At 36.0% G+C, this 137,043-nt stretch overlaps 1 protein-coding gene across 2 annotated transcripts; it reads right to left on the bottom strand.

Annotated features, from left to right (window-relative positions):
• Window positions 1-45,400: 45,400 nt before the first annotated feature.
• Window positions 45,401-108,417, bottom strand: LOC144445528 (signal peptide peptidase-like). 2 transcript variants are annotated; one of them, XM_078135116.1, is made up of 10 exons: window positions 108,217-108,417; window positions 93,570-93,665; window positions 84,751-84,849; window positions 73,281-73,363; window positions 68,654-68,742; window positions 58,880-58,965; window positions 52,001-52,184; window positions 50,627-50,747; window positions 49,101-49,289; window positions 45,401-46,192 (listed from the first exon to the last, which is right to left on the bottom strand). In XM_078135116.1, exons 1-10 carry the CDS (start codon window positions 108,415-108,417, stop codon window positions 46,105-46,107), a joined length of 1,236 nt encoding a protein of 411 aa, XP_077991242.1. In that variant the 3' UTR covers window positions 45,401-46,104. The 2 variants fall into 2 exon arrangements, with proteins under 2 accessions (XP_077991242.1, XP_077991243.1); XM_078135117.1 differs by lacking the exon at window positions 93,570-93,665 and having other exon boundaries at window positions 108,217-108,407.
• Window positions 108,418-137,043: the final 28,626 nt, after the last annotated feature.

Here is a 137,043-nt window from a genome sequence, read left to right on the forward strand (position 1 = left end):
TGATTCTATGTGTAGTGATGTTGTTAATATCATGCACAATTTATGTAAAAATGTCAAGTCTGACAATAATCGTCGATATAAAGGGAGTTTCAAGAAAAATAATTGGTGGAATAATGATTGTCTTATGATGCGAAATGGACAAAGTTTTTGGTTTGATATTTGGAAATCTTGTGGTAGACCTCGTAGAGTTCAAATTTATCTTTGCTACAAAGCAGGCATATATATATTTATACGTCACCTGTCACCAATCTCGCATTCTGATTGGTCGAGAGCCCTGCAGATACACAGGCGTATTTTTCACCAACAGCCGTATTTTTGCTTGTTGTATCACGTGATCACTGCACGTCCCCTTGTAAACAAATCTAGCAGACAACTAGAAATACAGCTATAACCAGCATTTCCAATGCCAAATTTGTTGTCAACCGAACACAATATCACCGTTGTATAAATTGTAACAAGTCTTTGAACTGTACTTTTCATGTTACAGGGAAAAAGCCAAAAATTCCACACAGAACGGCGAAAGCCTAGTGACGGCGAACTCGCGGTCGTCACGCGATCGTAAACATGAATTCCTAAATTTATGAAGGATATGAAAATTACCACCACAGAGGGTGCAGTTTTTGCTTAATTAGAACAAGAAAGCATATCACGAACATTTTTGTACATTTAATGGAATACAGTACGCAAAACAAACACGCACTCATTTTTCAGCTGATGGTTATAAGTTTGAAAATATCGCTGAGTGATATGCAAATAGTAAACAATACGTCATACTACTGAGCAAACGCGCACTCTGATTGGATGATAAAGTTAAGGCTGACGTGTAAACAACCGCATTGCAGTTATCGGAGTGGTGCATGATACTACGCTCAACAGTATAACGCGGAAGTGATTTTATTTTAAAATGAAACAGCATTTTTAGACATTCAAAAATGAATTCACCGTCGCAGGTGACGTATAAGTATGTTATTTGCCAAATACTGTTCCACATCTTGCTGCTCGAGTTAATTTTTCCGGTATAACGGCTCGCCTCCGGCTCTCCGTTATTACCGGAAAAATTACCTCTCGCAGCAAGATATGGAACGGTATTTGGCAAATAACATATACATACCTGTAAAAGAGCAATGAACAGTAGGTTGAACGGTTTACCTCATTTGATCAGTTCACTTTATACTTGTCGATCTTTAAGAAAATTTTGGGATTGTATTCAAAAGTCGAAAAGTAATTTACATCAAAATAATGATACCTGTAGTGATATTAAACAGTTTTATGATCATTTCACCAGTAAATTTAGTACGTCAAGTTGCACTAGCGACGTTATATCGTCAGCCAAGGTAAAGGTTCATGAAAAATGTAACAATCTTAAGGATGATGCTTTCTCTGATTTTGTTATGTCAGAATCAATGCTTGTTAAGTATGTTAAGAAACTTAGATCTGGCTGTTCACCTGGTGCAGATGGAATTATGTCTGAACACTTGAAATATGCGATCAACTCTAAGATTATTTTTCACTTGAGTGTAATGTATTCGATATGTTTTAAATTTGGTATTGTTCCTTTGTCATTTACTAAAGGTCTGCTTGTACCACTGTTGAAGAAAGCCACACTGGATCCTTCGATACCAAATTATTACAGACTTTTGACTTTGTCATGTACCTTTTTCTAAGATTCTTGAACTGTATATACTTGATGTATCTGGACAACAGACCCCAAAATGAGAGATACACAACCAGGTCACTATATGGATGTTTTAGAAACATGTGCACAAACACCAATACAGCATAGTTCCAGCCTCGTGCAAACATAAAGAAGTTGTATGCCACGAAACAATTGCAAGATGGAATTCAGCTCGTTTTTCATAGAAGTTTATTGTCGACGTTAGCATTGTCAAAAACTACATTGGACATTTGAACAATTTAGAGAGAATGAAAAAGATGAGAACAAGACATAGAGTAACGGATCAGAAGAAAATAAGAGAATAAATAGAGAGAGAAAATAAGAAAATAAGACATGATGACTATATGACAGGTTGAAGTTATAGTTGGGTGGAAATCTTGAAAAGTTACAAGTAAAAGAGCTAGAAAAATATCCTGAAAAGCATAAATTGCCAAAACAGAGGAAACTAAAAAACATAAAAACTGCAAACAATAGCTGCTCACATTCAAGCAGCACCAGACTGTTAATTATAATTGATAACACTGATGGAACTGTAGTGTGATTATGAATCTGACACTGTAATTGGTATTATTGTAAGTGATAGACAAACTGACAATGCTGAAAGCACTTTTGATAATAGTGCAGTACCGTAGCCTGCGGGGGGGGGGGGCAGCTGCCCCTGAGATGTTTTGTTTAGAAGGTTTTTTTTACCTTGAATGTGACATCTTATCGGCAACTACTTTGAAAGATACGACATTAGGCCAGAAAAAATGAAAAAGCTGTTCAACCTACCTATATATACTTTTTTTGGTGATGGGCAATATATCCACATGCGGGCTTCGCATGTCAGTAAAATGCACACTCTATTTTCAAATTAAGGATTCATATTTCTTTATATTTTCTGAATAGTACATGTAACAATATACATTTGAGTCTATTCCAAATTATATAATATCTTATACAGTGGTTTACTTGTGTTACATACATAATAATTTGATAGCTAATTTTTAGCTATTTGCATTGTATCGAGTTACAAACACAGACTTGGTCAGAAATATAGAAATGTCCGTCTGACCTCAAACAGCTGTGACACTAGTGTAATAGAATATGCCCTGAGACAGCTTGTTATAGTACCATAGGAAACGTGAAGGTCAACCATATGTCCTGAGACAGCTTGTTACAGTACAATAGGTAAGGCGAAGGTCAACCATATGTCCTGAGACAGATTGAGAGAGATCTCTGGTAGCATAATTAATTCTTTGTAATTAACTCTATACAAGTTCAAGAGCTGACACAGGACTAAAGACAAAAGAAGGGTATTGAAGCAACTTGATAAAAGAATTCATTAATATCAATAAGTCCACGTCAGAGATATGAGATTTTAATCCAATCAGCAATCTCAGAATAAGAATTGTAATATGTTTTGTATATGCAGAAACGCCCAGTTTCTGTGCTATATATATGTTACATTTTAATAGTACTAGGAGGATGGAGAGCCCGAGAGGGCAATCTGGAGGGTAGAATGTAAGGGATTAATATATGGTGAGAACTGGTTCTCTCCATGGAGGTAGGAAGTCCTTCAGAATCCTACCTCCATAAAGATCTTATGATCCTATCTGCCTTGTACTTGCCGCTAAGCTGTGAAATAAATCTATCTACAAGCATCCTGTTGGTTAATGTGCATTGATTCCTGAGTGAGTACCTCTAAGCTAGCCAAGTGAGTGATATTCCCTGTAAGAAGTGGTTGGTAACAACGTGGTGACATTGCGTTGAATTTTACACTTGGCTCTGATGATGCAAACAAGCATGAATTGAGATTAAATTAAGCTGTTGCATATCCAATGTGCACTAAAGAGAATTGAGCAAAAGTTTACGACTATGGGAGTGGGCTGAGCAGTCATTGGGCCATCAAAAGTCTGAAAGTCTTGAAATGTTTTGCTCTTTATTCAGGATTTTTTTGAACCAAATTAAACTTAAGGAGAAGTCATTTACCAAGTGCACATCCGCAAAATATCTTTCAGCTTTGCCACAACACTACACTTCCAGATAATATGTAATGCATAGCATAATTGTTTCAATTCTGGTATTTTATTACCATATTCAAGCATTGTAAGACTTTAAATTATGTCTATGGTTTGATATTTTATGCCTCTAAATGGCCTCCTACACTGTCTTATTTTCATTTTTTTCACCTTTAGAGTTGTCTCCTTCCAATCAATAGCAATCAAGGTGATAATTGTCTTTCTCCCAAAACAAGATGGAAGGTGGCTGGCTAAGTACCTCTTAGAGACATCTACTTCTGCATGTGAAATCCACATCCTGTGTAAAGTAATCTCGTTGGGACTAGTATTATTGTAGTTGGCTATCACTATTATTTTTATGCACCATTGTACCATATAATTCTATATCTCCACTGTAGTGTAGGTGGTGAAATAATGCTTGAGTTTCATTTGGCGGGGATTAACATTTTTTGAGAAGAGAGGGTGAGAGGAGCTACAACATTTGTTTAACCGTGAATTGTGTACATTTCCTAACTGTAGCTATGCAGACAAATTGCATGAGATAGTATCAAGATGACTGAATAAGTTCTATCTAAACTCGACCTGAAATATTTTGCTATCATTATATATGGTTTGTTTTATCCTTGTCAAGCATTGTGAAAAAAATGAAATCGACCTACTTACCCAATGTGGTGGGTTAGGTTACCCGTTGATCAGCTTTTTCATTTTATCTAGCCTCACATATGATATTTAATTGCGTATGCTAAAAGATATGTTATGTAAATTGCATGCAAATTTATGTACATTAGTCACCTTTCTAATTTTAAATGTATGACTGCACCAAGACAAAGTCCTGCCCCCCCCCCCCCCGGCAATTTGGTCAGGCTACGGCCCTGTAGTGATAAAGTGATACTGAAGAAACAGTTCCTGCACATTCTTGAGAGAGCAGATTACTTTGAGAAGTGGCAGGATTGCAAGTCATTTTGTTGATCATATAAAACGAATGTTTTTTCCATAGGGCCCCTAAAACACTGTGGATTTGTTTTTGTGGACCCCTAATTTTTCCAGGGAAACCTTATGGGTGGGTGGGTGGTTGTGAATATAGACATACTAGATGTGGGTGGATGGGTGGATGGGTATTTGTGAATATAGACATACTAGTCGTGGATGGATGGGTGGTTGTGAATATAGACATACTAGATGTGGGTGGGTGAATATAGACATACTAGATGTGGGTGGGTGTGTGTGTGAATATAGACATACTAGATGTGGGTGGGTGGGTGGGTGGGTGTGAATATAGACATACAAGTGGATGGATGGGTGGGTGGGTGGGTGTGTGAATATAGACATACTAGATGTGTGTGTGTGTGTGTGTGTGTGTGTGTGTGTGTGAATATAGACGTACTAGTCGTGGATGGATGGATGGGTGTGTGTGTGTGTGTGTGTGTGTGTGTGTGTGTGTGTGTGTGTGTGTGTGTGTGTGAATATATAGACATACTAGTGGATGGGTGGGTGGGTGGGTGTGAATATAGACATACTATTCGTGGATGGGTAGGTATGTGTGTGTGTGTGTGTGTGTGTGTGTGTGTGTGTGTGTGTGAATATAGACGTACTAGTCGTGGGTGGGTGGGTGTGTGTGTGAATATAGACATACTAGATGTGGGTGGGTGGGGGGGGGTGTGAATATAGACATACTAGTGGATGGATGGGTGTGTGTGTGTGTGTGTGTGTGTGTGTGTGTGTGTGTGTGTGTGAATATAGACATACTAGTCGTGGGTGGGTGGGTGTGGGTGTGTGTGTGTGTGAATATAGACATACTAGTCGTGGATGGATGGGTATTTGTGAATAGACATACTGGATGTAGATGGATGGATGGATGGATGGGTATTGGTGAATATAGACATACTGGATGTAGATGGATGGGTATTGGTGAATATAGACATACTAGTGGATGGGTGGGTGGATGGTTGTGAATATAGACATACTAGTCGTGGATGGGTGGGTGGATGGTTGTGAATATATTGTATACTAGTATCTGTACATGAGGTCTAGACCCAATGGCTACAAAAGTTACACATATTACTGATAATATACACACTTGAAAAACACCGTTTATGCAAAATTTGAAAAGGCTGCTACACATGTCTATTTAGTAGTACAAATATGAGCTTTGATAATGATAGCTTGAGCTCTAGCCGCCACACGTTTCTTCCTTGCCTGTGGTTTAGCAGAGTCCTCAATGAAGATCAAGCTCAACTTTCACTCTTAACCGTGCAATGAGGGAGATGTGAACGGCATGAATAGTGAACGAGGACAAGTTAATGTTGCCATTTTGACTTTCTTTGCTATCAGAAAGAACTCATGTCAAATGTCCTAGTCACACTGAATTGATGGAAATTTGTCAAAATTTAATATGTAAATGACATTTTACTTAAAACAGTAAGAAATGTACAATAAATTATATATTTCGTAGTAACGTTTTTGGAGTTGTATAATAAACCAAATATATGTGGAAAATACAAAAATGTACTTTAAAAAGGGAGGAAATGTGCTCTCCTTATACCTGCTGCATCCCAGAGATACATCTACAAACACAAGTTTATAGCGTTTACTAGTATTTTTATTTTACACAAGTCTTGTGTTACGAGTCACAGATCTAAACTATATCCATTCAGGATATTTTGGTAAATTTTCATCATGAACTCTAAATTGAAGTTAAAAAGCATTTAAACTCTGTACATACAGTGACATTCCGTTACGTAACAACATAGGTCTTCGACATCTCAACATTAGGTATTTCGGAAATGTTTGTACCAGGTACGATTGAACTGTCAACAAGTTGTAATATAACATGATGTGTTAATTTTTTTGTAGAAGTATAATTATAATATTACACAACTATTTTATGGTCTTTGAGATATGAACTTTTATTACTAATCTAGGGAAGGTGATTGGATATTAGATCTCAGATGATGTCTTTCATAAGACTTAAGAATACGTCATACTCTAAGAATAGAGATTTGTGTAAACTTTGAAATGTATTTAAGTTGGTTTTTTAACACTTCTAGGGGGAACGGAGACGGAGATTGGTCATGTAATAAAATCCACTAAGTGGTTAGCTTGGCGTTCGTTGAACCAGATACGTATGTTTCGTTGTGAGTTCTACTCAACGCAATCCAAGTCGGTACGGTAACTCTTAGAAGAGATGATTTGAGAAGAAACTAGTCGGTCGGCTAATTCAACGTTATAGTCTTAGGGGTGGACCATTTGAAATTAGAAAACAAAATTGACCATCATGCTTTGCTAGTGTCTCGAGCCAAATTTGACAGTATCATAAATTAGAAAACAAAATTGACCATCATGCTTTGCTAGTGTCTCGAGCAAAATTTGACAGTATCATAAATTGATTGACGACGGCAATTTGTTGACATTTTAAAACAAAATCGTTCGTTTTTATATTTCTGGACACGTTTTATTATATTATATCTAGTGACGTCATGACAATACGATGGTTATTACGTCTAGTGGCATCATGACAACACCATGGATATTATATCTAGTGACACTGACAACACAATGGTTATGTCTAGAGACGTCATAACAACACCATATGGTTATTATGTCTAGTGACGTCATGACAGCACCATATGGTTATTATATCTAGTGACACTGACAACACCATGGTTATTATGTCTAGTTACACTGACAACACCATGGTTATTATGTCTAGTGAAACTGACAACACCATGGTTATCATGTCTAGTGAAACTGACATCACCATGGTTATTATGTCTAGTGAAACTGACATCACCATGGTTATCATGTCTAGTGAAACTGACATCACCATGGTTATCATGTCTAGTGAAACTGACATCACCATGGTTATTATGTTCAGTGAAACTGACATCACCATGGTTATCATGTCTAGTGAAACTGACATCACCATGGTTATTATGTTCAGTGAAACTGACATCACCATGGTTATCATGTCTAGTGAAACTGACATCACCATGCTAGGTGGAGCTCATCTTATGCCAATCACCATGTAAAAACTTCTTGTTGGTGATGTATACGAAGTCTTTTATTTTTATAAATAATTCATGAATTCACAAAATATAACGATGTAGACTAGGTTACTATGGTTTACAAATAGATACTATCACGTGATATCAACCCAATGCTATGTCACGTGATATCAACCCAATGCTATGCCTAGAATGATAGACAACTTAGGACACCATATGGGAAAGCACAGTTTGCTCAATAATGTAAATGGAGACGGTATAAACTAACATGGTTAGGATGACCTCCCATGACAGTGGCGCCAATCCAACACTTAACAGCCATTGCTTACACTATCAATGCTTTGCACATGTTGGCCACAAGTTGCTTTGGTATTCTATTATTTCCAGTTATTAGAAATATACATTGTACGATCTTGTATGTATTGCAACGATATCGTGTTGGTCATTGTCGAGAAATGACGGGTTGTTTGATAGACGACAAAAATAATATATTGAAATAGTCCTTGTTTATAAACAGGCGAGGTATGTCAATTATATTCTATGAAAACTATTATTGTCTCTTCTCTCATTTTACTTTAGCCTAAAGACTCGTCACTGGTTGTCAAATCATTTCCATCGTTAATGTTAATGAACAATCGCTAGGTTTGAATGCCAATGACAAATCTCTGGGATTATTTCTCCCAGTACTCTACTCAACATTTGAAAAACTTTAGGATTGAAAATTGTATACTGATGGTGAGGTGTACTCAGAGTAACAGTTCTGTAGCATAGAGAATGGTGAGGTGCAGTCAGAGTAACAGTCCTGTAGTACAGAAAATGGTGAGGTGTATATTTAGAGTAACAGTCCTGTAGCATAAAGAATGGTGAGGTGTATATTTAGAGTAACAGTCCTGTAGCATAAAGAATGGTGAGGCGTATATTTAGAGTAACAGTCATGTAGCATAAAGAATGGTGAGGTGTATATTTAGAGTAACAGTCCTGTAGCATAAAGAATGGTGAGGTGTATATTTAGAGTAACAGTCCTGTAGCATAGAGAATGGTGAGGTGTATATTTAGAGTAACAGTCCTGTAGCATAGAGAATGGTAAGGTGTATATTTAGAGTAACAGTCATGTAGCATAGAGAATGGTAAGGTGTATATTTAGAGTAACAGTCATGTAGTATAGAGAATGGTGAGGTGTACTCAAAGTAACAGTCCTGTAGTATAGAGAATGGTGAGGTGTATATTTAGAGTAACAGTCATGTAGCATAGAGAATGGTGAGGTGTACTCAAAGTAACAGTCCTGTAGTATAGAGAGTGGTGAGGTGTATATTTAGAGTAACAGTCATGTAGCATAAAGAATGGTGAGGTGTATATTTAGAGTAACAGACCTGTAGCATAAATAATGGTGAGGTGTATATTTAGAGTCCTGTAGCATAGAGAATGGTAAGGTGTACTCAGAGTAACAGTCCTGTAGTATAGAGAATGGCGAGGTGTATATTTAGAGTAGCAGTCCTGTAGCATAGAGAATGGCGAGGTGTATATTTAGAGTAACAGTCCTGTAGCATAGAGAATGGTGAGGTGCACTCAGAGTAACAGTCCTGTAGCATAGAGAATGGTGAGGTGCACTCAGAGTAACAGTCCTGTAGTATAGAGAATGGTGAGGTGCACTCAGAGTAACAGTCCTGTAGTATAGAGAATGGCGAGGTGTATATTTAGAGTAACAGTCATGTAGCATAAAGAATGGTGAGGTGTATATTTAGAGTAACAGTCCTGTAGTATAGAGAATGGTGAGGTGTATATTTAGAGTAGCAGTCCTGTAGTATAGAGAATGGTGAGGTGTACTCAAAGTAACAGTCCTGTAGCATAGAGAGTGGCGAGGTGCACTCAAAGTAACAGTCCTGTAGTATAGAGAATGGTAAGGTGTACTCAGAGTAACAGTCCTGTAGCATAGAGAGTGGCGAGGTGCACTCAAAGTAACAGTCCTGTAGCATAGAGAATGGTAAGGTGTACTCAGAGTAACAGTCCTGTAGTATAGAGAATGGCGAGGTGTATATTTAGAGTAACAGTCCTGTAGCATAGAGAATGGTGAGGTGCACTCAGAGTAACAGTCCTGTAGCATAGAGAATGGTGAGGTGTATATTTAGAGTAACAGTCCTGTAGCATAGAGAATGGTGAGGTGTATATTTAGAGTAACAGTCCTGTAGCATAAAGAATGGTGAGGCGTATATTTAGAGTAACAGTCATGTAGCATAAAGAATGGTGAGGTGTATATTTAGAGTAACAGTCCTGTAGCATAAAGAATGGTGAGGTGTATATTTAGAGTAACAGTCCTGTAGCATAGAGAATGGTGAGGTGTATATTTAGAGTAACAGTCCTGTAGCATAGAGAATGGTAAGGTGTATATTTAGAGTAACAGTCATGTAGCATAGAGAATGGTAAGGTGTATATTTAGAGTAACAGTCATGTAGTATAGAGAATGGTGAGGTGTACTCAAAGTAACAGTCCTGTAGTATAGAGAATGGTGAGGTGTATATTTAGAGTAACAGTCATGTAGCATAGAGAATGGTGAGGTGTACTCAAAGTAACAGTCCTGTAGTATAGAGAGTGGTGAGGTGTATATTTAGAGTAACAGTCATGTAGCATAAAGAATGGTGAGGTGTATATTTAGAGTAACAGTCCTGTAGCATAAATAATGGTGAGGTGTATATTTAGAGTCCTGTAGCATAGAGAATGGTAAGGTGTACTCAGAGTAACAGTCCTGTAGTATAGAGAATGGCGAGGTGTATATTTAGAGTAGCAGTCCTGTAGCATAGAGAATGGCGAGGTGTATATTTAGAGTAACAGTCCTGTAGCATAGAGAATGGTGAGGTGCACTCAGAGTAACAGTCCTGTAGCATAGAGAATGGTGAGGTGCACTCAGAGTAACAGTCCTGTAGTATAGAGAATGGTGAGGTGCACTCAGAGTAACAGTCCTGTAGTATAGAGAATGGCGAGGTGTATATTTAGAGTAACAGTCATGTAGCATAAAGAATGGTGAGGTGTATATTTAGAGTAACAGTCCTGTAGTATAGAGAATGGTGAGGTGTATATTTAGAGTAGCAGTCCTGTAGTATAGAGAATGGTGAGGTGTACTCAAAGTAACAGTCCTGTAGCATAGAGTGGCGAGGTGCACTCAAAGTAACAGTCCTGTAGTATAGAGAATGGTAAGGTGTACTCAGAGTAACAGTCCTGTAGCATAGAGAGTGGCGAGGTGCACTCAAAGTAACAGTCCTGTAGCATAGAGAATGGTAAGGTGTACTCAGAGTAACAGTCCTGTAGTATAGAGAATGGCGAGGTGTATATTTAGAGTAACAGTCCTGTAGCATAGAGAATGGTGAGGTGCACTCAGAGTAACAGTCCTGTAGCATAGAGAATGGTGAGGTGTATATTTAGAGTAACAGTCCTGTAGCATAGAGAATGGTGAGGTGTATATTTAGAGTAACAGTCCTGTAGCATAGAGAATGGTGAGGTGCACTCAGAGTAACAGTCCTGTAGCATAGAGAATGGTGAGGTGTATATTTAGAGTAACAGTCCTGTAGCATAGAGAATGGTGAGGTGCACTCAGAGTAACAGTCCTGTAGCATAGAGAATGGTGAGGTGTATATTTAGAGTAGCAGTCCTGTAGCATAGAGAATGGTGAGGTGCACTCAGAGTAACAGTCCTGTAGCATAGAGAATGGTGAGGTGTATATTTAGAATAACAGTCCTGTAGCATAGAGAATGGTGAGGTGCACTCAGAGTAACAGTCCTGTAGCATAGAGAATGGTGAGGTGTATATTTAGAGTAGCAGTCCTGTAGCATAGAGAATGGCGAGGTGTATATATTTAGAGTAACAGTCCTGTAGCATAGAGAATGGTGAGGTGCACTCAGAGTAACAGTCCTGTAGTATAGAGAATGGCGAGGTGTATATTTAGAGTAACAGTCCTGTAGTATAGAGAATGGTGAGGTGTATATTTAGAGGAACAGTCCTGTAGCATAAAGAATGGTGAGGCGTATATTTAGAGTAACAGTCCTGTAGCATAGAGAATGGTAAGGTGTATATTTAGAGTAGCAGTCCTGTAGCATAGAGAATGGTGAGGTGCACTCAGAGTAACAGTCCTGTAGTATAGAGAATGGTGAGGTGTATATTTAGAGTAACAGTCCTGTAGCATAGAGAATGGTGAGGTGTATATTTAGAGTAACAGTCCTGTAGCATAAAGAATGGTGAGGTGTATATTTAGAGTAACAGTCATGTAGCATAAAGAATGGTGAGGTGTATATTTAGAGTAACAGTCATGTAGCATAAAGAATGGTGAGGTGTATATTTAGAGTAACAGTCCTGTAGTATAGAGAATGGTGAGGTGTACTCAAAGTAACAGTCCTGTAGCATAGAGAGTGGCGAGGTGCACTCAAAGTAACAGTCCTGTAGTATAGAGAATGGTAAGGTGTACTCAGAGTAACAGTCCTGTAGCATAGAGAGTGGCGAGGTGCACTCAAAGTAACAGTCCTGTAGCATAGAGAATGGTAAGGTGTACTCAGAGTAACAGTCCTGTAGCATAGAGAGTGGCGAGGTGTATATTTAGAGTAGCAGTCCTGTAGCATAGAGATTGGCGAGGTGTATATTTAGCGTAGCAGTCCTGTAGCATAGAGAATGGCGAGGTGCACTCAAAGTAAGTCCTGTAGTATAGAGAATGGTAAGGTGTACTCAAAGTAGCAGTCCTGTAGCATAGCGAGTGGCGAGGTGTATATTTAGAGTAACAGTCCTGTAGCATAGAGAATGGTGAGGTGCACTCAAAGTAAGTCCTGTAGTATAGAGAATGGTAAGGTGTACTCAAAGTAGCAGTCCTGTAGCATAGCGAGTGGCGAGGTGTATATTTAGAGTAACAGTCCTGTAGCATAGAGAATGGTGAGGTGCACTCAAAGTAACAGTCCTGTAGTATAGAGAATGGTAAGGTGTACTCAAAGTAGCAGTCCTGTAGCATAGAGAGTGGCGAGGTGTATATTTAGCGTAGCAGTCCTGTAGCATAGAGAATGGCGAGGTACACTCAAAGTAACAGTCCTGTAGTATAGAGAATGGTAAGGTGTACTCAAAGTAGCAGTCCTGTAGTATAGAGAATGGCGAGGTGTATATTTAGAGTAACAGTCCTGTAGCATAGAGAATGGTGAGGTGTATATTTAGAGTAACAGTCCTGTAGCATAGAGAATGGTGAGGTGTATATTTAGAGTAACAGTCATGTAGCATAAAGAATGGTGAGGTGTATATTTAGAGTAACAGTCCTGTAGTATAGAGAATGGTGAGGTGTATATTTAGAGTAGCAGTCCTGTAGTATAGAGAATGGTGAGGTGTACTCAAAGTAACAGTCCTGTAGCATAGAGAGTGGCGAGGTGCACTCAAAGTAACAGTCCTGTAGTATAGAGAATGGTAAGGTGTACTCAGAGTAACAGTCCTGTAGCATAGAGAGTGGCGAGGTGCACTCAAAGTAACAGTCCTGTAGCATAGAGAATGGTAAGGTGTACTCAGAGTAACAGTCCTGTAGTATAGAGAATGGCGAGGTGTATATTTAGAGTAACAGTCCTGTAGCATAGAGAATGGTGAGGTGCACTCAGAGTAACAGTCCTGTAGCATAGAGAATGGTGAGGTGTATATTTAGAGTAACAGTCCTGTAGCATAGAGAATGGTGAGGTGTATATTTAGAGTAACAGTCCTGTAGCATAAAGAATGGTGAGGCGTATATTTAGAGTAACAGTCATGTAGCATAAAGAATGGTGAGGTGTATATTTAGAGTAACAGTCCTGTAGCATAAAGAATGGTGAGGTGTATATTTAGAGTAACAGTCCTGTAGCATAGAGAATGGTGAGGTGTATATTTAGAGTAACAGTCCTGTAGCATAGAGAATGGTAAGGTGTATATTTAGAGTAACAGTCATGTAGCATAGAGAATGGTAAGGTGTATATTTAGAGTAACAGTCATGTAGTATAGAGAATGGTGAGGTGTACTCAAAGTAACAGTCCTGTAGTATAGAGAATGGTGAGGTGTATATTTAGAGTAACAGTCATGTAGCATAGAGAATGGTGAGGTGTACTCAAAGTAACAGTCCTGTAGTATAGAGAGTGGTGAGGTGTATATTTAGAGTAACAGTCATGTAGCATAAAGAATGGTGAGGTGTATATTTAGAGTAACAGTCCTGTAGCATAAATAATGGTGAGGTGTATATTTAGAGTCCTGTAGCATAGAGAATGGTAAGGTGTACTCAGAGTAACAGTCCTGTAGTATAGAGAATGGCGAGGTGTATATTTAGAGTAGCAGTCCTGTAGCATAGAGAATGGCGAGGTGTATATTTAGAGTAACAGTCCTGTAGCATAGAGAATGGTGAGGTGCACTCAGAGTAACAGTCCTGTAGCATAGAGAATGGTGAGGTGCACTCAGAGTAACAGTCCTGTAGTATAGAGAATGGTGAGGTGCACTCAGAGTAACAGTCCTGTAGTATAGAGAATGGCGAGGTGTATATTTAGAGTAACAGTCATGTAGCATAAAGAATGGTGAGGTGTATATTTAGAGTAACAGTCCTGTAGTATAGAGAATGGTGAGGTGTATATTTAGAGTAGCAGTCCTGTAGTATAGAGAATGGTGAGGTGTACTCAAAGTAACAGTCCTGTAGCATAGAGTGGCGAGGTGCACTCAAAGTAACAGTCCTGTAGTATAGAGAATGGTAAGGTGTACTCAGAGTAACAGTCCTGTAGCATAGAGAGTGGCGAGGTGCACTCAAAGTAACAGTCCTGTAGCATAGAGAATGGTAAGGTGTACTCAGAGTAACAGTCCTGTAGTATAGAGAATGGCGAGGTGTATATTTAGAGTAACAGTCCTGTAGCATAGAGAATGGTGAGGTGCACTCAGAGTAACAGTCCTGTAGCATAGAGAATGGTGAGGTGTATATTTAGAGTAACAGTCCTGTAGCATAGAGAATGGTGAGGTGTATATTTAGAGTAACAGTCCTGTAGCATAGAGAATGGTGAGGTGCACTCAGAGTAACAGTCCTGTAGCATAGAGAATGGTGAGGTGTATATTTAGAGTAACAGTCCTGTAGCATAGAGAATGGTGAGGTGCACTCAGAGTAACAGTCCTGTAGCATAGAGAATGGTGAGGTGTATATTTAGAGTAGCAGTCCTGTAGCATAGAGAATGGTGAGGTGCACTCAGAGTAACAGTCCTGTAGCATAGAGAATGGTGAGGTGTATATTTAGAATAACAGTCCTGTAGCATAGAGAATGGTGAGGTGCACTCAGAGTAACAGTCCTGTAGCATAGAGAATGGTGAGGTGTATATTTAGAGTAGCAGTCCTGTAGCATAGAGAATGGCGAGGTGTATATATTTAGAGTAACAGTCCTGTAGCATAGAGAATGGTGAGGTGCACTCAGAGTAACAGTCCTGTAGTATAGAGAATGGCGAGGTGTATATTTAGAGTAACAGTCCTGTAGTATAGAGAATGGTGAGGTGTATATTTAGAGGAACAGTCCTGTAGCATAAAGAATGGTGAGGCGTATATTTAGAGTAACAGTCCTGTAGCATAGAGAATGGTAAGGTGTATATTTAGAGTAGCAGTCCTGTAGCATAGAGAATGGTGAGGTGCACTCAGAGTAACAGTCCTGTAGTATAGAGAATGGTGAGGTGTATATTTAGAGTAACAGTCCTGTAGCATAGAGAATGGTGAGGTGTATATTTAGAGTAACAGTCCTGTAGCATAAAGAATGGTGAGGTGTATATTTAGAGTAACAGTCATGTAGCATAAAGAATGGTGAGGTGTATATTTAGAGTAACAGTCATGTAGCATAAAGAATGGTGAGGTGTATATTTAGAGTAACAGTCCTGTAGTATAGAGAATGGTGAGGTGTACTCAAAGTAACAGTCCTGTAGCATAGAGAGTGGCGAGGTGCACTCAAAGTAACAGTCCTGTAGTATAGAGAATGGTAAGGTGTACTCAGAGTAACAGTCCTGTAGCATAGAGAGTGGCGAGGTGCACTCAAAGTAACAGTCCTGTAGCATAGAGAATGGTAAGGTGTACTCAGAGTAACAGTCCTGTAGCATAGAGAGTGGCGAGGTGTATATTTAGAGTAGCAGTCCTGTAGCATAGAGATTGGCGAGGTGTATATTTAGCGTAGCAGTCCTGTAGCATAGAGAATGGCGAGGTGCACTCAAAGTAAGTCCTGTAGTATAGAGAATGGTAAGGTGTACTCAAAGTAGCAGTCCTGTAGCATAGCGAGTGGCGAGGTGTATATTTAGAGTAACAGTCCTGTAGCATAGAGAATGGTGAGGTGCACTCAAAGTAAGTCCTGTAGTATAGAGAATGGTAAGGTGTACTCAAAGTAGCAGTCCTGTAGCATAGCGAGTGGCGAGGTGTATATTTAGAGTAACAGTCCTGTAGCATAGAGAATGGTGAGGTGCACTCAAAGTAACAGTCCTGTAGTATAGAGAATGGTAAGGTGTACTCAAAGTAGCAGTCCTGTAGCATAGAGAGTGGCGAGGTGTATATTTAGCGTAGCAGTCCTGTAGCATAGAGAATGGCGAGGTACACTCAAAGTAACAGTCCTGTAGTATAGAGAATGGTAAGGTGTACTCAAAGTAGCAGTCCTGTAGTATAGAGAATGGCGAGGTGTATATTTAGAGTAACAGTCCTGTAGCATAGAGAATGGTGAGGTGTATATTTAGAGTAACAGTCCTGTAGCATAGAGAATGGTGAGGTGTATATTTAGAGTAACAGTCATGTAGCATAAAGAATGGTGAGGTGTATATTTAGAGTAACAGTCCTGTAGTATAGAGAATGGTGAGGTGTACTCAAAGTAACAGTCCTGTAGCATAGAGAGTGGCGAGGTGCACTCAAAGTAACAGTCCTGTAGTATAGAGAATGGTAAGGTGTACTCAGAGTAACAGTCCTGTAGCATAGAGAGTGGCGAGGTGCACTCAAAGTAACAGTCCTGTAGCATAGAGAATGGTAAGGTGTACTCAGAGTAACAGTCCTGTAGCATAGAGAGTGGCGAGGTGTACTCAAAGTAACAGTCCTGTAGCATAGAGAGTGGCGAGGTGTATATTTAGAGTAGCAGTCCTGTAGCATAGAGAATGGCGAGGTGCACTCAAAGTAAGTCCTGTAGTATAGAGAATGGTAAGGTGTACTCAAAGTAGCAGTCCTGTAGCATAGCGAGTGGCGAGGTGTATATTTAGAGTAACAGTCCTGTAGCATAGAGAATGGTGAGGTGCACTCAAAGTAAGTCCTGTAGTATAGAGAATGGTAAGGTGTACTCAAAGTAGCAGTCCTGTAGCATAGCGAGTGGCGAGGTGTATATTTAGAGTAACAGTCCTGTAGCATAGAGAATGGTGAGGTGCACTCAAAGTAACAGTCCTGTAGTATAGAGAATGGTAAGGTGTACTCAAAGTAGCAGTCCTGTAGCATAGAGAGTGGCGAGGTGTATATTTAGCGTAGCAGTCCTGTAGCATAGAGAATGGCGAGGTACACTCAAAGTAACAGTCCTGTAGTATAGAGAATGGTAAGGTGTACTCAAAGTAGCAGTCCTGTAGCATAGAGAGTGGCGAGGTACACTCAAAGTAACAGTCCTGTAGTATAGAGAATGGTAAGGTGTACTCAAAGTAGCAGTCCTGTAGCATAGAGAGTGGCGAGGTGTATAGAGTAGCAGTCCTGTAGCATAGAGAATGGGGCTATGATAGTGCAACGATATTAAAGTGTTTGGGCTATATACGTTTTGTGTGTATACTTCAAATGTGTACTGAATACACATCATCATATCATGAATGATATAATATACGGAGAGGATAAAATACAGTAGTACACCAGAGTTTATAATGAAGATAAAACGAGCTAGACGAAAGATTATATTCTAATTTGAAATTATTCATTGCTCAGGTAACTTTTACTGACAGCAAAACAACGCATCAACACATACATGGCTTTCTCTCGTCCCACACTGTATGTAGACATACATGATATATGTCCTCCTGTCGAACGACCCCGGGGTTCCACGTAAAAGTTGCGGTGCTATCTTTAGGAATTAGATATAATCTAGGCAGAAATATCATTGCTATATGTATATGTATATGTATATTCTTGTATTTTGTATTTTGATGAAACGGATTCAACAACAGACTTCTCAAAGATGTCCCATGGGGTAGTACGTAGGGTATTGAGGTAGTGCAAGGGTATTGGGGTATCTGTCACCAGTTATAATTGTGGTAGTACGTAGGGCATTGGGGTATCTGTCACCAGTTATGATTGTGGTAGTACACAGGGTATTGGGGGATCTGTCACCAGTTATAATTGTGGTAGTACGTAGGGTATTGGGGAATCTGTCACCAGTTATAATTGTGGTAGTGCACAGGGTATTGGGGTATCTGTCACCAGTTATAATTGTGGTAGTACGTAGGGTATTGGGGTATCTGTCACCAGTTATAATTGTGGTAGTGCACAGGGTATTGGGGTATCTGTCACCAGTTATAATTGTGGTAGTACGTAGGGTATTGGGGTATCTGTCACCAGTTATAATTGTGGTACTACACAGGGTATTGGGGTATCTGTCACCAGTTATAATTGTGGTAGTGCACAGGGTATTGGGGTATCTGTCACCAGTTATAATTGTGGTAGTACGTAGGGTATTGGGGTATCTGTCACCAGTTATAATTGTGGTAGTGCACAGGGTATTGGGGTATCTGTCACCAGTTATAATTGTGGTAGTGCACAGGGTATTGGGGTATCTGTCACCAGTTATAATTGTGGTAGTGCACAGGGTATTGGGGTATCTGTCACCAGTTATAATTGTGGTAGTACACATGGTATTGGGGTATCTGTCACCAGTTATAATTGTGGTAGTACGTAGGGTATTGGGGTATCTGTCACCAGTTATAATTGTGGTAGTGCACAGGGTATTGGGGTATCTGTCACCAGTTATAATTGTGGTAGTGCACAGGGTATTGGGGTATCTGTCACCAGTTATAATTGTGGTAGTACACATGGTATTGGGGTATCTGTCACCAGTTATAATTGTGGTAGTACGTAGGGTATTGGGGTATCTGTCACCAGTTATAATTGTGGTAGTACACAGGGTATTGGGGTATCTGTCACCAGTTATAATTGTGGTAGTACACAGGGTATTGGGGTATCTATCACCAGTTATAATTGTGGTAGTACACAGGGTATTTTGGTATCTGTCACCAGTTATAATTGTGGTAGTACACAGGGTATTGGGGTATCTGTCACCAGTTATAATTGTGGTAGTACACATGGTATTGGGGTATCTGTCACCAGTTATAATTGTGGTAGTGCACAGGGTATTGGGGTATCTGTCACCAGTTATAATTGTGGTAGTGCACAGGGTATTGGGGTATCTGTCACCAGTTATAATTGTGGTAGTGCACAGGGTATTGGGGTATCTGTCACCAGTTATAATTGTGGTAGTGCACATGGTATTGGGGTATCTGTCACCAGTTATAATTGTGGTAGTACGTAGGGTATTGGGGTATCTGTCACCAGTTATAATTGTGGTAGTACACAGGGTATTGGGGTATCTGTCACCAGTTATAATTGTGGTAGTACACAGGGTATTGGGGTATCTATCACCAGTTATAATTGTGGTAGTACGTAGGGTATTGGGGTATCTGTCACCAGTTATAATTGTGATAGTACACAGGGTATTTGGGTATCTGTCACCAGTTATAATTGTGGTAGTACACAGGGTATTTGGGTATCTGTCACCAGTTATAATTGTGGTAGTACACAGGGTATTGGGGTATCTGTCACCAGTTATAATTGTGGTAGTACACAGAGTATTGGGGTATCTGTCACCAGTTATAATTGTGGTAGTACACAGGGTATTGGGGTATCTGTCACCAGTTATAATTGTGGTAGTACACAGGGTATTGGGGTATCTATCACCAGTTATAATTGTGGTAGTACACAGGGTATTTGGGTATCTGTCACCAGTTATAATTGTGGTAGTACACAGGGTATTGGGGTATCTGTCACCAGTTATAATTGTGGTAGTACGTAGGGTATTGGGGTATCTGTCACCAGTTATAATTGTGGTAGTACGCAGGGTATTGGGGTATCTGTCACCAGTTATAATTGTGGTAGTACGTAGGGTATTGGGGTATCTGTCACCAGTTATAATTGTGGTAGTACACAGGGTATTGGGTATCTGTCACCAGTTATAATTGTGGTAGTACACAGGGTATTGGGGTATCTGTCACCAGTTATAATTGTGGTAGTACACAGGGTATTGGGGTATCTGTCACCAGTTATAATTGTGGTAGTACACAGGGTATTGGGGTATCTGTCACTAGTTATAATTGTGGTAGTACACAGGGTATTGGGGTATCTGTCACCAGTTATAATTGTGGTAGTACACAGGGTATTGGGGTATCTGTCACCAGTTATAATTGTGGTAGTACACAGGGTATTGGGGTATCTGTCACCAGTTATAATTGTGGTAGTACACAGGGTATTGGGGTATCTGTCACCAGTTATAATTGTGGTAGTACACAGGGTATTGGGGTATCTGTCACCAGTTATAATTGTGGTAGTACGTAGGGTATTGGGGTATCTGTCACCAGTTATAATTGTGGTAGTACACAGGGTATTGGGGTATCTGTCACCAGTTATAATTGTGGTAGTGCACAGGGTATTGGGGTATCTGTCACCAGTTATAATTGTAGTAGTACGTAGGGTATTGGGGTATCTGTCACCAGTTATAATTGTGGTAGTGCACAGGGTATTGGGGTATCTGTCACCAGTTATAATTGTGGTAGTGCACAGGGTATTGGGGTATCTGTCACCAGTTATAATTGTGGTAGTGCACAGGGTATTGGGGTATCTGTCACCAGTTATAATTGTGGTAGTACACATGGTATTGGGGTATCTGTCACCAGTTATAATTGTGGTAGTACGTAGGGTATTGGGGTATCTGTCACCAGTTATAATTGTGGTAGTACACAGGGTATTGGGGTATCTGTCACCAGTTATAATTGTGGTAGTACACAGGGTATTGGGGTATCTGTCACCAGTTATAATTGTGGTAGTACACAGGGTATTGGGGTATCTGTCACCAGTTATAATTGTGGTAGTACACAGGGTATTGGGGTATCTGTCACCAGTTATAATTGTGGTAGTACACAGGGTATTGGGGTATCTGTCACCAGTTATAATTGCGGTAGTACACAGGGTATTGGGGTATCTGTCACCAGTTATAATTGTGGTAGTACACAGAGTATTGGGGTATCTGTCACCAGTTATAATTGTGGTAGTACACAGGGTATTGGGGTATCTGTCACCAGTTATAATTGTGGTAGTACACAGGGTATTGGGGTATCTGTCACCAGTTATAATTGTGGTAGTACACAGGGTATTGGGGTATCTGTCACCAGTTATAATTGTGGTAGTACACAGAGTATTGGGGTATCTGTCACCAGTTATAATTGTGGTAGTACACAGGGTATTGGGGTATCTGTCACCAGTTATAATTGTGGAAGTACACAGGGTATTGGGGTATCTGTAACCAGTTATAATTGGTTTAAAAAATGTTTATCCACATTCTGGTATAGGTGTTCATTTGCTGAATGATTATCAAGTTGCCTATCCAGCCCCCTTTGTTAACTTCGCAATGTACGTGATCATTTGGCTGTTGCTATGGGCGTGGTCATGTTGCTCGATATCTTTGCATACATTTTTGAATGTTCGTTCACTTGTCTATGAAATCCTGATGTTATCTTTGTGATATACATCATCATATGGCTGTTACTGTGGGCGTGGTCTTGTTGCTAGGCACATTACATACACTTTTTCGAATGATTATTCATTTGCCTATCAATCCCTGTTGTTAGATTTGTGAAATACACCACTGTTTGGCTGTTGCTATGGGCGTCGTCATGGTTGCTAGGGATATTTGAATACATTTTTTTAAAACTTGTACTCACTTGCCTACCAGAGGATGTTATTTTAGCAAAATATACTACCATTTGGTTGTTGCTAAGGCGTGGTCATGGTTACTAGGGCTAATTGTGTCAAAAATTTTAAACTCTCCTAGAAACATCTCACCAAATTTCAGTCTCATTGGCCAAGTACTTTTGGAGATAAATATTTTTGACCAATTCGCTGATAAGATCTTTATATGCTTAATATTCTTTCATCTATACACATCCAGATGCATCCCCATTTCATCCCAGTCTGCTCATTTGTTTTGGAATTATAGACTTTTGACCAAAACGACACATATTTAGCCCTAATTTGCATATCACTGATGGGACCATCATGTCACGAACAATTCTTAAACTGAACACACCCCAAAAATATTCCCACCAAATTTCAGGCCAATCTGCCCAGTAGTTTTAGAGTTTTGGGACCAAAAATCACGGGTTTTTTTACCCCAAAACGCACATCTCTGATGCGATCATTTTCGTTTGAACAATTTCCCATCTACACACTCTAAGTAATGTCCCACCAAATACCAAGGCAATTGGTCTGGCGGTTTTTGACTTTAAGTCGTTTCCATACAGACAGACAGACCGACAGACAGACAGACAGACAGACAGACAGACAGACAGACAGACAGACAGACAGACAGACAGACAGACAGACACACACACACACACACACACACACATCCGCGCATACACAGACATTTCACCATGCCTACTGAACCTCAATTGTGCTAAAAATCGGAATACGGTCGTCAGGAACTAGAGTTAGTCTAGTAATGTGTGAAGATAACGTAGTGTAAAATAGGAATACGGTCGTCAGTCACTAGACTAGTAATGTGTGAAGATACCATATTATTCTAATTTGACATTATTACCAAAGAGTGTATAGGGCATGGCTATGTGAACATTAAATTGATGGATAGGGTATCATGTGAACACTGAACTGAGTGGCAGATATCTGGTTTTGTTGAAAGTTATTGGATTTTGTAAATTTCATAGATTTGGAATATGATTTAAGATAAACGATTTCCTCATAAAATTACTATTTGTTTTCTTGAATCAATATTGTATCAATGCATGGCTGTTAAATCAATATCTATTCAATCAGACATCTATCGATTTTACCACTTCGTCTTTAAGCTGATAACTTTGATCTGAAAACCATTGAGAGATTCAAAACGATTCGTATCGTAAACAAATTATCACACATTCTTTTTGTAAATATAAAACACGTTTGTTTATTAGTTTTATCGCATCCGAGGGAGCCCTCAGCGGTAATTAAATGATAACCATATGTTTAGAGTGGTGTCTGCGATGTATCACTGTCGCCTTTTTTCAACACAAGTACAAATCAGACAAATTCACGAGTGATAAAGATCTGACTCCCTTGGGGTGATTTATAACCAAACTAAGATTTCATTTACATTTCGACCACCATATGAGAACGACTCTTCTCTTGTTTCATTTGTGCTATATCGTTTTCATAGTGTCTGGTCAGGTTTCACAATGAATATAATAGTAGTGGGTTATTATCTGTAGTACTGCGGGGATGTCTCATATTGCATGCTTTCCGCCGAAGTGTCAAGCCATTGGTATGTCGTGTCAGTAGTCATATAGAACTGTACGTTGAATAATACTCTAAACTTTGACAGATTTCTCAAAATAAAAGTTTAAATATTAGATCATTGTTGTTTAGGTAACCAATAACATCAAAATTTCTCTACGATATACATGTATCGTCCAACCATGTCGCATCCTCGCAAATAGTACAATGTAATACCTTGCAGTATATATTAACTATACAGTATATAGATTTCACTATCTATGCAGTATATAGTAACTATACAGTATATAGGATTTCATTATCTAGGCAGTATATATTAACTATACAGTATATAGGATTTCATTATCTAGGCAGTATATATTAACTATACAGTATATAGGATTTCATTATCTAGGCAGTATATATTAACTATACAGTATATAGGATTTCATTATCTAGGCAGTATATATTAACTATACAGTATATAGGATTTCATTATCTAGGCAGTATATATTAACTATACAGTATATAGGATTTCACTATCTAGGCAGTATATATTAACTATACAGTATATAAGATTTCATTATCTAGGCAGTATATATTAACTATACAGTATATAGGATTTCATTATCTAGACAGTATATATTAACTATACAGTATATAGGATTTTATTATCTAGGCAGTATATATTAACTATACAGTATATAGAATTTCATTATCTAGGCAGTATATATTAACTATACAGTATATAGGATTTCAGTATATAAGATTTTATTATCTATGCAGTATAAATTAACTATACAGTATATAGGATTTCATTATCTAGACAGTATATAGTAACTATACAGTATATAGGATTTCATTATCTAGGCAGTATATAGTAGCTATACAGTATATAGGATTTCATTATCTAGACAGTATATATTAACTATACAGTATATAGGATTTCATTATCTAGGCAGTATATATTAACTATACAGTATATAGGATTTTATTATCTAAGCAGTATAAATTAACTATACAGTATATAGGATTTTATTATCTAGGCAGTATATATTAACTATACAGTATACATGATTTCATTATCTAGGCAGTATATATTAAGTATACAGTATATAGGATTTCATTATCAAGGCAGTATATATTAACTATACAGTATACAGGATTTCATTATCTAGGCAGTATATATTAACTATACAGTATATAGGATTTCATTATCAAGGCAGTATATATTAACTATACAGTATATAGGATTTCATTATCTAGAGAGTATATATTAACTATACAGTATATAGGATTTCACTATCTAGGCAGTATATATTAACTATACAGTATATAGGATTTCACTATCTAGGTAGTATCTATTAACTATACAGTATATAGGATTTCATTATCTAGGCAGTATATATTAACTATACAGTATACAGAATTTCATTATCTGGACAGTATATATTAACTATACAGTATATAGGATTTCATTATCTAGGCAGTATATATTAACTATACAGTATATAGGATTTCACTATCTAGGCAGTATATATTAACTATACAGTATATAGGATTTCATTATCTAGACAGTATCTATTAACTATACAGTATATAGGATTTCATTATCTAGGCAGTATATATTAACTATACAGTATATAGGATTTTATTATCTATGCAGTATATATTAACTATACAGTATATAGGATTTTATTATCTATGCAGTATATATTAACTATACAGTATATAGGATTTCATTATCTAGACAGTATATATTAACTATACAGTATATAGGATTTCATTATCTAGACAGTATATAGTAACTATACAGTATATAGGATTTCATTATCTAGGCAGTACATAGTAACTATACAGTATATAAGATTTCATTATCTAGACAGTATATAGTACCTATACAGTATATAAGATTTCACTATCTAGGCAGTATATATTAACTATACAGTATATAGGATTTCATTATCTAGGCAGTATATATTAACTATACAGTATATAGGATTTCATTATCTAGGCAGTATATAGTACCTATACAGTATATAGGATTTCATTATCTAGGCAGTATATATTAACTATACAGTATATAGGATTTCATTATCTAGGCAGTATATAGTAACTATACAGTATATAGGATTTCATTATCTAGACAGTATATAGTACCTAAACAGTATATAGGATTTCATTATCTAGACAGTATATAGTAACTATACAGTATATAGGATTTCATTATCTAGGCAGTATATAGTACCTATACAGTATATAAGATTTCATTATCTAGACAGTATATAGTAACTATACAGTATATAGGATTTCATTATCTAGGCAGTATATAGTAACTATACAGTATATAGGATTTCATTATCTAGACAGTATATATTAACTATACAGTATATAGGATTTTATTATCTAGGCAGTATATAGTAACTATACAGTACATAGGATTTCATTATCTAGGCAGTATATAGTAACTATACAGTACATAGGATTTCATTATCTAGGCAGTATATAGTAACTATACAGTACATAGGATTTCATTATCTAGGCAGTATATAGTACCTATACAGTACATAGGATTTCATTATCTAGGCAGTATATATTAACTATACAGTATATAGGATTTCACTATCTAGGCAGTATAAATTAACTATACAGTATATAGGATTTCATTATCTAGACAGTATATAGTAACTATACAGTATATAGGATTTCATTATCTAGGCAGTATATAGTAACTATACAGTACATAGGATTTCATTATCTAGGCAGTACATAGTAACTATACAGTATATAGGATTTCATTATCTAGACAGTATATATTAACTATACAGTATATAGGATTTTACTATCTAGGCAGTATATATTAACTATACAGTATATAGGATTTCACTATCTAGGCAGTATATATTAACTATACAGTATATAGGATTTCATTATCTAGGCAGTATATATTAACTATACAGTATATAGGATTTCACTATCTAGGCAGTATATATTAACTATACAGTATATAGGATTTCATTATCTAGACAGTATATATTAACTATACAGTATATAGGATTTCATTATCTAGGCAGTATATATTAAATATACAGTATATAGGATTTCATTATCTAGGCAGTACATAGTAACTATACAGTATATAGGATTTCATTATCTAGACAGTATATATTAACTATACAGTATACAGGATTTCATTATCTAGGCAGTATATATTAACTATACAGTACATAGGATTTCATTATCTAGGCAGTACATAGTAACTATACAGTATATAGGATTTCACTATCTAAACAGTATATATTAACTATACAGTATATAAGATTTCACTATCTAGGCAGTATATAGTAACTATACAGTATATAGGATTTCATTATCTAGGCAGTATAAATTAACTATACAGTATATAGGATTTCACTATCTAGGCAGTATATATTAACTATACAGTATATAGGCTTTTATTATCTAGGCAGTATAAATTAACTATACAGTATATAGGATTTCATTATCTAGACAGTATATATTAACTATACAGTATATAGGATTTCATTATCTAGGCAGTATATATTAACTATACAGTATATATGATTTCACTATCTAGGCAGTACATTGTAACTATACAGTATATAGGATTTCATTATCTAGACAGTATATATTAACTATACAGTATATAGGCTTTTATTATCTAGGCAGTATATATTAACTATACAGTATATAGGCTTTTATTATCTAGACAGTATATATTAACTATACAGTATATAGGATTTCATTATCTAGGCAGTACATAGTAACTATACAGTATATAGGATTTCACTATCTAGGTAGTATCTATTAACTATACAGTATATAGGATTGCATTATCTAGACAGTATATAGTACCTATACAGTATATAGGATTTCATTATCTAGGCAGTACATAGTAACTATACAGTATATAGGATTTTACTATCTAGGTAGTATCTATTAACTATACAGTATATAGGATTTCATTATCTAGACAGTATATATTAACTATACAGTATATAGGATTTCATTATCTAGGCAGTATATATTAACTATACAGTATATAGGATTTCATTATCTAGACAGTATATATTAACTATACAGTATATAGGATTTTATTATCTAGGCAGTATATATTAACTATACAGTATATAGGATTTCAGTATCTAGGTAGTATATATTAACTATACAGTATACAGGATTTCATTATCTAGACAGTATATATTAACTATACAGTATATAGGATTTCATTATCTAGGCAGTATCTATTAACTATACAGTATATAGGATTTCATTATCTAGACAGTATATATTAACTATACAGTATATAGGATTTTATTATCTAGGCAGTATATATTAACTATACAGTATATAGGATTTCATTATCTAGGCAGTATATAGTAACTATACAGTATATAGGATTTTATTATCTAGGCAGTATCTATTAACTATACAGTATACAGGATTTCATTATCTAGGAAGTATATATTAACTATACAGTATATAGGATTTTATTATCTAGGCAGTATATATTAACTATACAGTATATAGGATTTCATTATCTAGGCAGTATATATTAACTATACAGTATATAGGATTTCATTATCTAGGCAGTATATAGTAACTGTACAGTATATAGGATTTCACTATCTATGCAGTATATATTAACTATACAGTATATAGGATTTCATTATCTAGGCAGTATATATTAACTATACAGTATATAGGATTTTATTATCTAGGCAGTATATAGTAACTATACAGTATATATGATTTCATTATCTAGACAGTATATATTAACTATACAGTATATAGGATTTCATTATCTAGGCAGTATCTATTAACTATACAGTATATAGGATTTCATTATCTAGGCAGTATATAGTAACTATACTGTATATATGATTTAATTATCTAGGCAGTATAAATTAACTGTACAGTATACAGGATTTCATTATCTAGGCAGTATATAGTAACTGTACAGTATATAGGATTTCATTATCTAGGCAGTATATATTAACTATACAGTATATAGGATTTCATTATCTAGACAGTATAAATTAACTATACAGTATATAGGATTTCACTATCTAGGCAGTATATATTAACTATACAGTATACAGGATTTCATTATCTAGGTAGTATATATTAGCTATACAGTATATAGGATTTCACTATCTAGGTAGTATATATTAACTATACAGTATATAGGATTTCATTATCTAGGCAGTATATATTAACTATACAGTATATAGGATTTCACTATCTAGGTAGTATATATTAACTATACAGTATATAGGATTTCAGTATCTAGGTAGTATATATTAACTATACAGTATACAGGATTTCATTATCTAGACAGTATATATTAACTATACAGTATATAGGATTTCATTATCTAGGCAGTATCTATTAACTATACAGTATATAGGATTTCATTATCTAGACAGTATATATTAACTATACAGTATATAGGATTTTATTATCTAGGCAGTATATATTAACTATACAGTATATAGGATTTCATTATCTAGGCAGTATATAGTAACTATACTGTATATATGATTTAATTATCTAGGCAGTATAAATTAACTGTACAGTATACAGGATTTCATTATCTAGGCAGTATATAGTAACTGTACAGTATATAGGATTTCATTATCTAGGCAGTATATATTAACTATACAGTATATAGGATTTCATTATCTAGACAGTATAAATTAACTATACAGTATATAGGATTTCACTATCTAGGCAGTATATAGTAACTATACAGTATACAGGATTTCATTATCTAGGTAGTATATATTAACTATACAGTATACAGGATTTCATTATCTAGGTAGTATATATTAGCTATACAGTATATAGGATTTCACTATCTAGGTAGTATATATTAACTATACAGTATATAGGATTTCATTATCTAGGCAGTATATATTAACTATACAGTATATAGGATTTCACTATCTAGGTAGTATATATTAACTATACAGTATATAGGATTTCACTATCTAGGTAGTATCTATTAACTATACAGTATATAGGATTTTATTATCTATGCAGTATAAATTAACTGTACAGTATACAGGATTTCATTATCTGGGCAGTAAATATTAACTATACAGTATATAGGATTTCATTATCTAGGCAGTATATATTAACTATACAGTATATAGGATTTCACTATCTAGGTAGTATATATTAACTATACAGTATATAGGATTTCACTATCTAGGTAGTATATATTAACTATACAGTATATAGGATTTCACTATCTAGGCAGTATATATTAACTATACAGTATATAGGATTTCACTATCTAGGTAGTATATATTAACTATAAAGTATATAGGATTTCATTATCTAGGCAGTATATATTAACTATACAGTATATAGGATTTTATTATCTAGGCAGTATATATTAACTATACAGTATATAGGATTTTATTATCTAGGCAGTATATATTAACTATACAGTATATAGGATTTCACTATCTATGCAGTATATATTAACTAAACAGTATATAGGATTTCATTATCTAGGCAGTATCTATTAACTATACAGTATATAGGATTTTATTATCTAGGCAGTATATATTAACTATACAGTATATAGGATTTCATTATCTAGGCAGTACATTGTAACTATACAGTATATAGAATTTCATTATCTAGGCAGTATATATTAACTATACAGTATATAGGATTTCATTATCTAGGCAGTACATAGTAACTATACAGTATATAGGATTTTATTATCTAGACAGTATATATTAACTATTCAGTATATAGGTTTTTATTATCTAGGCAGTATATATTAACTATACAGTATATAGGATTTTATTATCTAAGCAGTATATATTAACTATACAGTATACAGGATTTTATTATCTGGGCAGTATATATTAACTATACAGTATATAGGTTTTTATTATCTAGGCAGTATATATTAACTATACAGTATATAGGATTTCATTATCTAGGCAGTACATTGTAACTATACAGTATATAGGATTTCATTATCAACCTCCATCCAACCCACATCACTCAGTTTGTGTTGCATTAAGACCTCCATCCAACCCACATCACTCAGTTTGTGTTGCATTAAGACCTCCCATCCCAACCCACATCACTCAGTTTGTATTGCATTAAGACCTCCCATCCCAACCCACATCACTCAGTTTGTGTTGCATTAAGACCTCCCATCCCAACCCACATCACTCAGTTTGTGTTGCATTAAGACCACCCATCCCAACCCACATCACTCAGTTTGTGTTGCATTAAGACCTCCCATCCCAACCCACATCACTCAGTTTGTGTTGCATTAAGACCTCCCATCCCAACCCACATCACTCAGTTTGTGTTGCATTAAGACCTCCCATCCCAACCCACATCACTCAGTTTGTGTTGCATTAAGACCTCCCATCCCAACCCACATCACTCAGTTTGTGTTGCATTAAGACCTCCCATCCCAACCCACATCACTTAGTTTGTGTAATGAGTTGGGGTTCGATGTGTAGTGGATGTGTGATGAAGAAGAGACACTGACAACAACACCGTGTATGAACGTAACTGCGTATCTCTATTATATAAATAATTAATGAGGTCATGTAAGGTCAACTTCAGTCTAGCATTACAACTCATGACATCCCTCTCTTTTCAAAGTTAAGCGAGTCAATCTTAACAGTTTGTGATTGAGAACAACAATTAACAGTAATTGAATGGTTCATGCAAATCAAAGAGTTTGTGTCCAAATAGTTACCAAATAACAGTTCGCGGTAATAACAGTATGAATAAGAGTTAACAGTGAAACACTTCAAATAGTTCATGGTAGTTAAACAGTCCATGTGACTAACATTAACAGTCTGATAACACAGTCCATATGAATATACTTATACAGTTCGACAAGTGTATATATGGTTCAAAGTTCACAAGTCCAATCTATCTGGTGGTTTCACATTTCTGGTTGATCTCCTGAGTATACGAGGTGGATCATCAATTGGAAAGGGTGTAGATGTCTCGGGTGTAGACGTAACCTTTCCTTCTGGGGTTATATCCATTTCCACAGATTGTGGGGTATTGAAGTTTTCACCTGTGCGCCGGAAATGACGTCTGTTCCGTCTAAGTGTGCTTCCATTCTCCTTCTGAACAGTGAAAGCACGAGGTTCCTGTTGGATGGTTTTAATTACACCAGGTTCCCACGTACAGTTCTGATGGTTGTAGACACGTGTGGATTCACCGGTGTGCAAGCTAGGAAGAGGTCTTGCATGTCTGTCATAGTATGACTTTTGGGTGTCCTGTCTGTGTTGAAGCTTTACATTGACATCACCGTCAGCTTGTGTTGTAATGTCAGGCTTCCTGATAGTTGGCAGGTTGGTCTGGTAGGCTCTCGAGTTGAGAAGCTCTGCTGGAGAAGGTAAGTTGTGATCTAGTGGTGTGCTTCTCAAGCATAGCATTGCAAGGTGTGGGTCTGTACCGGACTCCTTGCACTTCTGTAGCAAGTTCTTGACAGTTTGAACAGTTCTTTCTATAAGACCGTTAGCCTGTGAATAGTAAGGGCTGGTTGTCACATGTTCGAATCCGTATATAGCACTGAATTTCTGGAATTGTGCGGAGGTAAACTGAGTGTCATGTCCTGTCACTAGCTTACTAGGAATGCCAAGTTCCTCGAAGATTGACTTCATGTGTGCAATCGTAGTGTTAGACTGGATGTTGTTCAATCTTCTCACAATGGGGAACTTACTGTAGTAGTCTGATACTAACAGGTATGGTGTATTGTTCCAGAAAAATAGATCAGCTGCTAGTGTGTGCCATGGTCTTGATGGTACATCGTGCGACATGAGTGGTTCTTTAACATTCGCCTTCTGGTTGTGTTGACATGGGGCGCATGATTTCACCATCTCCTCTATGTCGCGGTTTATGTTGGGCCAAAATACTGATCCCTTGGCTCGAAGTTTGCTTTTCTCTGCACCTTGGTGAGCATAGTGAATTTGCTCTAGCACTGCTGACTGTAGGGTTTTCGGGATGATGATACGTGTTCCCTTCAGTATTACACCATCAGCAATGGTTAATTCATCACGGTAATTCCAATATGAGAGTAGGTCCCTTGGGCACTGTGACCTGCTGTCGGGCCTTCCTTGCATAACCACTGATTTGAGCAAACTCAGAATTTCGTCTTTTGCTGTTTCGCTCTTGATCTGCTCGATGCGGGTGGTGCTTGCATTCATGTGTAGGTGGAATTCGTGAATAGATACATCAAGGCCTTCAATGGCGTCACCTGGACATGGTGTAACTCTGGAAAGAGCGTCTGCCAGTGGAATGTCCTTTCCTGGTAAGTACTTGATGCTAATGTCATACTTCTGAATACGAAGCATCATTCTGGCAATACGAGGTGGTGCACTGGCTAAGTGTTTCTTAAATATAGCCTCTAGTGGTTTGTGGTCTGTCTCTACTGTGACATGACGACCATATGCATAGTAGTGAAATTTCTCTAGACCGTGGACGATTGCCAGCATTTCTCTCTCAATGTTGGAGTATCGACTTTCAGTGTCTGTGAGTAACTTACTGCGATATTCAACTGGGCCTTTGTCCTGTAGTAGGGTAGCTCCTAGTCCGCGTTGTGATGCGTCGACTTGGATCGTGACAGGTTTGGTACTGTCGAAGTACTGCAGTGTTTGAGGTGATGTGATCATGTACTTGATCTTGTTAACTGCAGCTTGGTGCTCAGGTCCCCAAACAAATGCACTTGTTTTCTTGGTCAGATCCCACAAATTTGCTGATAGTGAAGCAAGGTTGGGAGTATACCTGCTAAGAAATTGTACCATGCCTAGGAATGTTTGTAGATCCTCCAGACTTGTAGATGGATCCATTTCATTAATAGCTTGTACCTTGCATGGGTCTGGTCGGAGCCCGTCAGCGCTAATGATGTGTCCGAAGAAGGAGATCTCAGTGCATTGTATTTTGCACTTGTCTGCATTGAAACGTAGGCCAGTCTCCTTAGCGCGTTCCATTACTGCCTTAAGGTTACTGTCATGTTGCTCAGTTGTGTTGCCATATACGATGATATCGTCAGCAATACCAGTGACACCTGGGAGGTGACCAAAGGTCTCATCAACCTTCTTCTGAAATACATCTTGTGCGAAGATAAGGCCAAATGGAAGCCGTAGAAATCTGTATCTGCCATGGGGCGAGTTGAAGGTTGTGTATAGTGAGCTTTCATAATCAAGCTTGATGTTCCAGTATCCGCTACGTGCGTCGACAATGGAAAAGTACTTTGCTCCACTGAGTTTAGGAAGAATCTCTTCAACTGTGGGAGTGCAGTGGTGTGGTCTTTTGATGGCACGATTAAGGTCCTTTGGATCTAGGCATAATCGAAGACTGCCATTTTTGCGTGTGGCACATACTAAGGAATTAACCCAATCTGTGGGCTCATCCACTTTAGCAATAATGCCCTGGGTTACCAACGAGTTCAGTTCCTGTTTCAGTGGTTCACTTAGTGCCTGTGGTACACGTCGTGGTGGGTGCACAACTGGGGGTACACTTGGGTCGAGAGTGATGTGGTACTCTCCTTGGAAACAGCCAATGCCTTCAAAGCACTGCTTGTAGTCATGCATTATCTGTTCTTTAGCTGCAGGGTCACCTTTGGAAGGCGATATATCATGTTGAGTGATGCTGTAATTCACAGTAACAAGTCCCATATCCTGGCAAGTAGGCTGGCCTAGTATTGTTGGACCATCACATTGTGCAACGAAAAATGAGCACGACTTGGACTCTCCATGATGTGTGAGTGTCAACACACAACATCCATAGTGATGTAAAGTCTGTCCACCATATGCTGTGATGGTGGTATTAGACTTGGATAATCCCTGGGGAACACCATCAGTGTTACATGGTCTGGATGGAAATAGCTGCTTATATGTGCTTACAGTCATAACATTTCCTTAAGCACCAGTGTCTACCTTACATGTTAGGGGTACACAGTCATTCTCTGCATCAACATATACTTGTATCATGGCCTGTTTGCTGGCTCTCAAGGTGTCTATGTGGATTGTATGAAAATACATCTGTGTATCCTCTGTATCGGAGACATGTACAGGTTTGGCTGCACTGTTGCTGTAGCTGGTACTGGTATCATTTACTGCTAGTGAATGCATACCTTGTTTACTGGGTTTGTGTTTGCTCCTATCTTGTAGTTGTGTTCTTGGGTTGGAACCGGGTTTAGCCTTACGTGAGCGGCTTACACGCTTCCAGTGATTCAGCTTGCCACATGCTCTGCATTCAGATCCGTGTGCTGGGCAGGAGGATCGGTCAGATTGGTCATGTACTGTGCCACAATTTCCACATTTACCATTTTTAGTATGTGCACTCTGCCTATTACGTGAAGTGTATCGCATAGCATGGACAGTACTGCTATCTACAGTGTTACGTATGGCACTTAGTTGGGTACATGTGGCCTCTAATGTACGTGCGATGTCGACAGCTTTATCTAGTTTATCATCGTGTTCTAGGAGCTTCGACTGCACGCGTTGGTTACTTGATCCAAAGATAAGAGTATCAATAATATGCTCGTTTGGGTTGGTATACTTGCATTCAGCTACAATTGTTCTAATGTTCTTTAAAAATGTGTCTACAGGCTCACCTGGCTGTTGCTTTAGTGTGCGTAGCTTGTATCTTGCCAGACGAAAGTTGCTTTTAGGAGTGACGTACTCCTCGAATTTGTTCCAATATGTAGCGAGTTTTGTCTTTTCCTCGGTGGTTAGATTCCATGTGGTGACGATGTCAATTCCAACTTCACCGGACCAAATTTGGAGATAGTTGCATTTCTCCGCCTCTGTCTTGGCTGTGAGTGGGCCATTAAAGTATAACTCACACATTTGTTTGAATTTCTTTAGGGCTTGCACTGCATCACTCGAGTGCCAGTCCATGGTTGGGACGGGTAAGCCAGCGAGTTCCGCCATCTTGAACTTGTCAGTCTGCACGTACACACTTTCTCAGACGAACCAAAACAACACCGGCCTGGTGTCGATCATCCACTGTAAAATACACACCTGAAGTTACTGCTGAGTTGTCTAACTTCGATCCCGCTTCTGACACCATGTAATGAGTTGGGGTTCGATGTGTAGTGGATGTGTGATGAAGAAGAGACACTGACAACAACACCGTGTATGAACGTAACTGCGTATCTCTATTATATAAATAATTAATGAGGTCATGTAAGGTCAACTTCAGTCTAGCATTACAACTCATGACAGTTTGTGTTGCATTAAGACCTCCATCCAACCCACATCACTCAGTTTGTGTTGCATTAAGACCTCCCATCCTACCCACATCACTCAGTTTGTGTTGCATTAAGACCTCCCATCCCAACCCACATCACTCAGTTTGTGTTGCATTAAGACCTCCCATCCCAACCCACATCACTCAGTTTGTGTTGCATTAAGACCTCCCATCCCAACCCACATCACTCAGTTTGTGTTGCATTAAGACCTCCCATCCCAACCCACATCACTCAGTTTGTGTTGCATTAAGACCTCCCATCCTAACCCACATCACTTAGTTTGTGTTGCATTAAGACCTCCCATCCTACCCACATCACTTAGTTTGTGTTGCATTAAGACCTCCCATCCCAACCCACATCACTTAGTTTGTGTTGCATTAAGACCTCCATCCAACCCAGATCACTCAGTTTGTGTTGCATTAAGACCTCCCATCCTACCCACATCACTTAGTTTGTGTTGCATTAAGACCTCCCATCCCAACCCACATCACTCAGTTTGTGTTGCATTAGACCTCCCATCCCAACCCACATCACTTAGTTTGTGTTGCATTAAGACCTCCCATCCCAACCCACATCACTTAGTTTGTGTTGCATTAAGACCTCCCATCCTAACCCACATCACTTAGTTTGTGTTGCATTAAGACCTCCCATCCTACGTACCCACATCACTTAGTTTGTGTTGCATTAAGACCTCCATCCCCAACCCACATCACTCAGTTTGTGTTGCATTAAGACCTCCCATCCCAACCCACATCACTTAGTTTGTGTTGCATTAAGACCTCCCATCCTAACCCACATCACTCAGTTTGCTGCATTAAGACCTCCATCCCCAACCCACATCACTCAGTTTGTGTTCCATTAAGACCTCCCATCCTAACCCACATCACTTAGTTTGTGTTGCATTAAGACCTCCCATCCTAACCCACATCACTCAGTTTGCTGCATTAAGACCTCCATCCCCAACCCACATCACTCAGTTTGTGTTGCATTAAGACCTCCATCCAACCCACATCACTCAGTTTGTGTTGCATTAAGACCTCCCATCCCAACCCACATCACTCAGTTTGTGTTGCATTAAGACCTCCCATCCCAACCCACATCACTTAGTTTGTTGCATTAAGACCTCCCATCCCAACCCACATCACACAGTTTGTGTTGCATTAAGACCTCCATCCAACCCACATCACTCAGTTTGTGTTGCATTAAGACCTCCCATCCCAACCCACATCACTCAGTTTGTGTTGCATTAAGACCTCCATCCAACCCACATCACTCAGTTTGTTGCATTAAGACCTCCATCCCCAACCCATATCACTCAGTTTGTGTTGCATTAAGACCTCCATCCAACCCACATCACTCAGTTTGTGTTGCATTAAGACCTCCCATCCTACCCACATCACTTAGTTTGTGTTACATTAAGACCTCCATCCAACCCACATCACTCAGTTTGTGTTGCATTAAGACCTCCCATCCCAACCCACATCACTCAGTTTGTGTTGCATTAAGACCTCCCATCCCAACCCACATCACTTAGTTTGTTGCATTAAGACCTCCCATCCCAACCCACATCACACAGTTTGTGTTGCATTAAGACCTCCATCCAACCCACATCACTCAGTTTGTGTTGCATTAAGACCTCCCATCCCAACCCACATCACTCAGTTTGTGTTGCATTAAGACCTCCATCCAACCCACATCACTCAGTTTGTTGCATTAAGACCTCCATCCCCAACCCACATCACTCAGTTTGTGTTGCATTAAGACCTCCATCCAACCCACATCACTCAGTTTGTGTTGCATTAAGACCTCCCATCCTACCCACATCACTTAGTTTGTGTTACATTAAGACCTCCCATCCCAACCCACATCACTCAGTTTGTGTTGCATTAAGACCTCCATCCAACCCACATCACTGTTTGTGTTGCATTAAGACCTCCCATCCTAACCCACATCACTCAGTTTGTGTTGTATTAAGACCTCCCATCCCAACCCACATCACTCAGTTTGTGTCACATTAAGACCTCCCATCCCAACCCACATCACTCAGTTTGTGTTGCATTAAGACCTCCCATCCCAACCCACATCACTCAGTTTGTGTTGCATTAAGACCTCCCATCCTAACCCACATCACTCAGTTTGTGTTGCATTAAGACCTCCCATCCCAACCCACATCACTTAGTTTGTGTTGCATTAAGACCTCCCATCCCAACCCACATCACTTAGTTTGTGTCACATTAAGACCTCCCATCCCATCCCACATCACTTAGTTTGTGTCACATTAAGACCTCCCATCCCAACCCACATCACTCAGTTTGTGTTGCATTAAGACCTCCCATCCCAACCCACATCACTTAGTTTGTGTTGCATTAAGACCTCCCATCCCAACCCACATCACTTAGTTTGTGTCACATTATGACCTCCCATCCTAACCCACATCACTTAGTTTGTGTTGCATTAAGACCTCCCATCCCAACCCACATCACTCAGTTTGTGTTGCATTAAGACCTCCCATCCCAACCCACATCACTTAGTTTGTGTTGCATTAAGACCTCCCATCCTAACCCAGATCACTCAGTTTGTGTTGCATTAAGACCTCCCATCCCAACCCACATCACTCAGTTTGTGTTGCATTAAGACCTCCCATCCCAACCCACATCACTCAGTTTGTGTTGCATTAAGACCTCCCATCCCAACCCACATCACTCAGTTTGTGTTGCATTAAGACCTCCCATCCCAACCCACATCACTCAGTTTGTGTTGCATTAAGACCTCCCATCCTAACCCACATCACTCAGTTTGTGTTGCATTAAGACCTCCCATCCCAACCCACATCACTCAGTTTGTGTTGCATTAAGACCTCCCATCCCAACCCACATCACTTAGTTTGTGTTGCATTAAGACCTCCCATCCTAACCCACATCACTCAGTTTGTGTTGCATTAAGACCTCCCATCCCAACCCACATCACTCAGTTTGTGTTGCATTAAGACCTCCCATCCTAACCCAGATCACTCAGTTTGTGTTGCATTAAGACCTCCCATCCTAACCCAGATCACTCAGTTTGTGTTGCATTAAGACCTCCCATCCTAACCCACATCACTCAGTTTGTGTTGCATTAAGACCTCCCATCCTAACCCAGATCACTCAGTTTGTGTTGCATTAAGACCTCCCATCCCAACCCACATCACTCAGTTTGTGTTGCATTAAGACCTCCCATCCTAACCCAGATCACTCAGTTTGTGTTGCATTAAGACCTCCCATCCTAACCCACATCACTTAGTTTGTGTTGCATTAAGACCTCCCATCCTAACCCACATCACTCAGTTTGTGTTGCATTAAGACCTCCCATCCCCAACCCACATCACTTAGTTTGTGTTGCATTAAGACCTCCCATCCCAACCCACATCACTTAGTTTGTGTTGCATTAAGACCTCCCATCCCAACCCACATCACTTAGTTTGTGTTGCATTAAGACCTCCCATACCATGCCATAGCACACCTTTTATGTTCTCATAACCACACAAAGAATTGGAGAAATACTTATGAAAAGTTGTAGATATTATTTTATCAAAGTTAACACAATAAAGAAATAACTTACACCAGACCACCAATTAATTTGATTGCGAGAATAATTAATATATTTTATTTGGTGTTCAGAATTCAATTTAGGAGAAATTTCGTAACATTTAGAAATATGCAAATTTGCCTGGAAGTGCAAGAATTTTGAACAATACACAAAAATAAATAAATCTATTTTCAATGAATACAGTGATCATATTTTTAATATTACTGAAAAGTATGACAAATACAACATACAGATTCTGTGTTGAATAAACACACATGACATCTATTTCATATTGATTTTCAAAAATAAGTATGTGTGTTTATAATAGTGTAAAGTAAAATATTACAAATACTGATGATAGCATTCCCTATAGTATAAAGATTAACTATAAAGTGTTTTAAGTGGCTGTATAGTTGCTATGTTATGACATTAATTTGTAGTATAGTTTCGGGATACAACACTTCATAATTTATTGACCAATTTGCTATTTGACCTTGAATCAAAGACAAAGGTCAAAATATGAAAAGAAAGCTGACCTTTGGGGAATAGATTTAAATGAAGTCTTTGTTTATTCAACATCATTAGAATTTTTTTTGGGATCATTTCACCTTGAAAATGTTTATCGAGGTCAAAGGTCATTCGCTCATTAGAAAGCTCATCAATGATGTGCGGGTAGGTACTCAAATGGTGTCCATGTGTATTAAACTTGTTGGCGATAACAGGCAAAAAGTACTTTTTATCACAAACATGGCCATCATTTGGTATACAGGTCAAGGTCATGAAATTACAACTCATTGAGAATGACATAGTGCCCACTATGCTTGGGTTTTAAGGAACTGGCAGTTTATGTTGTCATTTTCTTGATATCACTACTCTGATCACGCAACAACACTTGTGAACCTAAATCAAACAGACTTAGATATGTTGTGTTTGCTCGTTGGACATGGAACATGCCTACTCATGTTGTGTCTCCTCGTTGGACATGGGACATGCCTTCTTTTCAAGATGATGTGATGGAATAAACCATTCAACAATAAAGGATGGGTCGGGTGTGGGGGACCTCTTCAAGCATGTCTGAGTTATGGCTTTGGACATGGAAAATTCGCAAACAAAATGGCTGCCAGGCAGCCATATTGGATCGTATCACGACGAAAATGGATATGCACATGTATGTCATACATGTAGAACACTGTCCTAATACCAACTTTGAATGAAATCTGTTCAAGCATGACTGGCTTTCGACAGGGAAAATTTGCAAACAAAATGGCTGCTAGGCGGCCATATTGGATCGTATCATGAAACAAATTGACATGCATATGTATGCCATTGTGTGTTGCCTCTGTACCAAGTTTGAAAAAAAAAAAACGGTCCAGGCATCTCCAAGAAATGGCTCTGGACAGACGGACAGAACCCAATCCATAAGTCCCCGTCCGGACTTTGTCTGGCAGGGACAAAAAAGACATGCATATGCCTCACACAGTAAAAACCAAGACATGAAAGATTGAAATATCATCATCACTTGATATATTTGATAAAAAAAGCTATGAACATAACTCAAATTTCGCTATTTGACCTAGCAAAATACTTTCAAGGTCAAAGGTCAGGGTCAATGCTATCATCATATTATCAAAGAATATTTGATAATATGGGTGTAGGCACTTGAATGGAGTCACTATGTATTTAAATTCCAAAGTTTTGGTGCATATAGTGAAATTTAACAAAAATATGGCTGTAGTGTTATTTGGCCATATTTTATTCAGTCATAAAACAAAGTGGCGTGTGTATGTCTCACTGGCGTGTGTTACCTTTTTGCCAGGTTTAATTGAAATCGGTAGTGGCATGCCAGACAAATGAGGATAAACAAACAAATGACAAATATGGCTGCCATTCAGCCATATTTGATTTGGTCATAAAACTAAGTCATGTGCATATGTCTGCAATTAGTATGTTACCTTTATGCCAGGTTTGGTTGAAGTCAGTTGATGCATGTCAGACATATGAGGGTGATATGCACGGATGGACAGATGGACAGAACCCAACATATAAGTCCCCTCCATGCTGTGCCTGTTGGGAACTAATAAAAAACCCAAGTATGTACATAGTCACAGCTTTGCTGGTCAAAAGGTACTTGTGAACAGTGATCTCAATGGCATATCTAGTTGACATGCTTGCTACTATTGTAATACATGTGATTAGACCTTGACTAACACAGGTATTTCATATCAATAAACAGTGCAACCTGTGATAACTTTGTAATTCATATAAAAACAGTAATACATATTTGGACTATTACTTTCAATTGGTCATATTTCAACATCACATGAGTCAAATAACATGAACAGTTGTGAATGTTACCATAGAAACAAATTTGAATATTGAGAATAAAAACCATCAATGTCAAGAAAACAAAACAATTTGACACTAAACACTATAATCACAGTATGTTTGTATGTTTAAACCAATCATCAATTCTCTACTTTACACTATTAGGCTTTGTGTATTTAAAACCAATGATCAGTTCTCTACTTTACACTATTAGGCTTTGTGTATTTAAAACCAATGATCAGGTCTCTACTATACACTATTAGGCTTTAATAATTTGACCCGATCGCATCGCGTCATGTCACATGCTTGCTAGTTATGCAATCCACTCGTGTATAAACACTCACACTCATGTTGTTGTGCGGTGATCATCAACAGTGACATTTCCGTTTAGTACACTTGAAATTTGTCTTTTTCAACTGTGAAAATATGGTTTTTCTCTTTATATTCAGATTTGACGCAAGACTACAACGCACTATACTCAAGACTACAACGTACTATACTCAAGACTACAACACACTATACTCAAGACTACAACGTACTATACACAAGACTACAACACACTATACTCAAGACTACAACACACTATACACAAGACTACAACGTACTATACTCAAGACTACAACACACTATACTCAAGACTACAACGCACTATACTCAAGACTACAACACACTATACTCAAGACTACAACGTACTATACACAAGACTACAACACACTATACTCAAGACTACAACGCACTATACTCAAGACTACAACACACTATACTCAAGACTACAACGTACTATACTCAAGACTACAACGTACTATACTCAAGACTACAACACACTATACTCAAGACTACAACGCACTATACACAAGACTACAACACACTATACTCAAGACTACAACGTACTATACTCAAGACTACAACGTACTATACTCAAGACTACAACGTACTATACTCAAGACTACAACGCACTATACTCAAGACTACAACGTACTATACTCAAGACTACAACGTACTATACTCAAGACTACAATGCACTATACTCAAGACTACAATGCACTATACACAAGACTACAACGCACTATACTCAAGACTACAATGCACTATACACAAGACTACAATGTACTATACACAAGACTACAACACACTATACTCAAGACTACAACGTACTATACTCAAGACTACAACGTACTATACTCAAGACTACAACGTACTATACTCAAGACTACAACACACTATACTCAAGACTACAACACACTATACTCAAGACTACAACGTACTATACTCAAGACTACAACGTACTATACTCAAGACTACAACGTACTATACTCAAGACTACAACGTACTATACTCAAGACTACAACACACTATACTCAAGACTACAACGTACTATACTCAAGACTACAACACACTATACTCAAGACTACAACGTACTATACACAAGACTACAACGTACTATACTCAAGACTACAACACACTATACTCAAGACTACAACGTACTATACTCAAGACTACAACACACTATACTCAAGACTACAACGTACTATACTCAAGACTACAACGTACTATACTCAAGACTACAACGTACTATACTCAAGACTACAACGTACTATACTCAAGACTACAATACACTATACTCAAGACTACAATGCACTATACTCAAGACTACAACGTACTATACTCAAGACTACAACGTACTATACACAAGACTACAACGTACTATACTCAAGACTACAACGTACTATACTCAAGACTACAACACACTATACTCAAGACTACAACACACTATACTACACTGCGATTTTTGCAGCTTCCCTACACATGTAATAATAGATTCTCTTTTTCAACTGGAAGTCGAGAATTTCGTTGAATAAAATCTGTTCTGTGTGGACTTTTATGTGTATTTGTCTTTTCAAGTCATGACATAGCGATGTGGATGTCGATTTACCTATATTTTGCCGTCTTCATGTGTTTATCCTTTTCACTTTCATTGGTCAGAAATTACACAATTATATTCTTTTATTACGGTAAAAACTTACAAGGTATAAACAATTCTAACCATTCCAGCTTGAATGTATCTCCAACTAGTTTACTAGCGGATGACATTGGCCCTACTTGTAATTTTTTTTTTCATCATTCCATTGTATTTAAACCTTGTACTTGACATTTTGCAATATTTATAATTCTCAACAAAATACCTCAACATGCCTTACCTCGCTTGTACAAAGCAGTCCCGGTATCAGTGATCACTGACATATGACCAGAGAGACCTTTTCGGATTTACATGTAAAATGGGGAAAGATACGCAAAACATAATCATGCAAAATCTGAAGCCAAAATGAAGTTGTAATTATTTTTACTTGCCAAATATTTGCATTTTGGAATTGGCAAGACATGTTCATGTCGTTTACATGTAAACTGTTAGCCAATAAACAAAGTTTGGTCGATTCACAGAACAGTGTACAATACAGAGAGTCTCGGAGACTGCTCATGCATAACTTCAACCACATGCCTTGCTTACGTGAGTTTTCTTCATTCTGGTTCACTATCACTCCAAATTGCACGACAATATCGAATTAATCACAAGTTACATGTTATCTGAAAACATCAAAGTTTTATAGTGGGTCTGAAGTGTGATTTTAGTGAGTACAAGAACTCCCGCGTTGCTCCTTGCTGTGGAAAATTGCCCGGTCAAACAAGGTCAGCTTCAACTTCCGGGTCAAATGAGTCGCTTTCTACCGATAATTCTTGAAACAGACCATTACACAACGATCCTACTAAATTTTCTTGCCATGGTTATTTAAAACACATAAAAATCCATCTTTTTGTGAAATTTGTAAACTTTCCGGTCCGCATTAAGGAAACTATGAGTGAAAACCCAGGTTGAAATTTCAGGGCCTCAAGTATTCTTCCTGAATTTGTCGGAAAATCAGTATTCCTAAATGTAATTGCTAAATTTATTTTGCTGGCACAAAAGAAGAGATGGCAGTTGAGGTTTAGGCGTTCACAATATCTAAAATGGTGGACTCTAGTGAAAGTTACGACGAGTTGAAAATTTCCCAAAATAAGGCCCGTGAGCAGCCTTTCAAAGTGTAACGGTCGCTATCTGAAGGATAGATTGTATGCAAATGAGGGTGTTGCGGACTGGCTGACTAACATATTAGTCAAAACTGTAAATTAATGGCACTTTTCTTTGGATTCTATCATTTTGTTTTCTAAAATGAAGTGATGGATGAACTTAGTTTGGTACATCACATCCACTTAAGTTTGGAAAGACAATGTTGGAATAATCACATATAGTCAGTCATAGACACAGTCTGCAGTGTGGCCTAACAAATCACACAGTCTGCAGTCTGGCCTAACAAATAACACAGTCTGCAGTGTGGCCTAACAAATCACACAGTCTGCAGTGTGGCCTAACAAATCACACAGTCTGCAGTCTGGCCTAACAAATCACACAGTCTGCAGTCTGGCCTAACAAATCACACAGTCTGCAGTCTGGCCTAACACATCACACAGTCTGCAGTGTGGCCTAACAAATCACACAGTCTGCAGTGTGGCCTAACAAATCACACAGTCTGCAGTGTGGCCTAACAAATCACACAGTCTGCAGTCTGGCCTAACAAATCACACAGTCTGCAGTCTGGCCTAACAAATAACACAGTCTGCAGTCTGGCCTAACAAATCACACAGTCTGCAGTCTGGCCTAACAAATAACACAGTCTGCAGTCTGGCCTAACAAATCACACAGTCTGCAGTGTGGCCTAACAAATCACACAGTCTGCAGTGTGGCCTAACAAATCACACAGTCTGCAGTGTGGCCTAACAAATCACACAGTCTGCAGTGTGGCCTAACAAATCACACAGTCTGCAGTGTGGCCTAACAAATCACACAGTCTGCAGTCTGGCCTAACAAATCACACAGTCTGCAGTGTGGCCTAACAAATCACACAGTCTGCAGTGTGGCCTAACAAATAACACAGTCTGCAGTCTGGCCTAACAAATCACACAGTCTGCAGTCTGGCCTAACAAATCACACAGTCTGCAGTGTGGCCTAACAAATCACACAGTCTGCAGTCTGGCCTAACAAATCACACAGTCTGCAGTGTGGCCTAACACATCACACAGTCTGCAGTCTGGCCTAACAAATCACACAGTCTGCAGTGTGGCCTAACAAATCACACAGTCTGCAGTGTGGCCTAACAAATCACACAGTCTGCAGTCTGGCCTAACAAATAACACAGTCTGCAGTCTGGCCTAACAAATCACAGTCTGCAGTCTGGCCTAACAAATCACACAGTCTGCAGTGTGGCCTAACAAATCACACAGTCTGCAGTCTGGCCTAACAAATCACACAGTCTGCAGTCTGGCCTAACAAATCACACAGTTCTAGTTCTGAACCAGCAATGCTGTGACTATTTGACCCCCCCCCCCCCCCAAAAAAAAAGCAGAATTGTTCAGTAATATTTCTATCTACAACAAAGCTATTTGAGTGATCACCACAGATACGTTATACATTATTCAAACACTAGATGGCACTGTCTATTTGTGGCCAAATTGCTACAAACATTTGCTATTTACTACAACCCTGGGAATATTTGGTACTACACTCATTTATAAACAGAACATTTTTTTTTCTTTTAAAGAAAATATCTCTCTACCAATAACTGTGTATTAAAAACACTATAGACATCCTAAAAATTGAAGTATATGTTTGATTTGATTTGGGAGTGTTCCTAATACTTCATTTTCTGGACTCTATTTATCTTTTTTACTGTCGTTATGGAGACTTTCTTCTGGCTTGCTTTCATTTCCTACTTCTTCCTTCTCTGGATTATCTTCGTATCTATGGCGACAGGAGAAGAATCAGTTAGGTGATTTGATTTCATAATTCAAGGAAATGGACCTTGTTACTAAAATCCAAGTGACTAACATCCAAGTGACATAAAGGGCCCTTGTTACTAAAATCCAAGTGATATAAAGGGCCCTTGTTACTAAAATCCAAGTGACATAAAGGGCCCTTGTTACTAAAATCCAAGTGACATAAAGGGTCCTTGTTACTAAAATCTAAGTGACATAAAGGGCCCTTGTGACTAAAATCCAAGTGACATAAAGGGCACTTGTTACTAAAATCCAAGTGACATAAAGGGCCCTTGTTACTAAAATCCAAGTGACATAAAGAGCCCTTGTTACTAAAATCCAAGTGACATAAAGGGCCCTTGTTACTAAAATCCAAGTGACATAAAGAGCCCTTGTTACTAAAATCCAAGTGACATAAAGGGCCCTTGTTACTAAAATCCAAGTGACATAAAGAGCCCTTGTTACTAAAATCCAAGTGACATAAAGAGCCCTTGTTACTAAAATCCAAGTGACATAAAGGGCCCTTGTTACTAAAATCTAAGTGACATAAAGGGACCTTGTTACTAAAATCCAAATGACATAAAGGGCCCTTGTGACTAAAATTTATAACATAAAGAGCCCTTGTTACTAAAATCCAAGTGACAAAACAGATCCTTGTTACTAAAATCCAAGTGACATAAAGGGCCCTTGTTACTAAAATCCACGCAACATAAAGGGCCATTGTTATTAAAATCCAAGTGACATAAAGAGCCCTTCTTACTAAAATCCAAGTGACAAAACAGACCCTTGTAACTAAAATCTAGTGACATAAAGAGTCCTTTATACTAAAAGGTAAGTGACTTAAGGGTCCTTGTTAATGTAAATTAAGTGACCTAAGGGGTCTTGTTACTATACTTTAAGTGACATAAGGAGTCCTTGCTGCCAAAAAGTTAAGTAACATAAGGGATCCTTAACTCTAAGCTAAAGGTAATTTTCTGGTTGAACTAAAAAAAGTGTTGCATATTAATATAATCAAATTAAATAATTAAAACTATTTCTCAGGAAATAAAGATTTTGAATCTCAGTAAACAGGTTTTATAGGATTGGAACTGACGATAATTATAATCTATGACATTATAATTACCACAGAACCTATGACACATTGTTATAACACCACAGAACCTCTGACATACATACACATTGTTATAACACCACAGAACCTATGACATACATACACATTGTTATAACACCACAGAACCTCTGACATACATACACATTATTATAACACCACAGAACCTATGACATACATACACATTGTTATAACACCACAGAACCTCTGACATACATACACATTATTATAACACCACAGAACCTATGACATACATACACACTGTTGTAACACCACAGAACCTATGACATACATACACATTATTATAACACCACAGAACCTATGACATACATACACATTGTTATAACACCACAGAACCTATGACATACATACACATTATTATAACATCACAGAACCTATGACATACATATACACATTATTATAACATCACAGAACCTGTGACATACATATACACATTATTATAACATCACAGAACCTATGACATACATACACATTATTATAACATCACAGAACCTGTGACATACATATACACATTATTATAACATCACAGAACCTATGACATACATACACATTATTATAACATCACAGAACCTGTGACATACATATACACATTATTATAACATCACAGAACCTATGACATATATATACACATTGTTATAACACCACAGAACCTATGACATACATACACATAGTTATAACACCACAGAACCTATGACATAGATATACACATTGTTATAACATCACAGAACCTATGACATAGATATATACATTATTATAACGCCACAGAACCTATGACATACATACACATTATTATAACACCACAGAACCTATGACATACATACACATTGTTATAACACCACAGAACCTATGACATACATACACATTATTATAACACCACAGAACCTATGACATACATACACATTATTATAACACCACAGAACACATTGTTATAACACCACAGAACCTATGACATACATACACATTGTTATAACACCACAGAACCTATGACATATATATACACATTGTTATAACACCACAGAACCTGTGACATACATATACACATTATTATAACACCACAGAACCTATGACATATATATACACATAGTTATAACACCACAGAACCTATGACATACATACACATAGTTATAACACCACAGAACCTATGACATATATATACACATTGTTATAACACCACAGAACCTGTGACATACATATACACATTATTATAACACCACAGAACCTATGACATACATACACATTGTTACGACACAGGTACACATTGTTATAACACCACAGAACCTATGACATATATATACACATTGTTATAACACCACAGAACATATGACACAGGTACACATTGTTATAACACCACAGAACCTATGACATATATATACACATTGTTATAACACCACAGAACCTATGACACAGGTACACATTGTTGTAACACCACAGAACCTATGACATACATACACATTGTTATAACACCACAGAACCTATGACATATATATACACATTGTTATAACACCACAGAATCTATGACATAGATACACATCATTATAACATGAAATTTACAACTTGACCGGAGTATAACCTTAGGTCAAAATATGAAAGGTCAAGGGTCTGTTGTCTGCTGTGGTATACATGCATATTACTGTAAGTATTATTTATTCATGTCATACATACATTCACATCTATTTCTTAAATTAACATAATATCCCCTCACAACCAATCCACAACAGGTAATACAAAGTAGACTATCCAAAAACTGGAGTGCACTTTTACTTACTTGAACATTAATGTGAGTTCTCCTTTGATAAGAGCTACAAACAATGGTAGACCAATACAGGCAGGAACTAGGTACAACAATGCTGGCTGTGCATGTTTGAATACATGCATCACAAATATAGTGGCCAACAATCCCAGAATATAAGCAGCAAAACTGGCTATGAAGTATGTCTTGGAATCTTTCTTCAGACTAAATTACAAACAAAAACAACAATAATAATCAATTTACAGATACTGTACATTATTTTCCTGTCATTTTCTGAGAGGTCCTCTCTACCAACATAACATTGCTACAAATATCATGGTGTGAGGTCTCACTCTACCAACATAACATTGCTACAAATATCATGGTGTGAGGTCTCACTCTACCAACATAACATTGCTACAAATATCATGGTGTGAGGTCTCACTCTACCAACATAACATTGCTACAAATACCATGGTGTGAGGTCTCACTCTACCAACATAACATTGCTACAAATATCATGGTGTGAGGTCTCACTCTACCAACATAACATTGCTACAAATATCATGGTGTGAGGTCTCACTCTACCAACATAACATTGCTACAAATATCATGGTGTGAGGTCTCACTCTACCAACATAACATTGCTACAAATATCATGGTGTGAGGTCTCACTCTACCAACATAACATTGCTACAAATACCATGGTGTGAGGTCTCACTCTACCAACATTGGTATCAATGCCATGGTGTGAGGTCTCACTCTACCAACATAACATTGCTACAAATATCATGGTGTGAGGTCTCACTCTACCAACATAACATTGCTACAAATACCATGGTGTGAGGTCTCACTCTACAAACATTGGTATCAATGCCATGGTGTGAGGTCTCACTCTGCCAACATAACATTGCTACAAATGCCATGGTGTGAGGTCTCACTCTACCAACATTGCTACAAATGCCATGGTGTGAGGTCTCACTCTGCCAACATAGCATTGCTACAAATATCATGGTGTGAGGTCTCACTCTACCAACATTGCTACAAATACCATGGTGTGAGGTCTCACTCTACCAAGGTTTTACAGTATGTTGCTACCCTGACCTTTTATGTAGATAACAGTATGTTGCTACCCTGACCTTTTATGTAGATAACAGTATGTTGCTACCCTGACCTTTTATGTAGATAACAGTATGTTGCTACCCTGACCTTTTATGTAGATAACAGTATGTTGCTACCCTGACCTTTTATGTAGATAACAGTATGTTGCTACCCTGACCTTTTATGTAGATAACAGTATGTTGCTACCCTGACCTTTTATGTAGATAACAGTATGTTGCTACCCTTACCTTTTATGTAGATAACAGTATGTTGCTACCCTGACCTTTTATGTAGATAACAGTATGTTGCTACCCTGACCTTTTATGTAGATAACAGTATGTTGCTACCCTGACCTTTTCCTTGAAACCTGTCACAGTGTACAAACTCATACTACCATAAAGAAAGCAACCAGACATGTTTGTCTGAATTCATTGGTTGCCATGGCAACTATGAAAACTTACCTAACATCAAAGCGTAATAGTAGAGCTATAAATATGCCAGGAATTACAATGTCTCCTAGTCCTAACATGGCAAAGTTGCTGGCATCTAATCCCTTCTCTAACAGATCTTGAGGAAACACCACTGCCAAATCAAAATGGATGTGAATGAAATTATCATATATATTGTGTCTTGTTTTCACTTGGGCATCAAGTTCTTCTTTGTTTACTATTTGTTTGTTTGCTTCAATTCTGCATTTACTTGACTGCTTGTTCATTGACTTGGCTGCAGATTCTCACTCTTCATTGGCCAATCACTGACTTGAGTAGTCAATCACTGACTTGGTAACAGATAGTTACAAATGTTACTTACAAAGACTTGGATATTTACATATGATTGGTGCTTCAAAAGTCTCATTTATATTTGATTGGTGCTTCAGAAGACTCATTTATATTTGATTGGTGCTTCAGAAGACTTGGATACTTATATTTGATTGGTGCTTCAAAAGACTTGGATACTTATATTTGATTGGTGCTTCAAAAGACTTGGATACTTATATTTGATTGGTGCTTCAGAAGACTTGGATACTTACATTTGATTGGTGCTTCAAAAGACTTGGATACTTATATTTGATTGGTGCTTCAAAAGACTTGGATACTTATATTTGATTGGTGCTTCAAAAGACTTGGATACTTATATTTGATTGGTGCTTCAGAAGACTTGGATACTTATATTTGATTGGTGTTTCAAAAGACTTGGATACTTATATTTGATTGGTGCTTCAAAAGACTTGGATACTTATATTTGATTGGTGCTTCAAAAGACTTGGATACTTATATTTGATTGGTGCTTCAGAAGACTTGGATACTTATATTTGATTGGTGCTTCAGAAGACTTGGATACTTATATTTGATTGGTGCTTCAGAAGACTTGGATACTTATATTTGATTGGTGCTTCAAAAGACTTGGATACTTATATTTGATTGGTGCTTCAAAAGACTTGGATACTTATATTTGATTGGTGCTTCAAAAGACTTGGATACTTATATTTGATTGGTGCTTCAGAAGACTTGGATACTTATATTTGATTGGTGCTTCAAAAGACTTGGATACTTACATTTGATTGGTGCTTCAAAAGACTTGGATACTTATATTTGATTTGTGCTTCAAAAGACTTGGATACTTATATTTGATTGGTGCTTCAGAAGACTTTGATACTTATATTTGATTGGTGCTTCAGAAGACTTGGATACTTATATTTGATTGGTGCTTCAGAAGACTTGGATACTTATATTTGATTGGTGCTTCAGAAGACTTGGATACTTATATTTGATTGGTGCTTCAAAAGACTTGGATACTTATATTTGATTGGTGCTTCAGAAGACTTGGATACTTACATTTGATTGGTGCTTCAAAAGACTTTGCTACAGATACCATGACATCTGTTCCAAAGACCCAGAATATGTCATAGACAAATAAACCTCCAAGTAGAATACATCCAGTCATGACGGTGTTTAACTGTAATAATTCCACACCATTAACAGCAAATGCCAAACCAAACAAATTGTTGGCTATCCAATGCTGCAACAACAAATACACAGTAAAACTGTTAAAACTGATATCATTACAGTAAAACTGTTAGAACAGATACATTACAGTAATACTGTTAAAACTGATATCATTGCAGTAAAACTGTTAAAACTGATATCATTACAGTAAAATTGTTAAAACTGATACCATTACAGTAAAACTGATATCATTACAGTAAAATTGTTAAAACTGATACCATTACAGTAAAACTGTTAAAACTGATATCATTACAGTAAAACTGTTAAAACTGATATCATTACAGTAAAACTGTTAAAACTGATACCATTACAGTAAAACTGATATCATTACAGTAAAACTGTTAAAACTGATATCATTACAGTAAAACTGTTAAAACTGATACCATTAAAGTAAAACTGTTAAAACAGATACCATTACAGTAAAACTGTTAAAACTGATATCATTACAGTAAAACTGTTAAAACTGATATCATTACAATAAAACTGTTAAAACTGATACCATTACAGTAAAACTGTTAAAACTGATATCATTACAGTAAAACTGTTAAAACTGATATCATTACGAGTATAAAAGTGCCAATGATTTAATTTTTTGTAATGATTACGTGGTCTAGTTGATAGGCATATTTACATACATTTTTGGAAGATTTATTCCTGTGTTATACAATACACACTGTTTAACTGCTGCTATGGGTGTGTTGTTGCGAGGCATATCTGCATACATTTTTTGAATGTTTAGTCATTTGCTTTCAATTCACTGTTGTTATATTGGCATTGTATGTCATCATTTACCTGTTGCTATGGGTGTGGTGTTGTTGCTAGGATATTTGCATATTTATTTTTAATGTTTATTCAATTCCCTTAACATTAAATAATAATGGGATCATCCCGTTATGAATATAGCTTCATCTACACATCCCCAGATGCATCATATCATGGAAAATTTTTCACCTAAAAACCCTGAAGAACATTCCAACCAATTTCAGACTGATCTGCATTTAGTAGTTTTGGAGTTTAATTTTTTTGACCAAAAATGACATTTTTTATAATTTGGCTGTTGCTAGGCACATTTACATACATTTTTTGAATGTTTACTCATTTCCCTACCAGGTGATGTCGTTATTTAACCAAAATATACGGACATTTGGTTGTTGCTAAGGGCAGGGTCATGGTTGCTAGGGCCAATTGTGCCAAAATGTTTTGATGAAAATCTACAGAATAACACTTCTAAAAACAGCTCACCAAGTTTCAGTCTCATCCCAGTCTCAACCAAGTACTTTTTGAAATATAAATTTTTGACCAAAATCCACATTTGTACACCTAATTTCCCAACTAGACACCCAAGGTAATACACCCACCAATCCGGCACATGCTCAGCTGCGACCAACAGCTCACATCAATGTCCTGTTTGTTTAACGTTTTGGTGTTTATACGGATATTTTTTATCACCATTTTCTGTTCAGATGTCAGTCTAAGTGCAATATGATTCTGATGGTGAAATGTTTATGTGTCCTGTTTATCATACTTCTTGTGGCAAGTGGTTTGATTGCCCACCTTAGTAACATCAACATGGCCACCCTGTCTACACCCGGGAACAGCTTCTTCGCCTTCGACCATGGCATTGTCAACGTCATCTCTTCCGACAACCATTCCTGTCGACACCACCAAACAACGGAAAAGAGGTAAGCGCAGTGGTTTGCATACCAGACTGTGAAGACATCCTACATAACCTCCTCTGCCTGCTATTGTGTTTGCAAATGTGCAGTCTCTGAGAAACAAGATGGACGAACTACATGCCAACTGTCGGTTTAGCAATATGTACAGAGAGGCGTGTGTTATGGCATTTTCCGAGACCTGGCTGGATGACAGCATCCCAGATGAAGATATTACACTCGACGTTTTTACCGTATTTCGTTCTGACAGGACAAAGGAGTCAGGGAAGGAGAGAGGTGGGGGTCTTTGTATTTACATCAACTCTTGATGGTGTACAAATGTTGAAGTTCACACCAGAGTGTGCAATCCCAATCTTGAACTGTTGACACTGTCACTGCGTCCATTTTATTTGCCCTGTGAGTTCCCGAATATTGTCTTAACTTGTGTCTACGTTCCACCATGTGCAGATGTTCGTGCAATGGCTGATACTATTATACACAGTCTATGCTATCTCGTTACCCTGATGCAACAGTGTTTATATTGGGGGATTTTAACAGCTGCAGACTAAATGACGTTTTACCTTCTTTTCATCAAGATGTTGACGTAGTAAGCAGAAAGAAAAGATCATTGATCTTTGTTATGGCAATATCACCAATGCCTACTCTGCTCGTTCACGGTCACCCTTAGGTCGTGCAGACCACAATGTTGTTCATCTAATCCCTGCGGCGCCTAACGCCAGCTATTGAAGAGAATTAAACCAACCAAAATCCAGGTTTGCCAATGGACACAGGATTCTATCGATCAATTACAATTAGGGGCGACCTGTTCAAGCATGTCTGAGTTATGGCTTTGGACATGAAAAATGCACCAACAAAATGGCTGCCAAGCAGCCATATCAGAGTGTATCACGACAACAATGAATATGCACATGTATGTCATAGAACACTATCCTAATAACAACTTTGAATGAGATCTGTTCTTGCATGTTAGAGTTAAGGTTTTGGACAGGGAAAATTTGCAAACAAAATGGCTGCTTGGCGGCCATATTGGATCGTATCATGACAACAAATGAATATGCACATGTATGTCATAGAACACTATCCTAATAACAACTTTGAATGAGATCTGTTCTTGCATGTTAGAGTTAAGGCTTTGGACAGGGAAAATTTGCAAACAAAATGGCTGCTAGGCGGCCATATTGGATCGTATCATGACAACAATGAATATGCACATGTATGTCATAGAACACTATCCTAATAACTTTGAATGAGATCTGTTCTTGCAGAGTTAAGGCTTTGGACAAGGAAAATTCGCAAACAAAATGGCTGCTAGGCGGCCATATTGGATCGTATCATGAAACAAATTGACGTGCATATGTATGCCATTGTATGTTGCCCCTGTACCAAGTGTGAAAAAAATCGGTCCAGGCATCTCCAAGAAACGGCTCTGGACGGACGGACGGACAGAACCCAATCCATAAGTCCCTGTCCTGGACTTCGTCTGGCTGGGACTAATAAGGCATTGCAAACAGAAATTAGACAGGCTAAACTTAAATTTAGAGAGAAATTAGAATGTGAGTTTAGCGATATGAATACTAAGGCTTTCCAATATCTGAAAAAGATGTCTGGTAAGATAGACAGGCATACTGCACCATCTCCTTCCGACTCATTGTCCCTTGCTTCAGACCTTAATTGTGTTATACTAGGTTTGACAAATGCAATTTCACTGGGGAGAGTGAAAGGCTACTGGCCTCTTGTCCATCACACCGTCCTGGTGACTTAGTCCTAGTATTACCAGCCGTCTGCTCCGTGCTTGTGTGGATGAGCTCAGCCCTGTATTACAGCCTCTGTTTCAGCAGTCCATTGACACAGGCATTATTCCCACCCTATTATGGAAAACATCAACCGTCATGCCTATCCCTAAACTTCCATCCCCAACAGAGTTAAATCACTATAGACCGGTAGCCCTCCCCTCCCTTATTATGAAATGTCTCGAAAGAGTGATTCTTTCTAACCTTCTCCCTCATGTTTAGTCAAAACTCAATTCAAATCAGTTTGCTAATCAATGCAGGAAAGGTACAGATGATGTGATTGCCTGTCTTCTCCAGAAAGTGCTAGAACACATAGATACAGCTGGAAATTACGCTAGGGTATTATTTATAGATTTTACTTCAGCTTTTAATATCATACAGCGTCACATTATGATACAGAAATTACTGAAGCTTGATATCCCCTCTGTGATCATTCATTGGGTTTATAATTTCCTTAGTGATAGACCCCAGTGTGTTAGGATTGGTGAATCATGCTCACCACTAATACTGGCGCACCACAAGGCTCTGTTTTAAGTCCGTTTTTATTTATTATGTACACAAATTATTGTCAGAGCATTGATTCTAGTAGTTTGCTTTTTAAATTTTCTGATGATGCTGCCATACTCTCCTGAACGATGCAGACTCTGTGAAGGTATATAGAAGTTCAGTCACACATTTTTCTGAGTGGTGTACTACAAATTTTTTGGAGCTAAATGTGTCCAAAACAAAAGAGATGATCATTGACTTTCGTCGAAATGCAATGCCTGATAGCCCCATTGTGATTAATGGTGAGCCTGTTGAACAGGTGGTGTCTTACAAATATCTTGGTTTGAACCTTGACAATAAACTCTCATTTACACATCATACTACAGCTGTCCAAATGAAATGCCAACAGCATTTACACGTGCTTCGCCGATTGCGCTCTTTCAACATAGATGCTACACTGCTTCTGCTTCTCTATCTTAGCATTATTGAACCTCTTTTAACTTATTGTAACATCTGTTACAGTATTTCCTTTTTGTTGTCAATCGATATAAACTTCTGAAAATTTTGTTCACTGCTGCTAAAATTGTGGGCCTGCCTACTCCTGCTCTCTCCGATCTTACTGATCGTGCAATACTGCGCAAGGCACATGTGATTGCTGTTGACAACAAACATCCACTTAATGCATATTATGATATTCTCCCATCTGGCCGAAGATACCACTGTCTTAAATGCTCCAAAGTTCGTTACAGCAAGAGTTTTGTCCCGTCAGCCATCACATTGTTAAATCAATGCTAAGTTTTATTTGTGTACTAAGTGTATTTGTATTTGTATTTGTAGAGTTGTGTCGCCTCGACTTTTGTGAGTTGTATACTACATATCCTTGAGGACCAATAAATAAATAATAATTAATAAATAATAAAATATCAAAGCAATCAGTCCAGTGTTTTTGACTTTAAGTTGTTTACACATACACATACACACACACATCCACACTTTGCCATGCCTATAGCACTACTGAACCTTATTAGTTCAGTTGTGCTAAAAACTGATTAGCAACAAAACATTTCCTTTTGAACCAAATATTGGCATATACATGTAAGCTGAGTGTAATATCTGTGGATACCATCTTAAATACATGTACATGTAAGCTGAGTGTAATATCTGTGGATACCATCTTAAATACATGTACATGTAAGCTGAGTGTAATATCTGTGGATACCATCTTAAGGTACACGGGGAAGAACCGCTGGCCGACCGCTGCCGATTGCAGGCCCTTAGATCTGTAACAATTACTAACATACATTGTTGACTTCACATGCCACTCATATGGAAATTTGCCATTTAATTTTCATGAAACTTTGAATACAGACTTAAAAATACCTAGTGAATCGATGTATGAAAAAATAATTGCTTGGTAAAAGCGATTTTCTTTATAAAAACGTCAAATTTGGTCAAGATTTTGGGAAAAAATCGGTGAAAATTTCGGTGAGCGTTTCCTGTAAATGTACTTGGCATACACCCTGAACTGTGACCTAGACACATTCAAAACTACATACTCTATCGATATAGGTGAATTTCCAATTAATTCTTAGTAAAAACTATGAAAATGGTCCATATTTTGAGTCCAAACGATGTCATTTTAAAGTCCCAGGCGAAATCACGTAAATCTGTAATGAGTGATCCGATTGAAAAGCGAGTACCAAACATCGATAGGTCAGAGTCTGAAGAATTACCATAGAACTACGTTATCATCCGGGTACTTCCCGCTAACACGCAAAGTTGGGTCAAAGGATTAGTCCGAACGTGAAAAAATCTTGCCGAACGAAGCCGAATATGACGTTTTTAATAAATATTCATGAGATGTTACGGGTGGCGCCATGATAATGGAGTGGAATGCGGAAGTAGGTCTCTGCATAACGGATCGCCCGATAGTGCATTGGTTGTGACATTGCGGGAATTTTGAAACATTACTGCAGTAAATAAGATTTTTTTTGTCAGGAATGACAATTCTTGAGTATATTTTGGTAAAGGAGCAGGAACATTGGACTATCTGTTTCTCCTCTTTGACTGGCCGTGGTGGGACGTGAGCATAGACAATTTGACATATGCAAATAAAGTTCAAAGTCCAAAACACTTCGTGCTGTGTCGGATTACGTTGGAAATAGTCAAGGCGATTCTTCCCCGTGTACCTTAAATACATATTATACATGTAAGCTGAGTGTAATATCTGTGGATACCATCTTAAATACATATACATGTATATGCTTTGACCAATATGTGCAATACCAATAACTCATGCCTGAAAAGATTACATTTCTAACAATTCAAATTTTGCTGTTATAGCAATGTTGTGGGGTAATGCTGTGATGTTGTGGGGTAATGCTGCTATGTTGTGGGGTAATGCTGTGATGTTGTGGGGTAATGCTGTGATGTTGTGGGGTAATGCTGCTATGTTGTGGGGTAATGCTGTGATGTTGTGGGGTAATGCTGTGATGTTGTGGGGTAATGCTGTGATGTTGTGGGGTAATGCTGCTATGTTGTGGGGTAATGCTGCAATGTGGGGTAATGCTGCAATGTTGTGGGGTAATGCTGCTATGTTGCAGGGTAATGCTGCAATGTTGTGGGGTAATGCTGCAATGTTGTGGGGTAATGCTGCAATGTTGTGGGGTAATGCTGCTATGTTTTGGGTAATGCTACTCACAATGCTATTGTTGTTGTTGTTGTTTTGTAAACAAGGCATATAAATCTAATCTACTGACCTTTTTCATAAGATACCAAACACCTACTACACCTGATAAACACAGACAAACCAAATCTTTGCGATCAAACTCATAGTTCATCATATCTGAAAAAAAACATTACAATACAGAAAAATTGTGATAACAGAAACTTTTGTCATATATGATGGATAAATTATTACATCCACTTCCCCTACCCTAATACTCCATTGCCTGCACTTCCCCCACCCTAATACTCTATTGCCTGCACTTCCCCTACCCTAATACTCCATTGCCTGCACTTCCCCTACCCTAATACTCCATTGCCTGCACTTCCCCTACCCTAATACTCTATTGCCTGCATTTCCTCTACCCTAATACTCCATTGCCTGCACTTCCCCTACCCTAATACTCCATTGCCTGCACTTCCCCTACCCTAATACTCCATTGCCTGCACTTCCCCTACCATAATACTCCATTGCCTGCACTTCCCCTACCATAATACTCCATTGCCAAATTATTTTAGTATATAGTACATTACAGCTTATTCTAGTATATAGTACATTACAGTTCATTTTAGTATATAGTACATTACAAATTACTTTAGTATATAGTACATTACAGCTTATTTTAGTATATAGTACATTACAGCTTATTTTAGTATATAGTACATTACAGCTTATTTTAGTATATAGTACATTACAGATTATTTTAGTATATAGTACATTACAGATTATTCTAGTATATAGTACATTACAGCTTATTTTAGTATATAGTACATTACAAATTATTTTAGTATATAGTACATTACAGATTATTTTAATATATAGTACATTACAGTTTATTCTAGTATATAGTACATTAGTTTATTTTAGTATATAGTACATTACAGATTATTTTAGTATATAGTACATTACAAATTATTTTAGTATATAGTACATTACAGCTTATTTTAGTATATAGTACATTACAGTTTATTTTAGTATATAGTACATTACAGCTTATTTTAGTATATAGCACATTACAGATTATTTTAGTATATAGTACATTACAAATTATTTTAGTATATAGCACATTACAAATTATTTTAGTATATAGTACATTTCAGATTATTTTAGTATATAGTACATTACAGTTTATTTTAGTATATAGTACATTACAGCTTATTTTAGTATATAGTACATTACAGATTATTCTAGTATATAGTACATTAGATTATTTTAGTATATAGTACATTTCAGATTATTATAGAATATAGTGCATTACAGCTTATTCTAGTATATAGTACATTACAGTTTATTTTAGTATATAGTACATTAGTTTATTTTAGTATATAGTACATTACAGCTTATTTTAGTATATAGTACATTACAGATTATTTTAGTATATAGTACATTACAGCTTATTCTAGTATATAGTACATTACAGATTATTTTAGTATATAGTACATTACAGATTATTTTAGAATATAGTACATTAGTTTATTTTAGTATATAATACATTACAGATTATTTTAGTATATAGTACATTACAGATTATTTTAGTATATAATACATTACAGATTATTCTAGTATATAGTACATTACAGATTATTTTACTATATAGTACATTAGTTTATTTTAGTATATAATACATTACAGATTATTTTAGTATATAGTACATTACAGCTTATTCTAGTATATAGTACATTACAGATTATTCTAGTATATAGTACATTACAGATTATTCTAGTATATAGTACATTAGTTTATTTTAGTATATAGTACATTACAGATTATTTTAGTATATAATACATTACAGATTATTCTAGTATATAGTACATTACAGATTATTTTACTATATAGTACATTAGTTTATTTTAGTATATAATACATTACAGATTATTTTAGTATATAGTACATTACAGCTTATTCTAGTATATAGTACATTACAGATTATTCTAGTATATAGTACATTACAGATTATTCTAGTATATAGTACATTAGTTTATTTTAGTATATAGTACATTACAGATTATTCTAGTATATAGTACATTACAGATTATTCTAGTATATAGTACATTAGTTTATTTTAGTATATAGTACATTACAAATTATTCTAGTATATAGTACATTACAGATTATTCTAGTATATAGTACATTAGTTTATTTTAGTATATAGTACATTACAGATTATTTTAGTATATAGTACATTACAGCTTATTTTAGTATATAGTACATTACAGCTTATTTTAGTATATAGTACATTACAGCTTATTCTAGTATATAGTACATTACAGTTTATTTTAGTATATAGTACATTACAAATTACTTTAGTATATAGTACATTACAGATTATTTTAGTATATAGTACATTACAGATTATTTTACTATATAGTACATTAGTTTATTTTAGTATATAGTACATTACAGCTTATTTTAGTATATAGTACATTACAGCTTATTCTAGTATATAGTACATTACAGCTTATTTTAGTATATAGTACATTAGTTTATTTTAGTATATAGTACATTACAGCTTATTTTAGTATATAATACATTAGTTTATTTTAGTATATAGTACATTACAGCTTATTTTAGTATATAGTACATTACAGCTTATTCTAGTATATAGTACATTACAGCTTATTTTAGTATATAGTACATTAGTTTATTTTAGTATATAGTACATTACAGATTATTCTAGTATATAGTACATTACAGCTTATTTTAGTATATAATACATTACAGATTATTTTAGTATATAGTACATTACAGATTATTTTAGTATATAATACATTACAGATTATTTTAGTGTATAGTACATTACAGATTATTTTAGTATATAATACATTAGTTTATTTTAGTATATAGTACATTACAGATTATTTTAGTATATTGTACATTACAGATTATTTTAGTATATAGTACATTAGTTTATTTTAGTATATAGTACATTACAGCTTATTCTAGTATATAGTACATTACAGATTATTTTAGTATATAATACATTAGTTTATTTTAGTATATAGTACATTACAGATTATTTTAGTATATAGTACATTACAGCTTATTTTAGTATATAGTACATTACAGATTATTCTAGTATGTAGTACATTACAGATTATTTTAGTATATAATACATTAGTTTATTTTAGTATATAGTACATTACAGATTATTTTAGTATATAATACATTAGTTTATTTTAGTATATAGTACATTACAGATTATTTTAGTATATTGTACATTACAGATTATTTTAGTATATAGTACATTAGTTTATTTTAGTATATAGTACATTACAGCTTATTTTAGTATATAGTACATTACAGCTTATTTTAGTATATAGTACATTACAGATTATTTTAGTATATAGTACATTACAGCTTATTTTAGTATATAGTACATTACAGCTTATTCTAGTATATAATACATTAGTTTATTTTAGTATATAGTACATTAGTTTATTTTAGTATATAGTACATTACAGACTATTTTAGTATATAGTACATTACAGCTTATTTTAGTATATAGTACATTACAGACTATTTTAGTATATAGTACATTACAGCTTATTCTAGTATATAATACATTAGTTTATTTTAGTATATAGTACATTACAGCTTATTTTTATTAGTATATAGTACATTACAGATTATTTTAGTATATAATACATTAGTTTATTTTAGTATATAGTACATTACAGATTATTTTAGTATATAGTACATTACAGACTATTTTAGTATATAGTACATTACAGCTTATTCTAGTATATAATACATTAGTTTATTTTAGTATATAGTACATTACAGCTTATTTTTATTAGTATATAGTACATTACAGATTATTTTAGTATATAGTACATTACAGATTATTTTAGTATATAGTACATTACAGCTTATTTTAGTATATAGTACATTACAGATTATTTTAGTATATAGTACATTACAGTTTATTTTAGTATATAGTACATTACAGATTATTTTAGTATATAGTACATTTCAGCTTATTCTAGTATATAGTACATTACAGATTATTTTAGAATATAGTACATTACAGTTTATTTTAGTATATAGTACATTACAGTTTATTTTAGTATATAGTACATTTCAGCTTATTCTAGTATATAGTACATTAGTTTAGTTTAGTATATAGTACATTACAGATTATTTTAGTATGTAGTACATTACAGATTATTTTAGTATATAGTACATTACAAATTATTTTAGTATATAGTACATTACAGATTATTTTAGTATATAGTACATTACAGTTTATTTTAGTATGTAGTACATTACAGATTATTTTAGTATATAGTACATTACAGTTTATTTTAGTATGTAGTACATTACAGATTATTTTAGTATATAGTACATTACAGTTTATTTTAGTATGTAGTACATTACAGATTATTTTAGTATATAGTACATTACAAATTATTTTAGTATATAGTACATTACAGATTATTTTAGTATATAGTACATTACAAATTATTTTAGTATATAGTACATTACAGATTATTTTAGTATATAGTACATTACAAAGTATTCTAGTATATAGTACATTACAGATTATTTTAGTATATAGTACATTACAAATTATTTTAGTATATAGTACATTACAGATTATTTTAGTATATAATACATTACAGATTATTTTAGTATATAGTACATTACAGCTTATTTTAGTATATAGTACATTTCAGCTTATTCTAGTATATAGTACATTACAGATTATTTTAGAATATAGTACATTACAGTTTATTTTAGTATATAGTACATTACAAATTATTTTAGTATATAGTACATTACAGCTTATTCTAGTATATAGTACATTACAAATTATTTTAGTATATAGTACATTACAGCTTATTCTAGTATATAGTACATTACAGATTATTTTAGTATATAGTACATTACAGTTTCTTTTAGTATATAGTACATTACAGTTTATTTTAGTATATAGTACATTACAGTTTATTTTAGTATATAGTACATTACAGCTTATTCTAGTATATAGTACATTAGTTTATTTTAGTATATAGTACATTACAGATTATTTTAGAATATAGTACATTACAAATTATTTTAGTATATAGTACATTACAGCTTATTTTAGTATATAGTACATTACAAATTATTTTAGTATATAGTACATTACAGCTTATTTTAGTATATAGTACATTACAAATTATTTTAGTATATAGTACATTACAGCTTATTCTAGTATATAGTACATTACAGTTTATTTTAGTATATAGTACATTACAGCTTATTTTAGTATATAGTACATTACAGTTTATTCTAGTATATAGTACATTACAGCTTATTTTAGTATATAGTACATTACAGTTTATTTTAGTATATAGTACATTACAGCTTATTTTAGTATATAGTACATTACAGCTTATTTTAGTATATAGTACATTACAGCTTATTTTAGTATATAGTACATTACAAATTATTTCAGTATATAGTACATTACAGATTATTTTTATAGACTGTCGACAGTCGTGCGTGCCTTTTTACTACGTTTTATCTAAAACTAAAGTTGTTGCCTTGCTCCGATCCGGAGCAATACCGCATACTGATCAGCGGGTGCCGGAGGCACGAGTGACTGTCATCGCTCGCTGTATCTCCCTTTCGATTACTTATTCATGATGTGACATCATGGAATTGAGCTTTACTCTATTGTATGATTTGCATACAGTTCACTCAACATTCAACACATATACACGTACACTTCAGTACAAATTTGACCCCGTAATTGTATATTGATGGTCATAATCAAGTAATTTACCTTTCCTATCTTTCTTTGTTAAAGCATTAAAACATGCATTTTTTTTTTACATTTGTAAATGACATCGTTGAACGACCTTGATGTCCAACACGGCAATTTCATTGACAATGTCATGTTCATACGCTCACTAGTCTATGGTGCCGTGTACATGTACAGTCTACTAGTCATTAAGCAGCAGCAGAAAACATTGCACAATGTACACTGACAAAACAATAGACACATTTATACATTGTGTGCTGGTGTCCAGCATCATTCACACAGTGTGTGTTTTGATAAGTTTGAGAAACTCCTCCAAACCCCCCCTTCCCCTGCCCCCTTATAGCAAGTATCCACATGACAGTAATGCTAACAATCATCAATGCTATAACAAGCATCCAGACACAACACAACAACAATGATATAACAAGTATCCAGACACAACACAACAACAATGATATAACAAGTATCCAGACACAACACAACAACAATGCTATAACAATTATCCAGACACAACAACAATGATATAACAAGTATCCAGACACAACACAACAACAATGATATAACAAGTATCCAGACACAACACAACAACAATGCTATAACAAGTATCCAGACACAACAACAATGCTATAACAAGTATCCAGACACAACACAACAACAATGCTATAACAAGTATCCAGACACAACAACAATGATATAACAAGTATCCAGACACAACAACAATGCTATAACAAGTATCCAGACACAACACAACAACAATGATATAACAAGTATCCAGACACAACAACAATGATATAACAAGTATCCAGACACAACACAACAATGCTATAACAAGTATCCAGACACAACACAACAACAATGATATAACAAGTATCCAGACACAACACAACAACAATGATATAACAAGTATCCAGACACAACAACAATGCTATAACAAGTATCCAGACACAACAACAATGCTATAACAAGTATCCAGACACAACACAACAACAATGATATAACAAGTATCCAGACACAACACAACAACAATGCTATAACAAGTATCCAGACACAACAACAATGATATAACAAGTATCCAGACACAACACAACAATGCTATAACAAGTATCCAGACACAACAACAATGATATAACAAGTATCCAGACACAACAACAATGCTATAACAAGTATCCAGACACAACACAACAACAATGCTATAACAAGTATCCAGACACAACAACAAAGCTATAACAAGTATCCAGACACAACAACAATGCTATAACAAGTATCCAGACACAACACAACAACAATGCTATAACAATTATCCAGACACAACAACAATGCTATAACAAGTATCCAGACACAACAACAATGATATAACAAGTATCCAGACACAACACAACAACAATGCTATAACAATTATCCAGACACAACACAACAACAATGATATAACAAGTATCCAGACACAACACAACAACAATGATATAACAAGTATCCAGACACAACAACAATGATATAACAAGTATCCAGACACAACACAACAACAATGCTATAACAAGTATCCAGACACAACACAACAACAATGATATAACAAGTATCCAGACACAACAACAATGATATAACAAGTATCCAGACACAACAACAATGATATAACAAGTATCCAGACACAACAACAATGCTATAACAAGTATCCAGACACAACAACAATGCTATAACAAGTATCCAGACACAACACAACAACAATGCTATAACAAGTATCCAGACACAACAACAATGCTATAACAAGTATCCAGACACAACAACAATGATATAACAAGTATCCAGACACAACACAACAACAATGATATAACAAGTATCCAGACACAACACAACAACAATGCTATAACAAGTATCCAGACACAACACAACAACAATGCTATAACAAGTATCCAGACACAACAACAATGCTATAACAAGTATCCAGACACAACACAACAACAATGATATAACAAGTATCCAGACACAACAACAATGCTATAACAAGTATCCAGACACAACAACAAAGCTATAACAAGTATCCAGCCACAACACAACAACAATGATATAACAAGTATCCAGACACAACACAACAACAATGATATAACAAGTATCCAGACACAACAACAATGCTATAACAAGTATCCAGACACAACACAACAACAATGATATAACAAGTATCCAGACACAACACAACAACAATGATATAACAAGTATCCAGACACAACAACAATGCTATAACAAGTATCCAGACACAACACAACAACAATGCTATAACAAGTATCCAGACACAACAACAAAGCTATAACAAGTATCCAGACACAACACAACAACAATGATATAACAAGTATCCAGACACAACACAACAACAATTCTATAACAAGTATCCAGACACAACAACAATGATATAACAAGTATCCAGACACAACACAACAACAATGCTATAACAAGTATCCAGACACAACAACAATGCTATAACAAGTATCCAGACACAACAACAATGATATAACAAGTATCCAGACACAACAACAATGATATAACAAGTATCCAGACACAACACAACAACAATGCTATAACAAGTATCCAAACACAACACAACAACAATGCTATAACAAGTATCCAGACACAACACAACAACAATGCTATAACAAGTATCCAGACACAACACAACAACAATGCTATAACAAGTATCCAGACACAACACAACAACAATGATATAACAAGTATCCAGACACAACACAACAACAATGCTATAACAAGTATCCAGACACAACAACAACGCTATAACAAGTATCCAGACACAACACAACAACAATGCTATAACAAGTATCCAGACACAACACAACAACAATGATATAACAAGTATCCAGACACAACACAACAACAATGCTATAACAAGTATCCAGACACAACAACAATGATATAACAAGTATCCAGACACAACACAACAACAATGCTATAACAAGTATCCAGACACAACACAACAACAATGCTATAACAAGTATCCAGACACAACAACAACGCTATAACAAGTATCCAGACACAACAACAATGCTATAACAAGTATCCAGACACAACACAACAATGCTATAACAAGTATCCAGACACAACAACAATGATATAACAAGTATCCAGACACAACAACAATGATATAACAAGTATCCAGACACAACAACAATGATATAACAAGTATCCAGACACAACACAACAACAATGATATAACAAGTATCCAGACACAACAACAATGCTATAACAAGTATCCAGACACAACAACAATGCTATAACAAGTATCCAGACACAACAACAATGATATAACAAGTATCCAGACACAACAACAATGCTATAACAAGTATCCAGACACAACAACAATGATATAACAAGTATCCAGACACAACAACAATGATATAACAAGTATCCAGACACAACAACAATGATATAACAAGTATCCAGACACAACACAACAACAATGCTATAACAAGTATCCAGACACAACACAACAACAATGCTATAACAAGTATCCAGACACAACAACAATGCTATAACAAGTATCCAGACACAACACAACAACAATGATATAACAAGTATCCAGACACAACAACAATGCTATAACAAGTATCCAGACACAACAACAATGATATAACAAGTATCCAGACACAACACAACAATGCTATAACAAGTATCCAGACACAACAACAATGATATAACAAGTATCCAGACACAACAACAATGATATAACAAGTATCCAGACACAACAACAATGATATAACAAGTATCCAGACACAACAATAATGCTATAACAAGTATCCAGACACAACAACAATGATATAACAAGTATCCAGACACAACAATAATGCTATAACAAGTATCCAGACACAACAACAATGATATAACAAGTATCCAGACACAACAACAATGATATAACAAGTATCCAGACACAACAACAATGATATAACAAGTATCCAGACACAACAACAATGATATAACAAGTATCCAGACACAACAACAATGATATAACAAGTATCCAGACACAACACAACAACAAAGCTATAACAAGAATGTTTCATATACCTTCCTTGTCATCTTCTTTACCCTTGGTGATTATAATATGATAGGGAACATTAGGGAAGGCTGCAGGTATAATCTTTCTGATGGCAGGGCTGTATTGACAAAAATGATGACAAACAAATCATTAAATACACTTTTGAAATGATTGTCTATACTTGCCATACAAATTGGTGTAGAAATAGTATATATGACTTTACACCTGGTGTAGAGATACTAATAGTATATATAACTTTACACCTGGTGTAGAGATACTAATAGTATACATAACTTTACACCTGGTGTACAGATACTAATAGTATACATGACTTTACACCTGGTGTACAGATACTAATAGTATACATGACTTTACACCTGGTGTAGAGATACTAATAGTATACATAACTTTACACCTGGTGTAGAGATACTAATAGTATACATGACTTTACACCTGGTGTACAGATACTAATAGTATACATAACTTTACACCTGGTGTACAGATACTAATAGTATACATAACTTTACACCTGGTGTACAGATACTAATAGTATACATGACTTTACACCTGGTGTACAGATACTAATAGTATACATAACTTTACACCTGGTGTACAGATACTAATAGTATACATAACTTTACACCTGGTGTACAGATACTAATAGTATACATGACTTTACACCTGGTGTACAGATACTAATAGTATACATAACTTTACACCTGGTGTACAGATACTAATAGTATACATAACTTTACACCTGGTGTACAGATACTAATAGTATACATAACTTTACACCTGGTGTACAGATACTAATAGTATACATGACTTTACACCTGGTGTACAGATACTAATAGTATATATGACTTTACACCTGGTGTACAGATACTAATAGTATACATGACTTTACACCTGGTGTACAGATACTAATAGTATACATGACTTTACACCTGGTGTAGAGATACTAATAGTATACATGACTTTACACCTGGTGTACAGATACTAATAGTATATATGACTTTACACCTGGTGTACAGATACTAATAGTATACATGGCTTTACACCTGGTGTACAGATACTAATAGTATACATGGCTTTACACCTGGTGTACAGATACTAATAGTACACATAACTTTACACCTGGTGTAGAGATACTAATAGTATACATGACTTTACACCTGGTGTACAGATACTAATAGTATACATTACTTTACACCTGGTGTAGAGATACTAATAGTATACATAACTTTACACCTGGTGTACAGATACTAATAGTATACATGACTTCACACCTGGTGTACAGATACTAATAGTATACATAACTTTACACCTGGTGTACAGATACTAATAGTATACATGACTTTACACCTGGTGTACAGATACTAATAGTATACATAACTTTACACCTGGTGTAGAGATACTAATAGTATATATGACTTTACACCTGGTGTACAGATACTAATAGTATACATGACTTTACACCTGGTGTACAGATACTAATAGTATACATAACTTTACACCTAGTGTACAGATACTAATAGTATATATGACTTTACACCTGGTGTACAGATACTAATAGTATACATGACTTTACACCTGGTGTACAGATACTAATAGTATACATGACTTCACACCTGGTGTACAGATACTAATAGTATACATGACTTTACACCTGGTGTAGAGATACTAATAGTATACATAACTTTACACCTGGTGTAGAGATACTAATAGTATACATGATTTTACACCTGGTGTACAGATACTAATAGTATATATGACTTTACACCAGGTGTACAGATACTAATAGTATACATGACTTTACACCTGGTGTACAGATACTAATAGTATACATGACTTTACACCTGGTGTAGAGATACTAATAGTATACATAACTTTACACCTGGTGTAGAGATACTAATAGTATACATGACTTTACACCTGGTGTACAGATACTAATAGTATACATGACTTTACACCTGGTGTACAGATACTAATAGTATACATGACTTTACACCTGGTGTACAGATACTAATAGTATACATAACTTTACACCTGGTGTACAGATACTAATAGTATACATGACTTTACACCTGGTGTAGAGATACTAATAGTATATATAACTTTACACCTGGTGTACAGATACTAATAGTATACATAACTTTACACCTGGTGTACAGATACTAATAGTATACCTGACTTTACACCTGGTGTAGAGATACTAATAGTATACATGACTTTACACCTGGTGTACAGATACTAATAGTATACATAACTTTACACCTGGTGTAGAGATACTAATAGTATACATAACTTTACACCTTGTGTACAGATACTAATAGTATACATGACTTTACACCAGGTGTACAGATACTAATAGTATACATGACTTTACACCTGGTGTACAGAGACTAATAGTATACATAACTTTACACCTGGTGTACAGATACTAATAGTATACATAACTTTACACCTGGTGTACAGATACTAATAGTATACATAACTTTACACCTGGTGTACAGATACTAATAGTATACATAACTTTACACCTGGTGTACAGATACTGATAGTATACATAACTTTACACCTGGTGTACAGATACTAATAGTATACATAACTTTACACCTGGTGTAGAGATACTAATAGTATATATAACTTTACACCTGGTGTACAGATACTAATAGTATATATGACTTTACACCTGGTGTACAGATACTAATAGTATACATAACTTTACACCTGGTGTACAGATACTAATAGTATACATGACTTTACACCTGGTGTACAGAGACTAATAGTATACATAACTTTACACCAGGTGTACATATACATGTACTAATAGTATACATGACTACACCTGGAGTAGAAATAGTATATATGTCTTTACACCTGGTGTAGAGATAGTATACATGACTTTACACCTGGTCTAGAGATAGTATACATGTCGTTACACCTGGTCTAGATATAGTATATATGTCTTTACACCTGGTGTAGAGATAGTCTACATGACTTTACACCTGGTCTAGAGATAGTATACATGTCTTTACACCTGGTCTAGAGATAGTATACGTCTTTACACCTGGTCTAGAGATAGTATACATGACTTTACAACTGGTCTAGAGATAGTATACATGACTTTACACCTGGTCTAGAGATAGTATACATGTCTTTACACCTGGTCTAGAGATAGTATACATGACTTTACACCTGGTCTAGAGATAGTATACATGACTTTACATCTGGTCTAGAGATAGTATACATGTCTTTACATCTGGTCTAGAGATAGTATACATGACTTTACACCTGGTCTAGAGATAGTATTCGAAATTCGAAAGTTGTGTTATATGCAGATGACACCGCCCTCTTCTATGCATCAAAAGATGTTCAAGAAATTGAAAACAAGTTACAAGAAGACATGAGGTCAATCCATGATTGGTTAAATGCTAATAAATTGACACTGAATGTAAAAAAGACAAAGTGTACGGTATTCGGTCCGAGGAGAAAAATGTACAATACTTCAAATAATTTGAATATCAAGATCAACAATGAAATCTTACAACAGGTCAGCACATTTAAATACCTTGGTATATGGTTTGACCCACTTCTCACCTGGGAATCGCACATTGCCCATATATAAGTGCCAAAATCTCACAGCAGTTAGGTATTATCCGTAGAATTAGGTCTGCTTTACCTCAAAAAACTGCCAAAATGCTGGTCAATTCCATGGTATTGCCAATATTTGATTACGGGGATATCATCTGGTCTAACTGTACAAATAAGCTAATTTCTAAACTACAAACTCTACAAAACTGGGCAGGGAAGGTAGTCCTAAATTGCCACCCACACCCATGGAATTCGTTACCTGAACATGTAAAGCAAGCTAAAACTTTCAAACACTTCAAAGACAATTACAGAGACATTTCTTCTGCCTAGCAGTTATTTTACTTATCTGGATGTATAATGTCACAATGTGTGTATTTTATGTCCTAATGTGTTTTAGTATTTGTAAGTGGACTTTTGTGTGATTGTTGATTTGAAGTATGAGGGCCTCAATGGAAAGAAGCCGACCCTGCAACGCTTTGCGTTGTTTGTAACGCTTATTGAGTTTTACCCTGAATAAAGATATTTTATAATAATAATAATAGTATATATGTCTTTACACCTGGTCTAGAGATAGTATATATAACTTTACACCTGGTCTAGAGATAGTATATATGTCTTTACACCTGGTGTAGAGATCGTATACATGACTTTTCACCTGGTCTAGAGATAGTATATATGTCTTTACACCTGGTGTAGAGATCGTATACATGACTTTTCACCTGGTCTAGAGATAGTATATATGTCTTTACACCTGGTGTAGAGATAGTATATATAACTTTACACCTGGTCTAGAGATAGTATATATGTCTTTATATCTGCTGTAGAGATAGTATACATTACATGTCTTTTCACCTGGTGTAGAGGTAATATACATACCTTTACACCTGGTGTAGAGACAGTACACAAGTTGTTACACATGGTGTAGATAAAGTATACATGTTGTTACAACTGGTGTAAATATAGTGTGCATATCTTTACACCTGGTGTAGGGGTGGTATACATGTACATGTTGTTACACCTGGTAAAGAATTTACATTTTTAAGGTTGTGATCTCCTCACCTGATTATATGAGCCAAAGCCAGAACTCCAAGGAAGAAGAAGTAAATTGTTAACAACAGGTTGATATAATCCTTAGAAAATATCTGGAAAAAAACAAGCCAATATTTATCTGAGTTTCACTTGTGCAAAAATCAATTCTTCATTTTACTTATTCATTTATTCATTTTATTATATGTCACCTATATTGGACCACTCACATTATGCATTGTTTTCAATTAACAAAGTGATGATGACGTAGTGGTCCGTATATTGGACCACCCCATTATGCATTGTTTTCAATGGACAAAGTGATGGTGACGTAGCGATCCGTATATTGACCATCTCATTATGCATTGTTTTCAATGGACAAAGTGATGATGACGTAGCGATCCGTATATTGAATCACCCCATTATGCATTGTTTTCAATGGACAAAGTGATGGTGATGTAGTGGTCCGTATATTGACCAACTCGTTATGCATTGTTTTCAATGGACAAAGTGATGGTGACATAGTGGTCCGTATATTGACCATCTCATTATGCATTGTTTTCGATGGACAAAGTGATGGTGACGTAGTGGTCCGTATATTGAATCACCCCATTATGCATTGTTTTCAATGGACAAAGTGATGGTGACGTAGTGGTCCATATATTGACCAACTCGTTATGCATTGTTTTCAATGGACAAAGTGATGGTGACGTAGTGGTCCGTATATTGACCAACTCGTTATGCATTGTTTTCAATGGACAAAGTGATGGTGACGTAGCGGTCTGTATATTGAATCACCCCATTATGCATTGTTTTCAATGGACAAAGTGATGGTGACGTAGCGGTCTGTATATTGAATCACCCCATTATGCATTGTTTTCAATGGACAAAGTGATGATGACGTAGCGGTCTGTGTATTTGTCCATCCCATTATGCATTGTTTTCAATGGACAAAGTGATGATGACGTAGCGGTCTGTATATTTGTCCATCCCATTATGCATTGTTTTCAATGGACAAAGTGATGGTGACGTAGTGGTCCGTATATTGACCAACCCGTTATGGATTGTTTTCAATGGACAAAGTGATGATGACGTAGTGGTCCGTATATTGACCAACCCGTTTTGCATTGTTTTCAATGGACAAAGTGATGATGACGTAGTGGTCCGTATATTGACCAACCCGTTTTGCATTGTTTTCAATGGACAAAGTGATGGTGACGTAGTGGTCCATATATTGACCAACCCGTTATGCATTGTTTTCAATGGACAAAGTGATGATGACGAAGCGATCCGTATATTGACCAACCCATTATGCATTGTTTTCAATGGACAAAGTGATGATGACGTAGTGGTCCGTATATTGACCAACTCGTTTTGCATTGTTTTCAATGGACAAAGTGATGGTGACATAGCGGTCCGTATATTGACCAACCCGTTATGGATTGTTTTCGATGGACAAAGTGATGGTGACGTAGTGGTCCGTATATTGAATCACCCCATTATGGATTGTTTTCAATTAACAAAGTGATGATGACGTAATGGTCCATATATTTGACCATCACATTATGCAAATGTTTTCAATGGAGAAAGTGATGATGATGAAGTGGTCCGTATATTGGATCACTCTGTTATGCATTGTTTTCAATGGACAAAGTGATGATGACGTAGCAGTCCGCATATGCCTGTACTGACTATACTAACATCATTGGTGGGGTCGTCGCATGCTGCAACAGTTCACGTTGTTTGAAGCGCATGATTTTTGGAAGAAATGTAGGCTTTTCAAAATAATCAATCCCATGGTGAAGACATCACTTGACATACAACATCACACAATCTTTTTTGATGGCAGCATTCCTATTTTGTACATATAACATGTGTTATATGAGAACCCGACATTCTAAAGTTACATGTACAGTGGGCCCTCGCTAACTCGCGTCTTGGTAAGTCGCGGATTCGGCTAAGTAGCGGGTGTCACCTTGGATCCCATTTTTTCTTTAGTTTTCCTATTGTTTTCGGAACTCCTCTTTGTGTATTTTTTTTAAACAAATGGCACGCCTGCCAATTTCAAACTCGTTGGTGTTTCGATGAAGAGGTGTCGCGGTTTGACTTTGATGTTGGCAATCGCCTTCTATTTATTCGGACTGCCTCACAAGTTCCTTATGCACTTCTCGGCTAGTCAACAAACATGTCGACCATTTTTGTCTGGCTGGTCTTGTTAGATTCGAGTCGCAGGATTCATCAGTCGAATTCGAACATTGTCCTCAAAAACAAATTAATAACTAAAGCTTGTCTCGCATTAATATATCGTTTGATTTGATTTGATTGATTTAGAAGTCACCTAAAAACGTTTTGTTTCTTCACAACTTTGAGGAAAAATGTCATTTATATAACGAAATTTCGGGCTACGAATAACTGAATACGTTCATCACTTGCGTCTCTATGTTTATCTACCGACATCATGCATCACGCCACATGTTGCCGAACCTTGCGATTTCTCAACTCAACCCCATCATTTAGGAATGTTACTGTACTGAGAAACATAAAAAATTAGTTGTTGTTTTAGAATATATAAAACAAATCCCGTTATTCGATGATATAAAAGTCAAAACTGCACTTCCGCAACCCGGAAATTCAACAGCATTTCTTGGCCCTACCATGGCCGCCAGGCGTGAGCTTGTAAGTTGTAACTAGTTTGTCGACCGTGCAAAAAACAAAAATGAAAGTCTAGCCGCGATTGATGCTTTGAGAGTCACACAATTGTACGATAATCTTCCTCAAAGATTTACTGTTAACCCAGGACTGTTACAATATTACGTCCATGCGTCCATCACAATAAATTTCGAATACATACCGTCATGCTCGTGAAAAGATTTACTGAATATTGAAACTTTGATTTCGTGCGTATCTTATTTTTTTTAATGAATATCGCCCATGAACTTGCACTCATAAAAACATGTACAGTACTACACTGTAGTTTCATCAGCACATTACTGAAGAAAGAAGAAAAGCTGACGTGTGACGTGTGTTAATGTGTGGTTATGAATATATAATGAGCACCTCGCTAAGTCGCGGCCCTCGCTAAGTCGCGGGTTTCTTGATGGACCCGGACACCCACGAGTTAGCGAGGGTCTACTGTATCTGAATACAATCATGGCAACCAAAATGATTGACATATGACTTTGTTTTGAACATTTTGCAAATGAGTTGACCATACAGCAATGCATTCACATATAGTAATCTGATGCTATTATAGCATTAAATGTAAAGCTTTGAAAAATCAGTTCTAGTGCAAAATTCAGGTTTATACATCTTTAAAGTTCCTGACATGATATTCCTTGCATGAAATCATTGAAGATGAATTCCCAGGTGACATATAATAAAAATATTACAGCCTTGATATTGGATTATATGCCCTTGGTGCAAGGGTTCAATCAGCACTCCACTATACATGTACCTCGTGCTGATCATATCTTTGCACCTCAGGCACATGACCCCAATATCAAGGCAATAATATACTATTTTGCCATGATGGGCTAAATAAATAACAACTGTAGTAGTTATACAAAGATTTAATTTTAAGTGCAGGTAACTCGGGCTCAGTTAGTTTTGTTTACAAAACAAAAAAACAAACACATGAATAAATAAATAAATACTGACAAACAACAATAGAGTTATCACAAATCAGTATAAACACAAATGAATGTTTTGCAGTATCAAGAATTAGTATGTATTTCTCGAAAATTCTCGACCCCCCCCCCCCCCCCCATGAGATGGTATACCCCATAATTATGGTAAGTGAATTTGTAAGTTTCAAAACAAGATTGTGATAAGTACAAATTGGTCATTCTACAGGAAGAGTTATTTTCAAACTATAGACAAAAATCTAAGTATAACAGATCAACTGCACCATATGATCATGGTTCGATTCATCTTTTGTGTGTGTGTTGATCAGTAAGTAACTCTGTGTACTACTGTGTGTGATGATCAGTAAGTAACTCTGTGTACTACTGTGTATGATGATCAGTAAGTAACTCTGTGTACTACTGTGTGTGATGATCAGTAAGTAACTCTGTGTACTACTGTGTATGATGATCAGTAAGTACATGTGTACTACTATGTGTAATGATCAGTAAGTAACTACTACTGTGTGTGATGATCAGTAAGTAACTGTGTGTACTACTGTGTGTGATGATCAGTAAGTAACTCTGTGTACTACTGTGTGTGATGATCAGTAAGTAACTCTGTGTACTACTGTGTGTGTTGATCAGTAAGTAACTCTGTGTACTACTGTGTGATGATCAGTAAGTAACTCTGTGTACTACTGTGTATGATGATCAGTAAGTAACTCTGTGTACTACTGTGTGTGATGATCAGTAAGTAACTCTGTGTACTACTGTGTGTGTTGATCAGTAAGTAACTCTGTACTACTGTGTGATGATCAGTAAGTAACTCTGTGTACTACTGTGTATGATGATCAGTAAGTAACTCTGTGTACTACTGTGTGTGATGATCAGTAAGTAACTCTGTGTACTACTGTGTGTGATGATCAGTAAGTAACTCTGTGTACTACTGTGTGTGATGATCAGTAAGTAACTCTGTGTACTACTGCGTGTGTTGATCAGTAAGTAACTGTGTACTACTGTGTGTGATGATCAGTAAGTAACTCTGTGTACTACTGTGTATGATGATCAGTAAGTAACTCTGTGTACTACTGTGTGTGATGATCAGTAAGTAACTCTGTGTACTACTGTGTATGATGATCAGTAAGTACATGTGTACTACTATGTGTAATGATCAGTAAGTAACTACTACTGTGTGTGATGATCAGTAAGTAACTGTGTGTACTACTGTGTGTGATGATCAGTAAGTAACTCTGTGTACTACTGTGTGTGATGATCAGTAAGTAACTCTGTGTACTACTGTGTGTGATGATCAGTAAGTAACTGTGTACTACTGTGTGTGATGATCAGTAAGTAACTCTATGTACTACTGTGTGTGATGATCAGTAAGTAACTCTGCGTACTTTTGGGTTTCTTTGATTTGTAATGGTATTTCCAGCCTAGTACGACAAAGAGACAACTACAAAAAGTTCCAATTGTCAGTTGAGAATATAAAGGTTATGTTGTGATCTCGGCACACTTTTCGTGGTAGACATTGTATACAAATAGCGCCAATGGCGTTGTAGCACAACTGTATTGACTATTGCTATGGACACAGTCTTGTTGCTAGGGATATTTCAAACATTTTTGGAATCGTTATTACCTTGCCTACCCTTCCCACTTTCATCTTTGCAATATAAACCATCATTTTGTTGTTGATATGGGTGTGGTCATGTTGCTAGGCATATTTGCATACAATTTTTGAATATTTAGACACTTACCTACCCATCCCTGTTGTTATCTTTGTAATATCCATCATCATTTCATTATTGCTAAGGTTGTGGTCATGTTCCTAGGGCCAATTGTGCCGAAATGTTTTCAACAATAACTGCAGAATAATACCCCCAGAAACATCCCCACCAAGTTTCAACCCCATTCACCATGCAGTTTCAAGATATAAGGTTTTGACCAAAATTAATTTGCATATTGCTGATTTGAGTATCACGTTATGAATACAGCTTCATCTACACATCCCCAGATGCATCCCCATTCAGCCCAATCTGCCCAGTAGTTTTGGAACTATATATTTTTGACAAAAAAGAAACATTTTAGATCTAATTTGTACATCACTCATTGGATCACCATGTCATGAACATTCTTAATCTAAACACCCCTAGGAATGCTCCAACCAAATTTCTGCCTAATCTGCTCAGTAGTTTTGCAATTATAGATTTTTGAAACATTTAGCCCTAATTTGCATATCACTGATAGGATCATCATGTCATGAACAATTCTTTATATAAACACCCTGAATAACATCCAACCAAATTTCAGCCTAATCTGCTCAGTACATGTAGTTTTGTAATTATAGATTTTTGACAAAAAATACACATTTTAGCCCTAATTTGCATATCACTGATGGGATCATCATGTCATGAACAATTCTTAATCTAAACACCTCTAAGAACGTTCAAACCAAATTCAGATTGATCTGCTGAGTAGTTTTGGAGTTTAAGTTTTTTTGACCAAAAGTCACATTTTTTAACCCAAATCACACACCAATGGCAAGATCATTTTGATTTGAACAATTTTCCAACTAGATACCCAAGGTAATATACCCACCAAATATCATGGCAATCGGTCCACACACACACACACACACACACACACACACACACACACACACACACACACACACACACACACACACACACACACACACACACACACACACAGTGACGCCTATAACACTACTGAACCTTATCAGTTTAGTTGTGCTAAAAAGCAAGGCAATTCATATGACCATATTCTTTAAAGACATGTGAGAAGAAAATCTTGTTACAAATGTGCCACCATTGTTTGTGCTTGGAATGAGCCTCGAGGAGCTTAGCCATTGTATGACCTGGGGATTAGCCATGTGTGTGTTACTTTAAAATTTAAATTAGCTATTCAAATAGAGTGCCCGGGATATTTAAACATCTAACGAGATTGTTCAAAAGGACAAGAGACAACTCAGAAATCATCAGAATTACAGCCTTTCTGTTCATTTTGATGTCATTTTGCACAATAAACAAGTCATTGAAAATGACATATGATTGGGTTTTACATTTTCAAACCTGGTTAATGTTGTTTGGCCGACATATTGGATTGCATCATGACGAAAATGGATATGCACATGTATGTCACAGAACACTGTGCTAATACCAACTTTGAATGAGATCTGTTCAAGCATGTCTGAGTTATGGCTTTGGACATGGAAAATTCGCAAACAAAATGGCTGCCAGGCAGCCACATTGGATTGTATTACGACAACAATGAATATGCACATGTATGTCATAGAACACTGTCCTAATACCAACTTTGAATGAGATCTGTTCACGCATGTCTGAGTTATGGTTTGGACAGGGTAAATTCGCAAACAAAATGGCTGCTAGGTGGCCATATTGGATCGTATCATAAAAGAAATTGATGTGCATATGTATGCCATAGTATGTTGCCCCTGTACCAAGTTTGAAAAAAATCGGTCCAGGCATCTCCAAGAAACAGCTGTGGACGGACGGACGGAACCCAATCCATAAGTCCCCATCCGGACTTTGTCTGGCAGGGACTAATAATGTGAGTTCTTAAAGCATGTTTGTTCTAGCGAGGTGGATCAACACATACTACAATTCTTTGTTGATGGATTTGGAACATAGAGACAGACAGCTTTAAAATGTGACAGAAATCCCAAAATTTGTGAATTTTCAGGAAAATTAGTCTAAAAATGATGATAAATGTACAAATACAGATGTGCAAACGTAGTTTGTTTTCATTCCAGCTGATTGTCACATGTAGTGGCTTTTCTGCCGACATCATAAGTTCATGAATTAAGAGAATAAAAAAACCCAGTGATTGCGAAGTCTCAAAACACCAATGTGACAATGGCCCCATTCCAGCAAAAATGAATGGGCCATTTTCAATTTCAATGGGCCATTCAGAAATTCTAATGGGCCCAAGTTAGCATTCATGATCCAACAATAAAGTGAAATAGTTAAAATGAAGTAACCATCAATTCTACATTTTTATTGACAAAATATGAGCTCACACATAGGGAAAAAAGTGAGACTTTATAGTATAGTAACGAGTTACTACGGAATGAATGGTGAGGTAGAATTGGCAACATTCGTTATTTCTGATAGGGCCTACAGGGGTACGAAAGTAAAAGTGCTCTTATGTAGTCACATAAAAATTAAATACATAAATAAGTAAAGTAATATTTCTGCTTGTTATTGTTTGTACAGTAGGGAAGCATGTTCAAGTCGTGAACCGTAAGTCCGTACCGTATTAAGCCATGCAACCGTTGTAAGCCTGACACGGAAAAGTGGACATCGCGACGGTAGTTTTCTGTGGTAGCGATTTGAGTTGTTACCTACAAGATTAGTAATTGTGTTGATAAATTTATGCTTCAAGTATTTATTCTAAAACATCGGTGATCATAATCACTGATCGTAACATTCATTCAAGGAATTGACGTCTTTTCTCATGCATGATGAACGCAGTGACGGTCAGGCGAGGTCATCAAAGGGCATACTAATTTGAATATCTTGAATCGTATTGGTTTGATCTGTTTCACTATACCTGGGGAATGGTCACGCGTGTATCGTGTATTCAAATAGTCAAACATGGATAGAGGGACATGAAACAGTATAAGTATTCAGATTTGCTTTGCAAAAGACGACATGTGGGGGCATCATTTCAAACAGCTGACGTGAGTTGGGTTTACAATGTACTTCCGTACTTCGCCTCTACCGAATCGGCACTCCAGCACTGAAGTGTCTAAATTTCACTGTTAGCCACAATGCGCCTTTGTGGGTGCCAAGAAGTCAATTCCAATGTGCCAATTTTCAATTAAATGCGACTATGGCGCGGGGCACTTTGACTTCCCAATCACTGAAAAACCACCTAAATTTGACCAAACATGGCTCTTTATTAATATTACTGTAGTATACGATAGAAGTGCCGTAGGATAAAAATCAAAAAGTACTAAAAATAGCAGAATTTCGATTTCCAGAAATAGCTAGTTGTGGACGACGTTGGTGAACTTACGACCTCTGCTACATGTGCTAGTCTTCAAAGCACTGCACTGTTGCATGTAGTGGCTACGGAAGATATGAGGATTTAAGATGGTGTCCTCTGAACTCACTTGTCGTGCATTACCACATCGGCAATTTTGATGTGGTGATTTTGCCACCAATATTGATCATACAAAATCAAAACTCCATAAATGAACCACAAAGTACTTTCCCTTTCAAAATGGGGTAATTTTAGAATAAGTATTTATCATTTTTATTAAATAGTCCCCTACAGTGACAGCATACACTTTCAGGCTAGGCAACAGCATGCTTTGTCGACCAAGAGCATCTATTGGAATGAATCATTATGTAGAAGGGGTGCAAAATTTGGATTTGAAGTTTACAACCCTGTTTTGAACAAACACTTGTCATTTGGGCACACAATGCGTAGAATTAAGACTATAGCACATATTACATTGCTTTTTTGACGTCAATAGTGTCTTTTGAAAAGTGGCAGTTTACTTAGAGTCTCGTGGACTGATTTCCAATATGGCGTCAGTCACAATGCTCATTAAAATATTTTTTTTTTTAAATTACAAAAAAAAATCATCAAAAAAAGATAAGAAGATGTGCAGACTTGAAATTTACAAATCTGAGTACGCTACCCTCTGCGCATCGACACACCAGATATCAAAGCAATCTGACGGCTAGTATTTGAGGAGATGATGAAAATATCATTTTTGAAAAAAAAAATCGTAAAAAATTGAAAATGGCACAGATCATCTTGGCATGAACAAATCTGAATAGTTTTCACTGACAGCGGAGCTAAAAACATACTAATTCTTGATACTGCAAAACATTCATTATTGTTGATACTGATTCGTAATTACTCTCTTGTTCATGTTTTGTCAGTATTTATCTATTTATTTATATGTTTCTTTGTTTGTTTTAGCAAAGAAAACTAACTGAGCCTGAGTTCCCTGTGATTTTAAGTACATGTACATAAGTGTTCTCCACGAGGGGTTTTTGAGGGGCACAAAAACTCAAGGCCCCTCTGTTTTCATGGCCTGCCCCTCTGTTTACAGGACCGCCCCTTTGTTTGTGTTCATCGCCCCTTTGTTTTGGCGTGAACGTCTTCAAGAGATTCTATTCAATGCCGTTAATGAAGGAAGTGAACAGTGACACTGCATCTATCATCATTTATGAACTTATTTATCGCCTTGATTATAACAATGGCAGCCGAAACAAAAACAGTAAATGTAGTACCGTCGTAAAGGCTGGGTATATCAACCCAGTAATTTCCAAGCCTTCCCGTATAGTATACGTAATACAGTACACATACGATGTACGATGTCACGGCAATTTTCGCATTCTATCAATGAATATGAACAAAAACCTAAAATTTATACATGTTCTTTAGAAATAACTACTCCATGGTAAAATTAATGTCCTAAATGATCACGTTTGGATGTGAATTGTGATCGTAGTACCATGAGGTAGCTCCGATGTGGCAGCTATGTTTGTTACCTTACATTTGCACTGAACGTATTCGGTTATTCTAGCCCAAATTCGTCATATTAAAAATGTACATATTTGCGGTAAATTTTGATGAAAAATTGTTTCCATTCGTGAAACTTAAAATGTTATCAAATTTTAGAGAAATAAAGGGAAATGAATTGTTTTCAATTAATTTTTATGAATGACATGCATATTTACAAGATGAAACCAACAACTCAAAACTAAGTGATAGCTAGCCTAGAGGTGCATACATCAACAATGCCATGTGTTGTGTGTGTAAAACATGCTTGCCAACATTACTGTAACATCGTCTGTGTAACTGTCAATCTCCTTCTTGAAATTTTTACATTGTGAATTATGTTGAAGGTTTGGAAATTGGTGATCTCAACACATTTCAGTGCATTTTAGTTTGCTGAATAAATATGCAAATTAGGGTGGCCCTTTATTTTTCAAAATCGTGGAGAACCCTGTACATAGATAGGTTCAAGATGAAGTATCATGGGATTGGCTATATCGCCAATTTGAATATGAACTTTGACTCAAGCAGTTTCCTGTGATTCTGATTCCTATCTTTTGGATTTTTTATCTCCAATCATGACAATCGATACTTTTCTTATTTGGTAATGAAATACGTGTCAGTGATGTCATTTGTAAATAATATATCTATTTTTGTAGCAATTTGATATTCCACAATCACTTTCTACAAAGTCACATGTATTATCATTGGACATAATATACTTGCTGAAAGGAAGAAGTCAACCAAATGAGTGATATGACCAGACAAATTATGTTTTGTACATGTACGGCATAACGTGACAAATTATGTTGTGTACATGTACATGTATGGCATGACGTGACAAATTATGTTGTGTACATGTATGACATGACAAATTATGTTGTGTATGGCATGACCTGACAGATTATGTTGTGTACATGTATGACATGACAAATTATGTTGTGTACATGTATGACATGACAAATTATGTTGTGTACATGTATGACATGACAAATTATGTTGTGTACATGTATGACATGACAAATTATGTTGTGTACATGTATGACATGACAAATTATGTTATGTATGGCATGACCTGACAGATTATGTTGTGTACATATATGGCATGACTACCAATGATTGATGGTGGTACTTACCTGGAACACTATGTAAATACTTAAAAGAGTACCACTAGCAATGATTGATGGTGGTACTTACCTGGAACACTATGTAAATACTTAAAAGAGTACCACTAGCAATGATTGATGGTGGTACTTACCTGGAACACTATGTAAATACTTAAAAGAGTACCACTAGCAATGATTGATGGTGGTACTTACCTGGAACACTATGTAAATACTTAAAAGAGTACCACTAGCAATGATTGGAAACATAGCAGCATCTCGGCTAGACATCATTTCAGGAGTTTCTCCAGAATCCTGTCAAAAACAAATAAACAAACCATATATAAACAAGTCATTGAGAATGACATAGTCCCCGCTATGATTGGGTTTTAAGGAATTATCACTACTCTGATCACGCAACAACACTTGTGAACCTAAATCAAACAGACTTAGATATGTTGTGTCTGCTTGTTGGACATGGAACATGCCTACAACAATAAAGGATTGGTTGGGTATGAGGGATCATATCACGGTGAAAATGGATATGCACGTGTATGTCATAGAACACTGTCCTAATACCAACTTTGAATGAGATATGTTCAAGCATGTCTGAGTTATGGCTTTGGACATAGTAAATTCGCAAACAAAATGGCTGCCAGGCGGCCATATTGGATCGTATCACAATGAAAATGGATATGCACATGTATGTCATAGAACACTGTCCTAATACCAACTCTGAATGAGATCTGCTCAAGCATGTCTGAGTTATGGCTTTGGACATGGAAAATTCACAAACAAAATGGCTGCCAGGCGGCCATATTGGATCGTATCACAACAACAATGAATATGCACATGTATGTCATAGAAAACTGTCCTAATACCAACTTTGAATGAGATCTGTTCAAGCATGTCTGAGTTATGGCTTTGGACATGGCAAATTCACAAACAAAATGGCTGCCAGGCAGCCATATTGGATCGTATCATGACAACAATGAATATGCACATATATGCCATAGAACACTGTCCTAATACCAACTTTGAATGAGACAGGGAAAATAGACAGGGAAAATTCACAAACAAAATGGCTGCTAGGCGGCCATATTGGATCGTATCATGAAACAAATTGACGTGCATATGTATGCCATTGTATGTTGCCCCTGTACCAAGTTTGAAAAAAATCAGTCCAGGCATCTCCAAGAAACGGCTGCGGATGAATGGATGGACGCACGGACGCACGGACACACGGAACCCAATCCATAAGTCCCCGTCCTGGACTTCGTCCGGCGAGGACCAACAAATATATTGGTGATTCATACACTATGTTGTCAAAGGTAACTTTACATGTATAGTATAAACATTGTCATATACAAAATGTAGTGAATGTATGTTTACCCAGACAACTCAACTCTACAAAAACTGTCTGCCACATGAACTACATTCATCATCTACTGTTGATACTGTCCAAATTATTTGACTGTCGTTTTGCTAAGTTGCAGCAGACAATTAATCTTGTTGGTTATCAGTTGGAAAGCAAACAATTAGCCCCATAAAACTCATTGAGACCATGTGTGGTCATCTTAGTGTCAGTTTACCCTCTTGTCTAGCTGTGGACTCAAACTTCATTAATTACTAGTATCACATCACACATGCACACATACATACATTGTACACAGTGTTTTATGCAACAAAATTTTTCATAAAATTCATTTATAGATTTTTTTATGATTTTGATAATGGTAAATGATTAACAAATTAAACTTCCTTTAACCAACAAGATTAATTGTCTGCTGCAACTTAGCAAAACGGACAGTCAAATAATTTTGACAGTAAGTCTAAGACACTTGAAGTATTCTACATGTATTATTGAACCCCACACATACACAATGTACTGTCATAACTGATATACATTTGTAATACATGTAATTTCTGTTATTGCAATTGGATATTTATATATAATCCCATGAAATCAATGTTAGTTTTACGTCATAATGCTCCGAGTATGATTCCGCGGACTAATACAAATTCGAGCCGGTAGGCGAGAATTTGTAGTCCGCGGAATCATACGAGGAGCATTATGACGTAAAACTAACATTGATTCCATGGAATTATATATTCATCACATAACTAAGTATTCCCCGTATTTTTCTAAAATTTCATTCGTATTTTACGAATACTGCATCATTTCGTCGCACTATATTCTTCATCGCGTATTAAAAAATGGCACCCGATGGCTATGCAAATTACATAATCGCGTGACCTGTCGCGAGGTCAAGCTTACCACAAACACGGTATCGGTCATACTGTTCTGTGATTTCTCAACCAAAATGATCGGTTACAACCTTGCGAACTACATGTAATATCGAATTTAGTTTAAAACGTAAGTAGAATTGTCTGAATACGACTTCTGTGCCGTCATTTTAATAATATTTTCTTGGGTTGTGTAAGTTCGGAGATCTGAGCTCGAAGTAAGCTTGCAGGCTGCTACATCGATAATCTACGTGATTTTTAAATAGAATAAAAGGTACCAAATAAAAATATTTATCACATAACTAAGTATTTCCCCGTATTTTTCTACAATTTTAAATCGTATTTTACGAATACTGCATCATTTCATCGCACTATATTCTTCATCGCGTATTAAAAAATGGCGCCCGATGGCTATGCAAATTACATAATCGCGTGACCTGTCGCGAGGTCAAGCTTACCATGTATGGTATCGGTCATACTGTTGTGTGGTTTCTCAACCAAAATTATCGGTTATAACCTTGCGATGTACATGTAATATCGAATTTAGTTTAAAACGTAAGTAGAATTGTCTGAATATGACTTTTGTGCCGTCATTTTAATAATATTTTCTCGGGTTGTGTAAGTTCGGAGATCTGAGCTCGACGGAAAATCGGAAGTAAGCTTGCCGACTGCTACATCGATAATCTACATGATTTTTAAATAGAATAAAATGTATCAAATAAAAATAAAAGGACTTCTACGTATGAAACTCATGCCATCCAAGGATATATGTAACGTTACTAACGTAATGTATGCATTTACGTTTTGAAAGCACATAATTATTACGATAAACTTGATCGTAGCGTAGGATTGACACGAACACTCAAACAACGGTACGGAGAAAAAATAGTTCGGTAGAACAGGGGTGATATGCTCTGAAATCACCCCTGTTTGACGTCACACAGTAGAAGATATGCATGTATTTATGTGATAATACTCTGTATTCAGGAATGATGTATAAATCTTCATATTAAAAGCACATATGTCCCCCCCCCCCCCCCATCTCTACTAATAAGTATGTACACAAACTTCATAGGACAGGTGCGTATTATTATGGTTGATGTACATGTATGTACCATATTATACAAAATTTGAAGCTTGCACTTTTGAGATACAGCCTAGTTACCTAAAATCATTAATTATGCAAATATTTAGCTATATCAACAAATTTTATAGGACATATCCGCTTTGTTATGGTTAATGTATGTACTAAGTGATATTGAAATGCAAGTATGCATTCTTATGATATATCTTAATTACCGAAAATCATTAATCATGCAAATTAGTTATTAACACTGTAAGGTACATCAACAACTTTATAGGGCGTATAAACTTTGTTATGTTTAATGTATGAAATAAATTATATTGAAATTGAAGAATGCAGTCTTAAGATATAGCCTAATTACCGAAAGTAATTAATCATACAAATTATTCACTAAATCTTTAAGCGAAATCAACAACTTTTATAGGAGATATGTACTCTGTTATGTTTAACGTATGGACTAAATTGTATTGAAATTGAAGTATGCAGTCTTAAGATATAGCCTAATTACCAAAAATCATTAATTATGCAAATTATTCATTAACACTACATGTAAGGTACATCAACTAACTTTATAGGACATACACAATTTGTTATGGTTAATGTATGTACTGAATTGTATTGAAATTGAAGTATGTATTCTTAAGATACAGCCTAATTACAAAAAATAATTAATTATGCAAATTAACACTGTAGACCTGATTAGGTTTTGAGCCAGATCTATTAATGTTTAATTAGAAAATTTGCATATTAATGAAATCAATTAATTAAGCAATATCTTAAGACTGCATACTTCAATTTCAATATAATTTAGTATATTCGTTAAACATAACAACATACATTTGTCCTATAAAATTTGTTGATGGACCTTACAGTGTTAATGAATAATTTGCATAATTAATTATTTTTGGTAATTAGGCTATATCTTAGGAATGCATACTTCATATTCAACATAATTTAGTACATACATTAACCATAAGAAAACACATATGTCCTACCAAGTTTGTTGATGTACCTTACAGTGTTAATGAATAATTTGCATAATCAATAATTTTCAATAATTAGGCTATATCATAAGAATACATACTTCAATTTCAATATAATTCAGTACACACGTTAACCATAACAATCGCATATGTCCTGTAAAGCTTGTTGATGTACCTTTTAGTGTTAATAAATAATTTGCATAATAAATGAATCCTGGTAATTAGGCTATTCTTACGACTGCATACTTCAATTTCAATACAATTTAGTACATACGTTAAACATAACAGAGTGCATATCTCCTATAAAAGTTGTTGATTATCATAACTGTAATTTTGAAATGTTTTACTTATTCAAAAAGTAATACAATAATTGTTACTTTACTTGTTTAACATATTTCATGTTAGTGTTAGTATTGAACAACACAAACAAGTTAGTACCTAGCAACAAGTGTCAGTACTAAGTGTTAATACCTGGCAACAGTTGTTAATACCTAGCAACATGTGCGAATGCCTAGCAACAGGTGATATTACCTAGCAATAAATTTTAGTACCTAGCAACAGATGTTAGTTCATAGTAACCAGTACAAATTCCTACATTGTATTAACTGGGGTAAATATCTTAGAAATTGATGAAATAAGTACAAATGTACCTAGCAACATGTGTTCGTAGTAATGCATGAGGTAATACCTAGCAACATGTGTTATACATAGCTGTCTTTAGACCCAGGTCTAAGATCTTTTCAACCTCAAAGAGAGGTCGGGTGTACAAGACAAATAGAACTGGTCCGAGAACTGAACCCTGAGGAAAGCCAAAAGACAGAACAAATGAATCTAACCTTGACCCATCAACTGTGACAGCTTGAGTCCTGTTGGCAAGATAAGGCCAGAAAATTTTTGAAAAACTACATGTACATGTACCCATATGTTTGGCATTTCAATTTTAACAAAAAAATTTGGTGATGGGCATTATATCCTCATGTGGGCTTCGCATGTTAGTAAAATGCACACTTTGTTTCAAAATTAAAGGGATTTCTTTATATTTTCTGAATAATACATGTAACCATATGCATTTGAGTAAATTCCAAATTATATATTATCATATACATGTACAGTGGTTTACTTGGCTCTGATGATGCATACAAGAGTGAATTGAGATTAAAACTATGCCAAAGTACACTAAAAGGAATGAGCAAAAATGTACGACCCTGGGAAGGGGCTGAGCAGTCTTTGATTCTGATAGTCTGAAAGTCTTGAAATATTTTGCTCTTATTCATGACTTTTTGGAACCAAATTAAATTTCAGAAGTCATTACTACATGTAAGTGCACATCCACAAAATATCTTTCAGCTTTGCCACAACAAAATACACTTCATTGCCAGATCATATGTACTGCATAGTCAGGGATCTCCTCACGCTGGACGGCACCGGACGCTAGCGTCCGGGACTCAGTCTTGGCGACCACTACTCAAAGTTGCCGTCCACCACCTTCAAGTGTCACAATTGGTTACCATTCGACACCCCACACACACTCACTTTAATAATTGTACTTTCATTTTCTGCCCACATGGGTGTATTGATTTAAAAGATAATGAAGTATTAAAATGTCTTTGAGAAACGAACAATGAAGACGACCAATAATGACAAATACTCGACTATTTATAAAGACGAAGTGTGAACTGACAACAGCTGACGCTATCTCGTGTACAGTGAGTACGTGTGAATTACACGATGCTGCAGACTTTCGACTAGCATTCTTCAGCGTCGTAAAAAAAGTATAACAGCCTCATATACCTTTTTATAAAGTGTTGACGTTGTGTCCGATCATTAGTTTTCTGTTCAATTTTACTCTGAAAACACTTTTAGTTAGTAGTTTGACATTGTACATAGCACGACGATGAAAACATGTAATTTCCAAAATGGCGGGTGGTGACGTCACAAAATATCGCGATGTCTCATGTATCACAAGATTTCATCTAAACGCAATGCGTATGTGTGGTTATACGCAACTTTTTAGAGTTTTGAAACTGCAGTCGTCTTTGGATATTTAGTTTGATTGAAACAACTTTAGCTTTTCTGAGAAAACTAATCAAAAACTGTGATTGAAAAAAATTGATGTGCAAAGATTGAGATTAGAGTTATAAATCTGTAGAGAAAGAAAAGTTGGTTTTAACTTTTTTGTTAGCAACTTTGATCATACACCATGTATTTTGAGTGTACCATTAATTTATTCATGAATATTAATTATTGTCCGGGACTACTCTCAAGCTTGGGAGAACCCTGCATAGTATACATGTAATTGTCTCTCAATTCTGGTATTTTTATACCATATTCAAGCATTGTAAGACTTTAATTATGTCTATGGTTTGATATTCTATGCCTCTAAATGGCCTCCTCCATTGTCTTATTTAAAAAAAAAAAGTTTTCATCTTTGAAGGTGTCTCCTTCTAATCAGTGGCAATCATAGTGATAATGTCTTTCTCCCAAAACAAGATGAAAGGTGGCTGGCTAAGTACCTCCCTGTCTAGTCTTGCTGCTAGTTAGTACTGGGGTAATACCTAGCAACATGTGTTAGTAGTAATTAATGGGGTAATACCTAGTAACATGTGTTAGTAGTAATTAATGGGGTAATACCTAGTAACATGTGTTAGTAGTAATTAATGGGGTAATACTTAGCAACATGTGTTAGTAGTAATTAATGGGGTAATACCTAGCAACATGTGTTAGTAGTAATGCACAGGTTATACCTAGCAACAGGTGTTAGTAGTAATTAATGGGGTAATACTTAGCAACATGTGTTAGTAGTAATGCATGGGGTAATACCTAGTAACATGTGTTAGTAGTAATTAATGGGGTAATACCTAGTAACATGTGTTAGTAGTAATTAATGGGGTAATACTTAGCAACATGTGTTAGTAGTAATTAATGGGGTAATACTTAGCAACATGTGTTAGTAGTAATGCACGGGTTATACCTAGTAACATGTGTTAGTAGTAATTAATGGGGTAATACCTAGCAACATGTGTTAGTAGTAATGCATGGGGTAATACTTAGCAACATGTGTTAGTAGTAATTATTGGGGTAATACCTAGTAACAGGTGTTAGTAGTAATTAATGGGGTAATACCTAGTAACATGTGTTAGTAGTAATGCATGGGTAATACCTAGTAACATGTGTTAGTAGTAATTAATGGGGTAATACTTAGCAACATGTGTTAGTAGTAATTAATGGGGTAATACCTAGTAACAGGTGTTAGTAGTAATGCATGGGGTAATACCTAGCAATTACCCCATGCATTACTACTAACACCTGTTGCTAGGTATTACCCCATGCATTACTACTAACACATGTTACTAAGTATTACCCCATTAATTACTACTAACACATGTTGCTAGGTATTACCCCATTAATTACTACTAACACATGTTACTAGGTATTACCCCATTAATTACTACTAACACATGTTGCTAAGTATTACCCCATTAATTACTACTAACACATGTTACTAGGTATTACCCCATTAATTACTACTAACACATGTTGCTAAGTATTACCCCATTAATTACTACTAACACATGTTACTAGGTATTACCCCATTAATTACTACTAACACATGTACCTAGCAACAGGTGTTAGTAGTAGTTAGTACTGGGTAATACCTAGTAACAGGTGTTAGTAGTAATGCATGGGGTAATACCTAGTAACATGTGTTAGTAGTAATTAATGGGGTAATACCTAGTAACATGTGTTAGTAGTAATGCATGGGGTAATACCTAGCAACATGTGTTAGTAGTAATGCATGGGGTAATACCTAGCAACAGGTGTTAGTAGTAATTAATGGGGTAATACCTAGCAACATGTGTTAGTAGTAATGCATGGGGTAATACCTAGCAACAGGTGTTAGTAGTAGTTAGTACTGGGTTAATACCTAGCAACATGTGTTAGTAGTAATGCATGGGGTAATACCTAGCAACAGATGTTAGTAGTAGTTAGCACTGGGGGTAATATCTAGCAACATGTGTTAGTAGTTAGTACTGGGGTAATACCTAGCAACAGATGTTAGTAGTAGTTAGTACTGGGTTAATACCTAGCAACATGTGTCAGTAGTAATGCATGGGGTAATACCTAGCAACAGATGTTAGTAGTAGTTAGTACTGGGGGTAATATCTAGCAACACGTGTTAGTAGTTAGTACTGGGGTAATACCTAGTAACAGATGTTAGTAGTAGTTAGTACTGGGTTAATACCTAGCAACATGTGTCAGTAGTAATGCATGGGGTAATACCTAGCAACAGATGTTAGTAGTAGTTAGTACTGGGTTAATACCTAGCAACATGTGTTAGTAGTAATGCATGGGGTAATATCTAGCAACACGTGTTAGTAGTTAGTACTGGGTTAATACCTAGCAACAGGTGTTAGTAGTTAGTGATAGGGTAATACCTAGCAACAGGTGTTAGTAATTAGTGATAGGGTAATACTAATAGCTAATAACCTTAGTAACTAGCAATAGATAACTGTCTGTGGTAACAGAGTTACTTTATGACTAATATACATGTTAACTGTCAGCTTTTGTAACTACATGTACATTGTGTACTATATCTGTCAAATTGACATTATGTACTATATCTGTCAAATTGACATTATGTACTATATCTGTCAAATCCACAAGGAAGAGAAAGTAGTTGCAATTGGCAGTCAACTGTTGGTATTAATGGGGGACGTTACCTCAACATGCATGCCAAATATCCCTGCATCATTGACAGTAGCTGGATTGTAATTTGCAGGTGAATAGCCATCCATCTCATGCAAGCTGGTAAACCCCTATGAACAATTAAAGTAAATAAATCACTGTTTCACTGAATTCAAATATCACTGGAGTTTTAGTAGCTATAGCCAACTGGATTTTAGTCAACTTTGAAGGGAGGTTCAGGACTCCCAAGTTTTCTTCTATAAAAATTATAATATTTTAAAGATTAGTTTCCTATTCTAATTTTCACTTTAAATTAACAGTTTGTGCATTGTTGAATCTGTTCTAATTATTGACCTACTGCATTGTTGAATCTGTTCTAATTATTGACCTACTGCATTGTTGAATCTGTTCTAATTATTGACCTACTGCATTGTACAGGGTATGAGTACAGGGTATGAATACAAGGTATGAATACAGGGTATGAGTACAGGGTATGAATACAGGGTATGAGTACAGGGTATGAGTACAGGGTATGAATACAGGGTATGAATACAGGGTATGAGTACAGGGTATGAATACAGGGTATGAGTACAGGGTATGAATACAGGGTATGCGTACAGGGTATGAATACAAGGTATGAATACAGGGTATGAGTACAGGGTATGAATACAGGGTATGAATACAGGGTATGAGTACAGGGTATGAGTACAGGGTATGAATACAGGGTATGAGTACAGGGTATGAATACAAGGTATGAATACAGGGTATGACTACAGGATATGAATACAGGGTATGAGTACAGGGTATGAATACAGGATATGAATACAAGGTATGAATACAGGGTATGAATACTACATATATACAGGGTATGAATACTACATATATACAGGGTATGACTACAGGGTATGAATACAGGATATGAATACAGGGTATGAGTACAGGGTATGAATACAGGGTATGAGTACAGGGTATGAATACAGGGTATGAATACTACATATATACAGGGTATGAATACAGGGTATGAATACAAGGTATGAATACAGGGTATGACTACAGGGTATGAATACAGGATATGAATACAGGGTATGAGTACAGGGTATGAATACAGGGTATGAATACTACATATATACAGGGTATGAATACAAGGTATGAATACAAGGTATGAATACAGGGTATGACTACAGGGTATGAATACAGGATATGAATACAGGGTATGAGTACAGGGTATGATTACAGGGTACATGCATGATTGTCCAAAACAATATTTCCACAGCTGTCTAATTCTAGTAATAGCTGTCTAATTCTAGTAATAGCTGTCTAATTCTAGTAATACATGTAGCTGTCTAATTCTAATAGCTGTCTTGTTGCATGGTATTGGTTTTATACTAGAGTTCTGGGATAAACAATATAGGATACTTTGTCAATCATATCATCTAATATCTAACAATATGTACCAGAGATTTTATCAGTTCACCTACACAGGGTACTTGAAATTTCGTACTAGGTTGTTCAAACTATTTGGCAATATTAAATTCATGAAATATTGAGAGTTATCCAATGTTATCAGCCATTGCAAGAGTTCAACAAGTCATTGAGAATGACATAGATCCAGCTATAATTGGGTTTTAAGGAATTATCACTACTCTGATCACGCAACAACATTTATGAACCTAAAACAAACAGACTTAGATATGTTACATGTGTGCTTGTTGGACATGGAATATGCCTCCAACAATAAAGGATTGGTTGGGTATGGGGGATCATATCACGATGAAAATGGAGTCTGAGTTATGGCTTTGGACATGGAAAATTCACAAACAAAATGGCTGCCAGGCAGCCATATTGGATCGTATCACGACGAAAATGGATATGCACATGTATGTCATAGAACGCTGTCCTAATACCAACTTTGAATGAGATCTGTTTAAGCATGTCTGAGTTATGGCTTTGGACATGGAAAATTCACAAACAAAATGGTTGCCAGGCAGCCATATTGGATCGTATCACGACAAAAATGGATACGCACATGTATGTCATAGAACACTGTCCTAATACCAACTTTGAATGAGATCTGTTCAAGCATGTCTGAGTTATGGCTTTGGACATGAAAATTCGCAAACAAAATGGCTACCAGGCAGCCACATTGGATCGTATCACAATGAAAATGGATATGCACATGTATGTCATAGAACACTGTCCTAATACCAACTTTGAATGAGATCTGTTCAAGCATGTCTGAGTTATGGCTTTGGACATGAAAATTCACAAACAAAATGGCTGCTAGGCGGCCATATTGGATCATATCATGACAACAATGAATATGCACATGTATGTCATAGAACACTGTCCTAATACCAACTTTGAATGAGATCTGTTAAAGCATGTCTGAGTTATGGCTTTAGACAGGGAAAATTCGCAAAGTAAAAGGTTGCTAGGCGGCCATATTGGATCGTATCATAAAACAAATTGACGTGCATATGTATGCCATAGCATGTTGCCCCTGTACCAAGTTTGAAAAAAATCGGTCCTGGCATCTCCAAGAAACGGCTGCGGATGGATGGACGGACGGACGGACAGACGGACCTACGGACAGACAGACGGAACCCAATCCATAAGTCCCCGTTTTGGACTTTGTCCGCGGGGACTAACAATACAGTAGATACGTCATGTACTACTTCACTTGGGTGTGTCTATGTTAGGTACTAGATGATTAATAACTGATATCATTCAAAGGTTACACTATCCTTAAATGCTAAGTTAGGTACTAGATGATTAATAACTGATATCATTCAAAGGTTACACTATCCTTAAATGCTAAGTTAGGTACTAGATGATTAATAACTGATATCATTCAAAGGTTACACTATCCTTAAATGCTAGGTTAGGTACTAGATGATTAATAACTGATATCATTCAAAGGTTACACTATCCTTAAATGCTAAGTTAGGTACTAGATGATTAATAACTGATATCATTCAAAGGTTACACTATCCTTAAATGCTAAGTTAGGTACTAGATGATTAATAACTGATATCATTCAAAGGTTACACTATCCTTAAATGCTAAGTTAGGTACTAGATGATTAATAACTGATATCATTCAAAGGTTACACTATCCTTAAATGCTAAGTTAGGTACTAGATGATTAATAACTGATATCATTCAAAGGTTACACTATCCTTAAATGCTAAGTTAGGTACTAGATGATTAATAACTGATATCATTCAAAGGTTACACTATCCTTAAATGCTAAGTTAGGTACTAGATGATTAATAACTGATATCATTCAAAGGTTACACTATCCTTAAATGCTAAGTTAGGTACTAGATGATTAATAACTGATATCATTCAAAGGTTACACTATCCTTAAATGCTAAGTTAGGTACTAGATGATTAATAACTGATATCATTCAAAGGTTACACTATCCTTAAATGCTAAGTTAGGTACTACATGATTAATAACTGATATCATTCAAAGGTTACACTATCCTTAAATGCTAAGTTAGGTACTAGATGATTAATAACTGTTATACGTCACCTGTCACCAATCTCGCATTCTGATTGGTCGAGAACCCTGCAGATACACAGGCGTATTTTTCACCAACAGCCGTATTTTTGCTTGTTGTATCACGTGATCACTGCACGTCCCCTTGTAAACAAATCTAGCAGACAACTAGAGATCGAGCTATAACCAGCATTTCCAATGCCAAATTTGTTGTCAACCGAACAAAATATCACCGTTGTATAAATTGTAACAAGTCTTTGAACTGTACTTTTCATGTTACAGGGAAAAAGCCAAAAATTCCACACTGAACGGCGAAAGTCCAGTGACGGCGAACTCGCGGTCGTCACGCGATCGTAACCATGAATTCCTAAATTTATGAAGGATATGAAAATTACCACCACAGAGGGTGCAGTTTTTGCTTAACTAGAACAAGAAAGCATATCACGAACATTTTTGTACATTTAACGGAATGCAGTAAGCAAAACAAAGACGCACTCATTTTTCAGCTGATGGTTATAAGTTTGAATACATCGCTGAGTGATATGCAAATAGTAAACAATACGTCATACTACTGAGCAAACGCGCACTCTGATTGGATGATAAAGTTAAGGCTGACGTGTAAACAACCGCATTGCAGTTATCGGAGTGATGCATGATACTACGCTCAACAGTATAACGCGGAAGTGATTTTATTTTAAAATGAAACAGCATTTTTAGACATTCAAAAATGAATTCATGGTCGCAGGTGACGTATAAGTATGTTATTTGCCAAATACTGTTCCACATCTTGCTGCTCGAGTTAATTTTTCCGGTATAACGGCTCGCCTCCGGCTCTCCGTTATTACCGGAAAAATTACCTCTCGCAGCAAGATATGGAACGGTATTTGGCAAATAACATATACATATCATTCAAAGGTTACACTATCCTTAAATGCTAGGTTAGGTACTAGATGATTAATAACTGATATCATTCAAAGGTTACACTATCCTTAAATGCTTAGTTAGGTACTAGATGATTAATAACTGATATCATTCAAAGGTTACACTATCCTTAAATGCTAAGTTAGGTACTAGATGATTAATAACTGATATCATTCAAAGGTTACACTATCCTTAAATGCTAAGTTAGGTACTAGATGATTAATAACTGATATCATTCAAAGGTTACACTATCCTTAAATGCTAAGTTAGGTACTAGATGATTAATAACTGATATCATTCAAAGGTTACACTATCCTTAAATGCTAAGTTAGGTACTAGATGATTAATAACTGATATCATTCAAAGGTTACACTATCCTTAAATGCTAAGTTAGGTACTACATGATTAATAACTGATATCATTCAAAGGTTACACTATCCTTAAATGCTAAGTTAGGTACTAGATGATTAATAACTGTTATACGTCACCTGTCACCAATCTCGCATTCTGATTGGTCGAGAACCCTGCAGATACACAGGCGTATTTTTCACCAACAGCCGTATTTTTGCTTGTTGTATCACGTGATCACTGCACGTCCCCTTGTAAACAAATCTAGCAGACAACTAGAGATCGAGCTATAACCAGCATTTCCAATGCCAAATTTGTTGTCAACCGAACAAAATATCACCGTTGTATAAATTGTAACAAGTCTTTGAACTGTACTTTTCATGTTACAGGGAAAAAGCCAAAAATTCCACACTGAACGGCGAAAGTCCAGTGACGGCGAACTCGCGGTCGTCACGCGATCGTAACCATGAATTCCTAAATTTATGAAGGATATGAAAATTACCACCACAGAGGGTGCAGTTTTTGCTTAACTAGAACAAGAAAGCATATCACGAACATTTTTGTACATTTAATGGAATGCAGTAAGCAAAACAAAGACGCACTCATTTTTCAGCTGATGGTTATAAGTTTGAATACATCGCTGAGTGATATGCAAATAGTAAACAATACGTCATACTACTGAGCAAACGCGCACTCTGATTGGATGATAAAGTTAAGGCTGACGTGTAAACAACCGCATTGCAGTTATCGGAGTGATGCATGATACTACGCTCAACAGTATAACGCGGAAGTGATTTTATTTTAAAATGAAACAGCATTTTTAGACATTCAAAAATGAATTCATGGTCGCAGGTGACGTATAAGTATGTTATTTGCCAAATACTGTTCCACATCTTGCTGCTCGAGTTAATTTTTCCGGTATAACGGCTCGCCTCCGGCTCTCCGCTATTACCGGAAAAATTACCTCTCGCAGCAAGATATGGAACGGTATTTGGCAAATAACATATACATATCATTCAAAGGTTACACTATCCTTAAATGCTAGGTTAGGTACTAGATGATTAATAACTGATATCATTCAAAGGTTACACTATCCTTAAATGCTTAGTTAGGTACTAGATGATTAATAACTGATATCATTCAAAGGTTACACTATCCTTAAATGCTAAGTTAGGTACTAGATGATTAATAACTGATATCATTCAAAGGTTACACTATCCTTAAATGCTAAGTTAGGTACTAGATGATTAATAACTGATATCATTCAAAGGTTACACTATCCTTAAATGCTAAGTTAGGTACTAGATGATTAATAACTGATATCATTCAAAGGTTACACTATCCTTAAATGCTAAGTTAGGTACTAGATGATTAATAACTGATATCATTCAAAGGTTACACTATCCTTAAATGCTAAGTTAGGTACTAGATGATTAATAACTGATATCATTCAAAGGTTACACTATCCTTAAATGCTAAGTTAGGTACTACATGATTAATAACTGATATCATTCAAAGGTTACACTATCCTTAAATGCTAAGTTAGGTACTAGATGATTAATAACTGATATCATTCAAAGGTTACACTATCCTTAAATGCTAGGTTAGGTACTAGATGATTAATAACTGATATCATTCAAAGGTTACACTATCCTTAAATGCTAGGTTAGGTACTAGATGATTAATAACTGATATCACTCAAAGGTTACACTATCCTTAAATGCTAAGTTAGGTACTAGATGATTAATAACTGATATCACTCAAAGGTTACACTATCCTTAAATGCTAAGTTAGGTACTAGATGATTAATAACTGATATCATTCAAAGGTTACACTATCCTTAAATGCTAAGTTAGGTACTAGATGATTAATAACTGATATCACTCAAAGGTTACACTATCCTTAAATGCTAAGTTAGGTACTAGATGATTAATAACTGATATCATTCAAAGGTTACACTATCCTTAAATGCTAAGTTAGGTACTAGATGATTAATAACTGATATCATTCAAAGGTTACACTATCCTTAAATGCTAAGTTAGGTACTAGATGATTAATAACTGATATCATTCAAAGGTTACACTATCCTTAAATGCTAAGTTAGGTACTAGATGATTAATAACTGATATCATTCAAAGGTTACACTATCCTTAAATGCTAAGTTAGGTACTAGATGATTAATAACTGATATCATTCAAAGGTTACACTATCCTTAAATGCTAAGTTAGGTACTAGATGATTAATAACTGATATCATTCAAAGGTTACACTATCCTTAAATGCTAAGTTAGGTACTACATGATTAATAACTGATATCATTCAAAGGTTACACTATCCTTAAATGCTAGGTTAGGTACTACATGATTAACCCTTTAGAGACGGATACCTGATATATTGGGTTCCACGGTACCTAACCTTTTGACCTTAGCATAATTTCTGTTCAGGACTTGTCATTGTTATACCACATTTATGTTGTTGATGGTGATATGCTTAGTCTGGTGACGTAGTGTTTTTTCTATAGCGTTCCACTGATACACAACATGGCGGCCATGATGTGCACATGGGAAGTTTGATGGCCGATCCAAAACAAATTTTCCTGATAAGTGTCTTACTCTTAGTCTTGGAGATTTTTGAAGTGAAGTCCAGTAATGATAATTTCCTTGGCTTCACTGAACAAGAAATTGATGACACTTTTACAAAAAATAACCTGTGTCAACCTAGTGTGAACAATGATGATGGATGTGGTCATTCTCAGGCCTGTACACATCTAGTGGATTACCATAATAACAACAACAAATCAAATGAATGCTTGCCAGTGTCAGTCAATGACATTTGCATGGATAAATATGTTTGTAAGTGTCCATCCATGACATTTACATGGAGCTATAAGCTGTCCTGTGAATAAATGTTTTCCATCAACTAATCTGTTGTTTTCATGATTTTATTGTGTGATGGAATGTTGGGCATGACACAATGCATGACTGATCATTAGGAGAGCAGCAAAGTATCCAAAAGCTATTGGGGTTGTCTTGTTGCTAGGCATATTTCTATTTGCATACATTTTTGGAATCTTAGTCACTTGCCTACCCTTCCCAGTTTTCATTTTTGCAATATAAACCATCATTTGGATATTGCTATGGGCGTGGTCTTGTTGCTAGGCATATTATTACTAACATACAATGTTTTATTATTTATTCACTTACCTACCTTTCGTAATATGCATTATCATTTCACTGTTGCTAAGGGCATAGCCATGGTTGCTAGAGCAAGTTGTGTCAAAATGTTTTGAACAATATAGTGCCAATGGCAATGGTGTTTGCCGTTGTAGCACAACTGTATTCAGCTGTTGCTATGGGTGTGGTGTTGTTGCTGGGCATATTTGCATACATTTTTTGAATCTGTATTCATTTACCTACCCATCCCTGTTGTTATCCTTGTTATATGCATAATCATTTCACTGTTGCTAAGGGCTTGGTCATGGTTGCTAGGGCCAAATGTGTCAAAATGTTTTCAGCAATAACTGCAGAATAACACCTCCAGAAACATCGCCACCAAGTTTCAACCCCATTCACCATGCAGTTTCAAGATATACAATGTAAGTTTTTGACAAAAATTTAGATTTTTAGACCTAATTTGCACATTGCTTATGAGATTATCACTTTGTGAATACAGCTTCATTTACACATGCCCAGATGCATCACTGGTGTTATTTTGGCATTATATGTCATTGGTTACCTGTTGCTATGGGCATGGTTTTGTTGCTAAGAGCTAATCACAGATTTTTTTTAAAAAGTCAATTTTTCGTAATTAATATTGTACTTTTGTCAAAAATGTCACACAAATCTTTAATCACCTATGAAAACTACGTCATTTCCAGGCAAAAAGTCGGAAACTTTGGAAACCAATTTACATACACTTTAAGTATGATTGAGGATAATAAAATGCTAATTTTGTAATGAGATAAATAAAACAATATAAATCCTGTATTATATTCAATGTATAATTAATATCATTTAATATGAATCCTCAAATAAACTGCACCAATTGTTAGCCAGTTTGGTCAAGTACTTGGATCAACATTTGATGAAAGTTTTTATGTAAACATCTATGTGAATCTACATGATTGACTGTTGAAAACAAGTTGAAGACACGGTACAGGAACCACACTGCTTCATTCCGCAACAATTTGTCAAGAAACACAACAGAACTAAGTAAGTATGTATGGTTTCTTAAGGATAAAGAAATTGATTACGACATTATGTGGAAAATAATTGCGTGCGCACGACCGTACAACAGCTCCAGTCAGATGTAATCTCTGCATAACTGAAAAGTACATTATAATTTGTCAACCTCATCACTGCACTCTAAACAAACGGAATGAACTTGTGTCGTTGTGTAGGCATAGACATAAATCATTATTGCAGAACAATTAACTATGCAAATACGCTATGTTACTAGGTAGATATTCCCTGTTAGGAACATTAGAATAATAGAATTTAACGGTTAGGAAACGCAGATACTATATTCCATTCTACTCCTGATGAGTGAGGAATAAACACCTCACAAAACAGTTCTGTAGGGTCAATAGCATGTAATTTTGTTCAAATTTTCAAAACCATATATATATATATATTATCATATATCACCATGGTCTCTAGCTGCAGTAATTGTAGTGTTGGTTTTGAGCAAGATCAGTGTACTACCTGTTGCAAAATGCTGTAGTGTGTTGCTACATGTACTTTTGCCAATTTTGATGGGATTGGGGTACTTCTGAATATTTCTTGTGTTTTGAAGGCTTCATAATTAATGTCGGAGCTAGAAAATGTCAGATTGTTTGGTAGGTAAGGCTTAATTTACCAGAAATATCCGCACCGGAAGTTCACCAACCCACCTTTGCGAGGCAGATCTACCACACAGCCATCTATTTGCAATTGCCTAGCAGAAATTGTAATGTTTGTTTCGCAGTTACACGACAGAATGAGAAAACTCAAAAACAAGAAGACAAACCCACCTCAAAATCAAAAGTAACGCTGCAATTTCTTATGTGTCTGTTAAAGCCCAAGGTGCAACCAGGCTATGATCCCATGCTATGGAAGTAGGTTTGCACATGTGCAACAGAATACATTTGTTTATCTGGTATCTGGGAGGAGCATTTGGTAAATCCGACCCAGGTAGTTTATCAACATATTAGTGGTTGTTCACACATACTGGTTAGACCTTACATGTGTACATGTAGTTCTTGCCTAATCCAAAGAGTCCCTTGTTATATTTTTTTTCAAGTGACAGTGTTTCTGCTACATTTTTTTTCCGGTGCGTACGTACTACCAGACACCCAGTCTTGGTGAAACACATATTTCTATAAAGATATATAAAAATTATAGCCCGAGAAAATTATATTTTGAGGGACCTGTTCCAACACCATCCAAACACTGTCACACAGTGACAATTTGTATAATTGAAATTGTAAACTGATATTCTAGGGTACGAACTAGCTTACTTGTATCATTTGTACAAAGTACTACAAATGTAGATTACAGTTGCACATGTACACTAGCGTCGGCATTTAGTCGGTCGTTACATAAATTTGAAAACACCAAAATCGTTAGCTGGATGACAATTTTTTTTTTACCGATTACAGATTACATGAAGGTCGTGTTTGGACAACATAATCGGGTAAACATCAAAATTTACTTCCCAAGTATCGCACGGACCAGAGCGGACTAAGCTTTACACTTCCATACTTACTGTACACTACGTAGCTAGCTACGTGTGATCTCGAGTTTGGTAGAAATGTCATTGATGTTCCCATTATTTTCCTTCCATGTTCTAATGCTTTGAAAGTATCTGTTATGGCTGTTTTATGATTGAGTAAACTTGTATTTCCAAACCCAATCTCTCATCTCAGAAAACAGTCAATAAAATCACAAACATGTGCTTCTCCGAGTTATCCCGATGTGTGCGAGTACCACCCCAGCTATTTCAAAACAAACGCAAAAATGCATACCTCATGGTGGGGTGAGTACCGACTCTTGATTGGTCTACGCTCTGTCTCCGTATGTTTGACTACGATGTCAGTCAATGTCATTTACATGACGAGGGTTATTGCCGGATAGCGCCAAAACATATTGAAACAATTTTTGAGAAATCTGGAAAGAATTTAATATGATTTCTCAATGCTCAAATTCAAATGAAACAAATATTTTCTGATGCCTCCATGATTGTACTTGTAGTCTAGTTAGTTTGTGTTACATTCATCTCCACAACATGCACAGATCTAGAGCTAGAGATCATAGAGAACAGTCAACAGGTATAGGAACTAGACTAGACAGTGATGTATGATCTATGTGTACAACATAGACAGTTGTCCTTGACATTTGAGGATCATTACAAAAATAAAAGAGTTGCCTTAACATTAGATTTATTTATGAATTATATCACTGCACCCGTCATCAATGTTGCTTATCAGTATCAAACGTCACACTAAATGTTTCAAAAATGTCTTGCTTCCCAGCCATCAGAAAATTTAACTGAAAGTATGGGAATTCTTGACTGAAATATATTCAATCATAAAATCCTCAGGTTTCTGACAATTTTCAATACTTGTTACAAGAAAGACTGCAGTCAAAGAACATTTGGTTAGCTACATTGCACATGTATTACATCTGATGCCATATACATGACACGCACGATCATTGTCTAGTTTGCACCACATGGTGTGCCTCGCCTCCTGTACATGTACCGTACATCTAGCTTGTCTGTCAGTGTCACATTTTGCTTCCTCTCTTCAGTTTTCTCAACAAAATTTCTTTCCACTGAAGTTTAGAAAACATTTAGTTCTACGCTACATAAACGTCGTGTTGTTGCATCATACATCATGAGACGTCACATTGACCTCATACTTCGCTTCGCGCTTCCTTCAACGTCCGGTCCCTATGAAACTAATTCGAAGGCTTTCACTAGCGATAGCGTGGCCAGTCTTGTTTTACCGCGTAATCGTCAAATGTTTTCCAAATAATTATGAATTAATTTCTTTTTTTACACTTTGGGTATTTTAGTTGCTATTAGAACTTCTGGGCAACTCATATTTAATTTTCTGACCTTAGAATTTTTTACAATGATCATCAGGTTTGAGTACTTTCCTAAGCCGGTCCCACAACTGTTATACTTATACAATGTAAGTTATAGCTGGGTTTTGTGACTGGTAACAAACCGGCTATTATCTACATCACTGCCTACTAGGTACTCTAGGTACGTCAAAGACAAAACTACTTGACAGAAAACACTTGGCACGCACACAAGAAATTACGATTTTACTAAGGAGTATAGCGACACAGAATGTATATCGATCAAACTGAGGAACAGAGAAACATTTTGGTTTCATTGTAATGTCATTCTATTTCAGTAACAATGTATCATTTTCACATACCGTTCGCACATGTGAGCTTGATTTTTGAGCATTTTATTCGCTTGTATTGTGTGTATTTGGTATTTGGCATTTCACATGTTGTTTATTTGCACCATTCAGTGTCTTATCATGCTTTGAGTAACTTGTAAGCCTAAATTGACAACTGGGCCAACGGTTTTTACTAGACAAATTTGAAACAAATTTTGCATCAGTTTGATGGTAAACCTGCTATATTGACTACCAAACTTAGTTAACGTCAGTTATTTCTCCTCATGTTGCATCACCATATACTTACAAATATATATCAGGGCTCGAAATTAACGGTAGCCCCGTGTCATTTGGCTACCAAATGTTGACACGGGGCTACTACTTTTCGTATTTGGTAGCCCACTTGGGCTACCGGCATAAACAGTAAGCTGACATGTCAGGCCTTTGTCATGTCGCTAATATAACCAACACAATACGTTCCCGCTGAACATCGAACGTCAACGCGTCTTACCAATGTGTATGCAGGACGCGATGTGTTTGACGTCTACATCGCTACATATTATTCTCTCATGAATATTTATATTTGACAACGATGTTATCACGTCACACCCTGGACGCACCATGTGCTGCGATGTCAGCTAATTCAGATACTTCCGGGGTACATTTCGTGATAACAATTCCGCAAACATTGATGAAAAAACATGCGTTTTAATCCGTGAAGCACTTCCTTACGTTGTTAGTACTTGACACGAAGTTGTTGGTTACTGACAGCAGGACCCGTTCACCCATTTTCGGTACGATGTCAATTTTGTCATTTCCGTAATGCTCGGCTCGAGTGGTGATGGAATCATAGCCGAAGTCGATGCCTTCATTCACATTTCGGATTTTAATGTAAAACATTTTAGGAAATGCATGGTTTCAAATGAACGAATATACAGACTGGGAATTACGAAACTCGAATTTCATGCGACGACAATCAGTACGTAATAGATGAGGCTGATGGTATATGACATCGAAACACGGTCTTTTGATGGACTGGTGTAAAATGGTCAAGCAGTCAAGTAGATGAATGGTCATGGTGTGTTCATAGTTTATGCCATATGAGTAATCATAGATACTTGAGACGTTTGTCCTATCATTACAACAGAAATTCGTAACTTTATTATCAACCATTTTTACATTGTTAAACAGACATTATAGTCCACATTCAGTGTTGGTAAACCACTGTTGTATGATAACTATGTACACAAATATATGGGGCTACCAGTGAAGGTCATGGGGCTACTGACCTTTATGAATGGTAGCCCACAGGGGCTACCAGGGAGAAAAGTTAATTTCGAGCCCTGTATATGAAATGTAATATATGAAATATGAGAGCCATGTGAAACTTTTTCAGTGCAAAATGGGATGAAGATATGAGGGCAAAGTCAGTGCTCCTTACAGCAGTTTGAATTTCCCGCATATGCATACATTACCCATAATCCCCTTTATATAGGGGACATCTGCCTTTAATTACTGCAGCTAATGAACATTAATACATTAATCTTGTTAACGAAGGTCGATTTATAGTTGGTATCTGTCAATAGTACAATATGTCAAAGTGGCATTCATAATCCTTCTTTCCTAATACATCTACGCACACACACACACACACAGACACGCTCGGGCGTGCGCACGCACGCACACATGCACATGCACACACACACACACACACACACACACACACACAAACACAGCATCTTGTATCTACTACATTGAATCATCAGTAAGTGTGTGTAGCTGTCTTAATCTGTTTAAGAAGTAAATAGAATTATTCTAGTAGCACTCTGAGATCAACTATATTGATAAGTATGCAGAGTACTACCAGTATAGCCTGTATCTCTAATTACTGTATGTCAGGGAGTGCAACCTCCAAAATGAAAACATGGTACAAATCTAGTGGTAAGCATAACTATTTATACAATTATTAAATGACGACAAACTAAAAAAAGTCATACCTTCACATTTCAGGCTGTTACTCCAAACTCATTCAAATTGTCATTTAACAGTAACATAAACAATTGAGCAGCTGTTAGCATAAATTACAACAAAATATTTGGTGTTGCCCAAGAATTATAGCGGACACTCTTTAATCAAAACAATACAAAATCACATCTGTAACTATAACTATAAAACATATAAGCAAGGTAGGTTGTAATAAATCTTGTCAAAATGTGAAGATTTGGTGAAAATGTCTGCCTTTTGGTACACGTGGCACTAAAAGACAAGTTACACCATACGGTGACGGTGTGTTGTACTGCCACTACGGCCGGCAACACTGTCGATACTGTCTGTGCAGTACGATTTAAGATCAGGTACATTAATTTGACACATTACAAGGATTAACTTTGGATATATCAAAGAGAAAGAATACACATTCAAAATCAATACATTTTTAGAAATGTTTACTGGACTTCCCTAATAATAATTTTTACACTATTTTCTAACTTGCTCTACATGATGTCAACAATTACCTACCTTTTGTTCCTTATGGTACCTCACGGAGCGAAAAGCACCAAAGAAAATCGGAATCAAGGCCATGATAACAAGACTTGCGTATGCTATGGCCATTCCCTCCGGCGTTGCAGGGATTCTTGTCGTTACATTGGCCGTAGTTTCGTTCAAAGTGTCATTTATTTGTTGAACAGTTTCGCTTACACTCTCTTCAACGTCCGCCATTTTGAAAATTTCCGGTGAGAAAATTGATCCCCTATCTTCCTGAAAATATTTTTGTGAAACCCTTCAACTTCGTCATCTAAATTGTTGATCGGCTAACATGATGTATGATGTAAAACTCTTTTAATGTGGCGTTTTGTTGTTTGATGAGGAGTTCATTGATAAGTGAGATTCTTGCTTGACTGTCTTAAAACATTTTATACGGTCAATAACGGAACTATTTTTTCACCGAATATTAGTTTTCGAAACACACTGATGCTGCGCATGCGTAGTATTTAAAAGTGACATTCAAAATGGCCCCGCGTAAATTAAGCTCGTCTCGATCATCTCGTTATGAGGAAAATGATGATAATGGGGGTTTTATCGACTCTCCAGTACCATGTAACCACCTGTTATATAATCAAGAATGCAGATTTGGTTTTCTCGACGCACTTTTCGGGATAGTGTCAATGTTGACGTTTGTTGTTGACATCGGTACAGGTGAGATCATAATTTGACATAAACCGTCTCTGTGGTCACACTTATCGCATTTGTGATAATTTCATGCACGTCGATTTATGAGTGCCCTTATTGAGCGCTGGCATTCAGAATCATCCACGTACAATTTTAAATACCTGTTATCTGTCATATCTCAACTGTCAAATTAGTTTCATTCTGAATCTGATTCTGAGAGACTTAATTATTGTTACTTACTGTATTCTTTTAATTGTTTTACTAGGGTTTGCCGTCAAAACGTGTTTTGCATTTGCGTCACTGCAATTACCCTATGCTGATAGCTGTAAGAGATGTATTTAATTACGGTCCTTTCCATGTGAAAAATTATGTCATTTTCCCATTCACTACTAATCTCTCTCATGGAAGACCGACCGGTGAGGACTGCGACCTGCCACTTACAAACTGCACCTTGTAAAACTGCGACGTAATACGCCGTATTCCGGTTATCGAAGAAGCCCCGAAAAGATAAAAGATATGATTGTTTGGCCACTAGGGGCGCTGTTTTAGAACCGGAAGTGAGGGCCAGAATTGTAGAGCATTGTTGCAAAGCATAGAGTCTATAGGCATCGTAACCACTGACTAAAGATTTTCTGTCATTCCCCGTAACTTTACGCTATAATATTGCATTATCGCCCATCAAATAACGAAATAGCAAATTAACCTCTTGTTCTCCTAATATTTCGCGTAAGTTTGGCTCTGCAATTCGACCGTGAGGAAAACCCAAAAGTAGCAACATTTTGAAACAGGTAGTACACTGACATCTCACTCACGTTTTCAGTGTGACCTCGTCCATTTGCGTTACCGTTGGAGAAATTGTAGCGATTGCTTCCAGTCAAACATTGGAACGGAAAAAGGTACAAAAACAGAGGAAAGAACCCTCAAAATCACAATGTGACTTGGTAATTGTCGACCGAACTCTCAATATTGCAATGACTGTAGCTGGAAGCTGTTCAATCTGATTAAAATCCGATGTAGATGTCGGCTAATCGTTCATTGCTATTTTACCTTCGTTATTTTGCCTGATATTATTTTTCTTGGTACATGTTTAAATTTTTTAGCCTGATCGTAGAGGAGGCGATCAGGCAAGCTAAAAAATGTAAACATGTACCAAGAAGGTCAATTCAGGCAAAATAACGAAGGTAAAATAGCAATGAACGATCAGCCAACATCTACATCGGATTTTAATCAGATTGGAAGCTGTTGTCAGATTTGTAATTTTCTAATCGTTCTTTTGTCAAGCAACAGACACCAGTAAGGTAAAGAAATATGTTTATCATGTCTACATCGGGTATATTTCGAAGGTCCTCCGTCCAACTTTCAATGTTTCCGCTGTCGATTAGTTCTATCTTTTGATGCTTGACATCCACTATTCGTCTCCTCTTCCGTTCTCTCAGAAAATTATCATTTTCTAGTGTTTCAAGACCAAGGTTGACAGCATTTCTGGCGATATCTAGTAGATTTAGAAGTAGTAATTTTCCACTCTTTTATGAATGCACGGAGTTCTTTTACGACCATTTTGTTGACAGCTTCATACATCGCCATACTATTAGATGCCATGACGAAAATTCTGGCCCTCACTTTGTCAGATATGGTGCGCCCTCTCGCGATACTTTCCTGCGAAACAACCGGAAGTTCGATAACCGGAATACGCCGTATTGTTATATTCTTACGAGTATAAAGTTGGCGTCAGATTCAGATTCAGATTCAGCTAGCGTCATATTGAGCGTCAGATTCAGCGTCAGATCCGAAGACACCCGACGGACTCAATCAAAACTGAAATAATACCATTGAGACTACAGGGAAAGATTCTCAGGGTTTGCACGGTCCTGGAAAACCCTGGAATTTCAAACCCTCCCTGGAAAGCCCTGGAAAAATGTGCCCTACCCTTGGAAAACCCTGGAAAATGATCATGTATAATCGATCAATTAATATTGACGATTGTCATGTCTGTGCTCGAGCCACCCATTCATATGATTCTGAATCTCGTAAATGTGAAATTGCGAAAATATTTTCAAAGTCTTTCGCCACGCCGATTGAACCCAGACAGTCAAGCGATCGTTCCATGAGACATTTTGCCCCACAGACCGTGCCTATTAGTTGAATGGGCGCCGCAGTGTTTCTTTTGATCTTGCATATATTGCTACTCCATACATCTCCCTGTCGTCATTTCAGGGACATGATATTGTAACAGTCCCGGCCGCGCCGGGGTAACATGTACAGTAGGTCTGTTAACAAGATTATCGTAACACTGTAGCGAGTATCAAAGCATCATCAACCTCGATTAGAAATTGTTACAAGTTCGGCGCACTAGTCGACTGATACTATAAGATAGGGCTAGGGCCTAGGGAAGTGCAGTTGAATTTCCGGGTTATGGAAGTACGGTTGTGACTTTTATTTCGTCGATAAATGGGTATTTGTGTTACATGTTCTAAAAGAATAACTGTTTTATGTTGTCGGTACAGTAACATTCGTCAATGGTCAAGTTGAGTTGAAATCGCGATGTTCCGCAACTCGTGGCATCCGTACATAAACATCGAGACGCTAGCGATGAATGTATTCAGTTATTCATAGCTCGAAATTTCGTTACGTAAATGACGTTTTTATTCAAAATTTTGAAGAAAAAAATTATTTTAGGTGGCTTATAAATCTAGTAAATCAAACCATACAATAACGAGGACAAACTTTATTTTTTGATTTATTTTTCTGGATATGTCTGAATTAGACTGACGAATGCTGCGACTCAATCTTACACGATCAATGCACCAGCTTGACGAAACAGCTGCTTAGGGGGTAGGACAGAGGTTTCTCCGTTAATCTTAGCGTGTAAACGTGGTTTTGAAACCAATATCTTGCATAGTGTCGATTGTCTTTAAAATGTTTTGTGACATATGGAAACTGTTGTTGATTTTTCTCGTCCACATCAGACAATTAGATGTCATTCAAAAAATATACTTTATTGTCAACACCCCTGGAAAATGGCCAAAATCAATATGAATACCCCTGGAAAACTGACGAAAAACCCCTGGAAAGTCCTGGAATTTTGTTTTGCTTTAAGTGTACGAACCCTGGATTCTGCTTCACAACCTTTTGATGGAAGATGGAATGTCTCTGCTTGCACAATTTTTAAATTTTAAATTCAAATTTTTAAAAATGACAACATATTACATACGTAAACTTAGCTTTTACTGACACCATGTACATTATTGGCAAAAAGTATCAACCAACGAACATACAGTGGCTGAACTTGGGGCTATCATTGTCTTGGTTGCAAGTATTTCAACTCTATTTCACATATTTTTCCCAAATAAAAATTGTGCAAGCAGAGACATTCCAACTTCCATCAAAAGGCTGTGAAGCGGAATCTTTCCCTGTAGTCTCAACAGTATTATTTCGTGTTTGATTGAGTCCGTCGGGTGTCTTCGGATCTGACGCTATCTGACGCTGAATCTGACGCTCAATATGATGCTAGCTGAATCTGAATCTGAATCTGACGCCAACTTTATACTCGTTATATTCTTCATCATTTATCAAGAAAGGTGTCTGACAGCTGTTATGCAAATTACGTAATCGCTTGACCTGTTGCGAGAACAAGCTTACGTACATGTTATAATGTTTCTCAACCACAATTATCTGTTATAACCTTGCGATGTACAATGTAATATCAAAGTTATTATTAAACCCCTTAAGTTGTAATAATAATAATAATAAATATAATGCAGATTTATTTCATGGGCGATCATAATTTTGACAAAAGAACTTGCTGTAGGTTAATATTCTTTACTACAAATTTAGTCAACATGTTTCTTTTGTTTTTCTTCACTAGATTTGATAGTAACAGTGAAGTACATCTATGATGAAGAATACATATGGGCTGGTCTAACACTGGCACTGATTTGTATATCATCCATTGTTATGCAAATATTTAGTACAAAGTGGTATATAAATGATGATGACATGACATGGTGGAAATGGATTTTACATTTGTTACAACTTGGACCACTGTACAGGTAAGTTAACCATCCATTCATCCATTCCTAGGCCTACATCCAAACATCCATCTCTTCACTCACCCACCCATGAGCCATCCAGCCATTCATTCATTCATTCATTCATATTACATGATCCATCCATGCATACATCCATATTTCCAACTATCTAATCTCAACATCCAACCATCTATACACATGTACATGTACATGTACATCCACCCATCATCACACTGAAACTACTAGTATTGATTGCAGTGCAGTCTTTCTCTTTATTACTGATCTGTATGGTGGAGTATTAGGGCCATTATTATGTACAACTTATTTGATTCGTCTCAACAACTTATTTGGCAACTCGACATCTTATTTGATTCGTCTCAACAACTTATTTGGCACCTCGACATCTTATTTGATTCGTCTCAACAACTTATTTGGCAACTCGACATCTCAGTGTTCTCCACGAGGGGTTTTGGAGGGGCGCACCGCCCCTCTGTTTGTGTTGGCCGCCCCTTTGAAATATGTACCGCCCCTGTACTTTGTCGCACCGCCCCTTTGTTTCCGTTGTGTTGTCAGCTTCTTTAGATTTATTGTAATTGGCAATACTGCCACACTTGAAGCCACATTGAAGTGCGATTAGCACGTCTTGTACTGTATGTGTTAAACGAATACAATTAATATGTCGGATTGTAACTTTTCACACCTCTTGCGGCTAATTAAGATAGACCGAGTTCATGTTTCTATAGTTTTAAAAAATAGCAAATTGACACTTCGGCCAAGTAAAAAAAAACATCAAAGTAACCCACACATCGCAACGCCATGTACTAGTATATAAACTGTGGTACATTCACTGTATCGGCAGTTCATATCTGTAACTGCAGAAGAACAGACCAACACGATGTCTCAGGGCTCGAAATTCCCGCCGGCCCAGCGGCCCAGGGCAGGTGAAAAGTGGTGCTGGGCCGGTAAAATTTATGCACACCTGCCCAGTTGGGCCGGCGCTTTTGTTTTGAATACTTTATTATAAACTGCTTACTCTAATTTGGTCAATAATTGTTATCGCAATCGTTTTGGGGTTTTATTTTTTGTTGATTTGTCTCTTGTAACTTAGCTTGTTTCGATCAAACCTAAGATTCTTCATTTCCGCATTGCCTAATGCCAGAATGGAATGACCTTTCAACCTCTCCATATATGGACATTCGCATCATAGGCACGTATTGGTTTGATTTGCATATCAATAGCAACCATGTGTTTCACTCATGTGACCAGCCATGTCATGTGTTCATGAAGTGGTATTTACCTCTGCGGGCCCTGACCTCGAAGTGACGTTACGTATGCTATTAAATGAAAGCTGTTGAATAAACATGAGCTTATTAAAGTTTGGATTTACGAAGTCTTCAAACAATGATACTCCAAATGAAAAGAAGAAGAAGCAAGAAAGAAAAGAAAGTGAGGGTGGTGACGGCGAGAAAGCTGGGAAGTTGCGTATGGAGAGTGATAATTTAGTGGCAATACCAAGTACATCGAAAGAGACTGAAAAGTCAAACAAAGATGATGACGGAGATAGCAAACCGACAACGTTTTGGAAGCAGTATGAAAGGAAAAGAAAGCGAAAATTCCGTAAAGAATGGGAGAAAGAATATAAATGGTTGAAAAGAGAAGAGAAAGATGATGATGTCTCGGAAATGAAACGTGTGAAAACAGATTGGCGCAGTTCACTGAGTATCGATCGACTCATTAGATGCGTTACTACGTATTGTATTGGATGGGCCAGAGAGTGAGGCTTTGTTGTGATCAGGGCATTAGACAGGTGGCTCAATAGTGGTACTTACCGTAGAAGACTTGATCTAAAGGACTAGTAACAAAATTAGTGAAAGGTGAATTGGGCAGGTAAAATTTTGGTTGGGCAGGTAAAATTTTCAACCACCTGCCCAATGGGCAGATGGGGGAAAAAACGAATTTCGAGGCCTGTGTCTCTTGAGCGATTTGGTTTCAAAAGCAAACATGCATCGAGTTCTAACAACGAGAACGTGGATCCGCCAAGCGTCGAAAAGTGTGCGACCCGTCTCAGCCGCAATCCCCGTCACGTTCAACTCCGTCGAAGTCAACTGAAAGACATCGTACTTCCGGATGGTATCCTCAGTGGGCCGAGAAGTACAAGTGGTTGTACTATGAAGAGGGTGAAGGTGAGTTATATTACATATTTACCCATTATCTCCTCAAAGATCTATGATTTACCATGGTCCTTCAATGTCGACCTCCGTATGTTTATATGGAGACAATCCCTGCGTTCTCGATCTCACGTAATTCCGCGTAATAACGAGCTGAAAGCTTTGTTATATGTGTTTGATGCGATGTTCAAAAGGGCAAAAAGCCTCCAATCCAATGACGGGGATGTTTTTTCTGCCAACAAGATACATGTGTTAGGATATGGTATACTCTGAATGTTTCCGAGAGTCGAATATGTGTAGTAAACAATGTTTAGTTTAATAGCTTACATTCGTTGTCGACTGCATGCACTCGGTTGATTTGTCTTAGCATACAGCTCCACGGTAGTAGTAAAGTGAACTTTTATTGGAGCATTGTATCATGTGACCGGTGTAGACAAATTACGTTTGTCGTCACATACGCACCATGTTTATGTTCATTTCACGTGCTCAATATGGCGACTTACTCGGTAGAAAACACCGAATCCTTCTGTCGTAACATTGAAAACTATACCGTAGACAACCGGACTAGCCTGTTTTATCTAATTGAAAACGGTTTCATTATGTTCTGTCATAGGAATGTTTTGTAAAGTCTGTATGAAGTATCAACGATCGAAACCTTCCGGTGCATGGGTAAAATCGGGCATGTATGCAATGTATGTATGTATGTATGTATGTATGTATGTATGTGTGCGTTTGTATGTATGTATGTATGTATGTATGTGTGCGTTTGTATGTATGTATGTATGTATGTATGTACATTGTATGTATGCATGCATTTAGGTATATGTATATATGTATGTGTGTATGTATGTATGTATGTATGTATGTATGTATGTATGTATGTATGTATGTATGTATGTATGTATGTATGCATGCATTTAGGTATATGTATGTATGTATGTATATATGTATGTATGTATGTATGTATTGTATGTATGTATGTATGTATGTATGTATGTATGTATGCATGCATTTAGGTATATGTATGTGTGTGTGTGTGTGTGTGTGTGTGTGTGTACACGTGTGTATGTGTGTGGCTATATATATGTTATAAAAATAAATGTGTGTGGGGGGGGGCTTGAAAATTTCTGACCATGTGGAGGGGGGATCTGAATTTTTTTGGGTTATAAAGGGAGGAACTTGAAATCTAATTTTGTCATGATTCCTCCGACCCAAGGACTCCCTCACCCCAGAGGTCACTCATGCATTCAACCAACAATCAGATGCACCAACAACCTTTTTACTGTCATAATGGTATTGAACTTTTCTTAAATATTTTCACCCAATTCTAATTTGAGATGATATTGTCTTTTAAAGATGTGAAGTGTTTGCCAAGGTAGTCTACCATTGCCTTAAACTCCAAATCTCTCCTACCAATTATACTACCAGTAGATGTGCTGACCTTTACTACATGTATATAATGATGCCATTTAACTGTTTAAGAACATATTTCAACCCTATGTAAGTTATAAAGAATAGTTTCTGATACTTGACGGTGCTGTCTTGTAAAGCATGGATTGAGTTATTGCTTGAAAGGGTCTGAATAGCCTAAAAATTGGCTTTAAGAATAAAAATCCTCCAGGGCTTCTTGAGGGAGACCCCCTTGGACCCCACATGAGATGGACATATCCCAGTCTCAATCTCTTCCCCTCTTACTGTCAAGATGCTATCAAAGTATATTTCAAAAGTATTTCAACCCTGTGTAGTTGCTTTTTACATGTTGGTGCTGTCTTGTAAAGCTTGGAAATTATTGCCTGAAAGGGCCTGAATAGTCTCAAAATTGACTTTTCAGAGTAAAAAACCCCCAGGGCTTCTAGGACCCCCCATAAGAGATGTACATATTCTCTTCTCAAGCCTCCCCCCTACCTTTCACTGTCAAGATGCTCTTAAACTCCTTTTGGAATATATTTACCCTGTGTAGTCGATAATTATAATTATGATAGTGCTAACCCGGAATCTTATAAAGTAGATGCAAGACAGTCAAGCAGTCCACACTGAGTCACGATCAAAAAATACCTGTCATGTGAATATTATATATATATATATATATGGGGGGGGGGGGGGGGGTCATCATGTTTTAGAATTAAGTGCTAGGGGGTCAGCCTGTTTTTGGTTTTACCGGTGGGGGGGGGGTCAGTGACTTTTTGTCGGCCCAGTTTAAGAATCCCCCCCCCCCCCGGCTGAAGAAACTGACTGGTCCCTAAGCTCACAAGCGACTTTAAACTGTGATCATTAGCACATTCCTGATGTCGACTAAATTGTGTGTTTTGTTTAACTGTTAGTTGTCAGCCCCAACAATTTCCCCATAATTGTTCAAAATGTTTTGGGTTAGATTTCAAGCTAAGAGGTTGAATAGTCTGCACATACTTTAGTGTAATTACACGAGTACAGTTGTATTATACTGAGGCTCAGTACAGAGTGCAAAAGTGGCAAACGTTTGAGTGATAAATAACACAAACAAGTTTTTATTTTTTCGTTTACTCAGTTTTAATACATGAAACCAATAATTTTGATATCAGTCTTGACCCTTTTGAACTTTTAAGGTCATGTCCCCAGATAACCAGCTGTGAAAATGTAACTAGATTAATACATGCGATACTGAGCTGCCAAGTGAATCTGTTTACAGGGACATGATGATGATGAGTGATAAATGCCAATGTTGTTATTTGGTGTTGTTATTTCCCATTCTATATTTTAGAGTGTAAAGTTGTAGTAGTGTTTATTTTTTATTTTTCAATTCCAAAATGTTTTACATTCATTGCAGGTAATGCAAGCAATAATATCCAAACTGAAAGTTGTCAAATTGAGAAACATATAATTCTACTTATGTTTTTTTTTAGCCAGGGGGGGGGGGGGGGTGTAAAAAGTGACCCTCCCTCAATTTCCTTTCTCTAACAAATGACAATGCCCTGTAAAAAGATTTTAATGAAAACTTTTTTAACTGCCTCTCTGTGGCATAGTTGTTAGAGCTCAAGATTAGTAGTCAGGAGGTCCTGGGTTCAATCCCACTAGAAACAGATAATTTTTTTGTAGTAAGATCCCACCACATTGATAATTTTTAAAGGCATCACAGTGAGTTTGTGTTTGTATCAAAGCCTGTGTTTGGATCTATTGGCTGAGCTGAAGGCCAGAACTGCCAAAGCATAGATGGAGTGCACAACTGACAACCCCAGGGCTGATTGGTCAACATCTCCACTCCACCACATTATTACCAATATCTTGTAATGTTGTTCCCCCATTACTACTGTGAGACCCACTCTGCTCCTCACACCAATTTCCATTTTCTAAAATATGGCCCTCCCTGAGGACCCATTTGGAAAAAGTACCCCCCCCCCCCCTTGTAATTTCTTAGGGCTCTATTACATAGCTATTCTGTCACCAATTTCAACTATTGGTTCCTATGTTGAGTGTTTTTTTCATGTTCATTTTGAGGTTAAAAATGATGATTCAACGTTTTTCTGTTTGATGTTTATGTTGACAGGTCAGCCTTCAAAGTTGTATTACTCGACAAATCCAGTTCCTTCCCTACACATGAGACATACAGTGTCACAATCCCCATCCACAGGCAGAATGGAAAGATATGAACAAACCATGCAGAGGTCAGGAAAAAAAAATCAGTGGACATCAGAGAGGTTCCCTTCTACATATTTTCCAGCATTAAAATTAAACCAGCTGATTCAGTAGCGAGTTTAATAGACACCGAGACTTTAAAAGAGGGACATCGCACCATTTCAACACAGACAGTGCAGTGGTACAGATATTTCTCATGCAGAGATAATAAGACTTTATATATAGATGTAACCAATTTCTCGTCCAATCTCAACAAACACGAGTACTTGAATTGCATAAAGTAATTTCTCTGGGCCTGAGGTTGTTGTTGTTGTCACTTTGGATACAAGTTCTCTGTCTGGGGAATACAGTAAGAATGAAACACTCGCCACACAAATATTTTGGAGTTTCCACACTTGTATATATTATTATTACAATCAAAATAAATATACTTATATACATCAATATCGACAGTGAATATATTACGAGTGGGATAATTAATAATGAAATAAATTAACTATCCAATATACAATCTATGCAATATAATCTTACAGGTTGAATAAATTAATTGCAGTAGTACAATAAATAAATTAATTGTTGAATGAATTAACTGCAATGCGGCGACAATATTACAATGAATTAATACCTAAATAATGTAATCTGTATATATCTTAAACTTAATTAACAATAGAGTTGATCAGTATCAAACACACAGTATTGCAATTCAATCAATCAATGATCTGTAATATACAAGTAGACTGGAATAAATTAATTACAATATGGCAGTAATATTATAATGAACTGTTACTTGAATAAATTAATCATGATATGTCTTAAACTTAATTAACAATAGAGTTGATCAGTATCAAACACACAGTATTGCAATTCAATCAACCAGTGATCTGTAATTAATATACCAGTAGACAATTGATTTCGCAAGATTAAATAGATGAGATACTATACAATGAATTCAGAGTTTAGTTCATCAATATTCCATTATGAAGTTTGCCAATCAATTCAATTAGTCTGAAGTGATTGATTCGTCCAATAATTTCACAATGTACACAATTGGATTTAAATGTTAGAAAAACTAAATAAGCACTCAATAATAAGAAGTTAACTTGCTTAGAAAAATACCTTAATTAATTGAGAATCAAGTTAACTACATGTATACTTATTCAATAATCTCTTAAATAATTTAGGAACAAAATATACTCTTAATTACTATAGCTCAAATCAGAATCAGCTGTTCCCCAAAGAAATCAAAATACAAGCTACTAAATAAATAAACTCTTAATAATTATGTACTAATAATTCATTGAATAACTTTGGAAAGAATAGTACATCAACTACTTATATACATCCGGAATAACGGAAACACAATACAAGTATGTAAACATGAAACAACATGGTTCTAACAAAATACCCTAATACAACAAGGATACCAGTTTCATGGTGGCTTCATTCATACCATTTCACGTCACTTGTACTGCACAATTGCTAGTCTGTTATTGCCGATAAATGTCCGGAAGTTGTCAGGTTCAACGATTAGACAATAGTTCCGACATTCACACTCTGGCCTTTAATATGACTTGCACTCGCACGCGTAACAGTTGAGCTATACTGGGCTGAACTTCCTATAATACTGCATACACAGCTATTTAACTCCAACAATAGTTACTGGTAAGTTCACGACATGGACACCAATAACAATGACTTCACCAAGACAGTATACCTCCGGACGTTGTCAGGTTCAATAATAATGACTTCACCAAAACAGTATATCTCCGGACGTTGTCAGGTTCAATAATAATGACTTCACCAAAACGGTATACCTCCGGACGTTGTCAGGTTCAACATTTCGACAAGTTCCGCCCACTTTCTGGCCTCCAACACAAATAACACACAACAGTTGAGCGAGACTGAATTCCTCTAATAGTAATGGATACACAGCAACACAATATTCTCAGTCACGGGACAGTGGACAGTTCATGATACAGACACCACTAATGACTTCACCAATATAGACATACCTCCACCATAGCATAGTATGCCACGTTGGCAGCCATCTTGAACTCTCGACCATGTGAGCTACTTTGCCAAGTTACAGTAGAAACTCCAACAGCAACACCACTAGACCGTAGACGACTGTTTGGCTATCCATGTATCAATGAGCCATTACCAAAATCACTCTGGAAAGTTGTACCTCACTAGACAACTCATTGGCAATATAGTCAGTCTTCTATTTGTATCTAGTTCATCACTTTCGAACGTACCGCCATGGTCGGAGGTTGTCCGCTGTCTGCCACTCACTACCCGCTACACTTTACGTACATGTACACGCCCAGTTCAGAGTTGAGCCTTGAATCCAAGTTCAACAGCGCCACCAGTGGCCAAAATGACAGTATTATTGCATCTAATTTGCATCTCGTTACATAGAGATTAACAATTTGAGAAATGCACCGAGGCAGACTCAACAGAATCAGGAACAGTTTACTGTTTTTACTAAACCATTTGATGCTAATAATGAAAAAGTGAAGTTTTATACCGGACTTAAATTTCCCGACAATAATGACTGTATTATATTCAGTCTGGTTAAAAGGTATCTCTCAGAGACATGTACAGTATTTACTAAATTTCAATAAGTATTGTTGGCAATGACAAAACTTGGCTTGAATTTTTAATTAGCTTAAAGCATAATTAGAATCGTTTGTGGCAAAATATCCTGTTTCATCCTACCGCACTTCAGTTTTGTATCCTTTTCTGGATGCTTCTTCAGGCTGACTGATGACACTCTTGCCCTTAGAGGTTGTTTTCATTACTTGTGTAATGACTCCTACTGAAAACCCCTCACTCACTTTTATTCTCTTTGGCTGAATGGAGAATTAAAAAATCTTTGGGAATTTATAAGTAATGGCCACCTATGCCAGAGTCCACTGTATTTTGAGACCCACATTCAGTAATTAGAGTCAACTAAGGGTAGCAATATTAGAATAAAATTGGGCATACCTATTAATTTGTGTTTTGAAATATACGAGGCTAAAGTACTAAACACCTATCACATCAGTATGCAGACGTAGTAGCTAAGCTGAAATGTAAGTCACCAGGCATTCACCTTATGAATAAATATTTCTAGTTAATCGCAGTTGTAGTTGTTGTTCTAAATAACCCCTCATTTTCTACTTTTAACTTTCTATTTTCACTTGTGGCCCATTGTCTTAACTTACATGTACACACAGTTATACATATGAGCATGTGTCCATAGGTGGATGCGTGGTTAGTATACTCCTTTTTTAAGGATTTCTACAAAATCATTGTTTCAACCAGTATATTTCCATCATTGGGCTGATCTCACTCTTAGATAATACAGTACTGCCTGTGTTTCACATTTTACTGGCTACATTTAAAATTAGCTACATCCCTATGTACATCCATCCATCCACCCACCCATACATTACATTACATTACATTGAAAATTATATTTTAATATAAAAAACTTGCATACCCAATAAGGTAAGTATTACATCAGAATATTACATGATCATTCACAGTCAACAACAGTAACACATGTCAAATTCTCAGGATATAAAGCTGCAGGGCAGCAACTCAATATTCCATTCAGATGTAATGAAGGAGTTTACACAAGACTGGATCTTTCAGTCTACAGATCCTCAAGTAAAGTACTGTAACAACGATGCAGAATGTGCTGCTCACACTAATATACTGAGGATAACTCATATGAATTCAAATTGTCCACCATCTTGATTTCCATAGGTTCTTCTTATAGAATTCTTTGAATATACAGCAGATTACCACTACCTTGAACATGCTAGACTGTTTATAGCATGGAAACGGTATGATTGTACTAAAGAAAAGCATACACACATATCAGCTTTATAGTGATGTGTCTAAAATACACTGGAAAGGACTCTTCAATTCTTCTGTCAAGCTATTTTTGTCTGTAATCATTAACTGACTATAATAAACACTACCTTAAAGTGGCCATACATGGATAAGGATTTATTTTGAATTTTTTATTTATAAAACAATGTTATCATGGCTTCCTTCAATGTGAAATAATACTGACCAAGTAAGTCTATGCAAGTCATTACATTGCAAAAAGCTAAAATAATGTGTAAAAAGTTTGATATTGTACATACAATAACAAACATGTTATACATTTATTAATCTTTCAGAATTTGAGTTACAAACAAAGACTTAACATATGTTGTTTCACATTGTTTTATAAATTTAAAATCCAAAATAAATAGCTAATTCTCATATCCATATGGCCACTTTAATCCAGTTCAGTGACTGACATGTGTAGAGTTTCAATGGTTATCAATGACTGACTATAATATATACTCTTTACATAATGGATACAGCAACCGTCTTACACCGATTTTCATTGATTAACTAACACATACTCTTTTAACTGGATTCATAGACTGGGATTCAGAGACTGACATACACTAAGTTTCAATGATTGTTCAGTGACTGTCTGACTTGCACAGAGTCACTAATAAAGTGACCAGTAGGCTTTGTCCTCAGTCTACAAATGTAGATGTCTTTGATTTTCACAGATGCCTCAATTCAAGCTAAAATAATAATGCAGCTATAATAAATTGTTACACACAAAAAACAGAACTTCTTACAAATAATCACCACACACAAATATGCAAAACACAAGTCACAGACATGTCTGGTTTCACATCAAAATGGGATGCTTTTAATAACCAGCAAGATCAGAACTAAATGTATTAAATTGATTAAACAAAGCACTCCACCTTTCTATTACAGTGAAAAATGGCAGAAAGGTACTGAAAATGGTGAGCTAGAAAATGATAAAACTTTGGAATTGCAAAACTTTAAAATTGTCTGTACACTGAGTAACTGCAACCCTGGTGAGATTGTCTGTAGACTGAGTACGTGTAACCATGGCATGGTAAGATTGTCTGTGGACTGAGTAACTGTGATCATGGCAATATTGTCTGTACCCTGATTAACTGCAACTGTGGTTGCAGTTAATCAATTATTATTGAAGTTAATTATTTTTTGTTCATCTAAGGCTTGTTTAACACCATGAGCACAGCATTCACCAAGACCAGCCATGTAATCAGTGAGCTGCTACTCTCTTTCCACCAATCTCAACAATCACTCATGGATTCAGTGGTTTCTTTATCAAGTGCTGACAATACAGGACCTAAAATAAATAGATATTTTGTTAGCAGGTTACTAAAATACTGATTAGATATTTTATGCCTTTATCAAAATAAGCTAGGGTAAAATATTGTTTCTATTCATCTATGGCATGTTTATTTCTGTTTCACATGAAAACACTTGGCACAGTGAATCTCAGTTTGTTTTACTCCATAATTTCTAGGACGAGAATCTCAAAATCAGTTAAGATTAGGGACAATTGATTTATCCTCAATATTATCATGCAATACAAAAACATTACAATTAATCAGCATAGATTAGAGATGATTAATTATATAGACTTCTGTTTATATTGTGCATGGAGTGCAAAGCATATTCAAACACTAGACTGCACACATGTATTCTATATTTGTTTCTTATAAAGTGATGTGATCATTATGGGATGTATGAATGTGTGTTGAATCAGTGCCAGCTGTTTGTGTATACATGTATCTTATCAACATTTTTTTTTTTTTTTTTTAAATGATAAACAACAGTGTGATACAACAACTAAGTGAGTTCGTTAAATGTGTGCTACATAGCAATGATGCTTCTTTCAACTTCAAAATTGCTGGCACAATGTGATTAGCCAGTCACATGTAAATTCACCGTAATACTTGATTGGGATGTGGGAAGGTGGAGAAGGGTGGTCCTTCAAAAATAGTGTCAGCACCTTCGTTGACATTGTGAAGTGATGCTACATATATGAGGAATAGTATATAAATTCTATAGTTTATGTAAATATAACCACTGCACTGGTTTCCAATTGAAAACATAGGCGAAAATCTTACCTGTGGCAGTGCCTCGCTACAATTACTAGTAGTAGTATACTAGTAGTCGTCGTCGTCGTAGTTCATTGTGGACGTACATACTAACGTAAACACTTCTTTCAAGTTTCACCCATCCTGACACAAATTGATTGTATGCTGCAAGGATATTCTACAGATCGATATCTGATTATTGATATAAATATGGATAATAACGATGTGTCTTGGATTGTGAGATTTGTGATACTCTCGAGCAGCAACGTTTGGTTTCTGAGTGGTATGCATACCGTCTGATGTATTTCCGGGTCATGATACAATGGTACCTCTAGCCTACTGAAAAGTATTCTAAGAATAATGCATGTCACATTTGACTCGACTCCTTTTTCTGATGCCCGATAACTTATTTGGCATGGTAAACATCTCCATGCAGTGACTTGGGGTGTTCAAATTAGGTCTACCAGTCTACTTGAATGAGATGTACACACGGCGAATATGCTGATAACGACTCAAATAAGTTGTCAAGGCGAGTCAAATAAGTTATCGAGGAGCCAAAGAAGTTGTTGAGGCAAATAAGTTATCGAGACGAGTCAAATAAGTTATCGAGGAGCCAAATAAATTGTTGAGGCGAGTCAAATAAGTTATCGAGGAGCCAAATAAGTTGTTGAGACGAGTCAAATAAGATGCCGAGGTGCCAAATAAGTTGTTGAGACAAATCAAATAAGTTGTACATAATAATGGCCCTAATACTCCGCCATAGATCTGGAAACCATAGTACAAAAGCTTTGACCAATAAACATTTTCATTTAGCATTCACATACCATGGATAGTTCTGTATAAATGGCAAGAAATCAGTAAACAAGACTTACACATGTAACTATAAATAATATATAATATGCTTTGATATGCAGTGTATGTTTGAATGTTTACTAGGCAATTAACATTATTAATAATAGGGGTTTCCAGGTAATATAAGAGAGACTAGGTTAAAGTTCAATCAGTTTTCACTAACCTGTGGATTATCTGATAGCATGTCAAACTTGATATACTTGTAGATATTTATCTGTGATGAAGACTGGAATAAAAGCCAGGAAGACAGTTGATGTGGTTGATTTTGAACGTCTTTATCATCAACAGAATGATGTATGCATGTTGAGATTATTTGAGGCTTTCATGGAATCAGCACCTCAGTTAGTTCTACAATTGTACATTATGTTAACAACTAATGAAGATCACATATGGACAGGTAAAAATCGACTACCTCCCTGTACCTAACCTTTTCATGACTTAACATCATTTTAACAGTGACATCTTAACCCATGTATATAGTCAAATGGTAAATATGGTTGGCTTGGACTTTGTCACTCTGTGGGTGGCAGGTTCAAGCCTCCTTGCTGCCATTTACTTCTGAAAAGCTAAAGTCCTTAGGCAATATGACAGCATTGTCTTTGTCCTTTATATGTTTTTAGCCCCCCAACGGGCACCGCCCAGAGGGTGCTATTAGTATTACATTGGGCTGTTCCGTCCGCCTTTCCATCCGTACGTGCATTCACCCTCATATCTCTGGCATGCACCAACTGATTTAAACCAAACCTGGCACAATGGTAACATGCTATTGTAGACATTTGCACGTCACTTGATTTTGCGAGTGAATGAAATATGGCCAAATGGCAGTCATATTTTTTGTTTGTGTATTTTTCCTCATATCTCTGGCATGCACAAACCAGTTTCATCCAAACCTTGCAAAAAGGTATCAAGCTATGTGACACATATGCACTTCACTTGTTTTTATGACTAAATCAAATATAGCCATATGGCAGCCATATTTGTTGTAAAATTTCACTATATGTGTCATAGCTTTATATGTTTAATACGTAGTGACTCCATTCAAGTGCCTACACCTATAATGTAAAATAGGAGCTTTTTTAGCTCCGCTGTCAGCGAAAGCTGAAAGCATAGCTTTAGGTATAGGGGGTATAAGGAGGTTTAGAGTAGAGTGAATCATAGGTGTCCGTCAAACTTTTATATTTTCATCATTTTCTCCGAAAGTAACAGCCAGAATACTTTGATATTTGGTGTGCATGTTCCCTGGGGGAAGGCTATTCAGATTTGTTCATGCCAAGTTGATCTGTGCCATTTTCAATTTTTTATGATTTTTTTTCCGAATATGACATTTTCATCATCTCCTTGAAAACCTTTTATCAGATTGCTTTGATATCTAATGTGTTGATGCACAGAGGGTAGCTTACTTAGATTTGTTAATTTCAAGTCAGCACGTCTTCTTTTCTATTTTATATGATTTTTTTTTTGTAATTTAAAAAAAAATGAATATGTTAATGAGCATTATGACCGACGCCATATTGGAAATCAGTCCGCGAGACTTTAGGTAAACTGCAACTTTTCAAAAGACGCTATTGACGTCAAACAAGCAATGTAATATGTGCTGTAGTCTTAATTCTACGCATTGTGCGCCCAAATGACAAATATTTGTTCGAAACACGTTTGTAAACTTCAAATCAAATTCTCCACCCCTCCTATAGAATGGTTCATTCCAGTATACGCACCTCATGATCAATTGCATGCCTAGCCTGAACTGAAGTGTATGGGACGATTTTTGACAGAGTCAGTCGTCAATAAAAACGATAATACTCTTTCTAAAATTATCACATTTTGAACGGGAAAGTACTTTGTGGTTCATTTATGGAGTTTTGTTTTTGTACGATCAATATTGGTGGCAAAATTACTGATGTAGTAATGCACGACAAGTGAGTTTCCGTACGGCGACAATCCCAAGTACCCGGATACTTGAGGGACTAACCCGGAAGCAAGTCGTTGCCAGCCATACGTTACAGTGGTAACATCGTCCGAGAAATCGCTGCGTTCAGAGTGTCCATTATTCACAGAATTGTTTTTTTCGAGTGAAAACCCGTCTTGAATTGTATAACTCTAACAAATGAAGACATGTCAAGTTATATTTTGAAAGTTGTATCGCTAGTTTGAGACGATTTCCTCACGTACTATCAAGGCTTGGACCTCACTCCAGTTCAGCGGGAAGTTTAGCCAGTCCGATAATTCTTTCTGGTTTAGTTTACAACACTTTTGATCACACAGATTTTGTTTTTGTGATGAAAAAAAAAAGAAAAAAAAGATCACTTCAACCATTTCGTTGTGTTTTCTTTATGAAAGGTAATCAAACATGAACGAGTGTTACCACTGTAACGTATGGCTGAGAATGACTCTCTTCCGGGTACATGGGATTGTCGCCGTACGGAAACTAAGATGGCGATTAATACATTTCTTCCCTATATATATCTACTACAACTAGTACAAGTTGAATGTTGTTGACTTGGTAAATTTTTTAGAAAATTGAAATTCAAATTGCCTCAAAATTATTTTAGATCCCTAGTTTATTTCATTCATCATTCATCATTAACATTTTCCAGGGGTTAAAGCTGTAAGACACTGGAATTATTTATAGCCAACCTCAAAATCCTCTTTTTTTTCTTTTTCTTGTGTGCATTTCCCAGTCATTTTTTTTTCAGAGATTTTGTGCAATTTTTCATAACAGTAGATTTTTGTTATAAAATGGTGACTATGGTATAAAAGTACAATACATTACCAACTTCTGTGTAAAATGTGTTTTATAGTGAGACATCCGAATGAAACCAGTAACCACTTTATTACATCGCTAAAACAAAACTGCATAGTGAAGAACTGAACCACTTCCACATGTCACCAAAATAAAAAATAAAAAATAAAAAATAAAAAAAAACCAGCGGAGCTATTCTGACCGATAGGTCGCTTGTTAAAGACTTTGACTTTGAAAGTCGTCAAGGTCAAATGGCCAAATTTTGGTTATCTTCATAGCTTTTCGAATCAAATATTTGAAACATGTGAGGCATATGCAAGTATTGGACCTAGACCTGAAATTAACTCTCACTTTGTTATGACTCACTGAAATTAACATTCACTTTGTTATAACTCACTGAAATTAACTCTCACTTTGTTATGACTCACTGAAATTAACTCACTTTGTTATGACTCACTGAAATTAACTCACTTTGTTATGACTCACTGAAATTAACTCACTTTGTTATGACTCACTGAAATTAACCTTCACTTTGTTATGACTCACTGAAATTAACCTTCACTTTGTTATAACTCACTGAAATTAACGTTCACTTTGTTATGACTCACTGAAATTAACCTTCACTTTGTTATAACTCACTGAAATTAACCTTCACTTTGTTATAACTCACTGAAATTAACCTTCACTTTGTTACAACTCACTGAAATTAACTCACTTTGTTAGGACTCACTGAAATTAACTCACTTTGTTATGACTCACTGAAATTAACCTTCACGTTGTTAAAACTCACTGAAATTAACTCACTTTGTTATGACTCACTGAAATTAACTCACTTTGTTATGACTCACTGAAATTAACTCTCACTTTGTTATAACTCACTGAAATTAACTCTCACTTTGTTATAACTCACTGAAATTAACTCTCACTTTGTTATAACTCACTGAAATTAACATTCACTTTGTTATAACTCACTGAAATTAACTCACTTTGTTATAACTCACTGAAATTAACCTTCACTTTGTTATAACTCACTGAAATTAACTCACTTTGTTATGACTCACTGAAATTAACCTTCACTTTGTTATGACTCACTGAAATTAACTCACTTTGTTACAACTCACTGAAATTAACCTTCACTTTGTTACGACTCACTGAAATTAACCTTCACTTTGTTACAACTCACTGAAATGTACCTTCACTTTGTTATGACTCACTGAAATTAACTCACTTTGTTATGACTCACTGAAATTAACTCACTTTGTTATGACTCACTGAAATTAACTCACTTTGTTATGACTCACTGAAATTAACCTTCACTTTGTTACAACTCACTGAAATTAACATTCACTTTGTTATGACTTACTGAAATTAACTCACTTTGTTATGACTCACTGAAATGTACCTTCACTTTGTTATGACTCACTGAAATTAACCTTCACTTTGTTATGACTCACTGAAATTAACCTTCACTTTGTTATGACTCACTGAAATTAACTCACTTTGTTACAACTCACTGAAATTAACCTTCACTTTGTTATGACTCACTGAAATGTACCTTCACTTTGTTATAACTCACTGAAATTAACTCACTTTGTTATAACTCACTGAAATTAACTCACTTTGTTATGACTCACTGAAATGTACCTTCACTTTGTTATAACTCACTGAAATTAACGTTCACTTTGTTATGACTCACTGAAATTAACTCACTTTGTTATGACTCACTGAAATGTACCTTCACTTTGTTATAACTCACTGAAATTAACGTTCACTTTGTTATGACTCACTGAAATTAACTCACTTTGTTATGACTCACTGAAATGTACCTTCACTTTGTTATGACTCACTGAAATTAACTCACTTTGTTATGACTCACTGAAATTAACTCACTTTGTTAGGACTCACTGAAATTAACTCACTTTGTTATGACTCACTGAAATTAACTCACTTTGTTATGACTCACTGAAATTAACCTTCACTTTGTTATGACTCACTGAAATGTACCTTCACTTTGTTATGACTCACTGAAATTAACTCACTTTGTTATGACTCACTGAAATTAACTCACTTTGTTATGACTCACTGAAATTAACTCACTTTGTTATGACTCACTGAAATTAACCTTCACTTTGTTACAACTCACTGAAATTAACATTCACTTTGTTATGACTTACTGAAATTAACTCACTTTGTTATGACTTACTGAAATTAACCTTCACTTTGTTATGACTCACTGAAATTAACCTTCACTTTGTTATGACTCACTGAAATTAACTCACTTTGTTACAACTCACTGAAATTAACCTTCACTTTGTTATGACTCACTGAAATGTACCTTCACTTTGTTATAACTCACTGAAATTAACTCACTTTGTTATAACTCACTGAAATTAACTCACTTTGTTATGACTCACTGAAATGTACCTTCACTTTGTTATAACTCACTGAAATTAACGTTCACTTTGTTATGACTCACTGAAATTAACTCACTTTGTTATGACTCACTGAAATTAACTCACTTTGTTATGACTCACTGAAATGTACCTTCACTTTGTTATAACTCACTGAAATTAACGTTCACTTTGTTATGACTCACTGAAATTAACTCACTTTGTTATGACTCACTGAAATGTACCTTCACTTTGTTATGACTCACTGAAATTAACTCACTTTGTTATGACTCACTGAAATTAACCTTCACTTTGTTATAACTCACTGAAATTAACCTTCACTTTGTTATGACTCACTGAAATTAACTCTCACTTTGTTATGACTCACTGAAATTAACTCACTTTGTTATAACTCACTGAAATTAACCTTCACTTTGTTATGACTCACTGAAATTAACCTTCACTTTGTTATAACTCACTGAAATTAACGTTCACTTTGTTACGACTCACTGAAATTATCCTTCACTTTGTTATGACTCACTGAAATTAACGTTCACTTTGTTATGACTCACTGAAATTAACATTCACTTTATTATGACTCACTGAAATTAACCTTCACTTTGTTATGACTCACTGAAATTAACCTTCACTTTGTTATGACTTACTGAAATTAACTCACTTTGTTATGACTTACTGAAATTAACTCACTTTGTTATGACTCACTGAAATTAACCTTCACTTTGTTATGACTTACTGAAATTAACTCACTTTGTTATGACTTACTGAAATTAACTCACTTTGTTATGACTTACTGAAATTAACCTTCACTTTGTTATGACTCACTGAAATTAACGTTCACTTTGTTATGACTCACTGAAATTAACCTTCACTTTGTTATGACTCACTGAAATTAACTCACTTTGTTATGACTCACTGAAATTAACCTTCACTTTGTTATGACTCACTGAAATTAACCTTCACTTTGTTATAACTCACTGAAATTAACGTTCACTTTGTTATGACTCACTGAAATTAACCTTCACTTTGTTATAACTCACTGAAATTAACCTTCACTTTGTTATAACTCACTGAAATTAACCTTCACTTTGTTACAACTCACTGAAATTAACTCACTTTGTTAGGACTCACTGAAATTAACTCACTTTGTTATGACTCACTGAAATTAACCTTCACGTTGTTAAAACTCACTGAAATTAACTCACTTTGTTATGACTCACTGAAATTAACTCACTTTGTTATGACTCACTGAAATTAACTCTCACTTTGTTATAACTCACTGAAATTAACTCTCACTTTGTTATAACTCACTGAAATTAACTCTCACTTTGTTATAACTCACTGAAATTAACATTCACTTTGTTATAACTCACTGAAATTAACTCACTTTGTTATAACTCACTGAAATTAACCTTCACTTTGTTATAACTCACTGAAATTAACTCACTTTGTTATGACTCACTGAAATTAACCTTCACTTTGTTATGACTCACTGAAATTAACTCACTTTGTTACAACTCACTGAAATTAACCTTCACTTTGTTACGACTCACTGAAATTAACCTTCACTTTGTTACAACTCACTGAAATGTACCTTCACTTTGTTATGACTCACTGAAATTAACTCACTTTGTTATGACTCACTGAAATTAACTCACTTTGTTATGACTCACTGAAATTAACTCACTTTGTTATGACTCACTGAAATTAACCTTCACTTTGTTACAACTCACTGAAATTAACATTCACTTTGTTATGACTTACTGAAATTAACTCACTTTGTTATGACTCACTGAAATGTACCTTCACTTTGTTATGACTCACTGAAATTAACCTTCACTTTGTTATGACTCACTGAAATTAACCTTCACTTTGTTATGACTCACTGAAATTAACTCACTTTGTTACAACTCACTGAAATTAACCTTCACTTTGTTATGACTCACTGAAATGTACCTTCACTTTGTTATAACTCACTGAAATTAACTCACTTTGTTATAACTCACTGAAATTAACTCACTTTGTTATGACTCACTGAAATGTACCTTCACTTTGTTATAACTCACTGAAATTAACGTTCACTTTGTTATGACTCACTGAAATTAACTCACTTTGTTATGACTCACTGAAATGTACCTTCACTTTGTTATAACTCACTGAAATTAACGTTCACTTTGTTATGACTCACTGAAATTAACTCACTTTGTTATGACTCACTGAAATGTACCTTCACTTTGTTATGACTCACTGAAATTAACTCACTTTGTTATGACTCACTGAAATTAACTCACTTTGTTAGGACTCACTGAAATTAACTCACTTTGTTATGACTCACTGAAATTAACTCACTTTGTTATGACTCACTGAAATTAACCTTCACTTTGTTATGACTCACTGAAATGTACCTTCACTTTGTTATGACTCACTGAAATTAACTCACTTTGTTATGACTCACTGAAATTAACTCACTTTGTTATGACTCACTGAAATTAACTCACTTTGTTATGACTCACTGAAATTAACCTTCACTTTGTTACAACTCACTGAAATTAACATTCACTTTGTTATGACTTACTGAAATTAACTCACTTTGTTATGACTTACTGAAATTAACCTTCACTTTGTTATGACTCACTGAAATTAACCTTCACTTTGTTATGACTCACTGAAATTAACTCACTTTGTTACAACTCACTGAAATTAACCTTCACTTTGTTATGACTCACTGAAATGTACCTTCACTTTGTTATAACTCACTGAAATTAACTCACTTTGTTATAACTCACTGAAATTAACTCACTTTGTTATGACTCACTGAAATGTACCTTCACTTTGTTATAACTCACTGAAATTAACGTTCACTTTGTTATGACTCACTGAAATTAACTCACTTTGTTATGACTCACTGAAATTAACTCACTTTGTTATGACTCACTGAAATGTACCTTCACTTTGTTATAACTCACTGAAATTAACGTTCACTTTGTTATGACTCACTGAAATTAACTCACTTTGTTATGACTCACTGAAATGTACCTTCACTTTGTTATGACTCACTGAAATTAACTCACTTTGTTATGACTCACTGAAATTAACCTTCACTTTGTTATAACTCACTGAAATTAACCTTCACTTTGTTATGACTCACTGAAATTAACTCTCACTTTGTTATGACTCACTGAAATTAACTCACTTTGTTATAACTCACTGAAATTAACCTTCACTTTGTTATGACTCACTGAAATTAACCTTCACTTTGTTATAACTCACTGAAATTAACGTTCACTTTGTTACGACTCACTGAAATTATCCTTCACTTTGTTATGACTCACTGAAATTAACGTTCACTTTGTTATGACTCACTGAAATTAACATTCACTTTATTATGACTCACTGAAATTAACCTTCACTTTGTTATGACTCACTGAAATTAACCTTCACTTTGTTATGACTTACTGAAATTAACTCACTTTGTTATGACTTACTGAAATTAACTCACTTTGTTATGACTCACTGAAATTAACCTTCACTTTGTTATGACTTACTGAAATTAACTCACTTTGTTATGACTTACTGAAATTAACTCACTTTGTTATGACTTACTGAAATTAACCTTCACTTTGTTATGACTCACTGAAATTAACGTTCACTTTGTTATGACTCACTGAAATTAACCTTCACTTTGTTATGACTCACTGAAATTAACTCACTTTGTTATGACTTACTGAAATTAACTCACTTTGTTATGACTCACTGAAATTAACCTTCACTTTGTTATGACTTACTGAAATTAACTCACTTTGTTATGACTCACTGAAATTAACTCTCACTTTGTTATGACTCACTGAAATTAACTCACTTTGTTATAACTCACTGAAATTAACTCTCACTTTGTTATGACTCACTGAAATTAACCTTCACTTTGTTATAACTCACTGAAATTAACTCACTTTGTTATGACTCACTGAAATTAACCTTCACTTTGTTATGACTCACTGAAATTAACCTTCACTTTGTTATGACTCACTGAAATTAACCTTCACTTTGTTATGACTTACTGAAATTAACTCACTTTGTTATGACTCACTGAAATTAACCTTCACTTTGCTATAACTCACTGAAATTAACTCACTTTGTTATGACTCACTGAAATTAACCTTCACTTTGTTATGACTCACTGAAATTAACCTTCACTTTGTTATGACTCACTGAAATTAACCTTCACTTTGTTATGACTTACTGAAATTAACTCACTTTGTTATGACTCACTGAAATTAACCTTCACTTTGTTATGACTCACTGAAATTAACCTTCACTTTGTTATGACTCACTGAAATTAACTCACTTTGTTACGACTCACTGAAATTAACCTTCACTTTGTTATGACTTACTGAAATTAACTCACTTTGTTACGACTCACAGAATGCAGCTTTCACTTTTTATGATGTGATAATCAAGGTAGGATAGATCATGCCATTTAGTAATTTTTGGACTTTCTTCGTATTCTTCATTGTCATTATTGGCAACATCAGCAAATCCCAATCATTATTCATCATCTGACTAAAATCAAAATTGTCGTCAAAGACACCAGAAACTTATGTTCATCGCTGGAAGACACCATTATGTATTGTGGTCATCAACATACAATTAGCATAACCATGTATAATTATTCCACCTGTTCAATGAGAAACTTTAACGCTGAATAATTAAATCACTGTCTGATCAATGTCTGTAGTAGATGGATTGAAATGTCACAGTTGTTTCCAATTTACCATTCCAAATAAATGTGTACTGTCCCATGTATATCTCTTGTCATCTTTTACAAGAAATATGGAAATCATGCCAGAGTTTACACACGATTTTACATGGCATTGTGAAGTTTTCATCCAGACTGGAAGTTACTGTTTTCCATAATAGGATTTAACCATATATGTAATGTATGCAAAAGAAAATCATTTAAAGGAAATATTGCAGTTGCGTATCCTGTGGGTGGGAGAGTCTATGGTCTGTGTTGTGACACAGGTAATAAGTTTATTAGTGTAATGCACTTCTGAAAACAGAGGGAATGCACTATGTAAAAACTAATATTATCATCAGCAGCACTCCCACAGCAGCTGTATAGCATAAATTAGAGGGAATGTCATGCAAGAAAATAAATGCATTTTTTAATAAACTGGGTTCATGAGATTCATGTCATGATTTTACAAACTTCTCACTCTTTTGGAGATTTTTTCTGAGGGCCATGTTGCCTTATACATACTATGCAATACAATGAATATTCATGACATTGACTAAGTGTTTATAAATAAGACCTTCAGTGAAAATCTGGTAAATCTTCATCTGATTGACTTGTAGGTGTATCAGCAGCAATTAGTTTGATATCATTGTCCTGGTCTATAGCAGCTTACAGCAAGGCACATAGACAAGTACGTGAAGACAAGAAGTCTATATCCTGGCCTGCACTTATACTACACACAGTTTGGAGAATAGGAATGATAACTTCACGTGTTGTCGCCCTTGTCTTCTTTGCCTCTGTCACAAAGACTTACACGTTTGCTGTTTTAGGTACGTACACTCTGACGCAACTCTAAACTTTAACTTTGACTGTGAAGCTATCAACATATCCATAATTATTATTGATATTCACATTCAAAAGTTGACCTCAAAGCTCAAGCTGAATATGATGATAGCCTCACGCATTAGAAGTCTTCCGAATGAGTATGCATGTGTGCTCAGCAAATCACATGTATCCTTTATTAAAAGTTTGAAATTATACATTGTAATTGCTTTCCACTGGATTTTGCATGGATTTGCTCACTTTCTTTTTATTTTTGCCAGAGTATCCAATTTGCACCATGAATTAATGTTGTCATGGACCATTATTTTCAAGAGCAACAAGTTCAAATGTTTTAAGTTATATCTGTCAGGTCAGACTACATGTACATCCTGATATGATCAAAATGGAAGAACCGTGTTTGGAACACACAAGACGACAGTTCATTTCAAAGTGTTGGATCTGACCACCGCATATACTCACCAGTCAAATAACACTTAGCCTAAGAACACCAAAGCAGCCTTCCCTAAAACACATATGGTTGATATCTGTGCCAAATTATACTGAATTTGAAACTTACATTTCTTAATATATAGCCTAATAACCCAAATCCATTAATTATGCATATTGCTAATTAAAACTATGGTTGATGTATGTACCAAATTGTGCGGAATTTGAAGTATGCATTCTTTAGATATGACTTAATTACTGAAAATCATTAATTATGTATGTTACTCATTAATTAACACTAAAAATTAGGCCAACTGGCTGTATATGACATGTGTGCTTTGTTATGGTAGATATATACACAAAATTTTGCAGAATTTGAAGAGTGCTTTCTTTCGATAGCTTAATTACTGAAATCGTTAATTATGCAA

This window comes from Glandiceps talaboti, chromosome 14 (assembly GCF_964340395.1).
Source record: "Glandiceps talaboti chromosome 14, keGlaTala1.1, whole genome shotgun sequence".
Classification (NCBI taxonomy): domain Eukaryota; kingdom Metazoa; phylum Hemichordata; class Enteropneusta; family Spengelidae; genus Glandiceps; species Glandiceps talaboti.

Coding starts and splice junctions, on each gene's coding strand:
- LOC144445528 (XM_078135116.1), bottom strand. CDS start 108,417: ATGGCGGACGTTGAAGAGAGTGTAAGCGAAACTGTTCAACAAATAAAT. Junction 50,748..52,000: donor TTTTGAAGCACCAATCAAAT/GTAAGTATCCAA, acceptor TTGATTTGGCAG/TGGTGTTTCCTCAAGATCTG. Junction 46,193..49,100: donor GAACTCACATTAATGTTCAA/GTAAGTAAAAGT, acceptor CTGTCGCCATAG/ATACGAAGATAATCCAGAGA.